Source organism: Ischnura elegans, chromosome 8 (genome assembly GCF_921293095.1).
Source record: "Ischnura elegans chromosome 8, ioIscEleg1.1, whole genome shotgun sequence".
NCBI lineage: Eukaryota > Metazoa > Arthropoda > Insecta > Odonata > Coenagrionidae > Ischnura > Ischnura elegans.
The window spans coordinates 104,023,599-104,146,254 of record NC_060253.1 but is presented as its reverse complement, the minus strand read 5'-3'; the positions used below and the strand labels follow the sequence as shown (position 1 = coordinate 104,146,254).

At 37.5% G+C, this 122,656-nt stretch overlaps 1 protein-coding gene and 2 non-coding genes across 7 annotated transcripts; 1 reads left to right on the top strand and 2 right to left on the bottom strand.

Annotated features, from left to right (window-relative positions):
- Positions 1-19,052: 19,052 nt before the first annotated feature.
- On the bottom strand, positions 19,053-118,492 carry LOC124164361 (double-stranded RNA-specific editase 1-like). 5 transcript variants are annotated; one of them, XM_046541650.1, is made up of 16 exons: positions 118,430-118,492; positions 118,033-118,113; positions 107,184-107,770; positions 103,848-104,002; positions 96,645-96,789; positions 95,162-95,219; positions 91,975-92,131; positions 88,031-88,116; positions 83,603-83,816; positions 80,705-81,051; positions 70,111-70,222; positions 68,527-68,782; positions 47,834-47,985; positions 38,944-39,086; positions 29,604-29,869; positions 19,053-22,889 (listed from the first exon to the last, which is right to left on the bottom strand). In XM_046541650.1, exons 2-16 carry the CDS (start codon positions 118,091-118,093, stop codon positions 22,761-22,763), a joined length of 2,868 nt encoding a protein of 955 aa, XP_046397606.1. In that variant the 5' UTR covers positions 118,094-118,113; positions 118,430-118,492; the 3' UTR covers positions 19,053-22,760. The 5 variants fall into 5 exon arrangements, with proteins under 5 accessions (XP_046397606.1, XP_046397605.1, XP_046397607.1 ...); XM_046541649.1 differs by lacking the exon at positions 118,430-118,492 and adding an exon at positions 118,338-118,429; XM_046541651.1 differs by lacking the exon at positions 118,430-118,492 and having other exon boundaries at positions 70,111-70,219; positions 118,033-118,316.
- Positions 41,611-41,683, top strand: Trnav-gac. Its single transcript has one exon. It is a non-coding gene; the product is annotated as a tRNA-Val (tRNA).
- Trnaa-ggc lies at positions 51,608-51,679 on the bottom strand. Its single transcript has one exon. It is a non-coding gene; the product is annotated as a tRNA-Ala (tRNA).
- Positions 118,493-122,656: the final 4,164 nt, after the last annotated feature.

Below are 122,656 nucleotides of genomic sequence, written 5' to 3'. Positions count from 1 at the left end.
TTATGGTATCCAATTGTTTTAACTGTGTAGAACTGAGGGTTTTAGGATGTGGCATGTCTTCATGAAGGAGTGACGCAGATACAAAATAGTAATGCTTAGATAAAGCAAAGAAATTTTTCAATCTACTGTTTTGAGTTTCAGGGGTGGGTGACTACTTGTGGGCTGAGACAATCAAACCATCACACCTACCCCTCAAACATGCAACTATAAACAGGAAATGCCCTTAAGGCCGTTTTACACGGTACACGGAATTGCGCAGGTTAGAGCTGCATTAATTTCTAAAATGGCGTGGAATTGCGCGAATGCATGAACGAAATTAGAACAGGGGCTATTTTGCCATTTCGCATCCACGCATTCTCGCATGTGTTCTAGCAATTCACCGCTTTACACGACGCAATTTTGATTGCGCCTTCACAAGTACGTCAGACTGCGCAATTCCGTGTACCGTGTAAAACGGCCTTTAGCCTTGTCCTTGCATAACTGTGTGTTTTACCCTGATGATGACGTATCACGTCGAAATCGTGATCGCTAAAATAAAATTATGTGGAATTACGATGCCATTGCTCGTCATTAACTTTGAGAATACAGTCATCCCAATAGGTGAGGTTGAAAATATTTATTAAAAAAAACCTAGATCCAAGATATTAATGAAATTTAAAAAAATTGATTAAATGTGTTGTTCTACATTTCTTTGGTATGAAAAAATACATTTAATATGATAAGAGTAGAATTTAAGGCTAGTTTAGCATATTTTACTGGCAGATTTTGAGATATTTGTAGTAACATGCAAAATTTGGGACCAAGTAACCCCATTTGACACAGTCGCATGTTTCTATTTTCAGAAGACATTTACAATAAGAAGAAATTCCTTTCGTTCTATCCATAAAACATTATCTCTTCATCCCCTTTCTCCGTTTACATAACATTTTCCCCCCTAACACGTATTTTAACATCCCCTCCCCAGTTTCTCTCTCACATTTCGTATTTTCATCTCCTTGCCCACTATGCCTAACACGTCGTAGTTCCTCTTCTCACCGTCAATTTTGCCTTCTCCATTCTCATCCATGCAAACATCTTCAACGCCTTCAGCCGTTTATCCTCCTTTTCCCTCAACGCCCACGTTTTCTCTCCGTAAAGCTATACTCACTACATCACTCTTTACTAGCCATTTTAGATTGCTTGAACAATTAAGAATGGATATCTTTAAGAGCGACACAGAGAACATAATCTTAGAGCCACACTATATTTCCAGGTCCGACAGAAGCGATAAATTAAGAGAGATTTTTTGCCGAACGGATAGACATAAGAATTCGTTTTTCCCCCGAAAAATAAAGGACTTTATAAACGCTTGTCCAAACCTCGTTAGAGCACTTCTTTTTTTTTTTAATAGCTGTAAACGGCTGGTGTCCTAACACCCCCTGCCACACGCCTTTTAGGCGGCTTGCGGGGTATTATGTAGATGTAGATTTCTTAACCCGGTAGCGCCTGAATTAAAAAGTTTCTGCAATTTTTGTGGTAATCATATACGTAAATATTAATGAAATTCTGAGTCATTAGATGCAAAATTTATTATTTTACCACTAATAGTATACCACCAATTGCAACCACCAAAATTTTTTGCATCATAACGTCCCAAATATTAGGCTCACATCAAATAACCATACTTTACATGAGATATACATATTATAGCAATCATAATTACATTTAAAAAACCTTTGTATTAACAGTACACAAGGATTAAGTAAAGAAAATCGAAATTCTTGCTATACAATTTCCGTTTTTTTTAGTTGATAATTCTCAACTTTAAAACGGCTCTAAAAACGTTAATTAAAATCTTTAAAATGGTAAAAATTTCGGAAAAATGTTATTGAAAGTATTCTTATCATTTTAAAACTCTCAAAAACCCTAATAATAATAATAAATGACAAAGAAATTACTTTTAGCACTGCACTATCAGCTGGTACTACCATTTGGTACCACTAGGCGTTAACGGGTTAATACTCTCATATAACGACCCTGTCATGAAAATTTTACTATTCATCACCACACATAGGTACCTATTCCAGAAGAACTTCTCATCCTGATAGTTCACTGCTGAGTTCGTTTCCCTCTAGTGTGGTATGACAAGTAAATCAACTAGAAAACTTAATTTTTATGCAGCCCTTTCCAGGCTTCAGTCTCATTAAATGATTCTGATTGCCTTATTCTTCTCCTAGGGTTACAATTCTAGGAATGGTCTGCAGCAGCCCTCCAATTCATCCGGACTTGGGACAATATTCTTACTTACATGTACGATTGGCATACAAGTAGTTTCAACTGTCCAATGTAGTCCAGTCTGGATCTGTCCTTATGGTTTTTTCAATAGGGTGGTTTCCTATTATTTTTTTATTGCCTAAATCGAAAGATTATTACTCCTGGAGTACGTATTTCACGCATTTAGATTTTTAAATGACGATATCTATTTTTCGCGATTAAATGAAAAGTGAAAATTTTCTAGCGCGCGAAAACGCGACGCGTAAGTATGAATGCCGGGAAATCTCTCCGTGTGACGTATTTCCGGTTCCCGCTGCCGCCCTGTTGAGGTGACCTTGAGGCGAGTTGAGGGCTGATACGACGCAGGCTGCTTGCGGGTAGCTGAGTACCCTGCTGGCTGGTAGCGCTTGGCTTAAATAAGGATTATTAATACCTTATCAAACGAAGAAAACTTTCCGACCTTAGCCAGTTTTAATAGGTGATTATTAACACACGTTTCCCTGAGCTCTGTGCCTCATGCATGCATTGGTAATCTCAGACGATGTAAAACTCCCATCTACTCGTATGGAAACTAGGTCCCTGTGACGTCATGTGGAGTGGCATCGCATGGGCGCCAATCTGGCCTTTTTCAAATGAGGTTAAAATGGACCACTACCATTCGTCTAAACTGGGATTTCTAAAACCAAATAATTTGTATATTATGAATACTAATGGTGGGTAACGAATCGCAATCAATGCCTTTCGTTTTCTTTGATGAAGGAAACTACCCTATTATTTGTTCCTTCCGGTATGCTTCTCATCAAGTTTTCATGCCAGAGTAGTACAAGGCCAATCCGGATGTTCCTTCCCTCATCTGGCATTCTTAGTAGACACTGTCTGTCCCCTATCCTTTTCGGCACTTCCTCGATCGAGGTTCTTGCTACCCTGGATATTTTCAGTATTTTCCTGTTACGCCATTCTTCCAGTTCCTCTATCGCATCCTCGTCTCTCCTACTAATTGTCCTAGACTAATTGATAAAGAGCAGGACGCTTCATACGAAAGTTCTTTCTGGCGCTTTCCCGAAATTAATCTTACTGGATGTGAATAGTTGTTTTTTCTTGTTGAAGACTAACTTGGTCTGTTTTTTTTGCGGCTTATTGTTTCCTCCTTACTCCTTCGATTTCATGTCATTATGCTTCCCAGACAAACAAACTCGACCTCCGCCTCCAGTTAAATTAATTATCGGTATTGATTGCCTACAGAACCGATCAATAAATTCGTACCTAGAATAGTAGGCTGTTTGAACGTTTCGTTGAAATAATAACTCACCGGTTCACTTTCACTCACACCTTATGTGAATTAATCACGTATGGCCACATGCTAAAGTCCACAGTCAACAAGATTAAAGCAAATAGCTTGATTGAGGTTAATTAAGTAAATATGAAAAATTCTCGCCTTGGAGACCAAACAGTAGCCAACGAGGAGTAGTTCTAAAGAAATAAATATGTGACATTATCACATACACCAATAAATTGGAGTTCTCAGAATCGGGGCACAAAACACACTCCTCAATGTAATATAGAGTATGCGTACTCTGCTGAACCACAAAAAAGGGAAAATACACAGAACAGATCGTCAGATTCCTATCCAGAAAAGTATGCATTACGTTATGCTTATCTAAGTCAATAGTGGTCTATACTTAAGGCGAGATACATACAAATCGTTTTTCCTGTAAACTCGTTTGGTTTTATTCGATGAGTGGTGGGGTTTGAAAAAGTGACCTGTTTGTGCCCACAACGATTATCGACAGTTTTTGAAGGCCACACTGAACTAAAATCAATGCTGGTCGCTTAACACAGCGCAAATTTGAATCGAGGCTGGATCTCGTCGTGTACCTCGAAACATGGCAGAGTTAGATCCAATTCTAATAGGAATAATCCTACGTAACAATTTATCACAAATTTTGGGATGAAATATATGTTAAGTGGGATCAAAATAATGTTACCTCCTAATCGCGACCCCACGCGAAGTTTATGAGTCGAGAAAAGAAATTTCAAAGTCGCCGTTTCTTTAAACGGAGCTCAATTGTTGAGGTTCCTATCAAGATGGCCTGGTGCGCGATTCCTTGACTTCACCTGAAGAGAGTATATCAGCATTCTATCGATCACAGTCCAATGTTTAAACCTGAATCACAAGAGAAATCGAAGCAGCCTAAAGCTGGGTTTAAAAGTCGTAGCTGACTGCTGTAACAGTCGATTGTTAGGCTCGACTCATACGTGTGGACAGCGACTGCAAAAATAGCACGGATAGATTGAGGTATTGATTCGATCAATTAGCGAAGTCGAAGGAGTCCAACTTTGAACGCAGTATGAGTTGATGTATGCTTGTGGATATATCGCAAGCAGTAATAGGGTAGTTTCCTTCATAAAAGAAAACGAAAGTCATTGATTGCGATTCGTTACCCACCATTACTGTATTCATAATAAGTATACAAATTATTTCGTTTTAGAAATACCGGTTTAGACGAATGGAAATGGTCCATTTTTATCCTCATTTGAAAAGGGCTATATTGGCGCCCATGCGATGCCACTCCACGTGACGTCACAGGGACCTTGATTCTATACCTGAAGATAGGAGTTATACGTCGTCTGAGGTTACCAATGCATGCATGAAGCGCAGAGCTCAGGGAAACATGTCTTAATAATCACTTATTAAAACTGGCTAAGGCCGGAAAGTTTTCTTCATTTGATAAGGTATAAATAATCCTTATTTAAGCCAAGCGCTACCAGCCAGCAGGGTACTCAGCTACCCGCAAGCAGCCTGCGTCGTATCAGCCCTCAACTCGCCTCAAGGTCACCTCAACAGGGCGGCAGCGGGAACCGGAAATACGTCACACGGAGAGATTTCCCGGCATTCATACTTACGCGTCGCGTTTTCGCGCGCTAGAAAATTTTCACTTTTCATTAAATCGCGAAAAATAGATATCGTCATTTAAAAATCTAAAAGCGTGAAATGCGTACTCCAGGAGTAATAATCTTTCGATTTAGGCAATAAAAAAATTATAGGACACCACCCTATTGTTGATTTAAATACGCAGGCAAAGACGATAGTAAAATATTTATTGTTTTCTATTCATTAGTTGTTAGGCATCAAGGGTAAAGGAAACACTAATTAAGCTACCTCAAAGAGAAGATGAAATTATTATATCTCCGCAACTGCCTTTTCTTTTGTTTTCACACAATTTTTCTTAAGCTGCTTCGCCTGCTTGTTTGTTTTTCAACGATAGAGTCTTGAAATTTATTTTAAACCCACTTCCCATTATCGGAAGGGCTAGAAATATTCCACACTTGCTTGCTTCTGATAATAGTACAGTAATTTAAATTTTGTTCTATTCCGCTCAAATCAATTGACTAAATTTCCGCATGGAATAATAGTTTAAAATTTTGATGTCTCGATTCGATCTATTATTGAAGTTCAATCATTATTGAACTTCGAAGTTTGAACTATGTAGGAGTCGATGACAACGGATGTAAGGAAAGCATAAAATCTTGGTATTACTACGCATACAAAGAACATAATTACAGATCGATTTTTTATTTACTTGTTATTAGGGAGCAAAGTGAATGAAGAATATGATTTAATTTTCTCAAAAAGAATATGAGGTGAAATTATTTCTCCTTCGCCACTTTCGCTTCTTTTGTTTACGACTATGCCATCACGAAGTGCATTGGCACTCCTAGGACGCTTATAGGCTGAAAGTAGTAGCGAGATATCACTTCAAATATACTGCTAAAGCAGTTTACTGCGAAGTGTAAAACAGTCTTTAGAGCGAGTACAATGGTAGGTATCCATGAATATTTGAAAGGCCTAATGTCATGTGATTAAGAGCTGGAATTGCGGTAATCCTAGAACCAACATCGCTGTAATTAGGGCTTATTCTCATCATCGGTGCCCTTGAAGTTTACACTTTCAAAGATTTTTATGGCAATAATTCATTGCTGAAACTATCGTATCATAGAATATGACATGAAATCGAAGGAGTAAGAAAGAAAAAATAAGCCGCAAAAAAAAACAGGCCAAATTAGTCTTCAACATAAGAAAAACCAACTATTCACTAGAGAAGCTCCATCAAGAGACGAGAAAATATTTCGATGGGGTCCTGGTACAGGCTGACTGTTTAGAAGGAATCTTATCTTCGTTGATTACTGTCCACAAAAAAAGAAAAAATAAGTGTAGAGCGAAGCGCATGGTCTCTTCACTTAGGACTAACGAGGCGGACCAAACAGACTTGGGGCTCGAGGTGATGACACACAAGAAGAAGACGGAGAGAAGGCTGTGAGCTTATAAGGAAGATATTGTATCTCAAGCTAAAGTAGCTGACCCTTCTTGACGTCTCACAAGCAGAATGGGAAGCAGTTTTCAAGATAGTACAGTTGAAGAAAGAAGTTGATATTTAGGACTAAATTCGTCAACTCGCTGGTTTAAAACGGAATATCATCGAAACATTAAAAAAATCTGAAGGGATAAAATCACTATGAATATTTTACTGGAAAGAAATAAACATTTCTTCAAAAAGCAAAGTAATTAGTAAAGTAGCCGAAAATCAAGGGATCTGGGTTCAAATCCCGGTTAGAGCAAATGATTTTTCCTCTCAGAAATTTCGCACAAATCTGAAAATCGATTTTTTCTATAGAGGTTTCTGGCCCCTTTTAGAATGGACTGCATGAATAATTTCCGATTTGATGATCCAGTATGGACTGTTCGATTAAATGGACTTTTGGCAAGCAAAATAAGTCAAAGGAAAGCCAATTGCAGTTATCCTTTTTAATAGTAACATCCTCAACACAATTTGGCGACACTATGATAAATATCCTCATCAACCTCGGAAGATATATCATTCAGGAAGAGGTACATTGTTATTTCAATTATCATCCGTCTTTCTGCCGAGGTAATGTGCTCATCGCAATTCGATATGGGCCATCATTTTCCCAGCATTTTTCTAGAAAACGAGACGAGACTTGAAAACGAGACGAGAAAGTCTTGAGTCTCGCGCCAACACTACCCACTATACAAGATTTACCCAATTCTAACCATCCCCCTACGAGACTAAACTTCTGTTAGCCTAATTCAAGATGGCTTATATTTTTCTCTACTCTTCATTAAATGCAACGGATCGTAAGTACTATTCATTATCTGCAATGCAAAGAAAATAATTTGAAACCGTTAAATAAAAGACAGCCGGTGCATAGATCTGGAATGACATTTTTAAAGTGGCACCGGAAAGTAACGTTAACTGAAATTGTAACTGTAACCAGTTACTTTTTAAAATGGTAACTGATGCTCACTGGTAACTCAGCGGTGCGCTGATGACGATGGACGACTCGTTCATCGAAACGTCGGACGAGATGGAGTTAGAGGACCTGACCCGATGGAAATCCCGATTTACCTTCCACAACTATCATCTAGCTTTGACGTTTTGACCGTATTTATTCCATACTTTATGCTGTATTTAGATTAATACGAGAGTACCGAGATATTTATTTGAGAAATTGTCAGAACAATTGGTCATTTATCCTTATGTAGGCTTTCGCGTTGTGGTGTGTATTTAGCGTGGGGGTTTTCGTGGTTACTACCGCGTAGATTCATCTCTGCAGACGACAGTTTCGCCGACATTGCAGCAGGCTTCTTCAGGCCTCCGACGGGGTGTATAAGAGACGGGCGATACCACGGATCTCCACTTCATTGACCAGAAGAAGCCTGCTGCAATGCCGGCGAAACTGTCGTCTGCAGAGATGAATCTACGTGGTAGTAACCCCGAAAATCTCCACGCTCAATCGATCAGCTCGTTCGTGTTGGATATTTTTCTAATAATACGTGTAGGCGGTGTGAAACCTGTCGAAGATAATAACTGCGTCTGCTTAAAGTTAAAGATCATTTATTAATATCATGGCAGTGAGACGAGTCATACCTACTGACCGGAGACGAGAGCGGTGACTAAGGCCCGGATCCCCCGTTGCCAGGGCAGGTTGCCCCCCCAAGGTTTATTCCTAGTTACGCCACTATCGTAAGTGACAACAAATTTTTAAAAGTAACTTTAACTGAGTCCCGTTACAATTTTATGGTACTTTGCCCATTTTTGGCCATCAGGCGGCAAACTCTGGTATACTCTAATCAGATTATGCACCCAGTAATCAATTATGCAACCCGTAACTGAAGTTCAGAATTTCGTAACCGATTGTAAGGCAACAACGCCTGAACATCACCGCTAAGGTATACATTAACCCGTGGTGGACGTAATTATTCGATGTTCTGTTATTTTCGAAGATTAATTGAGATATTTTCACTGCTTATTGGATGCATGAGCCTATTTCTGCCATGTTCAGTTTGAAATCCACCCATGCCAAAGAATGCTTGCGAGAATTCGAAGCACGGGTATTGCCATCATGACGGTTCTCTTGTGCCGTTATAATAAATATTTCTACTCGAAAAGTAGGAATATATGCCCACTTTTGAAACCTCTGATGCATTATAATTGAGAAATTAACTCTGATAGTCGTGTACATTTTATAACAAATCTTATTCCCTAGTTTCCTCGTATTTCACAGCGCGTGACTCTGAAGAACACTACACTAGACATTTTTTATGCTATGGTTTTTGGTCTCCTTTCGCCCCGAAACTTAAGGCGACATCTTTATGAAGCGAGATTATTTATGAGGAGAAATTGGTCCAATTCCTGGATTATTTTTTAATCGCTTACTGATTCATCTGCTGTTTAACTCGATATTTTTATATTCATTGCGCGATATCAGCTTTTTCGCGAGTACTACTTCGTTCAACAGCGGAATAATTAAGACTGTGCGAATTCCCATTAAAGCCGATGCTAATTTAAAATAAAAATATAAAAAAAATACCTTTATACAAGTTTCAAGCCTCAAAAATACCGCGAGAATAAGACGATGTGTACACTTTTTTCTGAAATCTTTCGTCGCCGAGAAAAGTTACGTCAACATCTAACTCAAAGTCAATCGAAGTTATGAAATTAAAGTTTCCTAATTATATAAGCACGTAAATGAAATCACTACTTAACCACCAGAGGTAGCACGGAGACAGTCTATAAAAAAACAGGTGTTTTTCTAGGCCAAACCCATGACATGACGGAAGTGCACCCGACGACTGATTTTGCGTCGGTCGATTCTTTACCCCCTGCCAAAATGTTTTTTTCTTTAAAACGTAAAATTTAATAGTTAAAATTATGGTGCTGCTATTTTTTTATGCCGGTTTTAAGTTGCAAATCTATCAGGCAGTAAACTCGGGTAGCCATGATTTAAGTTATGCAACCCGCAATCAGGGGCGGTCTGTGGTGATTGGGGGCCCTCGGCTGGAGCTCATGGAAGTGGGACTCTCCTCATCGGAGGATTCGCCTCGCCCCTACCTCCCATTTTCAACCCCGGAAAATTTTAGGAATTCGCATGCCTAAAATAAAATTTCATAAGGAAAAATTTATGAAACGTGAAGACCTTCACAGCTAAGTTCAACAGATTCAGGCTTCAATTGGTGGAAGTTAGACATATTTAAGTAAATGAAAGGTCGTAGCACTTTTCCACAAGAATTTTTAATTCGTACAACGCGTTTCCGCTCACTGAGCCATCATCTGGTACAAGATGATGGCTTGTCCAAGAAGTGTCTTGTACCAGATGATGGCTCAGTGAGCTGAAACGCGTTGTACGAATTAAAAATTCTTGTGGAAAAGTGCTACGACCTTTCATTTACTTAAACCTTCACAGCTTATAAAATTTAATTATATATTATGGTTCTATTATATATTTAGTGAAATTGTTACTTGAAAATACCTCTAAATTTAATAAACCTTTTCGAATAACCCTTTCAAAAAGCAAAAGTAAAAATGTAAAATATTACGGAACACATTTCGGGGCCAGATGAAGACTTTTGGTTGTTATCAATTATCTATATCTAATTAATTTTTTCAGGACATATAGATATAGTCACAAGCTTTTATCCCATACTCGTTGGTTATTGTTTTAAAGTGTAGATAAAAACTTGAACAAAAATTGAGATAATTACTAATTTCGTAGAGAAATTTAAGCCTGAATTAACTTACATATCTCAAATTATTTTTTAAAGATAATGTTAATGATAAAAACAATTTTTTTCTTCCATATAAATCAGCTGACCAATTAAAACTGTCGGATAGAGAGAAAATGACAGGAAAATATAAGGATACAATTTTAATTCTTTTATTAATTTTAATCTTTATACCGAAGAAGCTGTAGTTAAAAAGTATTCTCATCAGTATCTGTAAAATACTGATTTCTAAATTAACTCTAAACAAATGAAGTTCTTTAAATATTGCTGATATTTGACGCGAAGCCGAACTTGAATTTGACAGTCTACCCGAAAACTCCCTTCAAGTGGCAGATGCGCTGGGTTTTGAAATATCAATTCAATAAGTATTACATATAACATGCATACGTCAAAGAAACAGAAGCAACGCGCCCGCTGAAAATCTAGAAGAATACATATTTCAGGAGATCAATTTCCTACCTTTTTTGGATCATTTTAATTCAGAGATAGATTTAAGATAGACAGCAGAGGTCTCCGTGGAGTCCTTCCTCATGAAGACCTCATTCCCTCCAACATATCAAGATTCACGATTCGTCAAAAACTGCTACAGGCGTACAGAAAGCGTTACACAGATGTTAAACGAATTGGGTTGGGAGCCGCTAGAAACTCGGAGGCTGCGCGCTAGGCTTAGATTGCTTGAGCAATTGAGAATGGATATATTTAAGAGCGCCACGGAGATCATCATATTGGAACCCCACCACATTTCCAGATACGACAAAAACTATGAAATTAGGGATAGCTTTAGGCGAATGGATAGGTGCGGGAATTCATTATTTTCCCGCACGACAAAGAACTTAAATAAATGCTAGGAGTAATTTCGTTGGAACATTTCCTTTATATATGAATACGGCGTGTATCCTGACATACCCCGCCACACGCCTATTATGGCAGTATGCGGGGTGGTATGCAGATAGATGTAGATGACCACTATAAAACTTTTACAAACTAAACGACCTACAATATGTGCACTTCAGTGTCTTTCTTTATCAAAGAATTAGCCAAAAACTGCTGTTTTTGAGTCTTGAAAATCCCAAGCATCCCCGAACCCCCCTTCGGCAGGGGTGAATTCCCCAGACCCCTGTCCCCCCCCCTTCTTTGGTTCACACGTAGACCCGCCTCTGGCATCGGGCGTATCACTGCAGGCATAGTAGTGGTTCGTTTCTTTCCTTCGTTTGCCTTTGGCGCTACACATTGAAAATAGAAAATAAGCGTACAAAAAATTAAAGTATATATACCAAACGAAACTCAAATGGATGAACTGGATGGACCTCACGGCTAGTTGACAAGAGGCGCGTCACAAGACGGCATTTTTAAAACAATTTAAATGAAAATGCAAATATCCCAAAGTATCTGAATCTGTATCTAAAATCTCATTGTGCAGTAAATCGATACAAGAACCTCTGTTCATGTTCAGCCAAGCACTCAAGCTTTTTTGAGATGTTATTAGCATAAAAGAGTTTTTTCTACTCATTTATTTTCTGCGCACCGCCTTTGTAAACACGTTTCATATTAACTCTTCAAAGAGGATGAAAATCTCTCACTAACCAAACCAGCATTCACTGAACTAGGATTTCGCGATGTGTGAGGAAAAATAGAGAATATTTGAGCTGTGGGCGCACAACTCTCCCTGACCCCCCACCAAATAACGCTTCCTTCCCTACTTCTCGTCCGTGGTACCGAGTTGCACGGTAATAGATACCCGTTAGTCAAAAACTCAGACTAGTGAGATGTGTAACTATACCCAAACATTGTAATCTGATATTTTTTCTCGATGAATGAATTGGGGTATAGACTAACCAGAAACACCTGCGGGGATATCGGGTTTCGCTACGGAAGACGCTAAGACTCGCTAAGACTTTGAGAAGATAGGACGAGGAAAAAAATGGAATGTCACACGATCCGTAGTAGTTCCCCAAAATCAGGGATGCCGACCTGCAAAAAATATTGGGGGGGCTCAAACCGGGGATCTTGCCCCGGGAAATTTTATAAGTAGCGAGTTTTAAGTTTTTTAATCATTTCAGAATAGTCATATGACATATGTGATCAACATTAGAACCCTGATAACGCGAATCTCGATATCTGGACACTCCGGGGAAAATCGACAAGCCTGACACATTTTTTCATCACACCCATAACGAATTTTTGAGGGGGCTCGGGCCCCCTCAGGCCCCATGTAGTCGGCGCCGTAAAGTTTAAATTAAGTAAAGTTCGTTCATCACCGAGAAAAACAAGTAACTCAAAGATTTTCCGCATCAAATATTATGAAATAGTACCAAAAACCTTAATAACTGTTTATATTTGTAAATTTTATTAAAATACAATCGCTGTTTTGACTACGGAACTATCACCCTAACTACCTTAATCTCGCCAAAATTCAATAGCAATTGCAGGAGTTCAATACAAGGAAAACCCACTCCCAAAGCATAATGCGTTATACCTGCATGCTTCAGGCTGAGGTGAACTGTACCAGAACCCACCGTGAAAACCTTTGGGATGAGACACTTCCAGAAAAAAATCACAAAATTCCAGGTTAACCTTTTGTGATTATTGCGATAGATAATAGTTTTAAAACACCCAAAATTACTTCCATGCCTTTCAATAACATTACATTTACATATTCACAAGGTCAAGGAATATGTCATTGCATTAAAAATTTAATTTTTTTACAGTGTGAGCCAAGAGGCTGTTTCGACCTCATAAGTAGATGCAGACATCACCTGACATTTTACTGTTCGTGTTCTTGAGTCAAGACTGCGAGACATTTCGATTCTGTTGTCTTGCCCAGGGCCGCTTCATCAATTAGGCACAGTAGGCACTGTGCCTGGGGCCTACCGACTTTTCAAGGGCCTACGAAAGCCAGAACATAAAGTGAAAACAAGTTCAGAATGCCAGTAAAATTTAATAATGTTTGTATTAAAGTAACTATATATAACCGTGTGAGATGAGCACCTGAGCAAGTCAAGCTGCAGTGCTGTAGATTACAGTATGTTAACTTTTCGGCTCTTTGTCTTAGCAAAGTCACATATGGCGTCCAGGGGTGCCAACTTACAAACAATATTGGGGGGCCCAAACCAGGGATCTTGCCTCAGGAAATTTTATAAGAATTGAGTTTTAAGTTTTTAAGAATTTTAGAAGAGTCATATGATCAACATTAGAACCCTGATAACTCGAATCTCGATATCTGGACACTCCGGGGAAAGTCGACAAGCCTGACACATTTTTTCTCAAACCCATAACAAATTTTTGAGGGGGCTCGGGCCCCCTCAGGTCCCATGGAGTTGGCGCCACTGATGGCGTCCTCAAATGTAATTTCCCTCATCAAATCCTTTTCAATTGAAAGTAATACCAGGGAGGATAGCCGTTTGTCCCATCGTTGACCGAAGATACGTTTTCATCAGTTTGAGTTTAGAAAAGGAAACTTACTTTAAAACTTTTTCAAAATTTTTAAGAAAAAAGAAGCACACAATTAACAAAGAATGCGAAGCGCATGATGTAACACCGGAATTACTACATCATCACTGCATAGAATAATTAACAATGTGGAAAGTTCATTTAGATTTCAAATCACAAAGAAGTGTGGGTACATTTTTGAAAAATATTAAAAATGAAGTCGGGGAGGGCCTACGACTTTGAAAGTGCCTAGGTCCTACGATGACCTGAAAACTGCCCTGGTCTTGCCTGATATTCCACGTTTCGAAACGGCTGTAAAAATTCCTCTCAGCTACTGCACTTAAAATTTTGACTGACACATTATAGGCCAGAAAATGGGAGCTGAACTGGTGAAATTTTATGTGAAGTTAATTTGAAATAAAAGATTTTGAAATTCCAGATCGGAGCAAAAATTCATGAATAATTCATGGGACTTAAAATTGAAGCACAGGTCTCAATTTTCCCATTCGCTGGAAAAACTGAATTAATAAATGTAATTGCAGTTTTAAGTATGGATGAGTCGATTCCAACTGTCGATTCTCGGGAACGGAATCGGAATCGAGAATCGATCGCCTAAAGTCGATTCCGATTCCATCGATTCCAGGAAGATGTATGTTTTGAGCATTGACGATAAGTTTGGGGCATGAAGGCTGCTACATACCTAAGTGGCCGCGGTGTCAGCCTTGCCCGCGCGGAGAATACGCCCGGCACGCGGGTGCTGCGACGAACACACCTAAAGAGGCCTCGGAAACATGAAAATGACGGCAAGAGCGACAAACCGAAGAACCCCGAAATGCCTCGTGTTCATGAGCAACTCAGAGAAAAAAATTAGAAAACACGGGATCGTGAAGCAATGCATGCGTTTTCCGTTCTTTTATTAACCGCTGGTCACGGCAAATCAAATTATTGCGATTATGAATCACATTCGGAGAATTCATCTGGACTACCAATTTTTAATTATAATAGATCGAAATATATTTTTTTATTTTCGAATGTTATCTGAAGTCTGATGATAATAAAAACGTGCAGAGAGCGAGTTATCAGCCCGTGCCTCTGTTGTTTTTTTGCCGAAATCACACGGACCATAAATCATTGTCTTCTAAGGAAAATATCAAATCACACGAAAACAACTGAAGCGTGTTTCATCTCTACCTCGTCTCACCAACGGACCGTTTTTGGCCTACCTGCTTCAATTCTCCGTTTCTAGTCGACAAATGCTAGGAGAGTGGCTTTTTGGGCCCGAAGATATCTCGATAGCTTCGACAATTAGATGAAATGCACGAGAATTAAAAAAGAATTAGACCAAACGAGACGCATTCCTGACGATATTTCTGTTTATTTTTCAGCTGTAATTGATAGCCACTCAGTTTTCTATCTACAATTAGACTTTACTGATACCTATGCAACATTGTCCAAACAGCACAATTTTCAAAGAAACAAGCGCAGCATTAACCCCTCAAACAATTAGAGACGGATTGGAAACGCCAACTACATATATCACATAGCGCGCCCGGCTTCGCTTTGAAGGCAACGACGTCACTGAAGCAAGATCTGACTTCTTCGTCCTTGACTCCCTCATTTGTAGCCTCTTTGTTTGAAATACGGAGGGAGCGCGCACCTTCCTCTCCACCTCTCCTTTACGCGCTCCTTCCCAGTGGCGTATCCAGGGGGAAGGTCCGGACCACCCCCCTCCCCGAAATATAAAAACAAAATTATTGTCCTTCACGAAACATTGAAACAAAAACAAAATATTGAAAAATCAGGAATTTACAAAATTTTTCTTTAACAAAATAAGTTTTTTCGATTGTAAAAATGTTAAAATTAGTTTAAAACCCATTATTTAGTGCCCGGTTTTTTCTAAAATTTTCCCCCCTTGTTTTGGACCCCCCCCCCCCCGAACGAAATTCCTGGCTACACCACTGCTCCTTCCCCTCCACCTCTCCTTTACGCACTTCTGCTACCCACCCCTTCCTCATGGTGAGCGGTTGAGCACCCCGTCGCACGTGACGTTAATACTGTTGTGTTGATGATTGCGCAGTTGCAATTTAATTTAGTGATACACCGATAAAAATTCCATTGAGTATAAAAATTTCTATTGAGATAAGGAGAACCAATGTATGCCATGTGCGCGCACTGTGGCGTGAAATTATCTCGAGGAGGTGCTAAATCCACCTCACCATACTGAAGCATTTTCGGGTGAAACACAAGTCGGTATGCAATGAGAAAGTAAAATTCGGGGGAAACGTGCGTGAGGAAAATTTGAATTCAGTCGATGGCAGGGGGGTAGCCAGGAATTTTGTTAAGGGGGGGTTCAAAACCAGGGGGGGAAATTTTTAAACAACAGGGTACAAAGGAGAGGGTTTCAAACTAATTTTAACACCCTTCATAATAGAAAAAACTTCATTTTTCAAAGATTCATTTTTTTCCATTTTCGTAAATTCATGATTATTTAATATTTTGTTTCCTTTTATGAAGGAAAGTAATTGTGTTTTTACATTTTGGGGGGGTCCTCTCGCTATGCCACTGGTAAGTGGTTCATCCTAAGATTTTTCCTATTTTCGTTTCCAAACCCAAGTGTAACAGTTTAGGTCCTGAGCATGTAAAGATGTTTAAAAAAAAACAACTTGAAAGCCTATAAAAATGATTTTTAATTCATAAAAATATTAAAATGTGTATGAAAATCTAAAAAGCATTTTATTAATTGTATGTACCCACAATAAACTTGAGTAATGACTTTGTTTAATGGCAGGAATTTGAAAATTCATTTGGATTCGAAAATATCTGATTCAAAAGATCCGGCTCCAAAAATCCTGGATCTCTCCATCCCTAGTTATTTTATTCCATTCAATTCTCAAATTTTAATGACAGCAATGCTACAGATAAATCAAAATCCCACCTGTTAGAAGGAGTAAGAATCGATGGAATCGGAATCGGGAATCGATTTGAAGGAATCGAAATTGGAATCGGAATCGAAAAAAAGTGGAATCGACTCATCCCTAGTTTTAAGCATGCGCTATCATCATAAGCTGGCTGCTTTGATACTCAAGAGTATTTTTAAATTTTGAGGCGGATCTTAAGAACACGATGGCAGAAATTTTCATTCAAAATTAAAGCAAGACACTAATTTCATGTCCCTTGTTTTCGATTCAGATATTACAACTGTTTCTCTTGTCAATTGCAGTATTTCTCAATCATGATACTCCCGTAGCTTTCCTTCAGAGATCATAAATTTCCCTGAAAGACCAACTCATGACACTAAGGTAGGGGCGATTGCAAAGAATTTTTTCGCCAAGTGAAAGCTTTGTTGGCTTATAGTACCATCACAACGGTGATGGGTGGAACCAGAGTGGTGGCCAGAGTGTAATTAGTATATACACAGCACTTGGTCACAGCGTCTCACCATCACCAAGCATACGTTGTGCATGAGCTTAGCATTATGGCATCAGAGGAATCAAATATAACCTAAACTTAACGTGGACTGCAAATGCCAGAAATATTTGAAGTGGAGCTAGAATTTGCCCTGTACATCATTGGAAGATCCTTCGGAAGAGAGGTAACTTTCTGCTACATCCTTATGTTGTCTACAGAGGCGTGGACCGCAGTACCACCAGAGAACTTACAGGAAAGCTAGGACTTGGCACGGTTTGAGTACATCAAAGTGACAAGGATTATCAACCGCATGACAACCAAACCTACCACCTTCATACACGTCATCACTTGAGAGACTGAGCAACAGCTGCTCCACTTTGGACAAATGACATTCGACAAAAATATAAAGTCGATTCTTCCCGACAGCCATTTCGCTCAAAGCCTGGGTTTCTGACACTGCACAGAGTTGCAGGGTATATCTCTGCCACTCAAGATGCTGAGCGAGTCATAACTCAACGGACATTCTTAAATGCACTAACTGCAGCAGAGGGCACCGCTAATGATGGGTAATTTGTGAACGAATGGTTCAAATTGAACTATTGATCCCAGCCTCTTAGCCAGCGGAAGCAAAAGGAATCTGAAGAGAAGAAGCTAAATTGAAAAAAAAGTCCTGCTAGGGAAACAATAAGATTCAGACAGAAAATTATCAAGTTCATGAAGTTAGCACATGTTTCCTGATTTCTATAAAATAGGTTTGAAATATTGTTTTATCAATTTCAATTAGAAGATATACCATAAGGAAACCATTCCATTATGTCTAGTAAACAACTTCACAAGGAATTTGTTCACCAATCCCCTCATTTCTTTCTCCAATTTCATGTATTTATTTTCATCTCATTATTTAATTATATCCCTATCAACTAAACCTTCAATCATATGCATGCACCTTAATATATTGATATAGCAGCAATAAAATGCAGATGAAAGAAAAGGAATATGCCCTCAATAGGTCATATTCTCATTCTGCTCGTCAAAAGCTATTATTGGAATACTGGTATTTTTGTCAAACCAACTAACGAAGTTCAACCTGAAGTGCTGGTGGGGAAACTTGAAAGGCAAATTCTGGAGGGTTTTAATCCCTACCGACCTTGCCCGAGCAATATTTATCGGCATGTTGAAAGCTCCGCAGTATAAAATATGACACCGCATTCATTTATCATAATTTACCTCCACACATTAGCTCGCCCACCATCCACACCCAGAACTTCCAATTCCAACTAGATTTCAATAGAAAGGAGTGCGTCAAGTGACCTTTGTAAAGGGCACCTTCACTGGGAAACTTTGAAACGCTACCACCACCACCACACAATCGCCCTTTATGCAGCGTTGCACTCAACTAACCAGACTGTCCAGAGAGAAAGTAGGCTCCCTCTACAGCACCCTCGTGTGCGAGAAAACGTATATATATTGGAAGAGGCAAATATTTATCTCTGCAAGCAATTCTTTAAAGTTTGTGGGTCTTAACAACACATTGATTGATTAACAAGGAAGACATAAATGCCTCTCTCCAATAGGAGATGCAGACCAAAGATGATTTGCAGAGGAATAAACACTACCCTATCGTAGGAATTTAGGAGGAGTAGCTTTGATGCCTCGGTCTAATCATACAATTTAGATGTTCTCTTGTACTAATAATACGTCAATTACTTACTTCAAACTTTTTCATCGAATGACTGAAGTGGGGATGACACATGCAGAAAGACGCTCTTTGGGTCATAGCGCAAGAGAAGCGAGGTACTACTACTGGACAGCATTTGAGATTCAGAGCTAGAAATTACAGAGGTAGGCTATCAGATAACCAAATGAGAGTAAATCAAACTATTGCTGAAATTAGAATTTATTTCAAGTTACAACTCGCGTTTGGGTAGCTAAGGTAAAAAAAATTACAATTTTAACTGGAATGGATGCATTATTTACATATTGAATCCTGAAATAAATCACTCTTATAATTTTAATAGGCTGATTAGAGCACTTGCAATCTTGAGGGTCCACAAAAACCTTTTTCAATTCACAGAAAGTGACAAATTAAAAGCTTGGAAAATAAATCATCTTAATGAAAGATACCTTGCAAGAGGAGACAGTAAGAAAAATAAAACAATCAAATGCTAACTGTACACAAAAAATATTTCAAAAACATATCACATAATAGTTAGCATTAAGACTCGACAAACAGGAATCAACAACTATTCCCTACTTAGCCATTAATTTTTTTAGTGCAAAAAGTGCTTTTAAGAACAATTTTCAATCTTGAAAGCAAAGAAGTGGCAGGGCATTTAACCCAAAGGAAAGTTATTCCTCTATTTACAGTGAGCAAAAGTTTAGGAGTAATTCTAATGATGAGCTTTCTCTCTTAGAGATTCTCACCTTTTTTCAAATACTTATTATTTTCACTACTTTCAAGAAGAAAACCAGAAAATGATCGGATCTTAATGACCACGCTCAAAATACAAACTGATTTTCCTAAAAATGACAAAGTGGAGGAAGACTAGTCTTCAGGTTATTACGACATTAAATGCTCAACTAAACCCCAAGTCCAAATGACTCAACCTTTTCTTTTGATTTTTTTTCATGATATACGATGGACAGGGTATTTACAGCATGAATAATAACCTCAGGAGAAAGAGTGGGAGAAAATTTGAATATGAATAATGCAACAAGAGGAATTAAGTTAATGTTAACAGTAAATTTTTTTAAAGATATATCGGATGCTATTGGAGATAAATTTGCTGTCCCTGTCTCACAGGTTTTCTGGCTGATTGCTAAGCATTTCTTCCTTGCTTAATAGCCCAACATGAAACAAAAAAAAAAACCTTTGCAACTTCAAATGTCACACCGTTCTACCCAAAATTAAATATTGTTCTGTGGCAAGATGTTACATCATTTCACAAAGAAAAAGGGAAACTATAAAATGGCACTTTTCTCATCTGTTCCAACAGGAACACATCTTACAACTTACATTGATTCACAGGAACTAGCGACTCTGTTTACACAACAAACGGACTTCTGGAGACACAAAGTATACTCTTAAACATGAATTATCACCTATGAGAGTCACTACTCCACCCATATAACAAGGTAATTCAACAATCTGTGTCACAACATTTTGCTACAACAGAGAAGTTAACTCAAGTGAGAAATACTAACATTATATCAATAATACTGAAATAAACTCATCAGGTCGCTTACGGTGGAAATAAAAGGTCATTTAAAATTTATAAACTTTTGTGGCTGGCATAGAATCGCTTGCTATTCCAATTACCTCCCTTACCTACACCTCAACGATGATATGAAATGCAGCAGATGCATTACTCTACCACACTGCTGACTCCACTAAAGTTGGTGAGAGCATATCATAATACGGTAAATGCTCTGTCATCACCAATCATGTGATTTCCCCCCTACTGCTTGTGCATTCAACTACCATAAATATCACTGATGAAATACCGACCGAAAAGGATTATGCCTATAAAAACTTTTTTTTTATAAATGCTATGAGGTAATGTGTGCAAGAGAAAAATGCTGATTATATAATTTAAGAATCAACAATATGAAAATTTGTGCAATGAGTAAAAAAACCCTAAATTATGGGTCAACTGCGTTAACTTTAAACTGTAAACAAGCTTAAAATATATGGACAAGCTTAGACCCAATTCAGAAATAAATTTGTCAACATTCAGAGAAAAAATCATAAAATTAATACAAATTACTGTGAAACATAATCTGCCTAGTGTCAATGAAATACAAATCTTATTTATTGTACTCGCTTCAGAAATTTAAAGGTATTGCACACTTAGATCTTAGAAATTATAAAATATTGTACCACTTGCACTAGTTAGTTATTGTTCAAAAATATACCTTAACACTATTTTAGAATCATAGTGTCAAAACATGCTTCTTTCCATAGCATGAAAAATGGGAAGAATATTTAGCAAGGTTTAGAATTGAAAAGTAAATTTACTTCTATGGCAGACTACTGCCATCTATTATAAGCAATAAAAAAATATAATTAATTTAATGGAAGTGCCAATAGCACAACCTAGTTTGGAACCTCTTAATAAATGTCAATTATTTCTAAAAATTTTTCACCATAACCCACTGAGCCATCACAAGCTCTTTTGAGCATGAAACAGCGAATGCGCCACCGCACGTTTGAGCCTACTTACAACAACACGCACGCCTGAGTCCATTGATTTCTGAGAATGAACTCTCCGATTCATGTATATATCTCTTCTGAAGGAGCTGCTAATTATATTTACTCCGAATGAGCCACACTAAGAAATTTTCCCAGTTGGAAACACTGAATTATTCTCAACACTGACTGCTATGAGAAGTGACATTGAAATTTCTTACAACTGCTTACGCCACTCACACCAATGAGATACACGGTCCACGTCACCCCTCCCTTTAGGATACAATTTAATACTATTTTTTCCTAGAGTTAAAAGCTAGTCCTTGCATTAGTGAATAACAAGTGTTGACTACATCATTATGTATTACCACTCATTCATTATCCTGCAATTCCAAACATTAACATTAGCTACATAACTGACCTGAAAACATTGTAGCTACCAGGATGCTGCAAAGTTTTGCTCAACACCTATATGGGATAATTATTGCATTTAAAAATGTCCCACTCGTCCTTTGAATTCAATGGCACAATATTGTAGACACCTGGCGCTTCCCACCACAATTACGAACAAGAATTGCTCAAAAAATTACCAAAGCACCCAGAGGTAATGTGTTTAACATCTCAAATCACAAAGCATTTGCATGGACCACCCTTCTTCTTTGAAAACAATTGTTTGACCAAGCATCACCCTCCTTACAGCCTATACATTGAAATGTATCCCTAAAGCACTTAGGTGATGAAAACAAGGTCATCACAAAACAATAATGAACTCTTGTGGATGGAGCCTCATGCACAAGGCATGAATGCTATAAATAATTTCTTGTGGCCAATCAGGCAAATGCAATTCATTACACAAAGTCACAAACAACGTCACGAGCGATCGAAATAATCTTTATGCCATCAAATAGATATCAGTAGACCTCTCCATTTTTTTGACGAACTTTTCCCAAATATTAATGGAAAAAATACAATGCCCCCACACTCCTGCGGAAGTAGGTGGCACAGTGCATCTGAATAGGACAAAGATCTTAACAGCATGTGAAAATAGCAATATGTATACATGACCATGCTGAAGAGTGATGACTTCACAGTGGCTTAATGATATGATATATATATAAATTTTGGAAATGTGCTGTTGAAATCGAATAATCAAGCTTATATAATGTGTACTCGATGAAAAAGAAATGCAATTGGGGTAGCTAATGTTTACCCAGCGATTACATATGGTCTCCAACAACTTCAATCAGTAAAGAGAAAGTCTAGGAAATATAACTTTAAGACGAAAACTACTTCGTCTGACTTCTTTTGGGGATCAAGCTGATTGGCAAACAAACATCTTGCAAGAAGTCTGCAATTATGCCAACAGCAGAGTAACATGCCCATTTACTGGCACTTGGATCACTCTCCAATCGATTCTGATGTGAATTCTTCCTCTATGAGCTCAAACTGGTCTTGCTCCATCGGTTTCTTAAGCCATGTCCCTAAACCTCCTTTTCGGAATGCTTCCAGAAGGCACTGCTTGGCAGCCTGAAAAGAAATCAGCTTGAGAACACTTGGCAACAAAAATGGATTTTTGAGAAAAAACGAACATCAATTAAACCTTAACTATTCATTCAATTCATTGGGGATGGTCGGATCGGATACATGCGATTGAATTATGTATCCACGGGTATAATGCACTTCACCTGATCATGAAATTGGATCCAAATTTGCAGAAAATATCCAATCTGCATTCAAAATTTTTTAAATTAATGCTTCAGTGAATGCAGTGTTCCATAAGAGGAAGTGGAAAGAGTTCTAATTCTCTCTTTGCATCCACCAATGCTTGCCATACTCATTAGGCTAGGTCTTCCGTCAACCCTCGGCCCATGCCTTAAGTTTTCCTCCTCTCCAAAACTACACAGACCATAATCATTATCTTCAAAGGAAAATATCATGTCACACTAGAACAATGGAAATGTGTTTCATCCCTCCCCTATCTCACCAACTGACTTTTATTGGCCTGCCTCATCAATGCTCCCTGTTCCTCGTTGCCTAATGTTAGGGAAGTCACCAATTGCGCCCAAAGGTTTCTAAAAACAGCTTCCAGCAATTGGATGCACAAGATTCAAAAAAGAATAAGACCAAAAACGACATATTTTTGACACTATTTAAGTTTTCTGAGCTCTTACTGATAGACTTAAAGCTTTCTAGTTACAACAAGGCAAGACCAATATTCAATGCTGTCCAGAAAGCACCATTTTCAAAGAAAAAAGTGTAGCATGAGTACACTCGAACAAGACAGACGGGAAAAGCGAACTCCATAAGTTACATAGTTCGCCTGGCTTTCCTTGAAAATAACACCATCAAAAAATTACAATGAAGGACAAGTTCTTCCGTTGTAGCCTTGACACTTGAAAGATGGAGGGAGCGCCTTCCCTCCCCTCTTCCTAGCCTTTGAGTGCTTCTACTACACAGCCCTTCCTATCGATGAACGGTCGTCTTGCACTGTTATAGTTCCCCCAACTCGCCAAACCCGATGTCTAAATTATTGTAAACATAATTAACAGTGTCCGGCGCTACCTTGTGAAAAATCAGCAAGTGAAACACAAGAGATTATGGGATGACAAAATGACAACATTCAGGGGAAAGGTGAGTGAGGAAAATTTGAATTCAGTTGAAAATTTCCCTGAAGATAGAAGCCTACTTTCATGTCCAAACGCAACAACAATGACTGATAACCCTAATATCAGGAATCCACCAATTCCAATGTCTTCATCAGCATTATCCTCAGTTGTTAAATGCATCGTAAAGAAATCTTCATGAGTGCAAACGATTAGAAGCCAATTTATTGATGACAAAAAAAGTTTAGTTTTTCAGACAGACAGTCGAAATGTATCAACAAGCTGATTGCTGAAATGACATGTATGTATTGATGGCCTGCCATACTCTACTGTGGTGAATTATGGGTTTTGAAATGTAAATGCTCATCTGAATCCAGGTTACACAATACCTGGATGCTAAGTGTTTTCAAATAAAGTTATTCCAGATATTTACGACAAAGTGCCAAATGTCTTATAGCAGGGAATTAAAAATACATTGGGATACAAAAAAACTCGAAGATCTAATAGAAATCAAGGATCAAATCCAGATCTGTATCCGTAAAACATCCTGGATCCATCCATCCCCACTATTTATTCATAGAATAGGTACAAATAAGGAGATAACACATCACTATATCCCATATAGTATATTTGCATCATTGCTGGCCTAAAATCCAAGCAAGAGAAAGAGCTAATTCCAACAATAGCATTGATATCAATATCTATCTAGTACCGTATATGTCTGAATATAGTCCCCCCCTTTTTTTCCAAAAATGCCAATGATAAAAGTTAAGGGAGGGGACTATATTCAAACCCATTTTTTTTTTTTTTCCCCGAAACTCAAGCCTCAAAATTAGGGGGGGGGGGGACTATATTCGGAGGAATAAGGTACTCCTATACCACTTGACCATGACATGAAATTTTTACAGCCTCATTAGTAGAGGCCACGATTTACGGAGAACATCATCTTGGAATTTAATCAAATAAATCTGTTAATTTGGGCTAATAATTTTGTGATGTGAACTGTCATACTGTTGCTGTGAAAAATGAAACATTTTTTACAGTAAAAATTGATTATAAATGTATTTGGTTTATTACATCCAGACAAAAAAACAAAGCATGCATAAAAGGAAGAAGTAATAAATTTGCTGGCATGCATGAAGTAAAAAAACCTTCACCAGTTTAAATGCACAAATACATAGTCCATGGTTATATTAATGAACTTGAACACTATTTGAAGAAAAACATGTGAATCTTCATGGGAATAGGGTGTTTCCAAAATTTTCATTTTTTTCTTCTTCAATGGACATTTTTCATTCTCCTTCGCGGGTGTTTTTTTTTAAACACATTCACTGCTGCTTCTATCATAATGACCGAAATGCTTACTTCATCTCCACACTGCCTTTTTCAACATGACCAATCACTCTTTTGGCCTCTCATAGCATGCCACTGGTCACAGGTACTTTGGTGCCATGTATATGATGTGACCAACGTGGTGCACATAGCTGAATGCACATAAAAACTCAAATAGTAAGGATCCAAGTATTGAAGCAAAACGAAAAAGAAAAACACTTTGGCCCAACGGGTGAATTCGTCTAAAAATCCACAGTAGGGAACGTTTTACGTATCTTGTGTCATCTGACACTCCCAGTAAACGTCAATGCAGCCAAAATAATTTCAAAATTATAGAAAAAAAGCATTGCAAGAGGATAAATAAAAGGAGAAATTAATTTTTGTGCATATGGCGGGTGAGGGGTACCTTAACCCTTAAGCTGCGGGAGCATCAAAATTTTTCTGCCACTGTGCGAAGAAAATGAGTGGGGAAGATATTTTTCCGTTGACCCCAGGCGTGTGCCTAGCAGGTAGTGGACCCTCATAATACAGGACTGCCCACCCTACCCCCTGACGACAGACCGTGAACATAATATGTCCTTGGTAATTACGCAGGGACGGACCACCCACCACCAAAAGTATAAGAAAGAGAGACCAATGCTTTCAAATAAGTTTCCCCGGTTAATGGACAATGACAAGATAAATAAATTCCTAGGAAATACAAGGATTCATTGGAATAGTTTTCATCGTGAATGTGCCGTGAAGAGCAGGGAGCTCTCTCTCTCGAAGAAGGGATAATCGGGGTAGCGCTCCCTGTGGTGAGGGTCCTCGAAAGACGCCTTTGTGCTCTCTGCCACTATGTTGGGCGGAAAGGACGGCAATAAAATCTTAAGGAAAGGCTGCCAGTGGTAAGAAAATGTGGTCAAACGTTGAAAAACGTTTCCCTCGCACTCAACATGCAGACCGTTTAAAAACGTTCCCGCGGCCTAAGGGTTAAAATGGTACGTCAGGTGGGGCATACCACACTCCTCCGCAAGCCACTGATTGCTATTGGTATGACTGCAGTTGCTGTGACGCTCTTCTCCCAAAGGAGGGCATAGCAACTCGTCCGGCACAGACATTCAAGAGCCCGTGCGAAGCCGTGCGGCTTAACCAGACACCGGCACAGCTCTGGCATGCAAAAGGTGCGCATACAAATACTAGAGTTATCAACTAATACATCTGCTTTTGAGACCATACTGTCATCAACAGCAGATGAAGGCCATGGAGAGGCTCCTTGAGGTTATAGCCACGAGGGTACGAATCAAGTACCACTCACAAGCACTTATTTGCTTGGGAGGGAGTTGGAGGGGAGGGGAAAAAAGGAAAGAGACGCCTGATTAGGAGCCCGCCGATGCCTCCTGGGTGAGGTATGGGTTGGAAGGGAGGGTGAATAGGGAAACCCAACGCCATCGTTAAAGCAGTGGGGACCACTACTATCATCAACATTCAGTTCACAGAATTACTGCCAACTGTTAAAGGCTTAAGCCTTCCTGAGCCGGAAAGGATACTATGAAATATGATCAAGTAAGGCCAGGACAGCTCTAACAAGCACTGCCCAGCCAGGACGGCAACAAAATACTTTCCTCACCACTATAATGCGCCAATAACATGCGCATTCAACCACGATTTTTGTCTTTTTGTGGTGCCTAGGGAGTTTTTCCCAGATTTTCTTGACCAGAATGAACCCTTATGATGCTAAAATATTTTAGATTAATCCTGATTTAATTTAGAGCACACATAATATAGTTAGATCACTAATTATTAGTGATGGGTCGGTTCGATTCCTCGATTCTTCGATTCTCGACCAAGAACCGGAATCGAAAACGAGTACTTGCCAAGGTGAAAAATCGATTCCGATTCCAGTAGTACTTCAAACAACAAAATATACGACCGCGTTTCCAACAGTCATTTGAATTTTCGCGCTACGTAATCGTAATGACAAAACACATCTTCTAGGGATGTGCGAGTACTCGAAAATTCAAGTCGATCGAGTAGTTGGTACTCGACTTGAGCGTTTCGAGTAGCATTACGAATGTCGAGTCGAGTAGTTAAGGTTGCAGAGCTTTCGAGGCTAGTAGGTCCAGCAATCTGCCAACAGGAAGCGCTATCATGAAACTCATGTAATAATGCAGTTTTTAAAGCCGATAAGTCATTCTAATGCCTTGGCCAGGTAGTTTCCGCTTGCCAAATACACTATAGTTGTCGACGTGGGCGCCGAATACCTTTACGCGTTTACGCCAGCCGCGGCGGCCGATTGTCTTCCTACCCGGCGCACACTGGTCCGAAATCGGAAAAAGCTGGAATAAAGTTCAAAATTACCTTTTTGGGGATAGAGACTTGAAACTTAGCGTAAGTAATCATAAATCATTACCAGATATAGATTTATATGCCATTTTACATATATACGAACCTTTAGTGAGATACAGAGGCCCAAACATGACCAATTTTTCGATGCCACGCAAGATATCGTTTTTCCTCAAAAAATCTTTGAATTTATCCATGTGGTTTTGCGTTGGTATGAGTTCTATGGAATAAAAAACGCAATATTCCTTTAATCTGGTGCTTAGCCTATACTTTCAATGACTTTTGAAGATTTTGGCTCTCATCTGTGTGGTTTTACGACGCAAAATGGCCGACCCGTTTTTCACGTGAAATTTGACATAAAGTAGACATTATCTTTCGTTTACGAAAAATATATAAATTGGAAAATTTGAACCACAATATAAAGTAGAGATTTCTAAAGAGTACTAATTAGAAATCTGGGAAAAAAAGTCTGCGACGAAGGAAATAAGAGCGATTTTTCAATCGCGCGTCAAGGCTCAGCTATACACGCCGCGGAACTCTAAGGCTCGATAACCGAGGCCGATTTTTCAAGTTTTTTAAAACATTAGTCTTGAAAATCGTCATTTAAAGCATGGATAATCGTCTTCATTGACTTCAAACACTAAACTGAGAATGTTAATAAGGATTATTTATAGATCGACTAGAGCATTTAGTGCATTACTCGAGTGAAAATGCTAAGGATTGGATATTTTTCGAAACTATCCCACGCATAAGAAATATGCCTCGGGTATTGAAGTAAAGTGAAGAGATTAAGTCAGCATGATTAAGAGAGAGAAAAATGAACTGTTTCCGTGAAAGGCAACAACCGATACCCTTTTTCCCTTTCCACCTTCGCCAAGGTGAGTCGCGCGGAAGGGGGAGTTTTCACACCACAAGGCTCTTTTAGCCTTTTTTATTACTGCGTCCGTCCGATGTGATATTCATTTGTAGCGTTTAGTTTCTTTCTTGAACTTAAAAAAAGCAAGAGATTTTAACGCTGATTAAATGACGTGAGAAGTATAGAATTTTTTTGGCTCTACAAAACTAAAGTTTAGTTCTATAGTTCGTTCGCTTCGTCCACTTGAATTCCATGAAGATTCAAGATCCAAAAAAATAGTTGATATAATTTTTAATAAAAATTCCAAAGTCTCCATAATCTTGCAATTTTGGTAGGAAAGTACTTGTCCAATCACACAAGTGTGTAGCAAAAGGCAATTATCTGCTGGCAGTAATACTGTAACATGGAGACGTCAAAACCTGCTGGCTGAGCATGTAGAATAATTGGTTTTTCTGCTTGAGAATTTGAAAGGGCCAAATATTACATGATTCATATATGTAGTATGTAATCTTTATTACAGCTATGAAAATTTCTGTACTCAGGGCTCTCCCTTGTAGTTTGGATACATATATATGGTCGACATATTATGAGTGGCAATATTTTAAAGTAATACCTATCATGTAACACCACTTTTCAGGTATTTTCTGTTTTGAAATTTAGTTATTATATTTTAATTACATAGTGATGATATGAAAGATGCTTTTGTCAACTGACTCTTTCACAGAGTAATATTTTTAAAAGTGGTTTTCTTGTTTCCTGGAATTAAGTCATATTTTTCTTGGAGCCTATGGCATCAGAATCGATGGAATTGGTATCGGTAGAATCGGAATCGAAATGTCAGAATCGGAATCGGGATCGGAATCGATAAAATTTTGGAATCGACCCATCACTACTAATTATATTAGGATACCTAACTTCAACAACCATTGGACAGTTCATGGAATGAGAATTAATCACAATTGAATACCATGAATCAGCAAAGTATTTGGAATATTCTATTCTTACATTACAATGAGCATTTTATGTATTATTTTTCACGGCCAAGGACCTGCTATGTTTCCTTCATGAACTCAAGTGTTGATGCCCCATTGAAGAGGCTCTTTCAAACATCTTAATTTTTCTTACTTGATAGTCTGCCATTGCATCTTTGGCTGTTGAGTACTGGAGGGGCATGGACATGAAACACTCTGGAAACGGTATCAGAGGAACTGCTGATGGCCTCTTTGCAGTGCAGTTATCTTCAGATCCAGCATTCTGCTGATGACTAGAATCCGGTCCAGGGTTAATGAGACGAAGAAAGCGTCGGAAGAAGAAGCGTTTGCAGAGACGAGACGCCTGGCCAGCTTCATCCTTCCCAGTCACTGAGTTTATCACTTCAGGGTTTTCTTTCCCTGAGGAAACCAACAAATCCACAATATTGAGAAGTAGGAATAACAGCAGGAGAAGCACATAAATGAAAAAAACTTAGAAATGTCAGGAGATTAAGGCACGACTTAAGAGAGAGAACATTAGCTGCACTACAATGATACGAAATTCATATGAGTTATCATGAGAACATAATTCAAGTGGAGTAGGAATCCAAATGTCAGCTTTCCAGGGCAGTACTAGGACCACATTCCTAACTAGAGACCTTATTTTGCAAAGAAACGTTACGGTGATATATTGTGCCAAGTATTATTTTCTTGGGGCTCAGGAAAGATGGCAGTGCAAGGAATTATGGATTTCAAGGAAGCTCCACCTTATTCTGAATCAGACAGCACAAGGTCATACTTCCTAGTAATTGTAGTCAATATATTGTTGCTGGGTGAATGATAGGTGCAATTTGTATGAACTACCTAGCAAAAAATCTAGCTGCACCACAATTGTACTTTAGACTTAGTTACATTCACTGGGACTAAAGATTATCTATGCAAGCTTTGAGGGTACCTACCTGTATTTCTCCACAGTAGAAGATTGACCATCCGTAAGTCTAAATAAGGGATGCATCTCAACAATTGAAAGTTTGCTGGAGTTTTTCAAGGGTTATATTTTTTTAAACTAGCATCACTGAAAATATGGCTATTTAAGTGGTTTCATTGCCATCTCGGAGCTTGCCTTCACACTAATCCCACAAGTGATAGTCAACTAATTTGCAATATTCTTTCATAACTTGGAATACCTAAATGTGGTGATTTTGAGCAACAGAATTCACAGCATCAACGTGCGATGCTCGTTCCTTGAACTTTCCAGACTTGATAGGGAGAGGAATGGAAGTGGGTTGAAGTTTACACTGTGCAAGCTGCACACCCAAAAATAATTCAAATCTATCGGAGGATATTTGCAGATTTATGAAAAATGTTTGACACATGAATGATGACTTTATTTTTTCCTTGAATTACAACTGTCTTCTCATTTCATTCAATCAACTCCTAATTGCCATGAAGAGGAATTCTACTAACTTCTTTAACTTACATGTGCTCATTTTGAGGCAGTGAGGATCAACATGTTTCTTAAAACAATTTTTCAGTCGCCGTTTTCCTAGGTGAAAGCACTCTTTTCTGATCATTCTATCAATCATATGAAGATATTCCACATACAAGGTGTGATCAAAAAATGAGCAGAATGATTTTATTCTGCTAAAACAGTTAAACGGATCAAAACGAAAAGTGCATCTTCTTGCGACATATCTGACGACTAATATGAAAGGTTTTGCGTTTGTTTACAACGAGCCGTTATGCAGCAACAGCAGTGCGTGTCTTAACCTGTTCATCGTCGCATGCAACAGCAGCAAGGAAGGAGTTAAGAGGAACAGCATGTGTGCGTGAAATTTTGTTTCAAACTTGGCAAAGTGCTACGGAGACATTTGGAATGATTCAGCAAGCCTTTCTTAATGAAGCTATGAGTCGAAGCCAGTGCGAGTTGAGTGATACAATCGTTTTCAATCGGGCAGAAAGTCAACAGACGAAGATTTGCGAATGAGGCAGCCTTCCACATCGACAGACCCCAACCATGGCAAATTGGTAAACGATTTGGTGGGGCAAATCGCCATTTAATCGTTAGAAATGTAGCCGAAGAAGTGGACATCAGTTTTGGATCCTGTCAGACAATTTTGATAGACATTTTGGGCATGACATGCATCACACCAAAATTCGTCCCTCAAGACGGTGTTTCCACCACAATAACGAGCCAGCTCGCATGTTGATTGTGACAGAGTTTTTTGCCAAAACCAAAGCTTCCGTGATTCCGCAGCCACCTTACTCTCCCGACGTGACTCCATCAAGACTCTTTTTGCTCCCGAATATAAAATCAACCTAGAAAAGGCACCAATTCGACACTATTGCGGACATTAAAACTCATTGTACGGCACACCTGAATAGGATCCCGAAGGTGGCTTACTAGGCAGTGTTCGCGAGCTGAAAGAAACGTTGGCAAAGGTGTGTCGCCAGCCAAGGTATGTTCTTTGAGGGTGACAAGTTCAATTAAGCTGTATCCGTCGAAATAAACAAGTTATTAACACGTTGCGTACTGGGGTATTTCAATTCCTAGGAATGCCGATTCTGGGTGGAGGTGTTGAGATTGGAAATATGTGCCTATTAGGGCGTAATGCCTTTGGTTTAAACATGGTTAAAAAGCTAATGTTTACAATATAACTTTACCCAATCAAACGTTATGATGCATCAACTCATTATGAATAACGAACAACAACTGAAAACGTACTAACGAGTACGTATTGTACACTTGAAAATTGTTTAGGTTGACGCGCCTAAATGACGAGAATCTTCGTCATCCGTCCGGAACATTCGGGAAAAAAATGACGAGAATTCTCGCCATCCGTACGCAACGTGTTAAGATCAGTCCGGTCTTTTTTTGATCACACCTTGTACATATTACAGGCTAAAAACAATTTAATAAGAGAGAGATGCAGCCTAAGGACACAGGTCTAACTCACCAACCTTGTGAAGAATGCACCAACAACTATGTGCAGGGATGTTGCTACCACAGATACTGAGCCCCACTCCCCACATGGCAAATAAATACCCAACACAAATATGGACGTAATGGTAAGAAATTGCTTCTTTTTTTGGGATTCAGGAACACATTGATTATGATAACAAGCAGACTTTCCAAAATTCTCCCCTTTTCCTCACTTGTAAGATTGGCTGCGACTGTTAATATTAAATTGACGAGATAAAAGTCACAACTGGCTGTCATTTACGGCAACTTATTCGAAGTGGGATTACCTCCTATCAGAGGACTTGATAATTACAGATAAATTGATTCCAGTAGTAGAGAAAATGACATTGAATTTGTGACGGCTGCATGTTGAAAAATACGGTGATGCAAAACACTATGGGGGGAAATGAAATAGATAGCCTCAAAAAAATAAAAAAGTTATTTTAAACTATTGCCAAGTTTGGACGTGCAATAACTGCATTTGCTTAAAGTTAACACTAGAATGACCGGGCTAAGCTGCCTACCTATAATGACCGCCAGCTGTCAATTGACCATTCACCCTTTTCTTGAGCTCTTTCATTCGTTTTCCCTCCATATTTTTACCGAATTAGTGTATAAGTGTTCTGATTGTTTTACTGTTAGATGTAGTGTTAGGAAAAACACTGAACTTTACAAAAAAATTTTAATTACACCTAAACAATTTTTATTGTAAAATAAAAATGTCTCACTTGCATAGTTAATAAATATATGTCATGCGTTTTAAAAGACAAATAGCATTTCAAAATACGTATATGCAGTAGTTTTCTTGGTTACAAACATGTGTCAGAAAAAAAGAATAAAAAAAGATGGCATTAAAATGAAGCACTACAAATTTGGTCCAATGGTATATATTTCTTTACTCTCCTAGCACGATTGCAAATTTTCTGATTACGTTCACACATTTATTTGGGAGAGACACATCAGTGTTAAAATAAAATAATTTTTCGGGAACATGGAAACGCATTAACTTTTTCACATGTAAATAAAAAAGTGGGATTTTCTAGGACAGAAATCATCGTGCAAAGGAGATGCAAAATGCTGACACCGGCACTTCTGAAGATACCTAGCGGAATCCAGATGAAACAGTCATCACTCTATGACAAACAATGCGGTGAAAACCCGAAAGATCAAAGAATCGAGAACACCACGGTAGACTATGAGACAGCAAAAGAGACAGCGCTTAGATAAAGTGACCAAAATTGTGGAATGAGACGCATATTTGAATTTCAAGGAGATAGAAAAGAATGCTTTCAGAATATGCTGTTATGTATTCCATTTTATCGATCCTCTGAATATGTGATAAAACTTTAGTGTTTTAGTGCTCTCGAGACCAAGCGCGATGGGACAATGAGACTGACATAGGGAGTGCTGATCGACCCTGAAATATATTCGAACACGTTCAATGAGCGCATTGTAGAATACATCTACGGAACGTGTAGAATGGAGGTAACCATCACAAGAAGCAACGATCACGAGAAAGCAACACTGTGTGAAAGCGAATGAGTTGACGATAGGGAAGCTAGTTGGAAATACCCATGACCGTTTATATGACACTGGTAACGATCACCAGAAATGCCTCTAAGTGACAGACCGATTCAATTTTGGGGAAGAAAAAAAACACACCTTTGTGGCTCAATCGGTGACAATTTCAACTGCTATAATCTAGGAAAATCTTTAATGCTTTGTCGCATTTGAAATAAATTTCATTCTTCCCATCAACTGAGCACGAAAATGTTTTCCCCGCATTTGTTCGAAATATATACGTACAGCAGACTCCCGATTATTGTCCGGCTGCGGTTCATCCGTGCCGCAGATAATCCGCGCATAATTTTCACTCTCGCTCAATACTTTCTGCTATATTTAAAAAAAATAAAATTGGAAGCAAAATCACCGGATTTACTGCATTAACGCTACGACACACAGGGCTTATTATTTCCTTTAGAGTCCCCTTCATATAACAGAAGTGATCGTGCACCACCTGCATTCACGGGAGCACCGCGTTCCTGTTTCCAAGCCTCGCAGCGCACGACCGTGCTCCGTGATCACGGATGCACGTCAAACCACTTTTCCGTATCTGTGATCACAAAGCCACGGATGTGTGGTTTTCGAAACCAGGTCATACATGGAGCATTAATAATACAAGTACAACCATATTATCGCCGCTAAGAAGATAGCAAACTGGCTAAGAAAGCAATCAAAGAGTCTGGGAAGCACTCTAAAATAACAGAATAATGCATAAATAATTATACATTGTTTGTTTTACGTAAATTATGAACATAACAAGACATTTAAGTGAAAGTTCGGGTTACCCGTGTTTCCCGATTGTTTGTGCAGTCTCACCCCATCATTAGCCCATTAGGGTAATCGGGAGTGTACTGTAGTTCACATTGGAGGATCGAGGAGAATATCACCAGTTCTGATGAACCGGATGACCACAGTGTGGACTGAACTATGGGAATGGGTGACTGCAGCATCTATGACGATACGTTGACTAGCTAGGTTGTAACCTGCCACCGAAAGGGTATTCCCCGGACGTTCTTGGGCAGCCCCGCAGGCAATGCAGAAGAAGCGGGGGTGCGGTAGCACCTGGCTTGGTTGGCAGCAGCTACGCACGAGTGCAACAATGAATTTTAATTTTAGCTAAATAAATGTTCATCTCTGCCCACAGAATACTTAGTACGCATAGTAGAGACTCTTTACGATGCAACATTCCTTGGATTTGCTTTTGTGTCTCTCTTTTGCATAAACTGTAAAATCATATGTAAAAACTGTTTTCAAGACATGAGAGTCAAAGTTGAGTAGTGTTCCTGTGTGGTAAAGTGCACGCTATGATATTTGACGAGATCGACACCAAGGATCGGCAAAGAGAGCTAAATTACATTATTATACATATACAAAAATGGTCAATTGACCGCTCGCGGTCATGCTAGGTAAAAGCTGACATTTCTCTGGGCATAAATTTTTGCCCACAAAACAAAAAAAAACTTCACTTTCACGTTATTTGTGCCAAAATATTAGAAGTAAAAAAATCTCAGTGTTGTTGATCAGAAAATATCAAAATGGTGCACGAAAGAAAAATGCGAACAGTCAACAGACCGCCCCTAGTGATTCTAGTGTTTAATCTTTAGTGCCAAAATGATGGACAATGTATTTCTAGGCATGTCATTTTTCAAAAATTTTCCCGGATTCTTCTTGCTTGTGGGGGGGGAAGAGGTCGTCAACCCAGGCCACCCCGTATCCCTCCAAATCATATTCCTAGTTACGCCACTGAAGCAAAATAATGATGTTGGAAGTAAGGAAATAAAACTTGGTAAGGTTCACTGTTATTTAATTAAGGGCACGACCCGGGTTTCGTAACTTGGTTACATCGTCAGGTGACTGATCTTGCATGCATCATATATTTATACACAAAGTACACAAGTGACTGTGAGGACATCTATCGGAAAGGAAAAGGACTGGCTGAAAGAGCGGGGGTGAGGGTTAAACACGGACTGAAATAGGGAGAGGGGGTGGGGGAAAGGGGCAGCCTTGATTTGGGACGAGGGTTTTTCCTGTGAGGATCTGACCAGCGAGGGGAGGGCGGGGTTAAAGTGGGTGAGGAGACGAGAGCTAAAGACACCACCACCTTCTGGTCAAGATATGATGCATGCAAGATCAGTCACCTGACGATGTAACCAAGTTACGAAACCCGGGTCGTGCCCATAATTAAATAACAGTGAACCTTACAAAGTTTTATTTCCTTACTTCCAATATGGAGAGGTTTCACAAAGTAAAGCCTGAAGTTATTAGTTATAAATAATGATGTTCTGGCTGGATTATTAAGTAATGAGAGCCATTTTTGTTCCCAGATACTACCTTTGCAATTTATTGGTGAAGAACTTTTTCAGGCGTTTTGAATCTTTTTTACATCTTTTATCATAAATTTTATGAATTCAATTGAGTTTTTCCCTACCCCTTCCCTCACAAAAAAAAATTCCGTGTGCCAGAGCTGCCTGAAACAAGGGAATTGATCTGTTCACTGGAAATGTTGTTAATCTGGAATGGATTATCAATCTTCTACTCTATTTGCATTTGCTGTATTTTTTTCATTTGGGCTGAGATTCAAATGAAATCACAGATTTAGCCAATTATAGGTATTGCTTGGAATTTCAATACCTTACTGCCTAAGGTGGGCAGTTATAACCATTGATTACATATTCAAGCAATAATTTGGTGGGAAAAAATTTAGATTTACCATCTAACATCTGCTCTAAAATATCTGGTAAAAATCCAATAATATAATACAGAGCCATCCCATGGTGAGAACTTTTGGGCAACTAGTGACTCATGTTGGGGTGGCTGTGTTAAGCTATCTTCGCTCTACTAGACTCAAGGGGTGTGTCTCAATGTTTAGTCTACTTAATGAAAAGTAGATTTTCCAAATACTCCCCTTTTACTCACTTAAAAGATTAGCTGCGATTTTTAGTCAAATTATAACTGAGAACTACAGGCTTGACTTTGTGAAACTTCTCCACATTGGAAATAAAGGAGTAAAACCTTTTAGGTCCACTATTATATTAATATGGGCACGACCCGTGCTCCGTAACATAGTTACATCTTCAGGTGTTGTAACTACGTTACAAAACCCTGGTCGTGCCCATATTAATATAATAGTGAACCTAAAAGGTTTTACTCCTTTATTCAATTAAATTGATGAATTTAACTCACAATTGGTTGTATTTTTTTATGATACCATATTCAAAGTTAAGTTATTTGTAGCGCTCAACCAAAACTTTAATATTCTAAACATGTTAAAAGAAACAGAAGCTTTTTTAATCATCCCAATTGCTAGAAATATGGAGAGGTGCTCAATACTCCCTCCCCCTCAGCTTCCACCTTCCCCCATCCCTCTCGGAAATGAATACAAGCCATGCATGAAACATTTCTTCTCTTTGGCTCTCCCAATTGAAGACACCTCGTAGTTGAAATCGATCAGGGCAATTGAAAAGCTGAGTGGATATTACGTAGTGCGAGGGCAAGTCAATTATTAGCAGCAATTTAGTTATATCTTTGTTTATTTGTTGTTATGTCTTTGCAAGTTTCAAACTGCTAGGTAAGTTTCGTTATCATTTTGCATTGTTAACCATGGCTGCTCAGCTATATACATATTAGCATCAAAGAAGAGCAATGCTCAGGTGATCCATTTTTTTGTGTTGGAAGGCATATCAGGGGCTGAAATCCATTGAAAACTTTCGGTACAATACGGGAACAGTGTTTTGCCACAACGGAGAGTCTATGAATGGATTGAAAAATTCCTAAATGGTCGCACAAGTGCTACGCAAGATGACGGAGCCGGACGACCGTTTACCGCCACAAATGAAGAAAACATTGAACATAACTACCTAAGAGTCAATTCGTCTATCAATCAAGTTTTGTTGTACAAATGTTACAAATGGTGTAGCGCATGATTTATTGCTTTATCAGTGGTTAATGGTTTTATTTTCTTCGCTTTGATAGACTTTAGGGTATTTAGACACTATTCACTAAAAGACGTGAAATTCATATTTATTGTTAAAAAATTATATAAAATACATTATGTGTACTTGAAAATACATTATGTGTATCTACATGTGGCTTGAGGTAAAGCCTATTGATCAATAGCCGTTATTGTAATTATTTTCATACTTATACGCAAAAAGTATAACTAATTGAATGAAAACAAGGCATATTTAATATTTATTCATTTGAAAGCAATTTTACAGCATTATATTATTTTCAAACCAGAAGAAATGAAATTTCTACAGAGTGAAACTTGTGAATGTGACGCCTCAGGGAGGAACTAGGCTCCATGATATTAGACTTTATAGAACTCAATGCCACGAACAGCTCGGTTTCAAGTAGGGCTCGCTTTTCTTGGAACGAATTAGTAGTGCTAATCAGGGAGTGAGGGTATTTCCTATGCACAAAGTAACCACAGTACATAACGCTCAAAAGTAGAGCTGTGGTTTTGCAGAGGCTAGTACTAGACAAAAAAAACCCAATCCACCAAAATAAGCCACTACTGAGTATCTATTTCATTCTAGATATTTAAGGAATTCAACGAGAAGCATTCTGCTTCCAACTATAAGAAAAAAGATCTCTAATGCCACCACATGGATAAGATGTAGAATACATAGTAAATTTAGGGATTCATTTCAGCAACTTGGACTACATATTAAAAGCTAGCCCTCCAGCAAATTCCAATGAATTTTCAAAAACTACATTGAAATTTCAAGCATTTTTAAGTCAAGCACTCACCTGCTTCGGTAGATATTATGAGGCTAGCGGAAAAAAATACATGCAACAGAAATGTAAAGATGTGATGATCACAGAAAATTGAGGTTTTCATCAACTTTAATCATAAACAATGGAATGGAGCAATGACTAGGTAATTTGAAAATAAAACTACAATCTCAATCAATTAAGGATGAACTATTTGGAGATGCCTGTTCAACCCGTGAAGCAAATAGCATACCTATAGTCCAATTGACACTGTATGAAGGAGCTTTGCCAGCTTGCCGGATCTCAGGTGAGCTGATGAGGGCCATTAAAGGCTTGTTGAGCCGAAATGGAGGGGGTAGGCCTTGAATCCATGGTTCCACTCGTCCACACATAGCCCTGATAAATGCCAATTAAATACACTCAAAAGATTAGCCATGGAAATCGATAGGAAGGAATCTCGACAAGCCAAGTGCTGCTCACCAGTACAATGACACGAGATGCAATACGTCAGACTGCTAATACCTGTCACCATCCAAATGGATTTATTTTTATGCTTACATCTACAAGGGATATTATTCATAGTTCTCAGGGATTACCGTGCCAATTTATACAATTCTGCCAGTGTGAGAACTCCTCTAAATTTCCAAAAAAATATTCACTTATACGTACCACTGCTATCAGCCATCTGACAGGTATTCAATTGTACCTAATTTGGGCAAACATAATTTTCTTGAGGATAATTTTGTGCCCACTCACTTTTTTCCCTAAGGTCATATAAGCTCCTGCAATCTTGTCTTTTACGGATATACAACGTTTCCAGTTAAATGCCAAATTTGAATGGGCACTTGCATCGAAAAACAGGAGCAACTGTTTCTTTCTTTGATAAAGTTGTCATATCATCACATATACTGTATTTTTTTAAAGTTGCAAACGGGAAATTCAAATATCAAGTGGTCATATCTTTCCAACCAAGATGTGGATTCATAACACAAAAATATGACGAAGTAGCAACATGTAAAATATGTACATAAATAGGAAAATGCATGAAACATTTGACAATTGCAGTACCTGCTATTAAGTGTAATCATATCAACCATCTCAAACGTGGGAATACATGGTCAGGCCTCCCTCACTACTCAGCTTGGCATGGTAGAAATGCCTCATTTACAATTAATGACTTATGAGCAAGATTAAGTTTTAACACAATTTAAAAGTGAGAGCTCTAAATTTTTGAAGCTGGACAATTAGGCACACACTAATCAGAAGAAAAAAAGCACTAGATGGTTTTTCATTTCAGGGTAGTTTACATGGGAGCCCAAGTTTCTAGGTAACATGGTAAAGAGCACACACAAGAGATATGTATTATGGTCACGTTCAGTTTGAGATTAATGCTTGGTTTGGTTATGCATCATGACAAAGCTTTAAAGCTAACTTACTCCCTGTTTTAGAGATACGAATTATATATTACCGAAAGAACCTCTCCTAACTTCACATTTAAGATTTTTTCTGAAAAGAAAGTAGTTGCTGCAAGCAATCTTCCATTTATTTTCTGTGGTGAACAAGGAGTTTTTAAGTTAGCAAGACTGTAACACCAATATCAAGTTTCATATACATGAATTTCAGCTGACACATATTGTACCAGCACTTAAAAATCAAACTAATATATTGTAATGAATCCACTAAGTCACTAATCACTGAAAAAGTGCATCTTACAAGCTAGAAAATGAGTTATTAGATTAAAGAAGGCAGAAAATTAGAACCAGACATACAGTTTCAATTTTAAAAACTTGCATTGTTCCTAATTGCCCAGTTGCTTCTTGCTCTTTGAACAAAATTACTCAGATTCCATTGTCTTGAATGAGCAACTCTAACTCCTACAAGCATCAGCATAAAACAGCCCTTGAATGATGAGTATTGCAGAACGATGACCTGAATTTTAACTTGGCTGTCATCATTATAATGTCACGTAAACTTCCATGCTTTCATTCAGGCAAATCTAGCAAGGAAAAGATGTTTAATGGCTTATTAAAAATGCCAGGTAAAAACTTTAGGATGGGATCCATAAAACACAAAAAATTATCATGAAAAATAAAAAAATGCTGCTTCAAAGGTTAAAAAACCACAATATATATTGTCTAAACTATAAAGTTAAACTTAAGCACACACTGTATCCAGTCCAAAAACCTAACTATTTCAGCCAAATGGCAATGTTGTTGAAGTATAAATTCATCAGTACTTCTAAGGACTCCCAAAAACTTGATATGCAACAAAAAAAATAACTCTTCAAGGGAAAAAATTAATGTCCTGAAATTCCTCGACTAAAATTAAAAAATAGGATTATGTGGCAAAGATGCAGCTGAAAATAAATGATGCATAGAACCTTATCCAGACACACACTGCAAAACAATTACATATGCAGCATGAAAATCTTAAATTTACCACCAGTTATGCATACACAGCGGAAAGAGAAAAAATACAGGGAAACTGGACGGAATAACCATGGTGAATGTTTGCCAAAGTGACCTGGAAAGCATTTGCTTTGCATGTTGAGAATCTTGAGACGTGATTCTGGGCAATTAATGTACAAGCTCAGTGGTTATGCCTCTGCTTACAATATGCAAATTGCACAAATTTAACAGTGAACTTTCATTTCAGTAGCACCATTCATATCATATTTGACATGAAAAGAGGGTGAAACACATTGCTTTTTGTGTTCCTTAAGGAAAAGGTAGGATATACAAGGGAACAGTTCCTGCAGTGCTTTGAAATTCGTCATCCCAGACCAGCGACAAAATTAGGGTATTTCACCCCGACAGTGGCTTAGCAAGCACGACCCTACGCCACATGTGCCACAGTGTGGACTTGTGATGTTAACCATCTTGTTCGGTATAACCCATCCCGAAGTTCGCTCTGAGAAAATGGCTTGGTGGTGGAACTGGTAAACACGCCGGACCGACAATCGGGAGATCCGGGTTCGAATCCCGGCTAAGTCAAATATTTATACCTGGCGAACTTCATCCGTTGGTGTATTTAATTCAAAATGGTTGCCTTCACTGGCGACAAAAAATTCCTTTCATAGTTACAACAAAATGTAGTGGGCTGGCATCATATTCTGGTGGATGCAGAATATAACAAAAAATTGATTGAAAAAATCTAATGATGACTCATTGAAACTTGGGTTAAGGTGTTGAAAATAAGCTGTCTCAAAAAATCTCATAGCAATGGGGTCGATCACTCAAACCCGAAATTGCAATTTTACAAGAGAATTTGGTAGATAGAAGAGACAGATGTATCATGACAAAAATTTCTCCCTCATTCAGCCATTTTCTCAATAGTTCAGACTTCAAAATGAATAATGCAAAAGTTTCTCCCCACTTTTCAAGAGTTAGTGACGTCATTTAAGTTCTGGTTCATTTAGCCTTTCTGTGAGACCAGTTCTTCGACGGAAAGAATTGCTCATGAGAGTGTTAGTGACAACGAACCCTGTGAAATGAACGTCCAAGACCAAAAAGTAGAGGAATGAAGTGATGAGCTAATCAGCATGAGTCAGTGACCTCATGAACTAATCAGCAAAAGGGTCAGGCATGTTTAATTTTTGCGTTGAATTACTTGAGACATAGGAGACTGATTGAAAACAGAAAAATTCAGGTCTCTTTAATTTTAACACTAATGCCATACGCAATGATAAAAGAATGGTGAATGAGCCCAATCACATGTTAACCTCTTCCCTACGCAGGGCGTGATTTCACGGCCTGAATTTTCTGATGCTAAAGAAGGAAGGCCGGATTATCACGGCTTGACATTTTCGATGCAAAAGGCCAAAGGCCGTGTTTTCACAATTTCGCGGTCAAGCATGCCAAGTGGGTCCCAACCGCCATTAGGGTCTCTCGGCGTGAGAGGTCCGACCCTTTCCTATTGTCCGCGTGGGGATTATCTCGGCCCATCCCGGCACTTAGTGACCCACTCAAGGAAGGTGCTCATGGTCACTTATTTGTTTATAAGTTAAAATAACTAAAAACGTTCATGTTGCATTTATTGAAAATCAATGCGAGGAATTACATTCTGTATGTTCTGCTGATTGGTTCCAAATTTTAAACGGAATTCTAGCGTTCATATTAACGGAGTTGATCATCACCTAGAACAATTTTTGGAGACGCTAAGGTTAGATGTTTAATTGTTATTTTTACAACTCACTAGCAAGTTTGTAGGAGCGATATTGTAATGATTTACATCTAAAAATATACGTTATTTTGTTAGCTACATTCTAGATGTACATTTGCGGTGAAATTCGATAGAATATTCGATTTAACTTCTATGAAAAAAAGCCCTCGTAATGTAATAAAATATGATTCTCTCAGTTCTTTGTCGTGAGCCAAAATTACAGCGACTATTTTTAATAACCTCTTACCAACCTTTGAATACAAAGGTATTATAAACGAATTTCGCTATAAATACTGATTAATGCATATCCTAAAAATTCGTAAATTTAATGTACGATAATGTATGATAAGGAATGTTTTACGTAGACACATGTTGTGAGAAGCATTCCAAACCATTGCAGGAAAGACAACTGCTCTACCCAGGTAGTTACTCTCATATCTTGGATCTCTGGTCAGGTTGCACCTCACAGAGTTAGTTAAGGACGCATTAGCGCATTAATGTTTTCTTGGAAAAACTTATTATCCTCCAACTGGAAGACCCAAGAGTATATTGGTGTAAGTATTCTCCTACTGAAATATGTACGTGGAAGGTGATAACCTCACTCTTCTCGGAATAGCTCATTTTCTTTTCAAAATTTTCTTGGCGTGTATTCAAATTTAGCCGTTAACTATCTGTACGCATTCCGCTACCTATACCAGGGATGGTTTCTGTGGAACCCTGCTGTGCGATGCAGCCCCAAACCATGAATGAAAGAGAACTGCACCACCCAGAAAATTACTCTCATATCTTGCTTCTCTGGTCAGGATTCTGGTGGTCTGCTTTGTGCCCCTCACGGGCTTATTTCGGGACACATTAGCGCATTAATGTTTTCTAGGAAAAACTTATCATCCTCCAACTGGAAGACCCAAGAGTATATTGGTGTAAGTATTCTCCTACGGAAATATGTACGTGGAAGATGATAACCTCACTCTTCTCGGAAAAGCTCATTTTCTTTTCAAAATTTTCTTGGCGTGTATTCAAATTTAACCGTAAATGTTCTGTATGCATTTGTATGATTCAAGTAGTTTTATGAGAATTTTTCGGGAAAATATTCTTCTAAAAACATTCTAAATGTATCATTCTCATGTTTTCAGAGAACTGGAGAGCAGACGCAAATGAGGAGTGTGGATTTTGGCATCATGGATCTAAATTATGTTAATATCATAAATCGTAAATACCTAGAAGTAGGCTAGGAACATTGAAAGATTTCATTCCCTTTAAAGTATTTGTTGGTCTATGATATAATGCCGTTTTGCTGAAAACCCTAAAAATAACCGTAGAACTTCGTTTAAAAGTTCTACAGGCATTGCAAAATGAAAGGAATACATTGATGAACTGTCATTTAATGCAACAGTAACAATTAAAAAAAATTAAAATTGCACTGGTAACAATTAACTGACCGCAAAAGTATGCCGGGATGGGCTGCTCTCGGGGAAAAGGGTCGAGGATTATCCCCACTAGGAAAGGTCATTAAGGGGAGGAAGCGACTACCTGGTCAGTCCCGAGCCGAAAAAAAACTCCGTACGGGGCGAAAAAGAAAATCTCAAACCCTTCGTAGAGCCAAAAGCAACTTCCCGCGAGGGAGCTCGGCGTGAAAAGGTTAAAAAATAAGGTTTATGCAACGCCATCACATTTAATCGACCAGCAGGTGAAGGTGGCAAAGAATGGCTGCAGTTTGTGTGTGGACATGTGATGCAATGGGCAAATTCAATAACATTTTGAAGTCATTGATATTAATAGGGAACCTTTCAAAAAATAAGAAACCTACACTATCAGCTTTTCCCTCAGTTGCCTCCTTCTTGAGCCGTTGATGGTAAAAAGTCAGCCTTATCCCATTCGCAGGTAAGTTTTTGATGTTATTTGCCCCTGCCGAGCAGGTCACCCTGAGCACTGCACGGTTTGTTTTAAACTCATGTGAGCGACTTCTTCCCAAAATCAACAATCTCCCTGAATACGTTCATAAACAAAAATTGTTATGCTGCCAACAACTCAAAGTAGGTGGCAACTTGAGTTTTTCAATTTTTTTACCATAAAATTACGATAGAATAGCTGAATGAAAATCTTTCATCATTTTGTTATCCTCCCCTTTCCTCTTTGATTACGACAGGATATCCCACGTCACCCCTAGTATGACACCTGGTGGCAATACATCTACACGTATAATTCCTGTTCCTTTATTTGTTTTAAGTATGCATGGTTAATGCTAACTTTCCATTTTCAATATCCCTGATTTCAGGAACTAATTTGTTTAAGTTTCCTGAGTTTATATTAATGAAAAAGCATTCATATAAAGGTATTATGAGGAAAAATACAGCAAAGTATATTGTGAAACATGTAAAGACAAGCATTAGTGATAGAGGAGTTCATGCAGAGCCAAGTGATGGCTAATACGTGAGCTTAGCCAGGACAGCAAAATAATACCCTCCACACCTCCCTTAAGTAGCAACACTGCTCCGCATGTTCAACCACAATTGTCATCTTCTAGCTAGCTTATAAGTTTTTCCCTGAATGTAATCTCATTTCCCTTACATCTCTCCAACTTACAGTCATGATATTCATTTCCTTAACCTGTATTAACCCCGTTATAAAGAATATATTTTTCATAATTATAGCAGATACAAGACTAAAAAAATGTGAAGAAAAATAATATTTTTTTCGATATTTGAGTAATAAATGTACGCCATTAAAATCAGAATTAATACTATGTAGAATTAACTACATGAACAGAGCAAAATTGACACACAACATTTACCATTTTATTGACCATTTTTGAGGCCCTGGAAAAGGTAGGATAAGATTGAACGCAACCCAAAAAGCGATCAATACATGTACATATTCTAAAATATTAGCAATTCATGAGCTCCAGAATAAAACCTCCTATCTAATACACAAAAACTGAATTAGCATACTACACCAAGAAATTGATCTCTCCTGGAAATTAAGATTTGAAAGGTTAAAATGTTATAAAATCTAATCTTTATGTATAGGTTGTTCAACTAGTATCTAGCGTCTATATTCCTCGCTTTGCATCTAAAAACAGAAAATAAGATTAATACATTTAAAATATTTTAATTAAAATAGTCTCAATCTCATCAACTAGTTACATTCATATCCCTTACTTTGGATTCAATCAACCACAAACACCAAGACTTCTAATAAGTTTAACAAAGATACAGCTAGTTAAAAATAAATTTATCATACCAAGTATTTAATATCACACTATAAAGATTCAACCAAAATCTGATATGCCATCAGGAGTTACCTCCTCTTAAACAGCAAGAATAAATACAAAATATGGAATATACTAAAAAATATGGTGTGCTATTCACAAAATAATTAGCAGTAAAAATTGAAATAGAATGAGAGACTTCCAGCATATCGGTATTCTTGTGATGTTTATGGCCATCCATGTAATATAACAATTATTGTGATATGAATGGGTGAAAAAATATGGAAGTGAACCTCTTATGATTAACTTGTTAATGAGTCTAGCTTAGCGAAAACATAGTTTCCGAATGTTAGCAACAAAGTTTTACTACAGCTGTGGTGAGCCCAAGAATATTCAACTTACAGACCTACATCAGCAGACAAGCAAGAATGAAAATACAGTATAACTTCTATGAATACAACTTCATAAATACGATGTATTTAAATCAATGACATGTTCCACCAAATACGACACCACTCTTCACTTTTATGTGACTTCTGACAGAGACTGAATGGTAAGGCTTCAGACCATGGTAAGAAAAAAACTTATGTAGTTCATATTTGAAGAAAATGACATAGGGATGGAGATCATAAAGGAGCAACTATGACTTGGAGCCCTATGGCTCTGAGCAAAAATGTGCTGATCACATTCATAATTTCTGATAAGTTTTTACCTTAACATATTATTGGACTATTTACAAATTATAGAATTAAGAATTATGTGAATTAAAGTCTAAAGTGAATATTTACTTTATACACAAAAGTCAAATTTGCCTCATTTATTTTAATAACTGATGAGACAAATTTTAATCACATGCATTACATTTTTTTACTGAATGGTTCTTGTTTTCATTTTTATCACAGGCTACTAACATATACAAGGGAGGTGAAAATTGTTTCCTAAATAAATAAAAGGTACCCATAATATTAATTGAAAATGGACTAATATTCTGAGAAGTTTTACTGTATTGCAACAGAAAATGCTAGGCAGATAAAATAGGGTAGTTTCCTTCATCAAAGAAAACGAAAGGCATTGATGGCGATACGTTACCCACCATTAGTGTATTCATAATATACATATTATTTGGTTTTACAAATCCCAGTTTAGACGAATGGCAATGGTCAATTTTAACAGCATTTTAAAAAGGCCAGATTGGCGCCCATACGATGCCACTCCATGTGACGTCACAGGGACCTAGTTTCTATACGAGTGGATAGGAGTTTTACATCCTCTGAGATTACCAATGCATGCATGAGGCACAGAGCTCAGGGAAACATGTCTTTATAATCACTTATTAAGACTGCCAATGGAAAGTTTCCTTCATTTGATACGGTATTAATAATCCTTATTTAAGCCAAGCGCTACCTGCTAGCAGAGTACTCTGATACCTCCAAGCAGCCTGCATTGCAGCGAAGCACATACCCTCACCCAAAGGTCACCTCACACGGCGATAGCGAGAACCAGAATGATGTCACGTGGGGTTTTCCCAGCATTCATACTTAGCCGCCGCATTTTTAGGCGCCTGTAAATTTTCACTTCTCATTTAATCGCAAAAAATAGATGTCGCCATTTAAAAATCTAAAAGCGTGAAATTAATACTCCCGGAATCTTTCAGTTTAGGCAATAAAAAAATAATAGGAAACCACCCTATTACAGGTTGAAAGAGAAACTATTCGCTATGAGATGGTACACTTGACTAGTTAGCCACCTATTAAGGCTACGGGGGAGGAATTACCTGTAGAGGTGAGAGGGGTGGAAGAGGCTGCCCAGCACCACGCTGTCGAGGTAGATAGGCTCCACGAGATGAGAGAGCAGTGAGCCCTGCAGTCCGACCACATTCCACTTGCACACCTTGTCCGAGCAGGACATGGTCAGCAGACGCTGGCCCTGGGGCATGTGGCGACGCCATTACTCAAGTCCAATTTCAAACGGGGGAAGAACTTGTGCAAGATATGCCAGCATAATTATGCATGGAAGGTTATGAAGGATTCCATGCTAGGTCTAGGTCATTAGTCATTTAGCTTTCAAGCTGGCTATTAGCATCTCCCCAAGAGTATAACATTTCTAATAAGCTGGTTAAGTGCTTAAATTTGCCAATTGAAAACAAGGACTCGTTAATTTGATGAATTTTCAGGGAGGTGGAACAATTGAAATTTAGGTGAGAGATACTTTTCAAGAGCGGACGTTGCTACCCCAATGGGCGATTATGTTTAATACTGTACTCACCAGTTGGCCCAAAAATTAAAGCAGGTAAGGACTTATTTAATTTTAGTTAATGAGGCAACCAACTAATAATCACTGCAACAGGAACACTAAATACAGACCCATCTGTTCTAGCATCAACCCACTTAGCATCCATAAGGGAAATTAACATAGTACTGCACATGTGAAGTCATTCACAAGATGATAAAAGATGTTCATTTAGTTACTTTTACTTTGTAGTATCAAGGAAATGAGGGATTTATCAGTTTTAAAAGCAATAATAAGCTTATTTAGCCCTGGAGAGGAATGAAGTAAACTCACTGAGATTATAACACAGAAATCCAGATGAAATCACTTCATAGGAGTCCAGAATTATTAGATTTAGCCAAGGAATTACTAGCAATAATAATGAATTGTTGGAATGCCAAAGTTCTACTTCTGCATGGAATACATTGCATTAGTGATAACCCACCATGGAATACTCAGGTATATTCACTAAAATATTTCACTGCACAAGTGCTGCTGGCCAATCGAGAACATGCTCTCCCCCTGTGTGAACTGGGCCTTGTTGCCAAAAACACTCTTTCAATTAGAATATTTGTTCACATTAGTTTATACTGAGAAACACAAACTCATTGATCTTAATAATGTTGATTAGATAACATAAAATGCATGCCCACAGATTAAATGCTATCAAGTTTTGCAATTTGGACAACATCAAAGAGATTATTATGATTCACATGGAGGCATTTGCAGCAGTTTCATCGTACACCAATTAGACCAAAAAATATACTTGAATGATACCACCACAAGTAACAATGACACACTGAACAATACATGTATATTCATTTAAAATTACAACATAAAACAACCACCATCTTCATGTAATGCAATAAAATTATTTTGTCAGACAATGATATACTAAAATGTGAAAAATGATTTCAAGCCAAAAATATGTGGAATGCCAAAGAGGAAAAAAATGGCTGAAGCTCTTTCTGCAGTCCTGATTAAATTCTAAAGCATAGCCCACCTAAGCAGTAATACTTCAACAAAATCAATTTTATGAAAAACACTAAAACTTTAGAAGATCAATTATATAGTTTATATTAGATGCAAGCATATAATTTATTTGGAATATAAGATTAGCATTTCCATACAAAAAAATCATTGTCAAATTTAAGCATGCATATCATGTGGCATGGTATAAACTGTCCCTAATTTCTTACACCATAATAACTCTCGAAGACTAAGCTGAAGAAGATATCCATTTAAAAACACTACTGAATGAAATATAAAAGGAGCAATTAATGCAGACTGCCAAGTACTGACATTACTGTGAATAGAATTATGCATAGAAAGACCAAGACTTGCAAATATTAGTAGTACCTTGCCATGCCATCAATCTAGACCAAGAATAGGGTTGTTCACAGCTATAAAATTTGTAGAGAAAGTGCTTCCATTTCAAATATTGTATAAAAACATCAAATTTGATAGGATAAAGGCTGAGAAAAACATATTTTCCAAGTCATAAGCAACCAAACATGACTAATTTTTTGAGCGATTAGGAATATGAGACAAAGCATGGGCATGAACATAGAGATATGATGATTGAGCCAATACACTTTCACAGTGAACCAAGCCACCTAGCCAACAGCGATTGGTGAGCTGTTCCACAGAATGATGCAGACTAATTTCTTAAACTTTGTTCTTGTTCCTAGAACCAATCAGAAGAAGATAATACTGCTTATGTTCCCAGAGAGAATGACTTAAATCATCTTATGTATGCTGTTAAATCAAGCAGTCATTCACCTCAACAGTATAATTACACAGATATCATGTTTGGAAACAATTAAAATGCACAGAACGACGAAAAAAAGTTCAAACTGAGTTTTTCTCCTCTCCATTTGTAAGAAATGCACAATTGCTATTGAATCTTATGCCAGGCATTATTCCCAAATACACAACTAACCAGCATGACTTAGCAATATAAATATACAGCATAATGTATACATATGTATCTTATAAAGTATTTATAGAAGTGGCTGTCAATCTTCATACATGGGTATATTACCAGAGGTGCTTTCAGCAATTTTTGTCCATTTTCTCAAATGGCCATGATGTGCTAGAACCATTCACTGTTGGTATTAACACTATTTTATGTCTAGTTTTTGTGATATTTTTAACCAGCCCAGAATAACAGACAAAAGCAGAAACATTAAAAATAGGAAAGAGCAGACATTTTTGTTCAAAGTTAAAGTCATTTTAGGCACCTTAGTGATACAAAATACTATTTGTTCATTGCCTACGCCTCACTTTAATAAGATTGAAACAGCAGGCGATGATGAACTCACTCAAGATTATCAACATAGGATTCATACTTTTTTTTAAGTAACACAATTGACGAGCTTGATTAATTTCACAGCATCAATAGAGAATATTATTATTATGCCATTAATCCAGTTTTCCTTTAAGAGCATTTTTCATCAATGCATAAAAAGAAATGGTGAACAACCCTATTACATCTAGAACTTGTGGTCCACTGAGCAAATGTGCAGAATGTGTTACTGACTAAGCTTCAATGTTCTAAAGACAATTCTCAAGGGTGATGTTGGTAGATAATGCAACGGCAATTCAAAATCCCTAAACCATAACCAGTCAACAAATTTTAATACATATGGGTTTCTAGTTCTTCTAACACCAAGATGCTGAATAATATCAATGACATTGAATTTTCAAGCTATAAATTCAGAAATAGCTTATAGAAGAAAAATATACTGTCTAACCCGTTAACTGCCACCAGGCTGATATATCGGCCCTCACTGGTTGAGCGAAAACCGCCAGGGGCTGATTCATCGGCCTGACTTATTAGACTTTTTTTCGTGATTGTGGCCTTTTCAACGGCTGTAATTTAAGTAAACTCCCATAATCTATCTATGGTTATAAGATATAAATATATATCTTAAGTATTGGGAAAAAATCTAGATGTATTAAATAAAATTTAGTACCTGAAAAATTTTAAAATCTGAAATGTTGCAAATTTCGGAAAATAGACTGGGCAGTCTTCGCACATCCCACCTGAAATGGGCTGCTGCAGTAAAAGGGTTGACTGTTTTACAAGTGGAATGAGTTGTACTCCAACCAAATCTAATAGAAAATTTGGGTATAAATTAGGGATCGGTCGATGGGTATAAATTAGGGATTAGTCGAATCACCGAATGCCTCGAACAATGAGCTTTTTACACTATTCGATATTAAATGACACAAAGTTAAATACACCAAAGGATGAAGTTCGCCATGAAAAAATATTTGACTTAGCCGGGATTCGAACCCGGATCTCCTGATTGCCGGTCAGGCGTGCTACCAGTTACACCACCAAGCCATCTTCTCAGAGCGAACTTCGGGATGGGAACTTGGGGAAAACCCATCCCGAAGTTCGCTCTGAGAAGATGGCTTGGTGGTGTAACTGGTAGCACGCCTGACCGGCAATCGGTAGATCCGGGTTCGAATCCCGGCTAAGTCAAATATTTTTTCATGGCGAACATCATCCTTTGGTGTATTTAACTTTGCACCCGTGCGCGTGACTGCGTACAAAGTCACTTGTTCCTTCAAATGACACAAAGTTATCCATCATTTGAATTTCATATACTCAGCACAGATCGTCCACGATTCAACACAAATCCGTTGACAACAGTTGGGTCTTACATGAAGGCTTGCACATTTGTTTGGTTTAAATTCTTTAATAATAATTTCACGAAAACTTGTCATTGAAAATAAGCATTACAATATGCATAATCCTGATGACTCTACGAGAACAACACTAAGAAGAATGCATGTATACTTTCAAATGTACGTGAGAAGGCTATTCCTTTTCTGTCTCCCTTTTGCATGATCAAATTTACGTTTTACATATTCTAATTTTAAGGGTACTGTCTATTTTCTATTTAATTTCAGATCTTCTAAGAATGCAGTAAAGCAACACTACTAATAATATAACCTTCAATTTGCATATAAGGAAGAACAAAAGCATTGTGGTTCTTCAAGCACATATGTTTGATGTAATCGCGGGTGACAATTGCGTCAGGATTTGGGAGCCATGTTTAAGTAGAATGACTTGGGAAGTTTTCAGCTTTTTTTATCTTAATTTTCACTTGTATTTGAAATTGGTGGAAAAATGATTATTCACTAATGTAGTACAGTAGACTCTGGTTATTATGAAGTTCACAGGACTGAAAAACCGGAGGTTAGTAATAACGAAGTTCGTATAAACGTTTCTTTTTGGAATCATGGCAAAAAATTGTAGTTTATCAAAATTTCTTGTCTTTTCAATATCCCGCACTAAGTCACACTGTGGAATAGCTTCAGAGCCATTTGCGTGATATACGCCTTTAAAGCACATGCAATAAGAATATTTGTTTGTTTTTATTAATAGAAGAATGCGGCACAACACAATCGAAGGTTGCCATCTTCCCAAATACAGTTAGTCCTCGGTATATGAACAAGATGTGCTCCAACACCTTACTCGTAAGTTGATAAGGCTATGCAAGGCATCAAAATGTGCAGCTGCAGAACGGGACACTGCATTACACGTGTGCTTTAACGATTGTGACGAGGTACTCTTGCTGCGAGTGCGACGCAGCTGGAGCTGCAAAAATTCGCTACCCACGGGAAGGAAGAACGGGCAAAACGCTGAACAGTTCCTGACTTCACAAAGGATAAAATAACGCTTTGTTGAGATTATGCCTGGAGCAAGAGTTCCTCTATGCCACACGGCAGTGCATAAGCCAACTCCAAAGGAGACAAATTTGAAATATCAGGACGCTTGAATTTTTCGAATGTTCGTATCTTCGAAAGTTCGTAAGAAGAGGACATAATGTATGTCCAATTTACAAGCGGTAATGAGAGGGTCACCATGATTTAAGAGGAATGAAACTTATTACATCCTCCTAAATGCCGCTGCTTGTTTGTGGAACTTTGTAATAAAGTTCTATTAGTAACCGCCGGGACCGGGACTTAAGTTCATAATTTCCTACTAACGAAAATTTTGCAATAACGTTTCCTTAACTAGAGAACAGATTGGCCTTTTTGTCGGGATCGACGATGTGCTTCATAATAACGAGGACTTCATAATAACATTGTTCGTATTAAAGAGAGTCTATCGTATTCGACATTCGAGAGAGGAATTTGGAAAAAATTTAAGTATTCGTATTCAAATTCGAGAAAAAAGCTATTTGACCCATCTCTGGTATAAATACATAAGTAAAATTCCCTGAAATTGAAGATATCAGGCCTTGATGATTACTGAGAATGTCAGTCTGGATTACTATCATAACTTTTATTTGAGGATTGCATTAGGTAGTACACATTCTTTCTCTGAAAGAAAATATCACCGTAACCCCACATGCCACGATGTAAAGCACAGTAGTACAATCAGAACTCCTTTGTGCCAAGTATTCATTATTATTTCCAATATAATTATCTAACAAAGGGAGTGCATTAAATATGCGTCTCAGAATCCAACCAAGCTTTTTGGACTTGTAATCCAATGTAGGCTGATTATGAATGATATCGGGCTATATAATCAATAGTTTAATTTAAAAAGGGGCTTACACATTAGTATCTCTCATAAATTCCCATCTGCAAGCCTATTTCACACTGTTATCAGAAGTCTAGTGGCCACAGTGCTTCACTGCCAGGTGGAGAACCAGTGCAGAATATTTTTCCTTCATTTCTTTCATTCTTTAACAGAAGCCTGCAATGCACCACAATTCTCATGACTTTTCCTTAGAACAATATTTTTTTGTTGCAAATATTTTATCACATTCAATGACCACTCCTATTTTTAACACCCATAGGCAAATGAGGAACGCAAAGTAGAGTCGAAAACAATCCTGTACACACACTAGGCTTTGAAATGTAAGAATATATGTGAGGCCAAAAGTACCATATAGCTACAAAAATAATAAACCAAGAGCAGAAATAATGTATAAATACATAATGTAATACTAAAGACAGCTTTATTCAAAGGCTGCATCCGAAAAAAATTATAAATATTCAAATGCTGTTAAGTGAGGGCAAAGATGACATTTACCAACTGGTAAAGCAATAAAATTTTGAAAAAAAAAAAAAACAATAAGTATGGTTAACCGAATTCTTTCACGGAAAATTACAAATATTCAAAGAAATAAAAATCCACGAGGGACTCAAAATGCAGGCCTCCACCAGGCAGTTGTGCGATGTAGCCACAGGATTACTGTTAACTGTTTAAAACAGGCTTGCATAATGGAATTCATCAGAGCGGCTAGTTTTTTAATGAAACAAACATTGAATGAATAACACCACACGCTATAAGTTTGCCTGGTATGCTAAGGAACTGTAGATTTATTTCAGGGTAAAAAATTTCCCATAAAATTTTGCAGTTGAAATACTTAATTACATTATGAGCCTATGTTCAGCAGAAATTAATTTTTACACCACAAACCTCTCTAAGTACTACAGAATTCTTTCCTCAATACTGTCCTGGATTAACAGAAAATATTTTCCCCTAGATTCAGGACAGAAGTTGTCTTTTCTGATCATCTTAACAAATGACAATAACTCAAGATTTCACATCCCAACATCAGAAAATTATTTAAGCTTAGCAGCTAAGAGACAAGAAAGATAAATCGCCACAATACTTAAATAGCAATTATGTATTAAACATTTCCCATTGGGTTCTTAATCTAAAAAAAATGTTTATTCAGGCTATTCCATCTCATTTTAAAATTCCTGAGGCTGCCCATCCTAAAATAGACTATTTTGGACAGAAGTGACACAGGAGTTCTTATCCTACTTGAAAATAATCTTCCACAAAATAAATTTGAATAAAGTCAAAATCTTCGATGCAAGAATTTCAGCAAGGTCTTTGCTAAATGTTTTGTAACTTTTTTAAATATTTTTGAAAATAAAAATAAATGTGAATGTTATTTTAAATGTAAATTTTAAAAAATCACCAACTAGGATAAATATCAATCAGAATAAATAACTTTTGTCTAAATTATTCAAAATTTACACTTATTAAGTAAATACTATTCATTAAGGGCCATAAAAAATTGTAAACCCAACTTTAACAACCTTAAAATATGTCATGAAATAGATGATTTGAAAAAGAAAACAAGAGAAAATGAATGCATTTCTATTATTTTTCATGAATAAATCACTAATATACCCTGACATCTGACTTTTAAATGTTTTCTGCATCTTGAAATTACACTTATTTTATCACACGCAGATGCACATTAAATCATGGCTGACAAAATTAACACAAATAAAAATGTAGAGTTTTTCTAGGTAAAAACAAAATATGCCCAGTGAATCAGATGGGTATCCAATGAATTAACAGCAACGATTTATTGTCAATTATTATAAAAATTTGTAATATGTAACCACACAGTCATAATTAAACAAGTCTATGAGAAGTACTCCCATCCATCCAACAAATTAATTACAGAAAAATATAAATTATCTTCCTGCAAAGGCAAAAACTTTTTTTTTTGTAAAAATAGCAGGAGCTTTGAGAGGGGTAAATTACACCATTGCTGAATGCACACTCATACTTGGCACACTGTTAGGCTTTACAGACTGCTGAGGTAGGTGCCAGGCTAAGAAAAAGAGATATTTATCCATAGAAACTAAAGTACATGCATCCACGACATGGGTGGCAAAAAACCGACCCAAGCAGGATTTGAACCAATGACATCAAAGTTTGCCAGCGCACTCCACCACCTCCTAGGATTGATGGCCAAATATTCCAAAAGAGTGTTTCGTGGGTATACAAATAACTCTTTGCACTAACTAAACAAAAATTAAATTGACTTTTGTAAAGAGGGCATTCATTCACGATGGAGGCAAACATGTTTTAATCATCATTGCTGTACATCTTTAAGCACGAATAATATTTCTCACGATAACTGGGGGATATTTACAAATAAGATTAATAGTTATAATGACAATGAAATGAACTATTTACAGATGGATCACAAAATATGGGTAATTCTCAGTAAAAGTACTTCTTCTTGATAGAAATACAAAATACGCATGCACCTACCAAAGAGAGAAGTGTCTCAATATGTATTCAATAACCTTCACAACTACAGACAAAAATTACTGATGGTAAGCTCAAGTTTGTTCAGGTAAAACACACTGAAAAGATACATTTGCTTTGAGAGATCATTTCGAGTGCTTAGGCATCTATCTTTACCAACCTTAATAGCCAAGTGCATATTCAAGCAAAACTTGCATCATAATTTAAAATTTTCTGCAGATAATAAGGGGTGTAAGTTATTTTAGAATGTTCATGGTGAAGCGAAACCCAGCTCTGTTCCACAAACTTTTTATTATTAGCTGTCAACTAGTTTCGATGACTATACCATCATTATCAAGACTAACAATCTTTAACTTTTTAAAGTTAACTGTTAGTCTTGATAATGACGGTATAGCCGTCGAAACTAGTTGACAGCTAATAATAAAAAGTTTGTGGAATAAAACTGGGTTTTGCTTCACCATGAACATTTCCTCGTTCCACCAAGTATCGCCCAAATCAGTTAATTTTATTATTTTAAAATTTTTAACCTTTACATGGAATACAAGCATCATTTCTTTCGAGTCTAAATTTTATAACCTTTTTATGCCTAGGTAAAGAATTAACTTCACCACTCTAAGGCAAGTACATAGTTTAAGCCACTTCTAACAAACAGAAATTTGTTTTGATCTTAAATAATGATATGCAATTAACAGTGTTATAAATCTATTTCCCATTCTAAATATCTCCAAACATTGTACATCAATCTCTTGAATAAAGTTTGGGTGCAAACATAAGCTGCAAAATACAACGTGGATACACAGACCAATATTTTCATATGCAAATTCACTAGCTGTAATTATGACAACCCAAAATTGGGCATCAATTCATGTATAGTTTTGACTGAATGGAAAACTCGCTGACATAATATGCTGCGTGAGGGTAATTTTTTAAATCTGTCATGACCGTAATAAGAAAGACTAGTGTACATAAAAACTGATATTATAGCTAAATGTAGGGTTCACTTAAGGTTACTTTTAGACATACACACATTATCAACTGAGGCATTTCTGGTGTCTGTAAACTAACTTGTTAAGTACAAACAAGTACTGTCACTGAAATGTTGCTGTGAATGCATCAAGATGACTGGTGAAAGACAACAATGAAGTTGCTAAGTGGTTTCAGCTTTCGCATTCCTTTCGCACCCTTTCGCTGCAGTCCACCCTTCGGAAACCTATCCGTCACATGCGGTGAAAGTGCTGAACGCAAGGCAGGGAGGTGGTAAAAGTACGTTCACAGCAGCAAAAGGGTTAAGACGAGGGAAAATTTTTAATAAACAAAACCTTTCATAATGGATGCACTTAAATCCAACTAGCCAACCCACAATGACCAGAGTGCAAATGCATTACAGCTGGCCCTAAGGTTTCCAACGGTTGCAGCGTGCATCGCAAAGCAATTTTTCAGGATACACGCCCTATTCCCTGAGTTTTTCTACAAGACAAAATTTCCATCCAGTATTCCTGGTTAGTGGACACCCTGAAGTTGGGGCTTTCCCATATGATGGCACAGAAAGAGGCACTTGATTCGTCACTAATCAACCAGTCAACTCATCAGAAAATTAGGGTGATTCATCAGGTAAGTGTTCCATTCCATGGCAATTCACTGATGGCGCAGTCACTACGTAGCATTCAGTGAAACTTCAGTTTCCCCATCCATTCAATGGATGGGGAACTGAAGTCTCACTGATGCATTTTTTGATCACCCAATTTTATTTTTGATATTAGTATTTTTTGTACAGTACTTTTTGATCACCCAACATAATCCCAGATAGCACTGTGTGACACCAACTTTCCCCACAAATAAATACAAGGCCTGGATACCAGCACTTCTAAACTAATGAGGAACTTCAAGATAAGGGTGGTCGTATTTGATTTATATCCCATTAACCTTTTCCCTACCATACACGTATACATACGTGTGGACGTTTTCTGACCCGGGGGACGACGGCCGTATATTTACGTGTGAGATTTTCCTGGCCAGGAGAACGAAAGCCGTATATATACGTTTCCTAGCTCTCCCCCTTTTAGGACGGTCGCGGGTTTACGTCGTCTTTGTCTCGGGACCCAACCCTTCGGGGTTTAGGATTTACCCTCGGAATCCGGGAGCAGGTACCCAGACCCCTCGTCTTTTATAGCTCCTCTTAGCGGTAAGGGACAGTGGTCATACAATTGTTTATCTAGTCAGGTTTCAAAATAAATATTTGTTCATTTCTCAAGAAAAATAAACTAAGAATTGAATTATTTGTCTTTTGAACTGCGTTTACAATTTTTAAACAAAATTCTATGATAAATATTAACTTATATCTCGAATTATGTACAAACATCAACATGGAAATTGTTGCTGCATTAAATGCGTTAATATTGGCATTAGAACTTCGTTTAAAATTTGACAATGCTCAGAAAAAAATGAGCAATTGAATTCAAAGTCTGCAATTTACGTGCAAGCAACAATTATCCATTTGCTAAATACATATAAGCAATACATAAGCTGAACGTGAACCAATGCTGCAGGTATGGTCGTAAACCCGGAAAGGAGGGAGCACAACTACTCTCGGAGTCCGAGATAATGCAAAGTCCCTGTGTGGAGGGGTCGAAAAAGGTTCATAGAGACCCTTCTTAACAAATGCCCTCCAAAAATACTCCATACCACGAGAAAGAAGAGTCTCTTGGGGCTCAGTAAAGCAGTCATGCTAAGACGAAAACTCCGCCGCCTCGAAAGGGTTAACAACATAGTCCACAGAAAATAAAAATTCCTCAATTGACAAGGTGATAATATCAAAAAGTAATCGTTATTTTCATAACTTTAAGCAGAAAAATCCCTTATCACTAACACTAGTCAATCCATTGGTGGCTGAAAAAATTATTTTACTTTTTTCAGCACATGAACAAAATCAAATTAGTCACGTCTCCCTTGATAATCAATCAAATAGCTCCTTTATAATAAAAATATTCTTTAATCACTAATTACTTAAAATTTACCGGTGCAAACATTTTGCTGCCATTATCATGGTAAGAGCCCATTAAGCATTTTATAAAATGTTTCTGACAAAAATCAATGACAAGTCACAAGAAAATATATTCCATAAGAACATTTATAAGTTTTGTAATACTAAAATACCACTTTTTCAAACACAATACCTAATTAATAAAGGTGATAGTAATTAAGTATAACTGCAGTCATCCCTCGATTATGCAAGACCATGAATGCACTGAGGCACAGATAAAATACTGGCAAACGCATAAAAATAGGTAATGATGTTTTGACATTTAAAGTCCTATTCATATGTCGAAAAATACTTATATAACTAAAATAAAATTGAAAGAATGAAAATTAATATCCTCTCAAATTACAAATACATGAATTACATTTCAATGAGATAACATACTAGCAAGAAGTTGTAAACAAGAGGAAAAATTGAAATTCTAAGATGTTTGTTGTTAAGAACATTACAAATTTTGAAATCAAACACATTTATTGAATATACAGTAAAACCTCTATGTAGTGAACCTCTTTACATCATAAACCTCCATACTTCATACCACCCCTAAGGTCCCGTCAGATTTACATGTAAATGTATAAGCAAACCTCTTTATCTCGTAAAACCTCCACTTATCATACCAAGGCGATACCCCCGAGACAGCCAAACTACCTCCGAAAATCGTACCGAGACAATTAGAGACCATTAATGCAGCCGCGATTATGCCCATGGAATGACATTTTCAGCGATAAATGTTTCACACTTATTTTTTTTTCGTATACACCTTTATTATGCTGTAATTTTCACGTTAATCATTAGTTGTGGCCATTTTGTTCCATATGAGAGCATACCTAACAGTAAATAAGAAAAAAGGTATCCAACTATCCAAATCATTTTAAGTGACTGTTGAATTAAGAGAGATCACATCGTTTTCTCTCGAAACATGGCAAAAATCATGCGATAGCACTCCCTTTCTATAATTATTAAATAATAAATGCATGTTCACTGATGCATGCATGTTTGTTTAAACTAGAGATGGGTCGAATAGCAGATTTCTCGAATTCGAATATCGAATTCGAATATTAAATCATAGCTCGAATATTCGAATACCTCGAATTTCGAATACCTCGAATACTAAGTGATGAATGCTGGAATGTTCGACTCGGTTGCCTATGCAGCAGGCAACACAAGATTTTGGGGAGTAATTTTGATTTCCTTAAAATGATTCGAACAGGAATTTAGCTGATTAATGAATAATTTAATTTTATGGAAACAATTGGGCATATAATTAATTCAACTAACATCGCTTTACCCCCACTCCTGCTGCCAAATGCTAGCTGACAATCTGAGGCATTTTGCAAAATACAAGCTCTTTTCCACCGGATTTTCTTCAATTATTTTTCAGTCCATCTTTGGGAGTTCTCACGAGATAAGAAGATGAATTGGAATTGCTATCAGGGAGAAACCAAATATTCTGAGAAAATATCCTTTTGTCTGTGACTGTAACAATAAAGATTTATAGCACCACTCATAAATTGTAACTTGATATATGTTTTCGGAAAAAAATACCGCATCAACTTCCGAGAAGCTCTGCTGCTCATATCGAGTTTCGCCAGAATGCTAAGTCTCCGTCCTATTTTGACATTTATTTCTTTGCGTAAAATGCTTAAATAAACTCAGAAATACGTCGTGTTTGGTCTTATTCTTTTTGAAATTACGCGCACATTACTAATATTTCAATTCAATAAAGGTGTAACATCAATTGACGAAAGTCATTCTTAGACACCCTTTGTGCTAATAGATGACTCATGCAGCGGTTGACCTCCACAGAAATGGGGAACTTCGAAGCTGGTAGGAAAAAAAAGGTCAGTGGGGGAGGAAAGGGAGGGCCCGAAACACGTTTCTATTGTTCTCGCGTATTTTTTCGAAGCTAAGGTCTTCGTAATATGATCCCTGCGCGAGCTGTGACCTTTTTTTTATTTTGAAGAAGAGGAAAGCCTCAGAGGGGGGGCTAGTGTTGAATGGAGAGGGATACCGGACCTTGGGAAATGCGCTAATGTAAGTATCCCACGGTACTCACACAGCAGTTGACCTCCAGAAATGGGGAACTTCGAAGCAGGTAGCCAGAAAAAGGTCAGTGGGTGAGAAAAGGGGAGAGGGCGTGAAACACGTTTTTATTGTTCTCGTAACTCGATATTTTTTTCGAAGCAGGGGTCTTCGTAATGCGATCCCTGCGCGAGCTGGGACCTTTTGTTTGATTTCGGAGAAGAGGAAAGCGTCAGAGTGGTTGAGGCGAGTGCTGAATGGAGGGGGATAGAGGATCGTGGGAAATGCCCTAAGGTTGCTATCCCACGGCACTGAGTTTCTCCTGGTGGGGGAATCGGGGATTTTCGGATTTTTTCACCCGACTATTTTCGGTTCCCCTCGTCGAACACTTTTCACCGCTAAAATCCACGAATTTGATGCAATTCGTCAACTTGCGTAAAACGGTGCTGCGAGCACTAAATGACTACAGTTCTCTACATTTTTCCGAGTCACTACCAACGACGTGCGTGCGACAGTGTATGACGCGAAATTCAAAGTATTCGAGGTATTCGAGGCGGTACTTTTCGCATAACTATTCGAAATCTCGAATATCGAATACTTTCTAGTATTCGAGGTATTCGAGTATTCGCGGATACTATTCGCACATCTCTAGTTTAAACACATAAATATAATGGTTTAAAAGACAGTTGTGCCATTTCCGAAGGATATGAAAAAATGGTGCCTATCACTGAAACCTCTCTATAGTGAACCTCCATGCATCAAATTGCCCAAATTTTGGTCCCCTCCATTATGATGTAAAGAGGTTTTACTGTAATGACTACTTTATTTGCTTTTACTTGTCCAACAAAAGCACCAGTAAGAATTAACAGAATGAGAACTAAAATATCTTGAAGATGAGTAATTTAGCACTCGTGACCTCAGACTATCACATGATTTGGAAACATAAATTAATTATTATTAAAATGTTAAGTCTGAAATAATTTATATAGCTTACTTTCATAATAATTCATTACGTCAAAAAACAATACCCAACACGAGAGGGAAAGGTTTCATTTATTTATAAATAAAAAATAAGAGTTAATTAATGTTCAACACACTATGGGGAAAGAAAAAAAAGCAAGGGAAAAAAGCTTGCCAGACAATATTCAGAAGTCAAATAATCGAGAGATGACTGCACATTAATTCCACTCCACCAACTTGAAAATAAAGATAAATTTTCACACTTATAAACTACTTCCTCAATCCATCATGTGTAAATTGCTTAGTTTTGTGGAAATTTAAAACAGCTTGCCCAGTGAGTTCAAATGAATACGATTGATTGAACAGTTAGTGCCAAACCTAAACATTGAGCATTTTCATTGCTTAACCTCAATTGTGCAGCGTACACTCCTTGCATTAAGTAAGAGGCTTGATCTCTCATTCAACAAACGCCTAAATTCTAAAGACATAAAACTTTTGGATGAAACATACAGATGCATCAACAGTAACTTAATCCTGCCTCACTTATATAATGCTCTCAGAAATTGATCTGTATCCTCTCTCATAAAGAAAGAAAGAAACAGGTGCTACACAAACAATTAGAGAATAGTCAAGCCATAATGAAGTGAAACATATCATGCTGTCTTTACTTAGCATTAAGAGGGAATGCAGTCTTTCTATAAATGGAGAGAGATCACCATAGTGAACTTACGCAAGTTTATCAACACAATAAATTTTAAAGCTAGCTTAGCTATAACTTCTCAACATAGCATTTCAAATCATTATCAATGTGCCAAAATTCCTTGCAAGTATACTGAAAAGCTGCATGCACATTCAAGTGACTTATGAATACATAAGCCAAGAAAATAAGTAAAATTAAATCGTGCAACAAGCACCTCAAACACCTTCAGGTTCATAGCCATATAGAGGTAACATTTAACAATAAAGCATAAGGAGCAAAAACAGAACTCATTTAGATTGCAAAATAGAGTGAAACCCCTCCTTTGCACAGTAACAAAATATCACTTCAGTCAAAAAAGCATTTGTTATTATGTGGTCAATGAAACAACAAATTCCCAAAAATTAAAGTAACCCAAAGCAGAAAAATGAAATAGATGGCAATTGCAGGAATTTGTCTAATACAGTTGATGTAGTAGCAGTAAAGATGAGGCATCTATCACTGTATTCATTCCTTGTGCTATGAGCTAACAGTATCCCTTACATAAAATTTTCCTCAGTTTTCATCAGGGAACAAAACTACCACAGTGAAAGTTTGTGAGAAATAAACAGTAACCTCTCGATTTTATGAAGGTGGATAATACAAAGTTTCAACGATTCAAAGCAAAACTGTAGGTCCCAACGAAAAGCCTATGCAAAATGCATGCCACATTTCAAAATACAAAGTTTCCAAAATAAGAATTTTTTTTTAAATCACACACCTCAACCTCAGTCCCCAAGTAGTAGTAGTACCTGTTTTAATGGACAAGTAAGAAAAGCTCTAAAACAAAACTATTAATAACAGGGTATTCATGATCATGGTTTCTTCGTGTAACTTTTAACGCAAACTTGCATTGGGTGATAAGACTGGAAGATAGAAATTACATGGAACGACTGGAGACGGATCAAGGATGAAGGTGGCATAATGGCATTGGGCTCAGCTAATTCTCAGTCCTTTAGTACAGCCCTGACAACAAGACAATGATACCTTATGTTATGTGGTCGCGTGGGATGCAATTTTAAGGCATTACAGAATGCAATGCTATGAAGTAATCTACTTTCTCTGGCATCCTTTTTTTTATAGATTTAGAAAAGAAAATTTAGGCCTGCAAAAAAAACACTTCACTCTTTAGAGCAGTAGCGTACCTAGGGATGAGCTCTGGGGGGGGAGGGTGGTGGGGGGGGGGTTGGTCTACCCCCAGGCAATGGGGTCCGGGGAAAATTTTGAAAAATGACATGCCTGGAAATACATTTTACATCATTGTGGCACTAAAGCTTTAACTTTAAGCAGATGCAGTTATTACATGACATAACTAGATAATGGTTTTAAATAATTTTTAAATTTCTCTGAGGCTTTGGGGGAGGATCTATCCCCCCATAGTTACGCCACTGCTTTAGAGGATTGTAGGTAATATGGCCTACGATGTCAATGATGGTTGACCCCCTGCTGGTGTAGTGAGTGAGTGAAGGCAAGCTATGGAAGCTATTGAAAGCAGACATTGAAGAAACGATTTTCAGCTAAAAAACTATAGTGACTGCAGTTAACCTAAGCTCTGTCGATGGGCATTATGCTTGGTAGAAATTTGAAATTACATTAGTTGATAATGAATAAAATAAATAATAAAGTTGATGCCAGAAAGATGACATTTTAACATGAGCATCCAATTCTGTATTTATTTATTATTACACATTGCTGCAAGTAGACTATTGCCTGGTGGTAGCATTAGATGTATACACATGAATAACAAATGTAACTATCTAATACCTACAAAGTTTAGAAACGGAAAAGACATCCATGGTAAAAAAATAACACATAAATTCTAATCTCATACTGTATCATGAAGTCCTACTTTCAGTGTGATTGTGTGCAGGTAAATAAACTTATGGCACTATTTTCAGCTTGAGTCACATTGATTGGACTAAGGATATGAAATACTGTTGGGTCCCTCTGGCCATGTCGTCCACTAGCTCGCTCACTTACTTGTATAATGTCAGCATCTTTTGAATATTCATTCTGATCTTTAAAAATGTTTTTACTTACAAACAGTGGTAGCGTCAGTAAAAGGCTCACCACAACGATAGAGAAAAGAAACAAGAGAAAATTCCCAACAGGCAGGTAATAAATAGTGAGTGATAAGATCAATGGAAGGTGAAATGGATGAAAAATTAAATCCTTGCCATATGAAATGTGATAATATAATCCAATACTCTTGGATCTCTAGTACATCATGCCATTCATTCCTTAGAATTATGTTATTTGCCACACAATTTCTTAATTTGAGTCAATTGTGCAAATTGATGTTTTTAGAATGATTTGACAATGAAGATGAATGAACTGACTACGCTACTCAAGTCACGAAATATCAAATGTACGAGAAAATATTTCTCAGGACAAAAACTGTAATAATTTTGTTGGATGATAAGCTGAAACAGTCGGTATTTCATAGTTGAACAATAATAGAATCATATTAAAACCTATTTTCCCCAGCATATGAGGCTAAGAAATTTGGAGCAGCAATATTTAGCTTCATAAACCTCTATCTCATCAATGCACATTAAGTTCGTCTGTTTCTGGGAAAAGTAGTGCATAACAACATCAAACAAAATACATATAAACAGACAAGGACATCAAACAACTGCTACAGACATACACCAACTTCAAGGTTTAAGTGACACATCAACTCAAATAACAGACAGTAAAGCCAACACCACCTAGAGAGAAGGGCTGCGTGCTCGAGGTTGAAAAACAAGCAATGTAAGCATCCAAGGGCCCAAGTATCCGTAATTCGGGGTTCTTTCTTTGCTTTCTACTGCAAGAGTCATTGTCCGCAAAATGTGTTATCGCTATCGCAAATGACGCTTATTGTTATCAAGCTAAAGGGATATATTGATGCATATAATTTTGGTCTAGCATGTGTCCTACAATGGTTTAAAAGTACAGTGTACTTAATTGTCGGGGTAACTATGAATTAAGTATAAAAGTTACAGTACTTTGTTTTCCGAAGGTTGCAGAATTGGAGAAGAAATGGACTAGGAGCAAACCAATAGTAAATTTAGCGCCCACATCATACTTGCGAGTAATATAATAAATTTAACTTATAGTAATGTTGTATTTAATGTCATATTGCTTTCAAAAAATTTACTAAATGGTGGTTATAAATTTGTGGTAATCCTGGTATGAGTAGACTGACCAGACTGGTGAGAGATGACTAAACTATTTTTTTTAAATTGTTAGTTTCTATGACCCAATCAAAATGCCCATATTGATAAGTGTTTTTCTAAACCCTCATTCTTGTGAATTTCAAAAAATGCACTGCAATAACTACTGTTGACAATTTGTGCACTTGTTGAGAGAGACAAATTCATAAGATTCTCTCCAGGTGATGTTGTTGAAGCCACTGACATGGATACAGCACAAGTTTCAGAAAGCTCGGAAAACATTAACTGAATGAATAGAAGGGAAAACCCAATTTCATGTACATCACAAAGACAGCGGCCACTAACATCTAAAAACACCAACTTATCAAAGCTGCAATCCAAAAATAATCATAAAACCACTACCGAATCAACAATAATTTCAATTGAAAAGATGAATGAATTGTTTCAGAGCTTTTATTTATTCCACTGACTGAGGTGATAATGATATAAACATAGGATTCCCTTTTCTCCTTTCAAAAGAGAGCAAGTGGAGATTTAAATGTGAGTGAAGAGAACAAGAGAAAAATTAAATCTATAGCCTTGAACGAATGCAAAATAATATAAGACTGAATTTATGAGAACATAACTTCCAGACTAGAACTTCCATGAAACTGGAAAGTTAATTTTCTATGACAAAACGTAAACCTTTGATATTTTTGCAGTGATGAGAAAAGTAATGGTGACTTGTGAATGACAATCACCAAACAACAAATTATAAAATTAAACATTACTTTTTTGCTCAGTTAAATTTAGAGACAAGAAGCTTTCTGCAAGTAAATACTGCCATTTAAAATGCTACAAAAAGAATTTGGCAATTCAACTACACCTAAATACAGCATTTTTATCACAATTTATAAATCATGAATTTTAGTGGCTTTTATGACATAATATAAGATTGATATTTCAGTATTTATTAAATTTTTGATTTAAGAAGTATTTATTTTGTAGTACATATAACAATCAAGCTTGATGGAATAAGCAAAAGCACTGCTGCTGGAAAAGATTGCTCTAAACATTATTGATAAAATGATTTTCCTCATGGATAAGGCTACATTAATAAACTTCTCAAAGATACCTGAAAAATACATCTGAATAATACACTCCTGCAATATGTTTCAAATGGATGATACAGGTGAGATGTAAATATTTATTGCTAACAATCTCACTGGGATAAGAAATAAATAAACGAATGTATAAACAAACACAACACTTTCAGTGATTGGTGCAAAATTATTAATATGCACAAATCATGCTAAGCAGTGGCTGTTCTTGATGAAAATCCGAAGCACTGCATGTGTAAAATTTCCGGTTCCTGCAAACATTTCCCATGAATTTCTCATGGCCAATATTGTAATAGCTTAGCGTGAAATATTAAAAGGGGGTTTCACTAACCTTGAAATCCAAATAATTTCCGGAATAAGATCATTTTTTTAATTTTGACAATAATTATGATTATTTAAACCAAAGTTCTGCGTAAGGTGCACTCAGTCAGACTTGAGTGTCTCATCTGAATTTTTCCGGCTATTCTTATGCTATATTTTAATTATCTACCTTTGATTCAAATCTTAATGAATGCACTTGAAGCAGGATTGATTCAGGCCAGAATGCTAATAGCTCATTCATTGCTCAAGACATTAAAAATACTCATTCCACAATCTTATTCCTAAGGACTAATATCATTCCACAAAGCATACAAAAAGTCATTCACAAGCGATCGTGCTCTTGGCAATTGTGAGCAAGACAATTCTCCTCCATTAACCACACAAAATCTGAAAAATTAAACCCATTGATTTTTTCATCAATTTTTTAATTGAATTTGATTCCCTTACTTTGAGATAATATCAACGATTTCTCTTGCACATAAATCCAATTCCTCATTTACCTTGGTGAAAACATTAATCAGCAAATGCTTTGGAAGAGGGCAAAATATTTTGGCAAAGTTAATGCGACTAATGATTTCAAATTTAAAATTTTTTATGGCACGAGCAATTTTATTACTCCCACTTCATTGCAGAACATGATTGTTACCCATTTTCAATGTTTCCCACAACATTGTTGAGTGGACATTGTGTAACAAGCGGAGATATTGCCAGGCACAATGCCAATGAACTGCCAGAGTACTGTCAACAAAACACTGATATTGTTATGGAACTGATAACTTACGTAAGGTCGCATGGGGGAGGAGAGGTCATACCTGCATTACACCGTCCCAAGTCTGTATCCCATCAGATGACTTGACTGGTATTGTACCCTCGCCTGACTCTATCTTTGTCCGCAACTGTCCCCGAGCTCTACGGTTTGGGTGCCGGTCGAGCGGTGCCGTGGAAGAGACCACGCCAGAGGTGCCAAGACCCCGGTTCGTAGACTGCCCACCGCTTCCAGCAGACCCATTAGCAGCCTGATTGTCACCTGCACCTTGCATGCACCCCAACTCATGCGGCGAAAAAATCCTGGAAGGTGAAATGACATCAGGGAAAAAATTATAAATCTGTGAGGATGAGGTTCATTTCTCAAGAAGCGACTGTGGCTATCGTCACTGGAATAGTCTACAAGTTCCATGTAACAACGTAAACATTTCCCAATACACTATGGAAGGCAAATTTGCTGGCGTCGACCTCTAAGCGACTTTAAGACCCTGCCCAGAGGTGTCAGAGCTGCTGCAAGCGATAATTTGTCCGAGAATTGAGTCCAACCACTGCATGAAGTTCAACAAAGCTGAATATTTCATCACAATAGGAACAGAAGATGATTGAAAACGTGAGAGATCATCCAGCCATAAATGATTTGCAACATTCTCAATATGGGGGCGTTCAAATGGCCATACCTTTAGTGTAACTACTAAAAGGTCAGAGCATACTAGTTTCAGTCGCTTGAAGGAAAATCGGCCACATATCAGGAAAAATCCATAGTGATTGAAATGTGAGCGATGACAGCCACAGTTGCTCCTTGGAAAATTACCTTAATTAAGCTTAAATGAAGTAAAATATTTATTTAGCAATTGACAGGTAAAAAGATAAAGCTAAAATGAAACTTCTGCGGTCAAATCTCTGCCCAGGCAAGTGAATTTATTCAAGAGGTATTATTTCAAAATGGCATAATGCATGAATACAAATTTCCATTGAAATAATTTGTGATCCTTAAATGACGTTCTTTGCCTTAGTCAAAATTATGAGAACTAACCACAAATTACAGAAAAAGCTATTGAATTTCAATTAAATCTAAAGATTAATTACGGTAAATGCTAAAATATATGTTTGGCACTTACATATAAACATTTATGAGTATCAAGTTTTTCCCCAACTTATTCTAATATTATTTTCACCATTACAGAATGAATACACTGGGTTTAAGATCAATATTGTAAATCTCCAAAGGCTTATTTCCACGATGGCAGGAAGCAACTACTTTCTCTGTGATTATAGCACAGAAGTCTGACCCATGAAATTATTCAATTACAAACTATTTCTGTGTCATCATAGCTCTAATTTTCTTCAATTTTTTCAGCATACCAGCTGGTGAAATGTAAAATTTGAAAAATATTTTTAAGCTATAATGATTCCAAAATTTCATCCCAATACACTCAAACTATAAACTTTGCACTTGCTTTAATACTCCGCATAGAAAATTGAGAGCATTGTGAGGCATATAACATTTTGTGATATCATTTGAAATAGCGTGGAGAAAAACAAATAGCGACCACCATCGTGTCAGAATAAAATTATTACCAGAGGTCAAAAAACCTACATCAGAGAGAGATTTATCATTGAGAGTAACCCACCTGGCATCTCCACATGGTGCTGTGTTTATGTACAAATGGAATTTGATTCCTTGCTTGACTCTGTAGCCATAACCACTAGGGCGATGTTCAAATATTGATGTTTGAGCTGCTTCTAGTGGAAAAAAAATTACAAGCATCCATGAAATACATTAGATCACATCAAAAATATATTTATTCTATACTACAAAGCACTGGTACCCATGGTCCATGCTCAATGTACAAAGCAAATTTATTGAAAGTGATTGTGGTTCCAAAGCAAGCCATAGCCTACACATATAAGTATCTACGTAGCATGAAAATGTCTACAGTGGAACCCCGACTATCATTCCTGCATTGATCGTTTTCCCGCATTCATCGTTCGCCGCTCCTGGTCCCAAATTAAGTTCCATAAAGACAATGTAATTTTTTCCTGCATCTATCGTTCCCCGAAGTATCGTTTTCCCGCATTGATTATTTGAAGATCGCGGTCCTGTCGAATAATTTTCCCGCATTCATCGTTTGATAAAAATGAGACGAAGTGTTTACAACGTGATGCACAAAGGTTAAGAAAACACTTAGCTGTTTCACAAAATAAAATATATTGCGACCGGTTTCGATACAGCGTATCATCATCTGGCCAGATGATGATACGCTGTATCGAAACCGGTCGCAATATATTTTATTTTGTGAAACAGCTAAGTGTTTTCTTAACCTTTGTGCATCATGAAGGAGTTTCACCATGTTACGCCAACCACCAACGCATTCATTGTTTACAACGTGTTATTTATGGCTAATAACGACAGACACATAGTTTGAATCTTCCCCAGGAGATTGAAATGCGATAGGGAGAAGCAGAGTGCCGTGGGATAGTTACATTAGCGCATTTCCCAAGATCCGGTATCCCCCTCCATTCAGCACTCACCTCCCCCCGGTTGAAGATTTCCTCTTCTTCGAAATAAAAAAGTTCCCAGCTCGAGCAGGGATCGTATTACGACGACCTTAGCTTCAAAAGAAAATATCAAGTTACTCAAGAACAGAAGAAACCTTTTTCACGCCTCCCCTGCTCTGCGCCTGCCCTTCTCAACCGCTGACTTTTTTTTTAGCCGACTCGCTTCAAAGATCCCCACTTCTGGAGGTCAACTGCTGCACGAATCACCAATTAACCCAAAAGGTGTCTAAAAATGAATTTCGGTAATTGGTATTATACTTTTATTAGATTGAGATATTAGTGATGTGCACGTAATTCAGTAAAGAATGATACCAAACACGACGTAATTCTAACGTTATTTAAGCATTTTAAGCAAGGAAATAGTTGGTGGTGATTTCGATTAATCACGATGGTGATTTCTGGCGAATATCGATATCCTCGCAGCTGATAGTGAGCTTCACGGCAGTTGATGCGATTTTTTTTTTCGAAAACAATGTCTGGCTACAATTTATGAGTTATGCTACAAGTCTCACTTGTCTGAGTTGCTAACGAAGCGATGTCTTCTCAGGATATTTTGTTTCTCTCTACTAGCAATCTGAATTCATCTGCTCATCTAGAGCTACACTACTTATTGTTAGAAATGAGTGGGTAAGTTGCCTTCTCTATGGGATAAAAAATTTCATTGCGCATTCATATGGTCATGCTTCACCCTCTGCAGTAAGCTCTGCTTACGCCGTACGCGATAGCATTAGTGCTGCACTTCACCTTGTACGAGTGGTTCCGTACTTTCCGGGGTGGGTTGACTTAAAACTAGCGAGTGTTTTCCGTGTGGGTTCAATGGAGTCCGGTTTCATTTTTATTAATTTTATTCTTATTCGTCTTCGGACCATGGCCCTTCCGAAGACACAAGTGAGAACTTTAAAAGATGGACTGAAAATAATTGATGATGAAGAAAAGAATCCGGGCTAGAAATACGTGAATATTGCAGAACGCCTCAGTATGTCTGGTAGCACATGACGGCAGGGGTGGGGGTAGAGCGAGATCCCTGGTGAAAACAAGAAGTGGGATGAAGCCGAGGATCAGTTGGGCGTGCCGCTGACGATTAACGCCACATTGCCTCAATCATATTAAAAATTTAATTGCTAGAAAGGAACATTTCACATTATAAACTATTTTTGGCCTTCTTGATCCATCTCATAACCAATCACTGCGACGGCGAAATCAATTGTTTGAGGCATAACACGCACATTTCTCTCGTAAATACGGGTATTTGAAATGGCATTTGATGGATAAGAATTTTTACATCAGATAGAAATGCATAATAGTAGTGAAAATTCCGAGTGGAGTGCAAAAATTTTTTAGCAAGGCGGCTTGTTCCTTTAGGATATTTGAAAGAGAGATAAGTCGAATCAACAATATGACCTAAGTGTTTCGATAAACTAATAATATTCCCGTAATCAGCTAAAATCTTGTTTGAATCGATTAACCCTCGAGCGCCCACGGTTGCGTATACGCAACCGAAGTTACAATGTCGCGAATACAGTCCCTGACGCCACAACGTAATTCTTATCGGCTAATGAAACTACTACATTGTGCGTAAGTGTTCTATCTACATGTTCCAATGATTTCTTTCGGCAACCAGTCGAGCACACGGCAGAAAGGGTGGCAGACATAGCTCGCGGTGCAGTCTACGCTCAATATGGATGTACGCTTCGTGTAAGTAGAAGTCTAATTTTTATTCCTTGTATTTTCCGGCACATATTTTGCAATACTTTGTTGACAGATACTATAATGATACTAACTATATCATTTTTTGGCAAATTAATGACTATATGTTCAAAATAATTGGTCTTGATTCATGCGGTTGCGTATACGCAACCACGGGCGGTAATGGTAGCGATAAGAATTTTTCTCAAATATCGGCGATTTTTTAAATTATTATGTCATCGTGCAGTTTTTAATATAAGTTTCACAGTAATGATGTATATATTTGTTTAAATGTTTAACACAACAAAGAAATATTTTTGTGCATATATTGGGAAGTAAATTATTTATAGGTTCTCCCCAATTATTGATGGATTATTTACTTCATACATTTCTTATGATCTTTTGAAAAATGAGTATTATTGATTTGCATTATTAAAGACAAAGACGAGTATCATTATGCATTAATTATAAATTTCAGTGATATTACATTGAAAGAAGCTCTTAAAATCCTTGAAGCTGATGATATTGATGGTGATTTAGATGCCATTTACATAGAACCACCGGAATGAAACATCGCGTCTGATGAAGATTCCGCAGAAGAAGATGACGCCGGCAAAGTTGACAATTTATCTGGTCGACAATTGGGTGCAGGTGCTGAGGTTGTTTTCCGCAGGATATCTGGCGACCTTTTACCTGATATTGGGACTGTGCCTGCCGTCTTTTGTGGAGAGCAGAATTACACATCCGCAACGCCGAGTGAGTCAACTACTGCACATAATTTGTCTTTGAGTGACAGAAGAAATATTTACAAAAAGAAAAGAAAATGTGTTCATAATCAAGAGGACGTTGTTTGGGAGGAAAAAGACATAAGTTATTTCCTGCCCCCTTTTCCGGAACAAAATTACTCTGAGTTTAGTAATAAATCATGCGTAGAAATGTTTGAATTATTTTTTGATAGTGATATTTTGGAACATTTAGTGACCGAGAGCAATAAATATGCGCTCTTCCTAAATTTGCCACATCAAATTATCGAGAAAGATGAGCTCAAAGTTTATCTTGGAATTCTTTTGCTTTCGAGTTATCAACATTTACCCAACAAGAGAATGTTTTGGGAAGAAAGCGGTGATACCCGTTGTGAAATGGTTGCTGGGACTATGCGACGGAATCGCTTCCTAGAAATATGTAGATTCCTGCATTGTGCGGATAACAATAGTCCAATTACAGGTGACAAAATGTGGAAATTGCGCCCTATTCTAGAGAAGTTTAGCCTAAATTGCCGCAAACATTTTAGACCGGTACGAGAAATTGATTATGACGAGAGCATGGTTGCATATTATGGCCGACATTCTTGTAAGCAATTTATTCGCGGAAAACCTATCCGTTTCGGGTACAAGACGTGGTGTCTGAATACAAAAACTGGCTATCTAATTGATTTCGATGTGTATCAAGGTAAGAATCCTTTTGGGAATAATGAATATGAAACAGAGTTTGGGAAATGTGCTGCACCGATGATGGTAATGCTAGACCGTCTACCTGAGCAAGCAAAAGGCATGCCTATTAGTCTATATTTTGACAACCTTTTTACTAGTGTTCCTCTCCTACAAAAACTAAAAAACTGGGGATAAGGTGGTACGGGAACTCTAAGAGAAAATAGAATCCCTAAAGACTGCCCATTACCATCCAAGGGTGAAATGAAAACGATGATTTGGGGAAGTTATGCATATCGTTGTGAGACAAACTCGGGCGTAATCGTGTGCAAGTGGGTAGATAATTCAATTGTTACTGTTGCTTCAACGTGCCATGGTATTCACCCTGCAGAAAAAGTGAAACGCTGGTGCAAAAAACTTGGTAAACGCATTGCAATACAACGGCCACACATGATTCGAGAGTACAATACTTTCATGGGAGGGACTGATAGAATGGACGAAAATATAAGCAATTGCCGAATCGCTATCAGAGGGAAAAAATGGTACTGGCCAATTCTAACTTGGATCATTGATGCTGCGGTCCAGAATGCATGGGTTTCAATGCGGCATTCAGGGCAGGCTTTGACGCAAGTTCAATTTAGGAGAAGCATTGTCCAACATTACCTTCTGAAATATGTCCAGCCTTACCAGAAAGGAAAACGAGGGAATGTAAGAAATAGAGCCACTACAGAAGAACTGCGATTTGACTCGATTGGCCATTTTGTAATCGTGAATGGTGATAAGAGAAGACGTAAATGTGCAGGAGAATTTTGTAAAACAATATGTCAAACATCTTGCAAGAAGTGCAATGTCGGTTTGTGCGTGTATTGTTTTGAAAAGTACCACCTTTTTGTGAAGAGTTCTTAGAAATTATATGTATTTTGTACCATTAGAATTAATTACTGGTTTATTTTATGAACAATTTGAAAATATTTGTGGCACAAATATATATAAATAAATGCTGCAATTAGTTTGTATGGTTCAAATTTATTTAATAAAAAATAAATATTTACAACTGGTATATGCTGCCTATTTTAGATTATGGCGTTTGACACTCGCTGACATGGGGAACGCCCACGGTTGCGTATACGCAACCCATATTTATGACAAAATAATGTTATTAATCATTAAAAATTATATGTATTCCATCGCATGAAGTCTATTTAAATAGAAATGACTCAAAATTAATACATTTATACGAAAAAAAATCTCTGGGCGTTCGAGGGTTAATGAATATCATAATTCGCAAAAATCCAGCGTTTCCTGGGACATAGGCAACCCGGACAAACATTCCCGCATCGATCGTTTTCCCACATTCATCGTTTTTTTCATCCATCCCCCTGAAAAACGACAGATCGAGGTTCCACTGTACTTCAATTCAAACTCCATATTAACATCATGCAATAATTATTCGGGCCCATGAAAAGTGGAAACGGGAGAGAAAATATCATAAAAATCATGTCTTTTCATTTATATTATAATATATTCTTCAAAATTTGAAACATTTTACCCAATAGAAATTAGCATTACCTATTGAAGACAAATACATTAATTAACTCAATGTTACGCACATAGCCAAGGATATTATGAGCATTCAGTAGACACAACATGGTAGCCATGCTAGAGATCCCACTCCACAGTGAACTGTGCCTTCAACTTCCCCCCCCTTCCCCCAATTTCCTCTCATTCAACATAAACTTTGACGTCCGCATACGTTAGGGAGCTATCACATTAAGTTGTATTTAAGCCTATGAAAGTAATAAGGATACATTTGTTTTAATTGAGTTTTGCCCCATTTTTAACAAAACCTTTCCAAGAAAAAAAGAAGTAAGATCAGGTAATTACTGGATGAACGGCCATATGCTGTGGATTTAGATATCAGCCGGTGTACTCGAGGATCATACTGCGTTATGGCACAGAAGAACGGGTGTGCCCACAGAATTACGATCAACCTCAGCTTCTATGAGGGCATCATCATCTGCGATTGCCATAGCGACCTCAGTGCATTAGCCAAATGCCACATTTTTACTCGTGGCAACTAACTCACCCCACCTAACTTCCATCGTTGTTTATCGACATATACAGGCATCCCCCGAGTTACGTAAGGGATGCGTTCCGGCAGACTCTGCGTAAGTCGAAATTTACGTTAGTCGAACCTTTGCCTTAGTGCTTCAGAGATTGCGATCGGCGCGGTGAAATTCTCTGCGGAGAAATACGCGGTAAATTCTCGATGAAGTTTCATTCAATTCACTGCGATATTCATGAACTCTACCGCATATTCTTACGTTATTAGATACAAAATCGATAAACATTAATATAGTCTGAGAGTTGCATCTCGAGCATTGCCAATCTAAACGCGTGATATTATTCCCAGAGTTGACCGATCGCGTGGATTCGGAAAAGTACGGTATCTCAACGCTACATTACTAAACTGAATACATACTTAACTTGATTCATTATGTTATACTGCGATCTAAGGGCCCAAAGAATGCGTCGTATACCTACCTATAATCATTATATCTTCTGCCTTTTATATATTACGTTGATCGATGAATCTGGTGGTTTCACTGTCACAGTTAATACACATAGGAGTGTCTAGGACGGTCTAGGATTACGAGCAAATAACACACACAAAAATACCAGTAAATTACTATATTCTTAGATACATTCTCACGCACATACACTCAATCTTTCATGCACGGAAACATACTTTCATTCTCTCATATCTCAATAAAATAACGTGAAAATATCATCATTTGAATATTTACTTCCCTGGAAACATCGAAGAGTATTTCCAAAGCATGAAGCTAATTAAAAGCGAGCTTTTATTCAGCCAACTCAGTCATTAACGTGAAATAAAGTTAGTGAGGAAAAGCTATCAATGACGCAATATTCATTTACATTTGCACACAATATGAGAGAACGAGAAAATGCAGCTTAATAAAATTTTCCGCCAGAAACATGTAAAAAATTACGCAATTAATATGGTGTGTCAACTTTTTCTTAACTTTTTCACGGCGTTCATTGCCAACACTCAAAATTTCAATGCCGTTACGTGCGTACTAAACAATTCTTTTCCGCAATAAATATTTCTGCTTGAACTTCATTTTCTTTTAATTCCACAGATGGAAATGTCCAAACTTAAGGATACAATTTTTAAATAGTTGAAAGACGGAGTTCGGGTGTGAATGCTGTATAACAAGTTGTATCGTACAGGAATGAGCGCAACCACTTCCATCGCTTGAACTGCAAATTTTCACATTGATTGCTGACTTGGGATTTATAAGCGATTTTTACACAGAAATTAATGAAAATTCCTTTGAGGAATGACAAAAATGGGTCAATTTGTTACATTTAGCTCGTAAAAGACTCGATAACTATTCGATATTTTTTCTACCATAGGTTGTACGAGCGAATATCTACTTCTTCGCGCTCGCATTCGAAAATTAACGTAATCATTTGAAATACGGTTATCGCTTACGTAAGTACGGATTTACGTAAGTCGAGACATATGTAACTCGGGGGATGCCTGTAATACATACTTGTAATTAACATACATATGTACTGGTATTTCAATGGAATTCCTAAAATGTGTTTTATTTTGTAAGTCTAAAGGGCAATATAAGATATTTCAAGCAAAATTACTGCATAAAACTGCCAATCAATATCAACTTAAATTATTGCACTCCAAGAATGATTTCGATAAGACACACTGGAAAATTATCAAGTACAGCAGACTCCTGATTATTCGGCTGCAGTTAATCCGTGTTGCAGCCTATCCGTGCATGAGTTTTACACTTCATCCATGTTTTCAGCGATCTTTATTAAAAAATTAATCGGACACATAAGCACCAATATATTTGCATTTTAATTCTACAATGGGATTAATGTTTCCATTAGAATCCTCTTTGTAAAAGGGAATTATTTTACATATTATTGGACAAGAAATGTTTCAAGTTTACTTGGACGTCTGCTTTAGCATTGTAGACGACAATCAGCGGTAGGAAAAAAAACTCTTGATCAATTTTAGAAGATTCTTCAATGGTTAACCAATTGCAAACAAAGAGATTTGTTGTATATAATTGTATATATTCATATTGCACATGTGCAATGATTACTGTGGCCTCGCAATCGGTGGAATACGGCCCAAAGGTACCGGATATTTCGTCGCACTCGGACATATTTATGCCGTGACTAGTCAAGGTCAAACTGGAGAGGAAGGGAATAATAGAAGTGAAGGACGCGAGGGAAGTGGGAGTAGAGATAGCACGAGTCACAGCCAGGCACTCGTCTGAGTAGACAAATCGCCAACAGTCCAGGTTTCCTATAATTGCTACAACACGATGAGATGATCGCGCACCCATTACCTTCACAGAAGCTCCTTCTTCATGTCACATAAACATCACAGTTCATGATTGCATTCAGTGATCACTGAACTGCATCCCGCAGCAGTTGCATACCGGGCGTGAGACGCGACTACGTAGAGTGGTACCCGACAGTGCCGTTTCTGAAGTCGCGCAGCACTTTTGTAGCATTAATGGAAACCAATTTTCTGAATCTGTGATCTCGCTGACACGGGTGCATGGTTTTCGGAAACCAGGTATTAAATGAAGCAATAGGAATACGAGTAAAATCACGTTATCACCGCTAAAAATATCGCAGTTGGGAAAAGAAAGAACTAAATAATTCCGGAAAGTGATCTAAAATAACAGACTACATGCATAGTTAACAATTGATAGCTTGGTTTGCCGAAATTATGAAAATTACAAGAAATTACAGTTAAAGTTTGGATTATTCGTGTTTTCCGATCTTATTTGTGCTGCCTCTTCCCATCATTAGCCTGACTAATCGGGAGTATGCTGCAGTTTAAAAATATGTAATCCATAGGTATAGATTATGACTTCCCTTGAATTTCAGACCATAACTAAAGTAAGTGATCAGGCATAGAACAGAATGGATGAGAAAAACAAAAATTTCAATTAAAAATCATGTGGTGATAGCCAAGGTATTTGATGGTAAGTAATAGAAACTGTTTGTCACTGCTATAGGAAAAGTTTTGAGGTGAATTAAGAAAAATTGAGAAATTTCCTTGCATTGTAAAGCTCGATGCCCCTTCGTATACACAACTCTCATATCAACTACATACACCGCAACACCCTACAGCGAAGTCATCGTTTTTCCGATCCCAACGAATTTGTTGTACAGGTTTTTTACTTTATATTTCTTTATGATAATCTGTATTTATCAATTCTTATAACTTTGTACAGTTTACATTCTTGATGGCAGGTGATATACTCAAATATATTTTATACTCATTAATGTTTTCATCATTAAATTCTAAATACTGAAACTGTCTTCGCACAGAGGATACCAATAATTAAAGACAAAATTTTGACATGGATGGAATATCTTATATTAAGAAAAAGAGTTGACCAGAACTCCATAGAAAAGTAATCTTGGATAGTGAAGAAAATCTTGAGCTTTGATTTCCCTCAAGATTAAAGATTTTTTCCAAAATCTCACTTGATCTTGCTTGACTAAGAAAATCCATGCTCCCAGAGTCCTACTTTTCACTTAACCTACCATCATTAGGAATGGTCAATGATGCTTGGAAAAGATGCTTAGAAGGTTAATGTTATTAGCTTGAATAAGCAATATGTGCCGATTTTATATATGCTGATCAAAAACATCACAAAATATGATGCAACTACTAATTGAAATTAAACCCTGCTAGTCTAGCTAAATTAGCCTATAGGGCGAGGATATCAACTTTAGGGACAGATCTTTCATAATTTCTGGAATACACATTGTTTTCTTGTCACTAAAATAATCATGCATTTGTTTGTTGAGTTTTTTGGACGAGTAGGGTGAATAATAGGCTTTACTTGCACTTATCTGACACATGGAATGAGAGGAATGCAGGCCAACTTACACCCTTGAAAAGTATTTCATGTTCTCAAATATCTCAGTAGTGAAACTTCCTCACTTATGGAATTTTTTGGCGGTCTGTTGGTAGTTTAATAAGTGAGGTTCCACCGTATGTCGCTCACAATCATGCAAAGAACTGTCTAGTTATCTGAATTATTCACACCTTCCTCACATGTTGATGAAGCCATGCAGGAACTAATGAGAATAAAAAGCTTTACAATCCTACCAAAAAACTAGACCTATTTTCAGGATAAGTGAACCACAAATTTTGCTATCTGGCTTCACAAAAAAGGAAAGCTGGATAACTCCTTCTAATAGCTAAATGAACAAAATAACTCCAAGTTTGCAATCAAAACAGATAAGCATAATTGCCTTCCATTCTTAGACAATCTTGTCCAGAAGGAGGAAGATGGATCATTCCTGAATATTTTGCAAGCAAAAGTCCAGGAGCAATATCCCAGGATTAATTTTTATAAATGAATATTTCCCCTCACGATTCAGCTATCTCCGTCACGTTATCTAAACAGCCCAAAAGCAAATATATTGAAGAGAATGTCCGCGAAACCCTTCAAGTTAACAGATATACCTTGTTTGAGTACTAGATCCTCCAGCTGGGAGTAAAAGAAGTCAAGCAGACACCTTCGGGCGACCACTTCCGCATGTGTGTCATTCAAAGCTGTGCCGGACTCCGAGAGATGCCCACCACCAACACACTTTGTGCCAGTGCCCAGGCAGAGGACAAGTGCACCTTCCCCACCAGGCATCAACGTGGGAGACATGGATGGCGAGTCAGCTGATGACGTCGCGTCAACCGAGGTTTTGTGTGGCAGAAGATGGGCTGGCCCAGTCATCACGATACCAGAGAGCACTTTGCGCCTGGCCTGCCCGACTGGCAAAGACGCAGCCAAAGTGGAAAACTTGGATATGACGAGTCTGCCAAGAAAGTAACAGCGGTAAGAGCAGATATTAATGACACTTTAATCACACAGAACACAACAAAAGATTATACAAGGAAGAATTTCTACTAAGAATGAGTTGATTCCACTTTTTTGTCCCATTTGGTTCCTAGCTTTGGTTCTTCCATTCAGTTTTCAGTTTCAGTTCTAAATCACATGTTTCACTGTCTTTGCTTGGTTGCCAAAATTGATTAATGATTTTCACAATGGTTTTATAAATACTATCTAAAATGATACATCAAGTTATCTCACTAGTGATTGGTTCCATAACATAACTCTACTCAGGTAGGAACTGTTCATTATACTTGAGAAAAATTTTCAAACAGTTTTTTGACCAAATCGTATTGGTACTAATTCTTTTGGCCCCTTAAGGTTCATTAGCCCCACTAACCCTGTCACTCTGTCTGAACAAGCTTGTTGTATTTTAAGTTCCGTGGAACTTAGTTCCGAACTAAGTACCATGGGATTTTGTTCTTAACCCGTCAGTGCCTAAAGTTTTTATAAATTTACACATATTTCACTTTTATAAAATATGATACATATGAACTCAACACATTGAACATAATCCAAACTGACTTAATAATAGAGGAAACCTTCAACTAAGAATGTGCACCGAAATGTATGCTAAAATTCACATATTAAATGCATTGGAGGAGTATTGGTTCGGCACTGCACTGGGTGCCATATGGCACCCATGGGCGTTGACGGGTTAAAGCTGTTCAGAGAGCAATGTCCGATTACATTGCCATCATTAGTTTGGAAAATTTTGTCAATTTATTCCTAGGCAACATAGAAAAAACAGCTCTTTAGGCTACATCTTAGTGCTTTATTAATGTTTTCAGAAGGCCACAGTGATTCTCGAAATGTCCATTGTGCCACAGAGATTCCGATTTAATGAAGTTAAGACTAAAGTTATTTGATAAATTTTAAGCATGTCTATGAGGCACTTTTCCAAGGAAATAATTTATCTTCGTAGTAAATGAATTTAAGACATTGTACTGTTCTAAAATATGAGTAGCAAATGCAATGTACAGATTGAATTGAGCACATTTTGTAATCATACGCATAAAAGTGCATGTGTCCCACAAAAAAATCCAGCTACTACCTGTGATAGACAGTGGACTCAATCCCAGGACAAGTTTTAGGAGAAATATACCCTAAAACGTCTGATGAAGAGTTCTGTTAACATTTTGGACCAGTCCTGAGACTTGTCAGGAAACATAATGAAGATACACTTTTGTATGTTCCACAAGAGTTTTTAATACCGACCCAGGTTTCGGCAGTACACACTGTCATTATCAAGGTGAATATACAAAAATTTTGCGAGCTTATATATACATTAGGGAGAGGGGGGTTAAGACAGGTAGGATCACCACCTCCTCCCTATATATAGTCAATAGAATAGCATATTCACATCATAATTAATACATAGGGTTAGTTAGCTGATACTGTCCTCATCTTTCCTGATTGCCATGCTTCCCAGTGTTCTCCAATTTACAGAAAGTAAATTATGACAGAGTTTGTACATATTGCCAGTATTATTTTTTCCTGAACTTTGCCTCTGTAGAATAAGTTTCACTTGACTACAGAAATCAATCTTAACCCTTAACCGGTGATGTGTGGTCTGAGAGACCGCTGCGTTTCTAAAATTATGAATATTTTCAAAATTAAGAGTTCAAAATATCTATAATTATCGTTAGCTTCATATTTTTGCATAACAAGGACATCCCACTCTTAAAATTTAACGTTCCTTTTATTGATTTCTGTAAATTTGCAATTGAACTCTATTAGCGGTCTGTGAGACCGCACGTCACTTACTAAGAATGCATCAAGAAAAGGAATAAGCGGGATAAATTTCATGGCTACTTACTACTTAGCCTTCCAACTTTAACATTTAAGGCCTTTTTTGAATCTGGCGAAATATTGATACATAAATATAATAATTATAACTCAAGTGTTTTTGGCATCAGTTTTTTGATCCTGCTTCAAATCACAATTTTTTATGACAAATTGGTTGGTATTGGGAGTGTAAAAATTTTAATATAAGTTTTAAAATAGTTAAGCATTCAAAGAAAAATTAAACAAAACAATAAAAATGGTGTAGCAATATTTTGTGAATTTTTGATTTATTGCGGTCTCCCAGACCGCACGTCACTGGTAGTGTAACGAGAATTGCACGTCACTGGTTAAGGGTTAATAAATTTAAGAAAGGATGCCATGATTCTCCATTCTACTTAGGCACAGGCCCACGCCTCAGCTCACTAAAACACAGGATCTGCAGAGCAGTCAATTAAGGCCAAATCTAGCATGCCATGTCCAACATGGGCAATTTACTTCCTGACAAACAGCAAGATTCTCAGACTTTTACCAGACTTTCAAACCAATTTTTCATTTGCCCTATTTTCATGATATCTACCAACTGATATTAGGACTTAAGAATAAAAGCAAATGTATTTTAACAGAATGCACATGATTGAAATGGGGCATAATCCAAATCAATGAAAAGATTGAACAGTATGTGTACTCACGAAGCTATGTGATCAGCAAGTGTCTGAGGCATGGACATTCGGTCCCCAGCAAGTTTCTTCAAGAGCAGGGAAGGTGAAGCAATGAGAGCAGATGGTGGAGTTGCTGGAGACCCTTGTCCGCTCACGAGGGAGGCAAATGGGGAGAAAGTGATGTTAAACATTTTTGCTAGGGCTGCTTTGGCTGCAGCAGCTTTCCCAAGTTTCTTGCTGGGCCCTGAATGGACAATAAGAAGTGAGAATAGAACAGTACAATAATTAGAAGTATGGAAATATTGCGATAACTTCATACAGTAAAACCTTTACACAACGAACCCCAACATGGCAAAATTTTAAGGAAACCTCCCTACTTCAAAGTCTTTGGTCAGTACCGGACTTGTCTAATGGACAATTCACGTAAAAAACCTCCAGTAACAGACTTCTCTACTAATGGAAACTCCCCACAGCAAAATCTGCACCTGGGCCCGAAACATAGAAATAGTTCTTCTAGAACAAATAATTGAGAAAAAAATAAGTATTTTGCGTTAGTACAGGTTGTTTTTCCACCAATATTTATGCCATAAGCAAGACGTAGAACTGCATTGGAGGGTATCGAATCTTAACCATTCCCCTTCGAGCTTTGAAGAGTTCACATCTAACACCTACATAGTGGAGGGCATGGAGGAAACTTGTTCCTCTGACTCTGTGAAGGCCTTAGTTAACTCTGATGGTTCCTACCATACGAATCGTGCAGGGAAGCCAAACCTCTGCTCTGCGTTGCTCCCTCTATTGCTTTGATCTGACTGGCTCCCTCCATTGCTCCCCTTTGAGCAGGAGCACTTGGCAAGTCATTGCTCCTCTATGAACCACTCACGCTGTTCTACTGTATTTCCTGGTAAGTAAATTGAATTCTAACAATGCACTTTATTTTGTATGTCTGTAGGGCAACATGTGCTCTTTGAAGCAAAATTGCAGTATAAACTGCCAATCATTATTATCAACTTAAATTACTGCACTCCAAGAATAATATCAACAAAGGACATAGGAAAATTATGGAATACTTTAAAAATACAGTGGAACCTCAATCTAGTGTTTTTCAAGGGGATGGACGAGAAAAATGATGAATGCAGGAAAACGATAAATGCGGGAATGTTTGACTAGGTTGCCTACGTAGCAGGAAACACAGGATTTTTTGCGAGTAATTTTGATATTCTTTCAAGGATTTATGTAGGAATTCAACTGATTGAAGGAATAATTCAATTTTATTGAAACACTTTGGACATATCATTGATTGACTAATATCTCTAACTAATATCCTAAGAGAACACACCACCTCACAAAAAAATGTTTGCATACTGTCTCGGCAATTACCAGCAACGATGAATTTCTGTCTGATGTAAACATTCTTATCCATCAAACGCCGTATCAGTGGCACGTCCATCTGATACTTGGCTTCATCCAACTTCCTGTTTTTAAAAGGTAGCTCGCTCTAACCCCACTCCTACCATCATGTGCTAGGGGACAACGTATTGGACAACCCTATGAATTGGAACATGGCCTAAGCAAAAATTTGAGAACTACATAATTATAGAATAATATTGCTTTTTCCAATTTTCTAATTTTTTTGAGCTCTTCTCAAGCATACACAAATCAAATTTTGTCTTTTCATGCCGAAGTAACACGCATTTTTTGCTAGATATTGCCTATATTTACCGTACAGTGGAACCTCGTTAAAGCAAGTACGGGCTATTGCGAGACCCCTGCCATTACAAGAGATAGCCGATGCACCGTCATTTGACCCTATAATAAGCTTGTAAAAAAATTTCGTTTTTACGAGGCCCTTTTGGTGCTGGCATTCGCCATAGCGAGAGTTTCCATCGCCGGAAAACCTTCACCAAGAGTCCATTATCTCTGTAATTTCTTGCGATCTGTTAGAAATGAAGTTAACATGGAGTGCTCAGTCTCAAATTCATATAGTAAACTGTCGTTCGATAAATAAGTAGTTCATTTTGGTGAAAATATTGTGGCATTAACATTCGCGAATGTTTAATCTTTTGTTCCTCAGGTGGCAGAAAGCAGTTGGCAACATACCCGCACGTCCGTGAGTTGCGTGAATAGAAAGCATTTGATGGGAGACACCATGGCCAAAAAAAACACCAAATACGTCTAAGCAAGAAAATAAAAGTATAATATGAGAGTGTCGAAATTTATTTATCGCTATTCGCTCTTCACAATTAAAAAGAACAAAAGCGCCCAAGGAATGCAGACTATGTACAGTTAGAATGGAGCTTTGTTCGGGTGGTTTTACCCACTCCAATCTGCGGGAACTTCTGAGAAAGGGGCTACGCCTAAGCCTAAAGCGGAGTATTTCAGGGATAGATTGCGAATCGAGAATTTCAAGAATGCGGAAGGTTGATTATACTAATGCAAGCACCAAAGCGCTATATCCCGTCTTAATTGCTGGTGATGCCTGCGGTGTAAATTCAAGTCGTGGAGGAAAGGACTCCGATCCTGAGTATCTGAAGAGGTATTCCCCGCGTGATATAACATGGATGAAACGGAACTTTTTTACATCCTACTCCCCGACAAAACCCTTGCAGTACAACAAGGTATTTCTTGCAATGATGCCTCAAAAGGTAGGTAGTGCACCTTAGCGATGATATAGGATGTACGATGCAATGATACTCAGCGTGAATTGTGTGGATGAACGTATTTATTCTCTGCTGCGGTTACAAGTAATTGTCACAGTCACAATGTACTATTCAAAAGGGTGAACTATTTGCGTAAGCGGTCGGAGTCGTACTGGCGCTCTCTTCCGTCACCTGGGTAGCCGAGCATCCCCTGGTGGCCGCTGGAAGAACTCACAGAACAACTGACTCTCGTTTGGCGCCATGTCATATGCATTTGGCACCGCCACAGAAGGCATATGTGAAGAGATGATGCTGCGCTTATAGTTTATTTAATTAAAAAAATTTTGCATTCCTTTTTCATGTTTCTCAGTCATTATCGAGGACGTTAATTCAATAAATTCATACTCTTAAGTTGTTTTGGCCTTAGGGTCCATCAGATGCCTATGCCTTTCCGTTTCTTTGCCGCAAATATTACTCATGTGAGTTATATTCGTCGCAGTTTCTTGCATCTTGCTTTTGTTTTACTTAAGTGACATATCAGCATAGTACCTGCATTATATTTTTTCGTGAAATAATATCACATTAATATCTTTTCTAATATTACCAATTTTAATTCAAATCGTTTTTATTCCAGTGCTGTGGTAAACTCAGGGTATATTTCAAATACGTCGCGAGCATAACACTCACAAAGGAACTTTTTTAACACCGGCAATTTTAATCACATCATTTTTCAAGCTTCGCAAACTTTTTACCGTAGATAATGAAGGCATTATATCATATGATAGAAAAAGCCTTCAAGGCAGGATCGTTATACAACCTTCCACCGTTTCTGACTGCAGAAACAAATGCAATATGTTATTTCACTTAACTGCCACTTAACGTAGAGGAACAATAAACATACACCAACGGAAACATTTGAGGCATTAAATAACCGCAATGCAGTTTTATAAGTTAATTTTTGAATTTTCAGTGGAAAATACCAAAATAATAGAATGATTACGTAAATGCACTAATTAAGTGCATAGAATATTGGCTTCGTCGGTTGTGCATTGGCATAAGGATTGACAAAACAATGCTTTGCATGATTTTTATTCAGTGTGGCGCTTATAAATTGTTGGAATAGTTAGTCGTTGTTTGAATATTGAAATTAAGTGATGCAAAAAAGCATTGCCTTTCGTCTGGATTTATGCTTATGTTTATCAGATAGAAATTTCTCTGTCGTCACACCACTCCTGTTCCTGTATAACTGTTCGCAATAGGTATATTGGCTATCATTTGCTCCACCTCTGTTATAGCGAGAATTCGCTATAGTGAGTGTTTATTGGAGCACCGTGGGGTCTCGTTTTATCGAGGTTGCACTGTATATGTCTGAATATAGTCTCCCTTTTTTCCCAAAAATGCCCAAGATAAAAGTAAAGGGGGGTACAATATTCAAAAGAATTTTTTAAAACACTTTTCCCAAAACTGAAGCCTCAAAATTAGGAGGGGGGGACTATATTCAGAGGGGGACTATATTCGGAGAAATATGGTAATATTCTAACATAATTATTTCTGAAAATCACATTTAATAATTAATGCATTAACTTCTGGCAGAAAAAAATATGCCTAAGTAAGCCAAATTTTCTACTTTTTGTGCCGTAATAATTTGAAAAATAAGCAATTTTCACTGGAAATCAGCTATAATGAGTTCACATAATAACAAGTGATTACACAAGGACATTCAACACTTGCATTAACAGACTTCTACAGTGATAACCAAGTCCCGATCCATTTAATGTGAAAATAACTAACAAGCTAAATGCCTAAAGAAAGCTATACTTACCCATTCCTTTGAACTGCTGTCCATCCACAACCACACTCATTGTAAATTTGGCATACTGTTCTCCATTTTCTGATAGACATTCATACCTAGTGATGAGAGAATGAAGTAAAAAATTTGCTAGAGACAAATCTAGTTTGTGATTATACATCACATGAATACTTAATATGCTACATATTACAAGATATGCGAATGAACTTCAAAACAAACTTAAAATGTATTATGCATGAACCTTACCTGCAGAATTAGGGAATTAATGGAATTATAAGTTATTTGATGACAACATTCATTTACAGCCATTATATTTCTGTCACAAATCTCCAACAAAAGATTATTTATTAATATTATGGATGAGTCAATTCCACTTTTCTAAATTCCAATTCCGTTTCTTTCAAATCAACCCTCAATTCTCAATTACTATTCCATTGATTCTTATTCATACTAACAGGTGTGATATGGATTTGTCAGTAGCACAGCTGTCATTAAAATTTAATAAATGCATGGAATAAAATAAACAGACAATTGAGTGGTGCAAGGAGTATATTTTTTTCAAATAGCAAAGTAGTATTTTTTATATATATCCTCAGCTATAATAAAATAATAAACACTTAAACTGTTCCAGACACAAATTGTTAAATTAATAATGTGCAGAGCACTATGGCTCATGAGTGTGGCAGCCTTTATGCCCCAAGCTTATAGTCTTATTTTCAAAATAAATATCTTCCTGATATCAAAGGAAACAGAATCTACTTTAAGCGATCAATAGGGTGGTTTACTATTTCTTTTATTGCCTAAATCGAAAGATAATTACTCCTGGAGTACGTATTTTGCGATTTTAAATTTTTAAATGTCAATATCTATTTTTTGTGATTAAATGAAAAGTGAAAAAAGCCTGTGTGAATCATTCTGCTGCTGTGTGAGACCACTATGGTACGAGGCTATGAGCGCTGCCACGATGCAGGCTGCTAGCAGGTAGCACTTGGCTTAACTAAGGATTATTAATACCCTATCAAACGAAGGAAACTTTCCGATCATAGACAATTTTAATAGGTGATTACAGTCGGATCCGTCTTCGCATTTAACGTTTTTCAGTATTTAGCGTTTATTTTTTTGGGTCCCGATTCATTCCCTATTAGGACAATGTAAAAATTATCGGTATTTAGTGTTTTCGCATTTTGCATTTTTCCGCATTTATGGTCGTAAAAATTTGTCCTGCTCAGATTTTTTTGCCCGATTTAACGTTTTTTCATGACGGTTCATCCAAATCTTCGAATTTATGTTCATCAACAAGAACAGTCTCATGAAAGTTTACCAAGAGTCTATAGAATCTACCGGCGAACGCTTCTTCAACTGCTTTCTTCCGCGAGCACAGCGCTGCGACCTTCAACTCGCAAGTTGGGTGATTTGTCTTCTCGTAACGTTTCGCTCCCCTTCTGATCCAAACACCAGACACTTTTTGTATAAGATCCGATCTAATGGAGCAAAGTCATCCCTTAATAACCTCGAACTACCTTATCCTTCACTTCTTGAACTTGACTTCGATGATACGTGACGACTGATGACACGAGTTATCCTCCGAGGGCCGCTACAATAATGGTTTTCTCGTTATGTTTTCAATTGATGGCTTATGCCCCTTTCAACTCTACTCCCTACGGGTAGTCGATTATTAGCCCAATATTTTTTCAGTCGGCTACTTTCTCTTTTCAAAAGAGGAGTCCCAATATCAATTGCGCAGTTCACTAGAAGATTCTTTCTATAATCCATTCCAAGGTCAGTTTCCACGGAGGAACAGCGAAAGAACAGAGGAAGTGGTTCCCCTGTCATGACCTTGAGTGAGAGCATTCTTTCCCTACGGAACAACATTATTTTACATCGTAATTTAGATATCTCGGAGCCAATTTATCGACATGCGGCTGGTTGATATCGCTGTCGATTCACAAATATTTATCTCGTGCTAATTAATGTCAAAAGAGAATGACAAGTTTTGACGAACTATCACGGTCCATGACTCTAAATAAATCGCTCATGCTGGAAAAAAAATCACCGCATACTGACGGTAGAAGAGATAAGCGCAGAAAAATACGAAAATCCGGCAGGTATCCTTTGGTGGTTGACTTCGACATCATAACCCTGACGAAATTGCCTAACTCCAGAGGCACTGACAATTTTTCGGATGGAATCCAGTTCTGTTGAAGATTAAACCTTTTCACTAAACAGAGTTTAGCTAATCGTTATTCAAGGTCCAACCAAATTTTATTAAAAGCTGCCGAGAAACAAGGCGAGTCGGAGTCAAGGTGATCAGCGCGCCGCGTAAGCAACTTCTCCCGGCTCCATTCGACCTGCATAAGGCCGCGGATATATGACAACGAATCTGGTGTTATCATCGAGTTGAATCACCATCGACTTGTGCGCATACTAAAATAAGGTTCTACTTTTTTGGATGACCTCGAAATCCAAAATGTGCGCATAGGAGGCTTTTTAAAGGCTCATAAATCCCTTGTTTCGCCGAGGCAACAGAAAACGTTAAGTTGGCAAAATTCCAGAAAACCTCCCTTTTACTAGATATTCGGTAGTTGAGAATTCGGGATTAACGATCTTCTGCTGTCCCTTTATTTCACTCATTCCTCATGATTTTTCGAGTTCCTACTTACACCTTTTCTTATTATATTAGAAATGCTATAGTCACCTACATGTCACTTTTACAGAAATAATTCTAAATTTCATCGAGACCACTGAAATATGCATAAAAATGGAATCACTAATGTCCATAATAATAATCTGTGTGGGAATGCTTTTAAGTTGATGATAATTAGAATTTTCTTAAAATATTTCATTAAAACAATTGTCATCCTCTCATTTCTTATTTTTACTACCCATTTTTTTAGCTGATTCCTGAAAAGTATTATCCAACCTTCATAGGGCAAGTGAGCATTTCATTTAAGAATTTTTTGCTGCATTCAGCACCTTTTAGTTACTTAAAATAATATTTTTTATTAAAAAAAAGCCATTCCAATCATTACAGACCCTGAAACCTGAAAAAAATGGCAGGTCCTCATTTAGTGTTTTTCCACATTTAGTGTTTTAAATTTTGTCCCCCCTGAAAAACCTTAAATTAGGATTCTACTGTATTTAGAGTTGTTTCCCTGATCTCTGTGCCTCAGGCATGCATTGGTAATCTCAGACAATTTAAAACTCCTGACTACTTGTATAGCATCTGGGTCCCTGTGATGTCACGTGGAGTGGCATCGCATGGCCGTCAATCTGGCCTTTTTCAAATGAGGTTAAAATTGGCAATTTACATTCATCTAAACTGGGATTTCTAAAACCACATAATATGTATATTATGAATACACTAATGGTGGGCAACAAATCGCACTCAATGCCTTTTGCATTCTTCGAAGAAGGAAATTACCCTGTTCTTATTTCATATTATACGCCCGAGATTCGTTGGAATTGAGAACTGACATTTGAAATTGACTCATCCCTATTTTATACATCTATGATGACTGCAATGATCACTCAACTGGACCCTTGACAGCGGTTCACCAATGATAGATCATTTCTATTTGAATATGCAATCCAAAAAATGAAAATGAATAAGAGGCAACTCTGAGATCAACCATCCGTAAACCATCATTCCCTTTGACTTTAACAAACTGAATTTAAAATGCAAATATGCCAAAATACTAGTAATACAGAAGTTTTTACTTTTACACCCCTGAAGATACATAATTTGATGAGATTGTGCCTTTTATTCACTGAACAAAATACTGGCTAAGAAATAAGTATACTTTATATACTTAATTATATTTGATAATAGCTCAAGTATCTCATACAATAATAAGCTAATTTGATTCATACAGGCAATTAATTCATAAAAAATTATTTTCTATAATCTTGAGATTTTAGAAGAAAAATTGACCAATGGAACAGAATTGGCTACTTACTTGAGACCGGGACGTAACTCATTGAGCATTGTTACAGGTCCTTTGTCGGCTGGGGATAAGATACAGGGGGGAGGCGGGGTTGCCCCTGGCTGCGTGGCTCTTGCCCTCAAACTCTCCAACTTAACAGCGGCAGAAGTTTTCACAGGAGGCGCAGCAACTAGAAAAGAAAATTTTATTATGTTTGCCTCATTTTTTTATAGAGAGAGAGAACAACAGTGTGGCAATTCTACATTCCCATGAGACCCGCATGAAGGATAAAATTCATGGCATTACAACCATACCTAGAGTTATATTGCTGCAAATTATTGTTACTATTGACGCAAAGCAAGGTGGAATGCTAAAGGCGAAAGGTGATTTCCCTATATACTGTTACATCACTTGTAGAGGGGTGGGTAAAACATTCAGCGTTAAACCTTCACCAACACATGCAGATTCCTAACTCCTGTTACTTATCTCCATGATCGTTATAAAAAAATTATGGGAATTGAAAGTATAGCATGGTTAAATTTTTGGGAAAAAAAACAATGTTGGCTACATGAATGGTCCACTGCTAGTTTTAAAACCTTTAGAAATAAATAAATTAAGTAATATAAGGAGCAATTAGAATGACAAAAACACGCACCATCAGACAGTGTCAACTGCAATGAGTTGGGGGAACTAGAACCAGACAATCGCTCTTTAAGAGAAAGGAGTGGACAAGGGAAGCACAGAGAGGTGCTAAATAAGCTAAAAATTACAATTAAAAATCTAGTTTCCAACTAATGATTAAAAACATATTATATAGGTTTTGCAAATGAAGACAAGATAATAATAGAAAACTTGACTGTGATGATTAGGTTGCCCTATTAACCTCTGATATCACTAATGGCCTAATATAGACCCCCTATTAATTTTCTCCAAGAGATTTTGGGGAAAAAAGACGGGGGCTATAATTGGAGATCTATAAAATAAGGGATTTACATCATTACTCATAACAGTAACAATATTTATTAAATTCATATAAATTTATTAAATTAAAAAATTTATTATTCTAAAATTTATCACTAGCCTGAGTCAACGAAATTTCCATCCCTAAGACAGATAACTTCAGTAATAGCTTTTAAGTGACCATGAAAATAATAAGGATAACAATAGTGTACTGGGCCAAGCTATAATTATTGGTTGTCTCATTTTCCATAGCTTTCACTGTTCCCACAATGCTTGTAGCCCTTATTCCATTGAATGCTGAAGGTGGTATTACAATCCCTTTAGGCTGTGATTGGCAAAATGATGTTTTCAGAGATGGAAAAGAGGAATGACCTGAGTCACAGAAAAAGTGACTGCAATCCCTCATCCCCTAAAAAGGATAAAAAATCATGTTACCTGTTACAAGCTTAAAAATGTCTTTACCGACTGTTTGGGATGTATGAATGTCAGGATTCCTGCTACACAATAGATACAGGAGCAGTATAAAACAGTTCATCAGAAAGCAACAGGAATAATTGGTATGCATGCTGTAACCATATTCTCCAAAAGCAAAATATCTTTGCTTTTGTTTGTGCAAACAAGTTTGAGATTTGGAAAATTACAGCATTACAAGGGGCATATCATAAGAAAGGTCCACAAAGCCTAGGCATAGCAGCACTGCACAAAATCTAGCCACCCTGTAGTGTTTGTTGGTCCTCCCCACTTGCCATCGCATAAACAGCTTCTAATTAAGAAGATAATAGGGTAGTTTCCTTCATCAAAGAAAACGAAAGACATTGATTGTGATTCGTTACCCATCATTAGTGTATTCATAACATACAAATTATTTGGTTTTACAAATCCCAGTTTAGACGAATGGCAATGGTCAATTTTAACCGCATTTGAAAAAGGCCAGATTGGCGCCCATGCCATGCCACTCCATGTGATGTCACAGGGACCGAGTTTCTAAATGAGTAGAGAGGAGTTTTACATCATCTGGGATTACCAATGCATGCATGAGGCACGGAGCTCGGGGAAACATCTCTTAATAATCACCTATTAAAACTGCCTATGTTCGGAAAGTTTCCTTCGTTTCATAAGATATTGATAATCCTTCTTTAAGCCAAGCACTGCCTGCAAGCAGGGGTTTCTGGTACCTGTTAGCATGACGTCACACAGGCTTTTCCCAGCATTCATAATTAGCCGTCACGTTTTCGCGCGCTTGAAAATTTTCACTTTTCATTTAATCGCAAAATATAGATACCGCCATTTAAAAATCTAAAAGTGTGAAATTCGTACTTCAGGAGTAATAATCTTTCGATTTAGGCAATGAAAAAATAATAGGAAACCACCCTATCATCAGTGCAGCACCCATTTGTGATGGATGTCCCAATTGCTGCTCCCGCCAAGTGCGAACTTCGGTTCGTTTCTGCACGCGAAGAAGGCTTCTCCGATTGAAAATAATAGCCAATTGTTAGGACTGTATTTTCCAAAGCGACTTGAAAACTCAGCGTAAGTGGTGCAGAAAATTTACTGCTTTGCTGCCTCATGTTGTTCATGAGGAGAGGAATTCTCGAAATCAGCAGGCAAATCAATCCACATTATCCACAATCAGCATTGATTGTGGATACTGTCTAGTGCAACAGAAAATGTGTCCTGCTGGTGGATTTGGCCCAAGGATACAAAAATCAACTCCCAGAGGCACTATGGGACCCTATGCAAACTTCGAAGGGCTATACAGAACAAAAGACGAAGCAGGTTGACAGAGGGTGTTCGATTGCACCAGGACAAGGCGTGAATCCCACAAGGGATAAGGATGAGGCCCACAAAACACCGTCACTCATCGAGCAATTCGAATTGAATGTGATTGATCGCCCACCTTACAGTGCACATATCCTGTGAATATCATCTCTTTCCGGCCCTAAAAAATGATTTGGCAGGGCAAAAATTTGAGAACGACGATGATGTTCAAGAAGCAGTTCTTACCATCTCACGGGAAACTGATTTGAGGACGGATCACAAAAGTTCGTCTCATGGATGCCAAAAGACAAAGCGCGAGGGAAGCACGAGTACATCGTAAAACAACTGAATGTTCGAGGTTTCTAACCATGTAATATGTATTGGCAAAAAATCTCAATAACTACGAAAAAAAAATTTAAGAGACCTTACTTATAATATGCCCCTCGTGATAATTAATCATCTACCTTCACATCCAAGACTCACAATTTCTCCATTTGCTTACCTGGGCCTGGATTTCCACGAGGTGAAACGCCATTTGGCCTCGCCACCGGAGCTGGAGACTGGAACATAATATATTTATCAAGACAAACATTGCCTTAAAATATCCGTGCCATAAAACACAAACTTTTGGTGATTATGAAATATATTGGTGACCTAAACAGTAATATTTTATTAAATATGTATCAATTCAGATTCAAATTAAATTTCCTAGTAGAATTTAGCTTAACAAAATATGCTGCATTAAAATGATACCTCCGACATAGGAACAAAGAAAAGAATGGATCCAGAGATCCATTAGAAAAAATAACCATTGAAACCATTTGTACAGGGTTCACGAATAAAAATAATAGGATTCCCATAAATCACTCATAGAGGTATATAGTATTTTAAGAGAGGCTGAGCATAAGAAAATTAAAGAACTTTAAGTAAACAGCATACAAATCAATTAATTTCCATTCTTTATTTCGGCTCTTACATCATTGACAGAGGCAACTCCTAAAAATTAGATAAAAAAAATAACTAGGCAGAACTAATACTCGATACACCCCAAACAGAGAAACTCTTCAAATATTAGAGATGGAACCTTTATTGGTCAGAAGGAAACTTAATGATCTGCCGTTTCTATATAAACAATGCCATAATTTGGTATGTTGCACTTGTCTAAATGATATTAGTTTTCATTGCTTAGTTACCTCAACAAGAAATTGCAACACTTTCTTTGTTAAATTTTGTAAAAACAATATTGTTTACAATAATTTTGTCACCGGGGCAATGAGGTTATTTAACAGTGCATCACATGTGACTGATGCTGACATATTTTATGATTCAATTGACTCATTTAAACGAAATTTGTTAACATATTTGCTGTCAATACATTAGCTATCGACTTGATGTAAATTGTATATGATATCCATCCTTTATTGCACAAAAATTGAGACTTTAAATTTACATGTATTACTTTTCTTGTAATTTTCCTCACAACTAATATTTGTAAATTGGATTTACTCCCGTAAAATAAATAAATAAATAAACTAATGTTGCTAATCATTTTGAAATTTATTGCTCAAATTGATTTTTCTCATGAACAAGTGTTAATTACTTAGATAAAACAGAATGATTAAAAAGTCTTTTGAACTATACATGCCTTAAATGTGCATGCAAAACTTAATGAATGCTGCTCTAGGTTTCAGCAGCAAGACGTAATTTCCATGGCTTAATATATACAGGGGGCTAGGGTTATAATCAGCCCAAAGATAGGAGAAGGTGATACATGGGCTGCACGTCATCCTAGTCAGAGAGACGACAACAGAGTCGGGAGTATACAGAATAATGAATATAAATAATACCTCAATCAATGTGATCAATGCACTCACAATTTACTCACAAAATGGGCAGCATAATTACTGGAGGAGGAGGCAAGCAGATTTCAACGAGTGGTGGACACGCAATTTGAATAAGACGATAAAATAGAAAGAAATAATCACCTTTACCTCTTGCGGAGACCGCCTTTGCAAGTGAGAGGAGAGCAATGGAGGCTTTCCACTACGAGACTCAGAGATTTGTGCGGGTGCAAATGTATTGTACAACCCTCCCTCGTTATGGACAACGTCCATGGTAAAGTCAAGGGCACTGAAAATAAGATGGAGATACAAATAATGAAAACACCAAATCACACTAAGCAGAACCTCATGCATACAACAACCTCACCAATACACAGATTGTTCATGGTCCCATGAATAACTCTACTAGATCCCATGAATTTCCAAACTTTCTCCAGAAGCTATTCATTTATAGAATAATCTTGGTTAGGGAACATATTTCTCCAGTCCTATGACATGAATTACCTCACTTATACAATGAGCCAAAGAACTATCTGAAGGAAAAATAGTACATGATGACCTTCCATTAGGCACGCAGGTTTTCATTATGTGAGTGGGTGCATCATCCACCTTATGATTTGTGGCAAAATATTTGGCTTCATGAAGGCCTCTAACACGTCTTTTGAAAATACATAAGAGGCATATTTCTTACCAATTGTAGAAGCAGATTTGATATAAATGGTCGCACAGAAGTTCTACGTACAGAATGATTTTCAAAACTTTGTCTTTTGAAAATACATAAGAGGCATATTTCTTACCAATTGTAGAAGCAGATTTGATACAAATGGTTGCTGAGAAATTCTACGTACAGAATGATTTTCAAAACAAGACACTTGTTTCTCACTTAAAATTTGTAAGGTGCAGCTATCCTTCCAACAGGCAACAAGATCTAACAAGACGGCATTACAAGTAATATTTACCCATCAGTACTATACATCCATGTTGTAAAAATTTTGCTCCACTTTGTTTTGCTGTTTTTGCCCAATTTGGTATAATATGCTCATTGAACATGATAAACAGAAAGAAAATTACAATTCCAATGCATACATATTGCTTTAAACGCACCTTGTTTTTAGTATTCCCTGGATGAAAAGTGCCACCAGTGGCAATAATATGTACTTTGTAATTGGAACATCATTAAGACACTAGAGAGTTTAATACATTTTGCTGTTGTTTAATACTAGAAAGTACACCCATGTCTCGTATAGCGCAATTTCGATATAGCGCAAATTCGTTCCTCGGGGAAACATTGCAACGCAGTGTAGCCTAATCAAAAATCTTAAACGCTCTCGTGATAAAACGTGAACTTGCGCTTAGTACACACGAAATTTCTTTCATTTTACACATACAAATATTATTGCTTGCCTCAAATCTTCTTTTTTGTTTATATATCAATCGAAATCCATTGCTGTGCAATGGCCAAAAGGATTACTCGTCATTGGATCCAGATAGCCGGCCTACTGAAGTAATTTATCTCGTCTCCTTAACAGAATGAGTTAATTTAGATCATTAATTAAGCGTGGGGCTAGTGGAAATAAGTTTTTTTAAGCAATACTGGTTGAGACGTAATTTTTGCCGTCATAGGTTATCGGGCGATTGACTTCCAGGTAGAGGGTCTATGCTAAAGCCTTCAAAGTCATCGGTATTCACGGGGGAGAGATGGAGCAATGGTCGAGTTGCGCATGAAGAGCACCAACGTATAAGAGGGTCCGCTGTAGAGTCTCAAACACAATAGCTTCGTTCCCTCCCTGCAGTCGTAGGCCCTCTGCGTCTCAAGAATACAGTTCAGCAGTAGAAGGTGATTTCGATAGAGCCATGCAGAGTAAAAACCAAGAGAAAATGGCAAAAAATAGGAATGCGGGTAGAAAAATCAAGAATTTATCAAGAAAAGCCATAAGCCTAGAAGAGAAATTGATATAGGACAATTGCTTTGAAAATGGAGAACGTCAAAGCGATATTGCGCGGAAGTTTAAACGCCCGAAGCCTTATTCTGAATAAAGACGAAGTTAAAACATCAGTGACCTCAGCCGCACCAACTTCAACCAAGCGGTCTACACATACGGAAAGTTCATAGTGAATCAGTGCAAAAAGACGAGAGTGGTAATCGCTCCGAGACATTTAGTGAAAGCTCCGGTTGGTTCCAGAATTTAAACGGCAAGCAGGTATTTTCAGTGCGACGATATCAGGTGACTCTGCAAGTGTTGATAGCGCAGTCACCACAACATTTTCTGATGAACTCCAAGCTGTGATTGAAAGTGGCTCCTTTCCCCCTCAACTAGTTTTTAGTGTTGACGAGACGATATTCTATTGGAAAAGAATGCTTTCTCGTTCATTCATTTTCAGGGAAGGAAAACCTGGGAAGGCTTCAAGACATTTAAAGACTGTTTCACGTAGCCGCTAATGACTCAGAGGACTTCAAATTAAAATGATTTATCATTCATAAACTCCGCTAGCTAAGAAATGGCATTCAAAGTAGCGTTTGCCTGTCACTTCGATGAGCGACAAAAGGGCCTGGGTGACACAATAGTTGTTTTTAGACTACTTTGAAAAATCGTCAACTGCCGGCAACGCATTACGATTCCCTGAGATAGCAGATGTTAGCCCACCCGCACGACAGGAGGGAATTTCAAAAGCACGTAAGAATTTTTTTTAACGTGAATAAAAGTCTTCAAATGCATGCATACTATCTTTAAAGATGTTTTTAACTATAAAAAATAATATAAATAATGTTTCCTTAGGCTATTTATGGGAATATATATGTTTTAGAGGAAATTCAGTACCCAAGACCTATGCTACCAGGAATGCATCCCTATCTTCCCAATGTTAAAATGCTCTCGTATAACGCAAATTCGTATAGCGCAAAGACCCCAAGGAACGCATCCCTTGCGCTATACGAGACATGGGTGTATTCGATACTCGGGATCTCCAATAATTATGCTCAAAGTATGATCTCGAATACCTTGAATTTTGTGCCATACACTGTTTCATGCACTTCTTTGGTAGTTGACTGGGAAACAACATAGAGGACTCTAGCCGTTAACATGCAGTGCCATTTTAGGAAAGTTAACGAACCACATCAAATTCACAGATAAGAGTGGTAAATAGATATCGTACAAAAATGATTAGGGGACAATATCCTAGAACCCTCGGTTTCCCCCTTGAAACTTAACAAAATTGAAAATGGCGAAAACAACTGACTCTTGGGGTACCTTCTGTCACGCACTCAGCTACTGCTCCTGAACGGTTCCACTAATCAGAAAGATCATCATGAATTTGAAGACTATAACAAGGATGCGGGCTTCCCCTTTCGTCAGTTTGGTTTCTTTAAGCCAAATGAAGGCTTTGCAATGACCCATCTAAGTTAAAAAGGATCGAAATTCTCATTAAAATAGCAGTAAAAAAACGGGAGTGCTGTCGGTGACTTCAACGACCACATATGCAGGCCCCTGGCTGAACGCATACCCATCAATACATCAACATTCAAAAAATTATTTTCACCACTTCTCATTCTAAGCTCATCCAGGATGAACTCACAAAACAGAACTCCATTTTTCAAATGATGAGGTGTATTCTGGAAGAGAAGCAAGCAACATTAGCTCCCTCTAACCTGAGTTAACATGTAGACACATTAGGATGCTATCAAGCAACTGATTGATGTTCTGGATGATTTTGAAAGAGCAACATTTACTGCTAGTGGACGTGCAGTGGCAACTTCTTAAGTTATCCTCCTTGTGAATAGCATTATTACTTTCCTAGAAACTATGAAGTTTTTGCATGAACGCATAAACGCGACACATCTAATAGTTATGCATAAAGGGCTTTTCCATAGTGATATTCCAGGGATATACCCAAAAATTCCTCTCAGTGGATAAAAGGACAGCCAGAGAAAACTTCATATCTTAACTCCATGGAGGATTCTCTCTAGTGCAGGGGTGGAGACGTACGAGCACCTAATCAAAAAAATCATGGATCAAAATGTTTTCCTCCATAACTCTTTTTGACAAGCAGGGAAGAAGGTCCTTGCTTGACACTCAAGAGCATTTGTAGTGGGGGTGAGGTAACACAACACGACCAATTTGTTGTCCATTTGGGACTAAAGAATTTTCAGTTCTTGGTAAGTAAGACTTTTTGTCCGGGACTGTAAAGTCAGCATGAAACTATGTGTGAAGGGCACAGCAGCAAAGGATGATAAGGACTGCAGAGAGAGCACTGAAGACGATTGAAACAGAACAAGGAGACATGATATAGAGCTAGCTGGTATGGTTATAAGCATAATAACTGATTAATCTAAGTCTAGGCTAACGAAACTAAGACACTTCCTGTATTGGTACTAGAGGTACGTTAAACAGTTTTTTTCCATCAACTTTTCATTTTCATCCTGTTCAGCAAATAGAAAAGTTCCAAATAACTGTTCTAGGTGAACAGTTAGGGCATATTAATTTTTTACATATTTTCCATATCATTCCCTCCCTGTTTAGTCCTTGCTTGAACGAATTAAGTTTGATGCTATTCCCACATTCTATGTACTATGACACCCAGTTCAGTAATCTCCCCTTTGGAGTTTTTCTGTATTGAGTGCTTGCAATTCAAAGGTCCATTCCCTATCACTCTAAACAGCATATGTGATTAAAATCCATGGTTCTTACATGCTACACAATGTTTTTATTTGATTCTACAAAAATAATTTTTGCAAAGAAAATGATTTCTCATTACTTCCTGGCGTGTAGTATAATTTCTTTAAAATCACATTGTGAAGGCTGGTCAATACATTCAACATTAGTTTAAAGGTGTCTTTAAAATACCTAGTCATGGTAAAACACTTCTTACTGACGTCATTTTAGTCGAATAATTAATTCAAACATAATTTCAGCCTAATTTTATTCTCTCCAAGAAGTACAACAAACATTTACTTGAATTGATAGTGAGATCTTACTTTACGCCAGCATTCTCTGTGATTTATAATCCCCTTCTGACTAGCAAAAAACAAAGGCAATTGAGTAAACTACTTGTCTACTGATGTAATCAGTGCTTAGTCAACATAGTAATGATGTATCTCATTACCGGTGGCATATAAGGGCAAAATGTGTAAAACACGAGTAACTCATCACTGTAATGTTTTAAAGTAACCTAGTGAAGTAGTCACAATATCATTACATGGAAATGTAGTGATATAGCATGTTTCATAGAATAAAATCAATATGGTTGACAAAATTATTTCTTCATGGCTCCAATAATTGTGAGTAGATGCTTCAGTCTATTTTCTCCAGCCGCATTGGAAGCTCTTTACCTCTGTTACCAAATTACAATTCAATAATTCAGAAACAGGCTTGACTAGTAATTTGTGGAAGACTATTGCCAAATATTTTTTAAAGAATGCTCAAAAGAACGCAAATGATAAGATTAACACAAGCAGCAAACTGAACATAATCACCCAGACGAAAAAAACGTACAGACATACCGTTCGACAGTCAAACTGTTCATTTTCATTCGGGCATTCACTATTCATGCTGACTCTTGACAAGATGGAGAGGCATGGCAGAGAACAAATGGGAGGGGCTTTGATAGCTTTAGGTGCTCTGCATTGTTGTAACTAGAGATGTGCGAATAGTATCCGCGAATACTCGAATACTAGAAAGTATTCGATATTCGAGGTTTCGAATAGTTATGCGAAAAGTACCGCCTTGAATACCTCGAATACTTTGAATTTCGCGTCATACACTGTCGCACGCACGTCGTTGGTAGTTGACTCGGAAAAATGTAGAAAACTGAAGTCATTTAGTGCTCGCAGCGCCGTTTTACGCAAGTTGACGAATTACATCAAATTCGTGGATTTTAGCGGTGAAAAGAGTTAGACGAGGGGAACCGAAAATGGTCGGGTGAAAAAATCCGAAAATCCCCGATTCCCCCCACCAGGAGAATCTCAGTGCCGTGGGATAGCAACCTTAGGGCATTTCCCACGATCCGCTATCCCCCTCCATTCAGCACTCGCCTCACCCACTCTGACGCTTTCCTCTTCTCCAAAATCAAACAAAAGGTCACAGCTCGCGCAGGGATCATATTACGAAGACCTTAGCTTCGAAAAAATACCAAGTTACACGAGAACAATAGAAACGTGTTTCGGGCCCTCCCTTTTCTCCCCCACTGACCTTTTTTTTCCTACCAGCTTCGAAGTTCCCCATTTCTGCGGAGGTCAACCGCTGCATGAGTCATCTATTAGCACAAAAGGTGTCTAAGAATGACTTTCGTCAATTGATGTTACACCTTTATTGAATTGAAATATTAGTAATGTGCGCATAATTTCAAAAAGAATAAGACCAAACACGACGTATTTCTGAGTTTATTTAAGCATTTTGCGCAAAGAAATAAATGTCAAAATACGACGGAGACTTAGCATTCTGGCGAAACTCGATATGAACAGCAGAGCTTCTCGGAAGTTGATGCGGTATTTTTTCCGAAAACATATATCAAGTTACAATTTATGAGTGGTGCTATAAATCTTTATTGTTACAGTCCCAGACAAAGGGATATTTTCTCAGAATATTTGGTTTCTCCCTGATAGCAATTCCAATTCATCTTCTTATCTCGTGAGAACTCCCAAAGATGGAGTGAAAATAATTGAAGAAAATCCGGTGGAAAAGAGCTTGTACATATGTTGCAAAATGCCTCAGATTGTCAGCTAGCACTTGGCAGCAGGAGTGGGGGTAAAGCGATGTTAGTTGCATTAATTATATGCCCAATTGTTTCCATAAAATTAAAATATTCATTAATCAGCTAAATTCCTGTTCGAATCATTTAAAGGAAATCAAAATTACTCCCCAAAATCTTGTGATGCCTGCTGCATAGGCAACCGAGTCAAACATTCCAGCATTCATCATTTAGTATTCGAGGTATTCGAATATTCGAGCAATGATTTAATATTCGAATTCGATATTCGAATTCGAGAAATCTGCTATTCGACCCATCTCTAGTTGTAACCATCTGTTGTAACCACAATGCTGGAGCAAGCTAGTGGTTGAGCTGCAGTTCAAAATACCCTTTGGCGAGCATGCCTACAGGCCTGAATATGCCGCACAATTTTAGTGCAGACATGAACAGCGAACAAGGCGTGAGAGAAAACCATTCATTTTCGAAATTTCAGCGAACAATTCATTTTGGCAGTTCAGTTCTTTTAGACAACCTCTTAACAGGTACTGCTGGCATGTAAATTGATTTTCAGTGATTGATACGAGATAGGAAGAGATCAAGGATCACCACATCCCTCATTGACATCAATACTAACAGATTTTTATGTACCACTTATGCACCTACCCAGGGTTTCCAGGGTGAGCTCCTCCGATGCCCATGGCATGGGCCACTTCTTCAGAGTTTTTGAATTGGACAAATGAGCGAAGTGCTGCTTCTGCAGCACTCTTTTTGGCCCTCTTCTTCGATCGACCAGTGCCTCGGAATGACTGGCCATTCACCTGCAACACCATTACATGACAACTTCATACAATGAACTCATTACCTTTTCAGAAGAATTCCATCAGCCAAGCCAATGTTAGTAACATTTTTATGCTGGTAAAAGCAAAGCAGGAGATACACAACCATGAGCATGAAGTATCTTTTTATCAAACAAGGCATTAACTCTTTCTATAGAAAATCTCAAAATTGCCATGATCTCTTTATTTATGATACACCGAGCTAGACATGACTATGTTTCAATCAAAACTGTGTGAGCAAGCTCACAAAGAGTGGGTGGAATATCTACAGAGTTCAGAACTACAGGAGAAGGAAGTGCAGTAGAATATTTAGAAAAAATTGCCTCGTTCTGAGATAACCGACACCAAAAGATGTTTTAACTCACTCAATTAGTAGGGGCATTATGTCACAATAATAATTTTTTACTTCCCTGACATTGGAGAGTGTACCATTCCCTTCACTACAAAGAATAATATATAGAACTGTTTCTCATTCGTGAGAAATTATAGGGATATGTTAGCTATTCTTGACAACATTTTCATCAAATAGTGAAATAGAACTCACGTTTCACTCCTATTAACAATCAGAATCTGAAATTACAATAGCTACAATATAAATAACAGAGGAGATTGACGCCTCCGTAGCTTAACTGGCTGAAATCGAGGGATGCAGGTCCAAATTCCGGCCCAGGCAAATTATTTTTCCACGGAGGAATTCTGCGAAGTGGGTGACTTCGTAAAGTTATCACTGTGGCTAGTCCCAGAACACTACAATATTATAGACCTCACAATTTTTCTTTTTTTAACTATTATTCCATCAATTTCCATAGTTTTAAATTAAAAAAAACATCAATTTAGATTCCCAATATTCAGCATCCCTACAGATGCAATACAAGATGATTAGGCAAAACAGAAGAGTATAACCATGGGATACAACCAGTTAACATTAGCCCGTTCCATTACATTCACTCAGCATTTCCAATTATCTCCAGCTATTTATTTTCCCCCGGGGAATAATAATATTCCTTCCAACACAATCAAAACATCACAAACAGGCCTGTGGAGTTAGAGATTAAGTGCAGCCTGAAATAGGGGACAAAAAATTATTTAAAAGCTACTATTGTGAGCGAATTTTTTTGAGTAGTTAAATCAGTCAACAAAACATTGGAATATCAGCTTGATTTTACCATATTTACATCCTTTGAATAGAATTGAAAGGCCCAGCTCCTTATCAATCATTGCCTATTCTACTAAGTTATGCGACTCTTAAGTTAATTTTTAGGGCTCCATGGCAGAAATTGCAGCAATCAGAAAGAAAATCAACTTTAACGCTCCTTTCACACAGCACGGTTTCGCCCGCATGGGGGAAGACCGTACGGTTGTAAGTGGTTTAAAGTAGTTTTAACACAGCACGGTCCCGTCGTATGGTGAGGGACTTGAGTTGAGCATTGGCTTGAGTTGGATATGTACCTGTCTGCATGTACTGCTTAACTAACATGGATCGAGAACAAGCAATTGCGCTGTGGTTGTGGTACCGACACGATGTCGGAAGAGACAAAGAAGTCGTCGTATTCACTGGGTGCACCCAATTGATCAAAGAAAAAAGGGAGCTGGACTTTTTTATACTTTGTTTGATGACCTAAGAAGAGATGAGAAAAAGTTTTTTAATTATTATCTATCAATGACATCAAAATCAGGTTTCAGCACCAAAAAAACTTCACTCCAAGCATTTCGCATCGTATTTCTATCTTTAAACACTTCAAGAGTCTTGTCCCACAACACAGGCTTCGATTCTACCAAAGATATAAGCACGTCAATGTTATACATTTTCCACAGAGAACTGAGCAGCGTGCACTCGCTAGCGAACCAAACGTACGACTGAAACCGGTCTGTGTGAAAGGGGCTGTTTACTCCAATGCGCTATTACGCAGTTCGATGGGGACGGCGCCTGTACGGTTCTAGTAGCAGACGGCAGCTGCATCACGGCGAGAAACCGTCGCCGTATCAGTGTGAAAGCTCCCATCTGATTCTTTGCGCCACTATTGGAATGTGCCCCGTACGGTTTTCCCCATACGGGCGAAACCGTGCTGTGTGAAAGGAGCATAGTAATAGCGGCTATTTTTCCCAAACCTTGATTTCAAACACATAAAAACTGTTAGTAATTATTAGCAATAAAGGATACTTTGTTACTTCCACAATATAATTATTTATTTTTTTATCTCTGCTTAACCTAAATATGCTCACAGCTGATAACAGTTTGCAACAATTTATACATTCAGGAACAAAACACATATCTCACGGTGTTGGAAAAAGCATTATGAAGTCATTACAAGATGGAATTTGATACGTTGAATAATTACTGTAATATTATAAAATTTTCATGATATGATACATAAGATAAAAAGGATGGAATATTACTGAGTATTTATTTATTTGATGTAAAAATTGGCAAAGAACTGGAAATATCTCAGGCTTCAAAAAGCTACATGTATTCTCAATCAATAAAGGGTGGCCACTTAGGCATAAAACTGAAATTCTTTCATAAATCAAGAATTTCTGGACTATTCACGCAGTTTTCCACACTGTTTCACAATATATATTAGTATGATAAAATGAATTCTTTTACTAACAGAGTACATCTGAATGATGTGTTGGAAGCAACATTTCAAATTATCTAGTTATACCTGTGAACTTTTAATGTTTTGTTAATTTTTACGGCTCACAGCAAGAAATCCGTCAATGAAATCAAACGCAAAGTGTCCCTATCCACAGAGAAAGAATTAGCAAGCTACGGTTTGCTCATGACATAGCAGTCATGGTCACGACAAAATGATCTGAAGAAGACTCAGATAAACATGGAAAGGACAATGCCCAGATATCAGTTGATATTCAACAAAACGAAAACTAAGATACTAGTTTACTACGTACTAGTTCTACTAAGGCTGGCAGATAGGAGAGAGGAATGGAGAGATGAATCAAACCAATCTCTCCATTGCCATCTTATGATGAAGATGACGATGACCCATGCATTAAAGGATAAGGAAAAGATTTCACTACTTCAATTGTACAGAAGAATGATTTTTTCCATACATCTTTCATTACTTTCCCACACAAACCAGGTTTTCAGAAGAGTGAAGAACCCTGCTAGAGCAATAAGCCGTAAACATGAGGTGGATGCACTCACCTCTACGCTGATGGTGAAAAGAGGAGCATGTACTGGCCCCACTTGAGAGACTAGAGTGTAGGTGAGCCCAGGACGAAGTTCATTCAGGGCACAGACAGCATTCTTTGTCGGTGTGAGCAAGACTGAAGGGTCTGCTCCCGGAGATATGCCGGACGACACACTCAGCCTGGGCATTCTGCCCGGGCTGTAGGGTGACGTGAACGGAGCGTGGGCAACGCCGTCCCCGTCCACCCTTTGGCGCTTGCTTGACGCCATTCCATCTGGGCTGCCAGACGTCTTCTCGCCTCCATCGGAATCCCTCTGTCTTTTGTTCGACCCTGGGTTTCCCCTCCCACCTTGCCTAAGTGGTGAGCTTAGGTCTGCCATTGAGGGATCCCTGATTTTTTCCCGACTAGATTCCATACGCTGCCTGGAGTTAGGAGAGGTGCCGGACAGTTCGTCACTCATTCCAGACTTCTTTGCCCAATCACTGTCACCTGACTTCCGCTGCCTCTTCCAAGATGGATTTGGAGGTGGCACTGGTATTGATTGGTCACCCACCACATTCTCGTCCGTCTCCATCATGCTGCTTGACTCTGCATTTTGGTCTGTGGGATTACAAAAAGGCTTCATTAACATGAGCAATACATATCAAAAATTAAAATAATGGGCATTTATACAGGTATTCATAAAGAATGAAATGATGAAGATAAAATGGATTGACTGCGTAAGTAACGAGGAACTGCTAAGAAGAGTGGGAGGAAAGGGAAGTCTTCTAAAAACCTTAAGCTGAAGATGGGACAACTTAATTGGTCACATTATTGAGACACAATGGCCTGTTGAAAACAAATCATAGAAGGACAGGTGGAAGGGAAGAAGGGCAAGGGATGACCCCGAATGAGTTATATAGAACAGGTTATAAAGGATGTAACAGAGAAGAAATACGTCGCTATGAAAAGGCTGGCAGATAAAGTGGAATATAGGACTGCATGCAACCAATCTTAGATTTATTGACTAATGATGATGATTCATAAAGTTGCCAATAGCATGGGCAATTCCATGGCAGTAGGCAAGATAACAGTTCCCACTTCACTTCTACCAAACAAAAAATAATTGTAACACTGAGCCCAATTAGAAGAGGCAAAATTGCTCTAACCAAGGTTCAGGAGGAGCTCGTTCCCAGGGCATTGCAAGCAGAAAGCATGGCGTTTACAAAACCAGCAACATAAGGCAACAAATTAGTGAACTATTGTCTCTGGCATTCTTTGACATCCATCAAAATTAGCTGAAGTTAGATACTAGTGCATCACTATGAGTAAGCAGCAAGTCTACTCCCAAATTCCTACCAATCAACAAGCCAAGCATGAACAGCCTACAATTTTTACATTAAGAAAAATGAAATACAAAGAAGCTTATCATGGCCAATAAATGGAGCATGAATTCTATTTTCATAGTGCCTAGTATTTCATCATCAATATTTGTGATTGCCTAGTGTTTTTAAACATGATATATGTATTCTGTGAATATGATGTAGGATATTGTTGATAGTAAGTACCCCATACATGCTTTTCTCAATGTGACCCTTTACATTCTCCTACACCCAAACGAATAGATATGTCATCCCCTAATTCTTGGTTGGGCTCAAGTGGAAAGGGTGAGGATTTAGCAACAGTGCATTGCATCACCCTTAATACATGACTGCTGTGCCAACAACTCTTCGTTAAAAGATTTTGATGAGCTATACCATCATTTTCTGAGGGATATACTACATTTGAGATGGAAAATGCTTAATAGAAGTAATCAGATGTTAAGCAAATTATGTTTTCCCTTTTCACCGGTGACAGCATTCATTTTTGTGTTTAGGGTAATTATACATAGGATAAACTTATAACATTTTCCATAAGAGGCAAACCATTCACTACGAATGCATGTAGCTTGATAACAGGCCTTTATTTTTATTTGATCTCATCAACTCCCAAACCGTAAGTGTGATGCTAAAGAACTTATGAGAGAAATATCATCACCCACTGAAGAGAGAGGTACGCTGAGTTTTGTCTCACTTCCACCAAAATCTCCTGTCTCTAGATCATCCCAGGGTTTCCCTGCCTATCCTCACATTGGCACTGAAGCGGCATGCACCATGAGAAGTTGCAGCTTCTTTATGGCTGGCTTATCCTATACTTAGGAGTCAACATCCTTCCTCTGCATTCACAAATTAGTTATCACTGTTGACTGCGATATTTTTTTAAAATAGAGAGACCTATATTTTTCTAAATTACAATCCTTCACTTCTCGAGCTATTCATGACAAAATATCAATGGTCTTCACCCTTTTACAGATAAGTTGATGACTTCACAAGCTCATGCCACTTCAGTCACAGCTTCTAAGCTATTCCTTGTGCATGGGCCTTGTGTTATTTGATGTTGCTTATACTTGCGCAAGGGATTTCTTCCCTCAACTACAGGTTCTCGCTGAACAAGCAATAATTCAGAACTTAAATCAAGTCACCAATAAGAGAAAAGAGGGAGGCAAATATTGCAATTCCTCATTTCACACTTATGAGAGATTGGAATGGCTAAATGAGAAAGATTTCTTTCCTTCATAACTTTCCTTTCCCATCCATCTCCCAAATTCTTTAGATGAAATGCAATTTTAGCTCTTGTGTGAACCACCTCATTCCCTATTCAGCATTCCTCACTTGTTCCACGGATTTCGCTGGCTAATATGCCAAAATCTAGTCCAGTAAGCAATGGATCCCATTTAAATTTATAACTGCATTCTGTCTATACCTATCTTTACAATTTGGCACATTTTAGCTTTTAAAATTGCTGACTATTACCTGCTGCCCATGGTGAGTTATTCTTGATTTAATGGACATGGAAGCAATTTTATTTTCTTAAGTGCAGTTTATTGTAGATTACTAATGAAGAATAATTTATGTGATGAGAGACTAAGATAAATTATTTTCAATGCTTAGAATAAATCACCTGTTATTTAAGAGGTACAAAGGTTCAGCGAAATAAGAAAGCCGTGCATTCCATTCAGACAACAATACCAGACTGCCCGATACACACGTATCGAACCTTTTTATTTATATTGGAAACATCCAAACAAACAGATAGAATTGCATACATTCCAACACTCCACCTCAATTCTAGCAATGTCCAAAAACACGAAAAAACAAGCATTCAAATGTGGAAACACACATTACATAAATTCTTTAAAATGTTATGGAAGAACATAAATATCTTTCTTTGAAGAATAAGAAAAAGAACAACAATAAATATAAACAATTTAAACGAGGTCTAGTTTAAACTATTTGCTTCACACCCAAACCAGTGCGATGATTGAGAAAAGATTCACCAACTAGTCCTTTAGTTAATATGTCTGCCTTCTGTTGAGCAGTTGGTATATATTTTACTGAGAGAATTTTCTTCTCAACTAAGTCTCTCACAAAATGATACTTAACATTCATATGTTTAAGTCTTTTGTGTTCCCACTTTGTTAAACAGGCAATACATGAACTATTATCCTCATAGATAGTAGTTGGGTCCTCTACTCTTACACCCAAATCATCAAGAAATGCTTCAGCACTCATAGCACAAACTGTTCCATATCCTGTATCATAATCTTCTAGATAAGCAGGTCTTTTCCTTTCTCTGACTGACCTTCTGACTTGATCATCTACTTCCCATTCTCCACCTAAATTCTTGTCTCCACCTGAATTCTGCTCTCCACCTGAATTTTGAACTCTCTCTGCTGGGTAGTACTCTTCATTTTCACCTTGATTTCCTTGATTTTCTTTCCAGTACCCTAATTCCCTCTTAGTTAGGAACTTCTTTTCATCAAAAATTACATCTCTTCCTCTTACTATCTTTTTTAGTTCTGGATCACAAAGTCTGTACCTACCCATTAGTGCAGTACCCTACAAAAATGTACTTCTTACATCTGGATTCTAGCTTACTCCTCATTAATTGTTTAGGAGTGTACAGGTAGGCTGTACATCCAAAAATTTTCAATTTATTTAGATCTGGTTGTTTTCCATACCAGAGGTAAGCTGGAACTTCCTTTTCCAGAGCTTTTGTGGGAGTCCTGTTGATTAAATATACAGCAGTAAATACTGCTTCTGTCCACAAAGCTTTTGATAAACCAGAGCTGTGTATCAAACATCTTGCTTTTTCAAGTATTGTACGATTCATTTGTTCTGCCACCCCATTTTGCTATGGCGTGTATGGTATTGTGGACTCAAATTGTTTACCTCGTTCTTCAAAGTACACTTTAATTTCATTGGTAACATACTCCCTGCCATTATCACACCTGAAACGACTTAACTTTGTACAAAAATGAGATGTTGCCATTTTCTCATAAATCTTCAGATAATGAAAGGCTTCTGACTTTGTTTTCAAGAAATACACAGCAGTAAAATGAGTATAATCATCCACAAATGTCATTATATACTTCATCCCATCATATGACATTGGAGATACTGGTCCAACCAGATCACTATGCACAAGTTCCAATGGACGTTTTGCTCTGAGTCTTCCGTGCATGTGTGGTAGTTTTGTTTGTTTTCCAGTCACGCAATGCTCGCATATACTCTTGAACTTATCTTCTTTAATTCCGTCCACCAGTGTGGTTAATTTCTTTAAACCATCTTTGGAAATGTGTCCTAGTCTTTGGTGCCATAAATGTTCTGCTTCCATTGAAAGGCAAGCTGTGTGTGCACTCCGAAAAATAATTTTGTATAATTTTCCACAGCACCTGGCAACTGCTACTGTTCGACCACCTTTCAAAATTTTTCCTATTCCATCTGCAAACAGCACACCATAACCATGAGAATCCAATTTTTGAACTGATAGGAGATTCATCTCAAGATCAGGTACCCTTAACACGTTTGCAATGTGTAACTTAACCCATTTTCCGTTATTAAAAATAACACCATCAATATCCCCTTTTTCTCTAGCAGTCATCAGCTGTCCAGTTTTAGCAACTTTAATGTTGATGGGTATCTTCAATGGAGTAACATTGCTGAGAGGAGTTAGTTCCCCAACTAAATGCTCAGTAGCTGCAGAGTCTAAAGTAAAACTTATTTCACCTTCAGACTGTGAGCTTGTTCCCATAGCAGTTGATTCCTCCTCCATTGTCATCTTCTTGTCTTCTATCTCCGCATGTGCTGCAAAGCTGATTCCGTAGTCGTCTGCTGAAGATTCTTCATCGTCGTTGGCTGCATGAGCGTGCCCACTTTTATTTTTACCCTTCCAGCATTCAGCCCTTAAATGACCTGGTTTACCACAGTTGTGACAGCGAATATGAAATTTATTTTCATCCTTTACCTCCGCTACGTCATTCTTCCGTGTATTCCGATAGTTGTTCTTTACTCGTTTGGACTGTGTAGCGAATGCCGTCGTAGATGGAACCTCAGAATTCATATCCTGCTCTCCGTTAGCCAAAAACGATCGCTTGGATTCCTCATCAAGTAATCTGTTCTTCACAAAAGCTAAGGTTAGTCTATCAGTAGACATAGTCTCTATGGCTGGGACGACCACGTTATATTCTTGCGGCAAGGTAAGCAACAAATGACATATTATATCCGGCTCACTCACATTGGCGCCCGTTGACTTCAGTTGACGAATCAGTCGATCGAAATGAAGAAAATGATTTTCTAGATTTTCTTTCTTCGGGTTATGTTGACAAGCCGGAGATAAAAGCTGTCTTCTAATTTGTAACTGAGTTGCTAACCCTTTCCTTTCAAAAGTATCTTTCAGCTCCTTCCATACGCTGTATGCTGATATTTTTCCTTTGGCGTACTCCAAATGCCTGTTCGCAAGCTTCCGAATTATTAGTCCTTTGCACCTTTTGTCTCGATTCCGCAATTTAGCGTTCGCTTCTTCTCGAGCTGTACGTTCCGACGCTGCTTCATTTAGGATCGGTCCTGGATAAACTGGTTCTTCCTCTGTGAGTGTTAAGAGATCCAATTCATCCAATAACGTTTCCATACGAAATTTCCAGTCGTCGTATTCTTTCCCGTCGAACAAAGGAACTTTGAATCTATCGTCTTCATATTCCGGCGCCATTCTTCAGCGTAAATTTTTCCGACAGAATTTCAATGTTAACTATTGCGGAACGTCGTTGTTAAAAATGTATCTCGAAAATTGATGATTATGATTCTAATTGAAGCTTAATGACTGGGATGCCCATAACTTGTTATTTAAGAGGTACAAAGGTTCAGCGAAATAAGAAAGCCGTGCATTCCATTTAGACAACAATACCAGACTGCCCGATACACACGTATCGAACCTTTTTATTTATATTGGAAACATCCAAACAAACAGATAGAATTGCATACATTCCAACATCACCCAAATTAAATCTCAAGTAAATTCAAGAAAATATCATACAGGGCTTGCTTCCACACAAGACAGAGGTTATCTTATGGCATTCATCGATTAAAAAATACATAGTTATCATCCCTCTTTAAGTTGCCATCTATAAAATGAACTAATGATGTACACATGGGGCAATTATCAATTCCAATTTGCTTATACCTTGGGAACTACTGAATCAAGGGGCTAGAGCATTACCTTTGTACAAAACCTCATTGGTCAACAATCCTAATTTTGGTTAGATGCACCTTCATCCCATAATCATACTTCCAGGGTTACTATTCCTACCAGAAAGAACATTCATGGCAAATTTAATGATTATCCTAGAAGATGGGTTTCATATTGATAAAAATTGGAATACTTGGTATTTAATTAGCAGACACAAAATCTAGTATGTACTATACAGGAAAACATCTTTTCTTTCCTTTCTTAGGCTACAAAAAGAGACTGATTTGAAAACACTGACTGTAAAATTTAAATTATATGCTGTCACATAGACTCCTATGACGAGGTTGACACTTGGTAAAGAAGAAATGGCATTCAATTAAGGAGAGACAAGATATTATGCTCAGCAAAAAAAGGAAATGAAAGAAAATACTTTCACCAAAATAAAGAATCTAATTCGAAAAAATCCATTCCCCAGTCACATGGTTAAATGAAGTTTGTCCATGGCAATGAGCAGAAAGTAGGTAACTGCCTCCATTCATCATAGAGATAACATTAGCAGGTAAATTTCTGCAGCCCTCATTGCCATTCTGCAACAATGTTGTGCCACTATTGGATGACCTGCTTTGGTGCATGTGGGGAAGCTACCTCCATAGAAATGGGCTCATTGAAAAGGGCAATAAAAAAAATCTACAGTGCAGTGAAATTAGCTGGCTGTGGCTGACGCTACAATCAAGAATGTGTTACTCAACAACTTCATGGAGACAAAATAACTGAAATAAAATGGAATGGATCACGGTCACTCATCAAGAAGTACAGAACTGATAGAATCCTGGTGGTTATCACTGATGTTGAAAATAAAATCTTGTGGGGAAGATAAACATGAAAATCAATTGTTACTATTTCCAAGTAGGCTTCCGTGGAGATTATTATGATATTTGGTAATTTTTCCGGGTATTCTTCCATGTTTATCCATTTTGTAGGACAATATTTCGCCAACGTTCCAGTTGTCTTCCTCAGGTCCACTGAAGTGTCGATGCAGAGAGTTGTTCATCTTATGTACAGTCTTTGTTTGCCGCCTTTTTGTGGAGGTGTGCCCTGATTGGTCAGGATCTTTGAAGACCCTTTTCCACGTGCTGGCAAGATTGTAGCCGTCTTCACGGTTGAAGTTCTTTGTTGTTTTGGTGATTTCAATTGCCTCCCTGATTATTCTCGGGTAGTAGCGGCCTTCTTTGTTCAATAGAGAGGCGTTGCCTAAGTCAATATTGTGTGTCGGTCCACTCCATTGGTGTTCCGCCACTGCTGACTGGGTGAAATGTCTATTTTTTACGGCCCTTCTGTGCTCTTGGACTCGGCATTTCAGAGCTCGTGATGTTTGGCCGATGTAGGAATCACCGCAGCTGCATTTAATCTGGTATACTCCTCCACAGATGTCTTTAGGGTGGTGGTCTTTCGTGTTGACAAGGATATTCGACATCTTGGTGATGCATTTGAATCTGGTCATGATGTGTTTCTGGAGGGCTCTCGCGATCTTTTCCGTAGTACCGGCGACGTAAGGTAGGATCAAAATTGGTGTAAGTTTAAGCAATAGTATGAATTTTCGATAATATCCAGTGTAAACTATTCTAGCATTATATTAAAAAGATTTATTGAAGTAGAGTTAACCTATGAAATGGTTCGCATTTAATCTTTAACTCTGGAGCGTTACAGAAGTTTCATTAGCTAAATAACTCTTTTGCAGGAGTTTATTCCTAATAAGTTATCACCTAAAATATTTTCAATACTAGACAGGAACCTTTTTGTAAGAATCCCTGTAAATTTTAGTAATCCCTGAAGAAAATCACATAAAAATATTAAGCCAATAATAAATCACTAACAAAAATATCGCTCAACCAACAATTGAGCAAAGAAATTTACTTCTGATGAAGAAAGAAAAGGCCAGAAATTCCGCAAAGAAATAATTAGGTCTCTGATGAACAGAGTATTCAATATAAGAGAATTCTCAATATAACACATGAGAAGTTGATATAAGAAAATAGTAGTAGAATTGATACAGGCATGTGCAACAAATGGAAAATGAAAGACAAGTGAAACAAATGTTGAAGAGGAACCCAGAAGGAAGGGGACTGATAGGCAAGCTAAGGAAAAGCTGGTTATGGGTTGAAGAAAAAAATGACTGCAAGAGGATTGGATGAGAAACTGTGTAAGGATCAGGAGGCAAGGAGATTGAGAACTAAAACACTTAAAGTGGCAAAAACCGATACAATATACCTATTCCTAAAAATACCTGGTATAGAAATAGAGCCGAGCACAGGTGCTTCACTGCACTGTTACAAAAATAACGGTGACTAATTTCCTATATATTCATTGCTTCTCTTCCTGCATACATTGTAAACACATTCTTTATTCACAATAACATACGTCAAATATGCTGAATAAAAGACTATCCACAAAAATGACACACTGAAAAATAAATTGTATGACAATTGTAACTGATCATGGATGGGATGCAGCTAAGCAAGTTTCTTGAATACACAACATTGAGAAAGCCCAAATTTTCCAGAAGGGTGGACCACTGCAATTGATTTATTTAAATTTAAATGCGCTATTTAAACTAAAACGTATGCACTCACAATTGATAAAACCATGAAAAAGAGCTACGATGGATGAACGCTAAAATAAAAATTTTCTAAGTTACAATACAACAGATATTAACAATTATGATGCGTCATCTGAATAGGATTTAAAAAAAAACATGACAGAGTACATAAAAAACCAATAACTTTGTAACAAGCGACCTGTACAAAGAACAGCAATTCCAACCTAGTGAGAATGTGGACTAAACTCCACAGCAAAATAATAATCAATACACAACAAGGGAACTGTGCAGATGCACTACGATGCTCCCCATTCAACGTGCCAAACTTGCCTGCCAGCAGGAGAATTCATATAAAATTACAGCCAAATTTCTGAGAGCCACTTCCTCCAATGCCTCATATATCCACAACCGTGCACCATAATTTAATTCAGAGATCACCTACAGGCACCTACTTTGCTTAACCGGCTTCGATTTCATAAGAAGCTGTCTAAAAGAAACTATTCCTCCATTGATTGCAAGAGTGATAAAATATGTTGACCTCACCATTGGTTTCAAACTACAAGTGATTATCAGCTGAATTTAACTCAAAACGTTCTCTTCTAAGGAAATGGCACAACAGTCGACCTTTTGTGCAAGAAAATGGCCTGCTTGGAATAAAACCATCAAAAAATTTTCACAAGCAGCTTAATTTGTTCCTTCAATGTCAAAAGCATGCCTACGAAATAACGGTACTAATCAATACAAAAAAGTATTGAATTCTGTAAATAAAGTGATTTGAAAAGCAGCAGTCGATCCTTTACAAGTGAAAAAATAATGTATCCCCATCCTCATCAAGAGTGGAATGAATTCCAAAGATAGGTAACAGTTCACATTACATCTACATAATCTACATCTATACAATACCCTGCGAGCCACCTCTTGGGTGTTTGGCAGGGACATTAGATGCTGATAATCATGAAATACATGATATGTGTAAGTCTAATAACTACCGAAGAGGCACTTAAAGGAGTAATAGAACGTAGATTTCATTCAGGAATTCCATTGAAAATCTAAATTGAAAACAATGCTGGTACGAGGGCCTGATGAAGAGTCGCCAAAGAGAGAGATTAAGGAACAAAATCAGATCAATCGCAAACTTGAATTTCATTGGAATGTATTTTGAAACCCGAGATGGATAAGTAACAGGACAAGAAAAGAGTAAAAACCTTATTTCATATGAGTCACACCGAATTCATTTCACGATATTACGATAAATCCATTGCCGATTTCATAAATTAATTGAAACAAGATTTATTCAATACGAACAAACTTATATTATCACATGGAATAAAATTATGATTATTTCCACAATTACAAAAATACCATGTGTTTTCCGGCAGTTCATTCGAGTGATGAGATATTTATTCCAATTGGATAAAATGAAAATTCGGAAACTAGATAACATTCGCAAACCACCGAGGTAACTTAGTTAATGAGTTGATGGTAACTCATTAAGAACAAATAATCCGATATCGCAAAGGCCCTATTTCCAGTCTATACATAGGATGACGGAGAAGAATGAAAGAACGTATTGCTGGGTATTTCACCTAGAAGCACTGATTCCCACTAATATTTACCACTAAAAACATTCATATCACACATAAGCACCTAAAATTACTAAAAGTGCTGAAAATACTGCACTGAGGATATTCGGCAATTTTACCGGATACCCTAAATCACTTACCACTATTATCTCTCTTCCTCTTATCGCCAGTAAATTGAGCCTTAGGATGATCCACCACCATCCTTTCCGGCAGATCATGCGCTGAAATAAATGTTTAAGTATGAGCGGGTTCAGAGCGAAAAATTCATTGAATCAATTTGACGCACAGTTTCGCGAGCCATAGCTTAATATCCCCAGCACACTTTGCAAGTGAGATCAGCTCGAATATTGATCAAAACAAAGCAAGGTCCGTAATTATCACTCAGTCCATCAGGAGCAGCACTAAAGTCGCTAAATGAAACAAAAGGCTATAAATTTTTACCTACTTTTTTTTTATTCAGGTATATATTCGTAATCGACGAACAGAACAACGAGAAAAACTTAATCGGCAAATTATTGAAGCGACTGGTACGCTTACCTCAATTACCCACAATGCGCCATTTGTATTGCGAATATCGCACTTCGATTATTTCAAACGAGTCGCCATTTTTGACGTGAAATTTTGTCGCATTTCTGTTATTTATTTCATTGGTTAAGAAGCAAGGGAAATAATGGACTATATTTCCGCGATTTAAAGAGTTTCTTTAGCCGTTGGCTTGTAGGTATAATTTCTGTATTGATAATGGGATATGTTCTGGTTGTTGTATAAAATTTATTAACTCGACCTACTTTTAAAGATATATTGATAAATGCGATTGAGAATGCTATGCGCGTATGCTTTGAACGTCTTTTGAATTAGTAATCCTCGACGCAGTGAACACGTTGTGATGTTAACATTCTAAATCATTGGATTAATTTTGTCAAATTCTTAGTGGCTACATTTAGAGCATGAGTATTTTAGTTGCAATCTTATGCCATACATGGAGTTGCCGTAAAAATTGGCATCTGTAATTGGAGCAGTCTATTTAAAGAACTGTCATTAAAGGTTCCATGTTACGTCACCCCCCTCCACGGGATGTAATGCTGTAGCTCAGTCTGTTTCTGCTGTCTTAACCATTTTGAATGTATTTTACACTTGTCATTAACTCAGAAACTATCATTTGAAATTCATATTAGTGCTGGAAATTACAGCGAAAAAACAAACACGAATTTCAGTAAAATTTCGGACAGGAAATTTTTCTATTCCTTATTTTATTTTTGCGATATGCTCCCTGGTCATTTTATTAATTGAAGACGCTAAGCATTGCCATGAAGCGATCGTAAAGTGTTTTGTATTCCATAACTACTACGATGTTAATCACTTTTTCAGGTGAATTTTTGATGTCATTGACCTTGAAGGCACTCTCAAATTTCAATGCAAATGATTAAATGACCCCTCAACGTAATATTTTCTCTCAATCAGTGATTCAAACAGAGGCTTGCTGGTGGGAAGGTGTCAAATTGCGCCAAAACGCTGTGTGCTTAAAAATGTCTCTTTGCATGGCTATTGATATTTATAATATACCATTTCTTCATCTGTTTCTAATGGAATAGAACATGTTACAAAAAAGGCTGAAAATTTTATCACTTAATCTCAAGAGTAATTTTTTTAATCTGCTTTAGAAATTTATGAAATATTTTTTATCTTCCTTATAAATTGCACCGTTCATTGGGATTATCAACCTTTTCCCAGTATTCTGCTGAAAAGAGCCACTTTCTAATATTTAAAAATCTTATCCAGGCGTTTTTTGTGATTAAACAGCTACAACCACGTGGATGCTTGCCCTGAAGTTCTTGGTGGTTGTTGTGTAACAAGGAGGATGTCCAGGTTTCTAGATTCATTGAACATGTTGTAATTCTAAAATGCCTCTTCCTAGATCAAGAGCCAGGTTTTCATGAATCCTGAAAATGAATGAAAAATGTCGAGGAACTCAATTTTTAAAAACAAAAGAGTTTGGCATAGGAATCTTTATCTTCAATGGTCTGCAAGTTTACTAACTATAACTCATAATTCATGGCTAAATAAATGTATTGAAATCAGTCAAGGTTTACCATATTTTGCTGTGTGGAATTGATAGGTTTCAGTTTCTTTATTTACCTATTTATTGAGCCATGAGGAATTAATATTTAGGGGGCTCACGTAAACACTGAGGGGATTATTATGCATAAGTTTTTTACCTCGGCAGTGGGTCAAGCTCTTGTGGTCATCTGGGATTGAGTTGATCACTCCTCGTCATCATTGCTTTGATTGATGGTAGATTTTGCTCCTTGATAAGTTTTCACAGTAAAGGGGGGTCGAAAAAAAATGTTTATTGAATCATTTGATTTTTCTGCCCCCAATGCATTAAGCTTGTATTAACTGTTCAGTGCCCTGACATAAGAGTAGCTATTTATCAAAAGGCAGACATGGGTGACATTTTGATAATAGAATTTAATTTTGAAACTCAGTAATAAATAAAATAACATCACTTCCTCTACCTCAAGTTCAGAAAACAACAGCTATACAGCATAGCTTGTAAGTGGTAGAATTGTCGTACACAGCTTAGTAGGGTGGCTTCAGCATCAAATGAATCTGTTACGGCTAATGGGCTCTTCTAATGCAGTATTTAAATCTACCAGATTACTTGAGCAGAACCAAAGTTCCTAAGCTGGATAAAACATTGGTAACGGTTTAATTCAATACATATGAAATTCTTATATGGAGTAAGGAGTCATTTCAATAAGTAAACGGAAATGTATCGGACATAGGATTGTGGATCAACAACAGCCATTGTGATGGCATTGACACGTAGTCAGTTGGGATCAGTCAATTGACTATCAAGTCAAGTTCCATCAGGTAATGAACCTGCGTGCCTACATTAACCGCGACAATGTTGGTTTGACAGTTACAGCACCTGTTTCAGCATATTTGATGCTGCCTCTGCTGATTGGCAACATTCTGTACTCGCTATAGGAATGACCCTCTCTAATTGCCCTTTTACGACTATTGTTCACATTAAGTTGAAGCTCAACACTAATGTTTAAAAGGCTTCATGCCCACCATTGCACCATGAAGTGTCTAAAATGTGAAAGGATGACATGGCTGAAAATTAAAAAAATAAGAATTCCAAATTAAGGGAATTTAATTGCTCACGTGAGAGCATTACAAGCTGTATTGTGTAATCTCATGTCTTTGTCTCTTTTTCTCCATGATAACTTCTTTCTCTCCGTATCCATACTCCATTCCCATTTCTCTATCACATTTAAATCCACATCATTTAAATTGATTAAATCAATCTACTTATTACCATAAGGGTAAGCTCCTTGTTTTCGTAGCATAATGATGGTGGTACCATTCCTATGAGTATGATGAATATTTTACAGTACAATATTATTTTTATCATAGGGTAAGTATATAGAATATACTTACTCTGTTTTTATATTTCATAGAATATTTGCCATGAAGTCTAAAAGCCTTCTCTTTTCATGGCTGTATTATATTTCAAATGCAATTGAGATATGTACTACATAATAGGGTAGTTTCCTTCATCAAAGAAAATGAAAGGCATTGATTGCGATTTGTTACCCACCATTAGTGTATTCATAATATACAAATTATTTGGTTTAGAAATCCAAGTTTAAACAAATGGCAGTGGTCAATTTAAACCTCATTTGAAAAAGGCCAGATTGGCACCCATGCGATGCCACCCCACGTGACGTCACAGGGACCTAGTTTCTATACGAGTGGATAGGAGTTTTACATCATCTGAGGTTACCAATGCATGCATGAGGCACAGAGCTCAGGGAAACATGTCTTAATAATCACCTATTAAAACTGGCCAAGGTCGGAAAGTTGGCTTCGTTTGATACAGTATTAATAATCCTTATTAAAAGCCAAGCGCTACCAGCTAGCAGGATACTCTGCTACCTGCGAGCATCCTGCGTCGTATCAGCGCTCAAAGCCTCGCCCCAAGGTCACCTCACGTGCAGCTGTGGGAACCAGAACCACATCACACGGAGTTTTCCCAGCATTCATACTTAGCCGCTACGTTTTCGCGCGCTTGAAATTTTTCACTTTTCATTTGATCGCAAAAAATAGATATCGTAATTTAAAAGCATGAAATACGTACTCCAGGAGTAATAATCTTTCGATTTAGGCAATAAAAAAATAACAGGAAACCACCCTATTGCTACTGTTGATAATCCATTCAAGTAATTTCAACTCCTTAAGACCTTTGCTTTTTGCCCATGTCTTGGATTTGAAGATATTGACGTAAGTAGGTACCAGTGATTCTATGTTAAGGCCGTTTTACACGGGGCACGGAATTGCGCAGGCTAGATCTGTATTAATTTCTAAAATGGCGTGGAATTGCACGAATGCATGAACGAAATTAGAACAGGGGCCATTTTGCCGTCTCGCATCCACTCATGTGTTCTCGCATGTGTTCTAGCAATTCACCGCTTTACACGACGCAATTTTGACAGTGCCTTCGTACACACTTCAGATTGTGCAAGTACGTGCCCCGTGTAAAACGGCCTTTAAGTCACCAAACAACTGATAGAATGCCATAAAATAAAAATGTACTCTGTTTATTCCATCTGGTAGACTCTCTTCATTGGAAAAATCTTTTGCTAGGGTCAAAATTTCTTGTTTTGCATTGCAAATTTCCTGTAGCTTCATCGAATTTTGTTTCAAAATGAGTGATTTAAGAAAAAAACTCCTCACATCCTTTTTTAATTTTACTCT

Coding starts and splice junctions, on each gene's coding strand:
- LOC124164361 (XM_046541650.1), bottom strand. CDS start 118,093: ATGGTGGTGGATCATCCTAAGGCTCAATTTACTGGCGATAAGAGGAAG. Junction 96,790..103,847: donor GCTCACCCTGGAAACCCTGG/GTAGGTGCATAA, acceptor TCTTATTTTCAG/TGCCCTTGACTTTACCATGG. Junction 83,817..88,030: donor ACAGCAGTTCAAAGGAATGG/GTAAGTATAGCT, acceptor TTGTCCATTCAG/GGCCCAGCAAGAAACTTGGG.